At 35.9% G+C, this 144,179-nt stretch overlaps 9 protein-coding genes across 10 annotated transcripts in view; 3 read left to right on the plus strand and 6 right to left on the minus strand.

The window, feature by feature from the left end:
* Positions 1 to 9,520: 9,520 nt before the first annotated feature.
* Positions 9,521 to 23,029, minus strand: LOC128238407 (uncharacterized). The gene is made up of 11 exons (XM_052954314.1): positions 22,875 to 23,029; positions 20,287 to 20,391; positions 18,427 to 18,540; positions 17,794 to 17,864; positions 15,268 to 15,336; positions 14,741 to 15,040; positions 13,996 to 14,196; positions 13,467 to 13,622; positions 12,221 to 12,343; positions 11,676 to 11,821; positions 9,521 to 11,125 (listed from the first exon to the last, which is right to left on the minus strand). Exons 2-11 carry the CDS (start codon positions 20,346 to 20,348, stop codon positions 10,961 to 10,963), a joined length of 1,407 nt encoding a protein of 468 aa, XP_052810274.1. The 5' UTR covers positions 20,349 to 20,391; positions 22,875 to 23,029; the 3' UTR covers positions 9,521 to 10,960.
* Positions 23,030 to 32,068: 9,039 nt separating this feature from the next.
* Positions 32,069 to 59,528, minus strand: LOC128238036 (chitin synthase-like). Its single transcript, XM_052953603.1, has 14 exons — positions 59,519 to 59,528; positions 58,433 to 58,537; positions 58,204 to 58,319; positions 57,005 to 57,107; positions 56,346 to 56,546; positions 54,609 to 54,708; positions 53,548 to 53,624; positions 51,886 to 52,233; positions 44,422 to 44,485; positions 43,516 to 43,592; positions 41,935 to 42,027; positions 41,589 to 41,657; positions 36,309 to 36,437; positions 32,069 to 32,232 (listed from the first exon to the last, which is right to left on the minus strand). The coding sequence occupies exons 1-14, from the start codon at positions 59,526 to 59,528 to the stop codon at positions 32,069 to 32,071; spliced, it is 1,656 nt and encodes a 551-aa protein (XP_052809563.1).
* Positions 59,529 to 59,631: 103 nt separating this feature from the next.
* On the minus strand, positions 59,632 to 64,445 carry LOC128238037 (chitin synthase chs-2-like). Its single transcript, XM_052953604.1, has 5 exons — positions 64,367 to 64,445; positions 62,786 to 62,864; positions 62,289 to 62,473; positions 60,673 to 60,840; positions 59,632 to 59,775 (listed from the first exon to the last, which is right to left on the minus strand). The coding sequence occupies exons 1-5, from the start codon at positions 64,382 to 64,384 to the stop codon at positions 59,632 to 59,634; spliced, it is 594 nt and encodes a 197-aa protein (XP_052809564.1). The 5' UTR covers positions 64,385 to 64,445.
* A 4,718-nt stretch (positions 64,446 to 69,163) lies between these two features.
* LOC128238038 (uncharacterized) lies at positions 69,164 to 91,272 on the minus strand. Its single transcript, XM_052953605.1, has 12 exons — positions 91,161 to 91,272; positions 77,671 to 77,850; positions 77,396 to 77,584; positions 77,067 to 77,259; positions 76,039 to 76,156; positions 73,929 to 74,613; positions 73,169 to 73,418; positions 72,722 to 72,859; positions 72,425 to 72,561; positions 71,831 to 71,983; positions 69,559 to 69,724; positions 69,164 to 69,186 (listed from the first exon to the last, which is right to left on the minus strand). Exons 2-12 carry the CDS (start codon positions 77,788 to 77,790, stop codon positions 69,164 to 69,166), a joined length of 2,172 nt encoding a protein of 723 aa, XP_052809565.1. The 5' UTR covers positions 77,791 to 77,850; positions 91,161 to 91,272.
* A 630-nt stretch (positions 91,273 to 91,902) lies between these two features.
* LOC128236721 (putative defense protein 3) lies at positions 91,903 to 97,890 on the plus strand. The gene is made up of 4 exons (XM_052951790.1): positions 91,903 to 92,129; positions 92,659 to 92,807; positions 95,864 to 95,955; positions 97,746 to 97,890. Exons 1-4 carry the CDS (start codon positions 91,946 to 91,948, stop codon positions 97,819 to 97,821), a joined length of 501 nt encoding a protein of 166 aa, XP_052807750.1. The 5' UTR covers positions 91,903 to 91,945; the 3' UTR covers positions 97,822 to 97,890.
* A 1,365-nt stretch (positions 97,891 to 99,255) lies between these two features.
* Positions 99,256 to 104,671, plus strand: LOC128236573 (putative defense protein 3). Its single transcript, XM_052951512.1, has 4 exons — positions 99,256 to 99,462; positions 99,868 to 100,016; positions 103,005 to 103,096; positions 104,524 to 104,671. Exons 1-4 carry the CDS (start codon positions 99,279 to 99,281, stop codon positions 104,597 to 104,599), a joined length of 501 nt encoding a protein of 166 aa, XP_052807472.1. The 5' UTR covers positions 99,256 to 99,278; the 3' UTR covers positions 104,600 to 104,671.
* Positions 104,672 to 109,024: 4,353 nt separating this feature from the next.
* Positions 109,025 to 112,761, plus strand: LOC128239430 (serine protease inhibitor dipetalogastin-like). The gene is made up of 5 exons (XM_052956055.1): positions 109,025 to 109,250; positions 109,498 to 109,621; positions 110,665 to 110,787; positions 112,131 to 112,301; positions 112,519 to 112,761. Exons 1-5 carry the CDS (start codon positions 109,211 to 109,213, stop codon positions 112,604 to 112,606), a joined length of 546 nt encoding a protein of 181 aa, XP_052812015.1. The 5' UTR covers positions 109,025 to 109,210; the 3' UTR covers positions 112,607 to 112,761.
* Positions 112,762 to 116,386: 3,625 nt separating this feature from the next.
* Positions 116,387 to 128,900, minus strand: LOC128238575 (biotin--protein ligase-like). Of its 2 annotated transcripts, none has more exons than XM_052954636.1 (13): positions 128,882 to 128,900; positions 125,225 to 125,370; positions 124,714 to 124,881; positions 124,260 to 124,418; positions 123,814 to 123,967; positions 122,732 to 123,618; positions 121,912 to 122,091; positions 121,058 to 121,317; positions 120,704 to 120,771; positions 120,034 to 120,194; positions 119,271 to 119,385; positions 118,505 to 118,718; positions 116,387 to 117,960 (listed from the first exon to the last, which is right to left on the minus strand). In XM_052954636.1, exons 2-13 carry the CDS (start codon positions 125,315 to 125,317, stop codon positions 117,789 to 117,791), a joined length of 2,631 nt encoding a protein of 876 aa, XP_052810596.1. In that variant the 5' UTR covers positions 125,318 to 125,370; positions 128,882 to 128,900; the 3' UTR covers positions 116,387 to 117,788. The 2 variants fall into 2 exon arrangements, with proteins under 2 accessions (XP_052810596.1, XP_052810594.1); XM_052954634.1 differs by having other exon boundaries at positions 128,852 to 128,893.
* A 1,087-nt stretch (positions 128,901 to 129,987) lies between these two features.
* The window catches only part of LOC128238474 (translocation protein SEC63 homolog), a 17,602-nt gene continuing 3,410 nt past the window's right edge, over positions 129,988 to 144,179 (minus strand). Inside the window, exons 3-19 of the mRNA XM_052954432.1 lie at positions 143,430 to 143,544; positions 143,119 to 143,234; positions 142,785 to 142,846; positions 142,489 to 142,547; positions 142,242 to 142,292; positions 140,939 to 141,047; positions 140,501 to 140,595; positions 138,853 to 138,988; positions 138,393 to 138,485; positions 137,914 to 138,062; positions 137,492 to 137,639; positions 137,005 to 137,183; positions 134,807 to 134,998; positions 134,206 to 134,451; positions 133,594 to 133,692; positions 133,252 to 133,356; positions 129,988 to 132,783 (exon numbers count right to left, since the gene is read on the minus strand). Of these exons, the coding sequence (XP_052810392.1) occupies positions 132,625 to 132,783; positions 133,252 to 133,356; positions 133,594 to 133,692; positions 134,206 to 134,451; positions 134,807 to 134,998; positions 137,005 to 137,183; positions 137,492 to 137,639; positions 137,914 to 138,062; positions 138,393 to 138,485; positions 138,853 to 138,988; positions 140,501 to 140,595; positions 140,939 to 141,047; positions 142,242 to 142,292; positions 142,489 to 142,547; positions 142,785 to 142,846; positions 143,119 to 143,234; positions 143,430 to 143,544 (2,113 nt within the window). The 3' untranslated portion in view covers positions 129,988 to 132,624. The remainder of the gene's footprint in view (positions 132,784 to 133,251; positions 133,357 to 133,593; positions 133,693 to 134,205; positions 134,452 to 134,806; positions 134,999 to 137,004; positions 137,184 to 137,491; positions 137,640 to 137,913; positions 138,063 to 138,392; positions 138,486 to 138,852; positions 138,989 to 140,500; positions 140,596 to 140,938; positions 141,048 to 142,241; positions 142,293 to 142,488; positions 142,548 to 142,784; positions 142,847 to 143,118; positions 143,235 to 143,429; positions 143,545 to 144,179) is intronic.

The following is a 144,179-nucleotide window of genomic DNA, read 5'->3' on the forward strand; positions in this document are numbered from 1 at the left end:
ACATACTTTAAAACGAATGGGATTCTGATGAGAAAACCACCAAATTGAAATCCTTAAGTCATATTGCCTGGAAATACTTAGTTAAACCAATGAAACACACATGTCAGGTCATAGACAATAGGTGTTAACAAGTTCTATCATGAGATTCTTAAAATGACACTCGTGTTCTATACATGCACATGTATAACAAACATAAATTTTGAGTGATTAAAATTTTACTACTTACTTAATAATGCAATGGAATATATTAATAACTGAGATTGTAACCGTGTATTTAATAGCTAAAAATGCATTAATATTGAATGACTGGTGGGTCCTAAAATATTTACAGTGATCACCTATCGTCTCATAAGGTAGAATTATCGTGTTAAATTCTGCACCTTTCTTCCAAATTACTGATGATATTCGGTATCCTTCGTAAGAACCATTGTTTTCGATATTTATTCATCCTTTTCGGTAAATAAAATCAATTGTATTAATTGGGGTGTATAAATGTCTTATTTGGAAGTATGAGTGCATCTCAAACAGTTTTATTGGCCGTCAGTTCAATGTATTGCACAAATCATGCCACACTTTTCAGATGGTAGGGAAACCAAAGCAGACCGCACACAAGCTCATTTACATCCTTTTCACGCATTTGATGAGCTTTTTTGGTAGGATCATAATAGATTGTGTTGGTCCTTTACCTAGAACGAAGTCACGTTCTGAAAACGTTTTGACAATCATGTGTGCTTCAAAACCGTGCTTCCCTGAAGCTATCCCTGTAAGGAATATTAAAACGATGACATTTGTCAAGGTTCTTGTTTGTCTCACTAAAACAGTCTAATCCGATCAGGGGTCAAACGGCTGTATGTCTGGCATTTTCCAACAGGTCATGCACGAGTGAAGAATCAAACAATATAAATCATCAGCCTACCAACCTGAATGTCAAGATTTTGACACTGAGAAAGAGAAGTGCATACTTTTGTTTATTATTTGCAGTAAGAGAATATGTACTGAACATGAGTCTCTTGTTTTCAGCCATTTTGAGTTAATAATTGGCTTAATATTCGTTGACCTTTAATACACGTATAACGAATCAGAATACAATTGTTATACTATGAATAAGTTTGACCCTAGTCCAGGTATGCTTGACCACTCAGACAATCCAAACAATCTAGACAAGGATCTTGGTCAACTTGAAACACCAATAATTAGGAAAGAATTAGAACACTTGAAACATGAAAATGAACACATATTTCCTGATATTTCAAAAAGGACTGATACAATTTATCATGATGTCGTTATGGGTAATATTAAACAAGATCAATACATAATTAACCCTTTGAATATTTATGCAATAAGCTACAGAAACATGCTCAGTAGCAAAAAGTTTAAACATAAACCCGGTTTAGTGGCAATGGGCAAACGCCAAAGACATAGGACACAAAATCACAAACAAGAAACATAGAAAAGCACAAAACTCTACAAACAGCACAGTGCATAAATACTATATAGATATAAAAATAATTGGTATGTTTATCAAGAATTGTTAGGTACCGCCTTGGAACGGTCAGTAAAATGTAAATTTACTGGGGGTTTAAACCAGTTTATGTGCACAAACCTCTCAAAACCACAATACATTTGAGACGAAGTAAAATATTAGTTTGATAATGACTTCATTGAACCAGTCAGAGCATTTAGCATGGGAAGTTTCACTTACAGACAGAGCTTAGGCGATTTCAGCATTATGTAACACCTGATGGCTGATACTAGTACAAGGCCGGGTTATGCCGTTTGGGATGAAGAATTCGCCAGTCACAAATCAGCGGCTTGTAAATAGGATTATCTACGGTCTTGATTGTTGTGACGCACATATCGATGTTGTTACCCACACGCACACGCACACGCACACACATACACACGCACACACGCACACGCACACGCACACGCACACGCACACACACACACACACACACACACACACACACACACGCGCGCAAATGGCTGGCTGGTTGTCATCGGAAAATCTGTAATAAAGTTTAAGTAAGTGCAGAACATTTGACGAATTTGCTTTGGAATGACAAATGTCAAAATGTTTTTGATAGATTTAAAGCCATACCCAAGTGTTCACATGTTTTCTTGGAACCAGATTATGACAACAATGATTTTGAGTCGGCAGTAGATACCAGTGGTATTGGTGCAGGTGCTGCATCGATACAAGATGATAATAATGGGGTTGAACATCCCGACACAGGTGCTGTATTGATACAAGAGGATAGTAATGGGATTGTACATCCCGACGCAGGTGCTGTATTGATACAAGAGGATAGTAATGGGATTGTACATCCCGACGCAGGTGCTGTATTGATACAAGAGGATAGTTATGGGATTGTACATCCCGACGCAGGTGCTGCATTGATACAAGAGGAAAGAAATGAGATTGCACATCCGGGTGCGGATGGTGCATTGATACAAGAGGATAGTAATGGGATTACACATCCCGGTACAGGTGGTGCATTGATACAAGAGGATAGAAATGAGATTGCACATACCGATGCAGGTGGTGTTTTGATACAAGAGGATGGTAATGGGATTGATTATCCCGGTGCAGATGCTGCATTGACACAAAAGGATAATAATGGGGTTAAACATCCCGGTGCAGGTGCTGCATTGATACAAGAGGATAATAATGGGGTTGAACATTCCAGTGCAGGTGCTGCATTGATACAAGAGGATAATAATGGGGTTGAAAATCACGGTGCAGGTGCTGCATTGATACAAGAGGATAGAAATGGGATTGAAAATCACGGTGCAGGTGCTGCATTGATACAAGAGGATAGAAATGGGATTGAACATCCCAGTGCAAGTGCTGCATTGATTCAACAGGATAGAAATGGGATTAAACATCCCGGTGCAGGTGCTGCATTGATACAAGAAGATAGAAATGAGATTGAACATCCCGGTGCAGGCGCTGCATTGATACAAGAAGATTAAAATGAGATTGCACATCCCGGTGCAGGCGCTGCATTGATACAAGAGGATAAAAATGAGATTGCACATCCCGGTGCAGGCGCTGCATTGATACAAGAGGATAGAAATGAGATTGCACATCCCTGTGCAGGCGCTGCATTGATACAAGAAGATTAAAATGAGATTGCACATCCCGATGCAGGTGGTGCATTGATTCAAGAGGGTAGTAATGGGATTAAACATCCCGGTTCAGGCGCTGCATTGATACAAGAGGATATAAATGAGATTGCACATCCCGGTGCAGGTGCTGCTTTGATTAAAGAGGAAAATAATGGGGTTGAACATCACGTTGCAGGTGCTGCATTGATACAAGAGGATAATAATGGGATTGAACATCCCGATGCAGGTGCTGCATTGATACAAGAGGATAGTAATGGGATTGCACATCCCGGTGCCGGCGCTGCATTGAAACAAGAAGATAGAAATGAGATTGCACATCATGGTGCAGGTGCTGCATTGATACAAGAGGATAATAATGGGGTTGAACATTCCAGTGCAGGTGCTGCATTGATACAAGAGGATAATAATGGGGTTGAAAATCACGGTGCAGGTGCTGCATTGATACAAGAGGATAGAAATGGGATTGAAAATCACGGTGCAGGTGCTGCATTGATACAAGAGGATAGAAATGGGATTGAACATCCCAGTGCAAGTGCTGCATTGATTCAACAGGATAGAAATGGGATTAAACATCCCGGTGCAGGTGCTGCATTGATACAAGAAGATAGAAATGAGATTGAACATCCCGGTGCAGGCGCTGCATTGATACAAGAAGATTAAAATGAGATTGCACATCCCGGTGCAGGCGCTGCATTGATACAAGAGGATAAAAATAGATTGCACATCCCGGTGCAGGCGCTGCATTGATACAAGAGGATAGAAATGAGATTGCACATCCCTGTGCAGGCGGTGCATTGATACAAGAAGATTAAAATGAGATTGCACATCCCGATGCAGGTGGTGCATTGATTCAAGAGGGTAGTAATGGGATTAAACATCCCGGTTCAGGCGCTGCATTGATACAAGAGGATATAAATGAGATTGCACATCCCGATGCAGGTGCTGCATTGATACAAGAGGATAGTAATGGGATTGCACATCCCGGTGCAGGCGCTGCATTGATACAAGAAGATAGAAATGAGATTGCACATCCCGGTGCAGGTGCTGCATTGATACAAGAAGATATAATACTGGGATTAAACATCCCGGTGCAGATGCTGCATTGATACAAGAATATAAAGTACTGGGATTAAACATCCCGGTGCAGGCGCTGCATTGATACAAAAAATATAAAACTGGGATTAAACATCCCGGTGCAGGTGCTGCATTGATACAAGAAGATAATAATGGGGCTGAACATCCCGGTACAGGTGCTGTATTGATACAAGATGATAATAATGGGGTTGTACATCCCGGTACAGGTGCTGTATTGATACAATAGGATAATAATGGGGTTGTACATCCCGGTACAGGTGCTGTATTAATACAAGAGGATATTAATGGGGTTGTACATCCCGGTACAGGTGCTGTATACATACAAGAGGAGATAAATGAGTTTGCACATCCCTGTGCAAGTGCTGCATTGATTAAAGAGGATAATAATGGGGTTGAACATCCCGGTGCAGGTGCTGCATTGATACAAGAGGATAGTAATGGGATTGCACATCCCGGTGCAGGCGCTGCATTGATACAAGAAGATAGAAATGAGATTGCACATCCCGGTGCAGGTGCTGCATTGATACAAGAATATATAATACTGGGAGTTAACATCCCGGTGCAGATGCTGCATTGATACAAGAATATAAAATACTGGGATTAAACATCCCGGTGCAGGTGCTGCATTGATACAAAAATCTATAAAACTGGGATTAAACATCCCGGTGTAGGTGCTGCATTGATACAAGAAGATAATAATGGGGCTGAACATCCCGGTACAGGTGCTGTATTGATACAAGATGATAATAATGGGGTTGTACATCCCGGTACAGGTGCTGTATTAATACAAGAGGATATTAATGGGGTCGTACACCCCGGTACAGGTGCTGTATTGATACAAGATGATAGTAATGAGGTTGTATATCCCGGTACAGGTGCTGTATTGATACAAGATGATACTAATGGGGTTGAACATCCCGGTACAGGTGCTGTATTGATACAAGATGATACTAATGGGGTTGAACATCCCGGTACAGGTGCTGTATTGATACAAGATGATAATAATGGGGTTGTACCTCCCAGTACAGGTGCTGTATTGATACAATAGGATAATAATAGGCTTGAACATCCTTTTCGTTGATTATCTTAAAAGTTTAACACACATCAGAGATAATACTAAACAATAGAAAAATAGTGTGCTTTTGTTCTTACTAATCAATATTTTGAATTTATTTGACTTCTTCCCATTCACCCATTGTTATCTTCAGTAGTCACACTACCCTGAGTTTCTAACATAAATTGAAACAAAAAATATCTTCAAAAAAGATAAACGGCGACAAACAAGGTCATTAAGCGTGTACGTATGAGAAAGCAGTTTGAATTTGTTTTATTTGAATAATCAAAAAGTACGAAGCCTCTTAGGTAGAAAAAGGTTATGCTTTTGAACAAATTTCTTACTCTATAATATGGCAGGGATTATTATTTGCTAAACATGGGCGTAATTACTGAGGCAGGGTTTGTGCCATGTTTTATATAATAATACCTTTTATAGTTGAAGCAAAATATTTGCACAACTACATAGGTCCGTGACTACATGTATGAACACATCAAGGCAATGGCAATAATCTGACTTATCGCAATGATGAAAGACATTAAAGTTATGTTGTTGTTGTCTCTAGAGTGCCAAAAATACTATTTTAGGATCAACAACAGCTACTTTATATACTTTACGGTTTATTTTAGAAGTTTTTGGTTTAGCAGAAATAAAGTTTCATTTTGCTCTTCTTCTGCTTAAATGTAAGACACCTGCGTTTCATAATTAACCGGATTTCTGAGACGGTTTGGGTTTTCCAAAGTTGTGATTAGGACCCCCCCCCCCCCCGGATCGTCATACGTTCGTTCATTCAACATCAGGTCAAAACCTATGTTTAAATGTCGCTTAGTACATTCTGGGTTTCGTGTTTTTTTCTTAGGCGAACTATGCATATAACATGTTTATGAACGTACTTCTTACTTTTATGAAAATAATGCCCCCCCCCCTCCCCCTCCCCCATCCCTCCCTAATAATATACGTACAAATATTTAAACTAATTATGCAAACCTTATTATCGCAAACAGATCAGTGGATTTCTACCACACCCAAGTCGGGCTGGTCGATGTTCTTGAAAGGGTTTCTTAAATACACCGACTCTACTTGTATATTGCATTCTCAGTTTTCCAAATAAGTTAACTATTTTAACTAGTTACTGTACTACTTTGAAGCTGCACTCTCACAGATTGACCATTTTAACAACTTTTTTTTATTTTTTGTCTTGGAAAGAGCAATTTTTTGCGTAAATATCTGCAAACCAATGATATAAGATTGCTGACAAAAAATCAGATCGTAAATTTTCATATTTCCTTTCGAAAATTAATGTTCTATGGCTTAAACCGTTACTAACAGTTAAAGAACAATGCATAAAACATCAATTTTTGAACTATATATAAAAATCCGCGATCTGATTTTTTGTCAGCAGTCTTATATAACTGGTCTCCATGGATTTTCGCAAAAAATGGCTCGCTCAAAGACAAAAATAAAGAAGTTGTCAAAACGTCCAACTGTGAGAGTGCAGCTTTAAATGAAAAACGTACGAGCTTTCTAAATATATCCAATTACTTTTCATGCCTGCTGACAAAATTAAAAAACAACAACGAGATAAACAATTTTCAATGTACATGCATATTGATACGTGATCCGAACATGTTGCGTTCATCGGATGATAATCCAGTGTGTGTATACCACGTGATAAATGACGTTATATATGCTACGTCGGAAGGCAACATTTTGCTTAAAATAAAGAGTTAAATCACAAATAACTTTTCTTTTATTACACCATTTTAAATGAAACAAAGGGCAGTCTATGCCGCTTAAAGAGCTCCTCCTTCGTTTAATTGCACAAGCTTGATAAGGTAATTAGTTTCAACAACACTTCAACAAACCTGTTTCCAAAATCTTGATTTTGACAGTGCTCCGTCAGACGGCCGTATTGTGAATGTTTTAAGAAACCAAACTCTCAATCAAATTCTGGTAAAAAACGAATGTGGGGCTCCGTAAGCGATTTAGACTGCGCTATGTTTCATTTAAAATGGTGAAGAAATAGGAAATATATCTTTGTTAAAGACTTCATTCGAAGCAAAATATTGCCTTCCGACGTAGCATTTATGACGCAATTTATCACGTGGTATACACACACTGTACTCGCAATTGCCGAAAGGCCGTTCATTTAAGGAATGGAAATTGAGGTGGAAATATATGACGTTTATAACTCAAACGAAAATATTACTTCTTAAGTGAATCAAACTATGGACACCATTTTAAAAGGACTCGCTCATGATTTGTAAAAGTCACTTTTTATTACGAAACAAAGAGTACAACCAAATGAGGAGTGCTAAAACTAAGATAGTACTGACAGCTGGAACTCTTCAGCAAATGTTGATTTTTGCTCAAATATTGTCGTTGAAGACCACAATTTTCAATAGCGTTTCTAACGATTTCAGCGATTTCGTGATTGGTTGATTGACATTACAACGTGATGTTATCAATGCAATTGTTGTAAGGTCAAAATATATATCTCCTTAAAAGTGTAAAAGTCCTTGTGGTCTTGTGGTCATGACATCGGTTTTCTATTTTTTTCTAATTGTTCGCACACAACTAAAGCCAAAATATTTGTTTAAACTTGAATTTTATTTTTTTTCAGCAATTTCGATATCATGGAGAAAACTAATGGTAAAATAAGTGTTGCATTACGGGGAAAACTAACTTCAAGTCCAGTAGAAATGAGCTAGTCTTTTTAAATAACATTTTTTCGTTAGTTCTGCTCGTAAAAAAATATGAGAAAAATGAACTCAATTTAAAGTCGCAAGAAAAGTTATAAAGTCAAATGTAAAATGTGCAAACTGCCTCTAATCTAGCCAGCGCGCATGTGCGAACCGCTAAAAAACTCACTTAACAAAACCAATTGACGACTTTCTGTTTTTGTCAGTGGCTTTTAAAACTGCATTCTAACAGATTGGCCGATCTGACATTTTTTTGTCTCGGAATCAGTTGATTTTGGCATCTGTGTTATCAAAACAGTCATATTGGATAACACACAACAGAACAGATCTCAATTGTTTGGAAAAAGCCGAAATCTTTCGAATGGCGTTTATAATCAGTGTGTGTATACCCCGTGATACATTGCGTCATAAATGCTACGTCGGAAGGCAATAAATATTTTGATTTGAAAAAGACTTTAAACAAAAATAAACACTATTTTTTTCACCATTTTAAATAAAACATAACGCAGTCTACGCCGCTTACGGAGCCCCACATTCGGTCTTAATAGAATTTGATTGTGAGTTTAGTTTCTTAAAACACTTCGACAAACCTTTTCACTATTTACGGCCGTCTGACGGAGCACTGTCAAAACATTATTTTGAAAACAGGTTTGTCGAAGTGTTTGATGAATCTAATGACCTCATCATATTCCGGAAATAAAACAAATGTGCACCATGGGGCTCCTTAAGCGGCATAGACTGTCCGTTGTTTCATTTAAAACGGTGTTGTAAATGAAAAGTTATCTTTGATTTATGTCTCTATTTTAAGCAACTTTTTGCCTTCCGACGTAGCATATATGACGTAATTTATCACGTGGTATACACACACTGATAATAGTAACGCTTTCAGCCATAAAACGTCAATTTTCGAGCGTTAATATTAAAAAAAAACTTTTGACCTTTATCAGTAGTCTTATCTCACCGAATTTCAGACATTTATGCAAATAATGGCTCATTCCAAGACAAAAAATTGAAAAAGTTGTCAATGAAAGTGCAGCTTTAAAATAAGTAAATAAGAGTCAGTCAGGCTATCCCATTGTTGGAAGCATGGGCGTAAATTTAAACATTTTTATTGAAATATAAAGTTCATACTGGACACACTCAACTTGAAATATAATTATGTAACATTGTTGGAGTTAAAGTGGTTGCCACACCACACGACAAGTAAACAAGTCTGAAAATCACCATGACACGAACCTAATGTATAGTGTATAATGCACAGGCATCTGAATCATTGTTTGTTACTAAAATGTTGTTTAACTTAAAACCATTTTGGGTACATACAATGAGATAAACAACACATTTGAAGATATTTAGTATCTTTGATATACAGGCATCTGAATCATTGTTTGTCACTAAAATGTTGTTTAAAACCATTTTGGGTACACTTTATCTCATTGTATGTACCCAAAATGGTTTTAAACAACATTTTAGTAACAAACAATGATTCAGATGCCTTTGGTATAATGCTGCTAGAGCTGGCTTCGACAACGAACAATAAGTTGTTAACTTTTATTTGAACAAGAACAAATTAATTGTATAGTTTAGAACAAAATAAGAATGATAAATTCAAAAGACTGGGCAATATGTTATGTAACATTAAGCAGATAATCCATAAAAAGTAGACTAAAAAGTAAACTAAAGCAATTAAAGAAATTAACAACAACAGCAAAAACAACAACAAATGAAACAATGGCTGATATAAGACAATTTATGGAGTAAGTAAATGAATAAACACAGCAACTAAGAGGCCATTGACACATACAAAAATGAAACCAAACTGTTTAATTTTTAACACTTAAGGTTTGCTTATTTCTCTGCAAAACCTTAAAAATGTAGCAACTATGATCAATTGCACTTCCATCAGAGTTTAGAAGTTTGGAAAATAATGCAACGTTAATCCATTGGTACCTTTAGTTTTCTTAGGTCTTCAAATAAATGTGTGTGTTTTTTGTAAATTTGTTTAACGTACTTATTTGTAACATTTTTGAAAAAAAAACAACACCCCCACCAAAATAACAAATTTTCATCATTTGAATATTTACAGCATATGAAATACAAATTAATTTAACAAAGCAGCTGATATCAGAAAAACGATTTATCAAAAACGAAGTACATGTAAAAATAAAGTGAAGAAAAAGAAATTCAGAAATTAATAATAAGGATTTTCAACATTAAATAAGCTGACATCCTTTAATAAAAACAATCAATCTTTGCAGCAATTTTTCTTTCTTGCTTAAATCAACAAATGAATGCAAATCAACAAATGAATGCTTATAACATTATTGAGTTTTCACAGACAGCTTCTGAAGGTACGTACGAAGACACATCATTTTACGAAGCCACACCTTTGCACGTTTATGTTATTGTTTGTCTGATTTTTATAAAATTAGTTTGTGCTTCACAAGCTCTTGGTCACTCAAAAGTTTGATATATTTTTAAATAACACAGGGGGCTTTGTCTCATGTTACTCTATCACATGCCTTATATAGAATAACATACTTGTAGGAATATATTGCTATTAATATGATAATTACCCGAGAAATTACGTAGATTATGCTTTGCTACAGTGAGACAGTCCATTTATAGACAATTGGATAGTCACATTTGTAATGACGTGAGACGTAAGTTATTACCGGAGAAAAATAGGGAGTATATTACGTTTTGCTGAAGAGAGACAGCCCATTTAACCGGGTAATTCGCGTTTATAAAGTCATGATACATACACCATAGTATTTTAAGTAGTCAGACCTCATTTAGTCACTTTAGTATAAGATAATTTGCGAAGTGCATTTCGTTACGAAACTGAGGCAGACAATAAGACTTGTTCCCGGTCTTCAAAGTGAAGCTACGTCGTTTTCGGAGGTGCAACTGCGCTATAAGTTAGTATATAAAGTGAGAGATGTAGTGTCACAACCGGGCTCTCTTGGTTCCCGTCCTATGGTGCAGCCTCGCTTATTGTGAAGACCGGAGGTACACAGGCGCAGTAGCTGTTGAGGCAGGTGACGTTTTTCCATTCCGGGTCGTTACATGTCCAGTCACACCAAGCAGCCATTCCAATCACCGTACTCCATGGATGCACAGGCGTGCAGTAGTGGCGATCCTGTAGTGAGTGGACAAACAGGTTGGAATTAAGCACACTTATGGTATCATTGTTCTATTTATCAGTAGCTGTCGGATATAAATTGCAAAGGTACTGCAAACAAGTTCAGAAATGTAAAATTACCATAGTTAAAACAATACAAAAGGACAGTTACATCAAACCACGGACCTATATACCATTATAGGTCAGTGATCACCCAATAATGATTACGTCGTCTTCCAGTAAAAATGTCGAGGCAATTTTGGGCAAAGAGATATGTCATACATACGGGCGAAACTGCCGACATCATAAAGCCAAACGAACAAAGCATACCCATATTTTCGACCAACGAAGAAAAGGTATCGTTTCAAACGCTTATTACTTTGATATTTTATAAATGCTATAATTGCTAGCCCCTAAACTCGCTGGCACCGGAATAGCAAATTTTTAAAAAATCAAAAAAATCTTGTCATTCCAATTTAGAGTTCACTTTTTAAACTACGCTAGCGACATTTTGCATCGTAAAATGATAAATTATCTTGTAAAAAGTCTTATTTATAATAAGTGTTACCGGTTCCGGCTCGTCCGAGCACTTGCAGTGTGTCGGTGGGCAGTACGGAGTAGAGTGTTTACAGGCGAGCTGGCACCAGGAGTCCATGTGAGGCACGTCGGCCCAGGCGCCTATCGCCGAGCAGTAGGGTTCCTCGGGCTCGCCCACTAACACAAACATACGAGTACATGTACAGTTATTAGCATGTCATATAACATGACCCCTGACTGGAAATAAATTCTATTTAATCTTATATTATCTTTTCTTACTAAAATTGCGATCGATATGTCAGTGTTTAGGTGTGTGTAGTCGGAGCACTATGTATGGGCTCTGTGGACATAAAAAGAGCCTTTTAAAAGGAGTTTGACTGTTTAATAGTTTATTTTAAATATATACATAAATGCCGGTTATTTAATGCATATAACAACAACCAAAACTTATCTGTTGAGAAAACTTTGTGTTTATAGAGCCCGGCTCTCATAGTCACGAGTAAACTACTTGTCAAAAAAATTCATTCATTGAGTGGTTAAGAGAAAACTCGTTTTATTTTTGCCTTATGCACTTACAAAAGGACACTACAAGGAAAGCGCAGACGTTGTGGCGGCGGGTTTCCACACACAATGTGAGGTTGTAGTCCGCAGACGCCTCCAGCGACAGGTCCGAGATAACCTCGATGCTTCCCGACGTCTCTGCAGGGAAATAATCACAATTGAAATTAGATAACGACGTCGGCGACATCTTAATCTGACCAAAGGTGACGTCACACTGACGTCACTATTGGACGTCAGTGCGTAGTTGAATTCAGGCGCCTAGCTATGGCGAATTTGGGCATACGCAGATTGATGACGGACTGCATATTAACCCCTTCACCCCTACCCCCCTCGATATTTATTTCAAATTCAGGGTTTTGGTATGACAAAAACTTCGACCTGTCAAAATTCTATTACGCAAAGTTCTGCGAACTTGCGTTCAGGCAGCTTCGCACTTGAAAATTCAGACTAATGTTTTCATGGTCATTCGATTTAGCACTGAGATTCTCCTTACTTAACTGAAAAGTATTATTATAGTGCTTCCTCTGAAAAAAAAGTTGATATTGATGAACCAGTCATTTTAGGCCACGTTTGTTATCTGTAGCAAATTTGATAAAACTCAGGTCTATGGTTTAGTAAAAGTTTTGGTTCTTCTTTTATGCTATTGATAACTTTATATAATTGACTGAAAAACTGATATGAAATACCACATAAAGGCGAAGCCGATTTGTCGTTGAATTTCAGACGTGAAAATTGGAATTATTTCGTCCAGAAGTTAAACATTGTAACAAAACCAGGATGTCTTTGTAACATGGAACCCATTTACATCATGGTGTCTTTAAATGCCACGTTTCTCTTCCTTGCTGACGAATTACTTTAATAATATTTTTTCGTATATAATACAAGTTTTAATTACGGTTTCGCTCTGCAGACTTATTTGAATTTACGAAATTTGTTGTTTTCAAAAACAGTTAATTTGTTTTCTATCAACGGGTCTTATTTCATTACAAATAATTTAGTACCGTGTTGACAGGTATTTATACCGTGATATGCGTTCATTGTTCTTTTTGTTAAAATGAAATTTGATATAGATCGTTGAATAATGTACGCACAGAAGTTTTGATTTCAACTTGTTTATGCATTTCGCATACTATAGTTGGTCACGTATGAAAACAGACAAAATCGCGTTTGGCAAATATTTGTTCTTTTAAAATTTAACTGATAAAATTGATGATCAGTTCCCGTCTCAAACACCTTCAACCCCTACGACTTAATAAAATACCATTTAAGGCGAAGAGCTCTTCCCCGGAAGTGGTTGATATAGTTCCGGTTAAGGTGAACTCCACAGCTCCCGTGCGCTCAGGAAACTCAAAGTCCGGTGTCGCCAGTATTGTGCCCACTGGGTCCAACCATCTTGCCGTCACTGTCCCATCAGACTCTAGGAATATTAGATAGGTTGAATGATTTTGTCATAATGTATGGAAAAAGTAATGCAGTATGGGCGTCGGTTAAGAGGAGATAAATCAGATTAAAACTAACTTTCGGCTTCTCTGATAGATTAATGTTGACACGATTCATTTTACATCTTCGTCCATTTTATGCACATTTTTATAAGATGTGTACTTATATCTAATTATATAATTACAAAAGTATAGTATTTAGTGTATATATACTGTTTTTACAGAAGAAACCCACACATGTTTAACAGCAATACTTAATTGACTTTGCAATGTGCATTGCATATGGTTGTTTAAATGATTTTTTAAGGTTTCGCTTGTTTAGAACAGGATTAATCAAACTCTGCAAAGTACCTGGGAAGGCGACAGCGGGTGGGTCTACGCTTCTAACAAGAAGTACAACCTCTTCCGGAAGCTCTACTTCGTCATTGACGTCATATCCGGCTGCGCTGCATGTGACTGTCGTTTTGTACGTCTCGCCGTTGTCGAAACATCCGGGCTGGCCGGAACAGTCTCGGCACTTAGTGCTACACGGCTTCCGCCATATCTCTTTGCCTGTTTATACAAAAAATGTGGATTGAATAATTGTAAAAAAAGTTATACCTTAAATCTCAAAATAAATAATAACCTTCATTCGATTTTGAAAACTTACTCTAAAACTGCTAAATTTTGCCTGCTTTTCATACAAAAGGAAGTGGATTGGATTCAACCAAGGGGACGTTATCTTGGCCTCTCAAAAAGGACACAGTTCAGTAGACCATGTCATAAGAGTTCTAGAAGCAAGTTCGTATCTCAAGAACTTATCAGCAGCAGTACTGTACTGTAATAAAGCTTTCCTCGATAGAAAACTTGTTCTAAGGTTCTTTGATGAAACGGACTCCTTGTTTTTTTCCCAGGAAACGAACTCAAGCATAATTCATATCGGGTCGTCATTATAATAGAAATAAAACAAATTAGTTTCAACCGAAAATAAATAACTTATTATTTTCGAAACAATAATGTCTTCATATATGCACCCGGGCTTGACTACCATATCAACGAACAAATGTTGACAAAGTCTCCTATATATCAAACGTCAGCAACGAAAATTCCCCCTTACCATTCTTCACTTCAAACATTGCAGTATTGCTCACAGAGCACGTGCTGCAAGGAACGTTCTTGGAGCACAAGCAGCCGGCGGCACGCCGAACCCTGTCAAACTTCTTCAGGAGCTCTCCCTCCTCTCCAACCGCCGCCACGGCCCGCTTCTTTCGATCCTGACAATCACACGCGCACGTCGGGCACGTGAAATCCACGAAGCACGTGGCGTTTACTTCAAGAAGTTTCCACGCGTCGTTGTTGTTGGCGTCGCGCTTGTCGTCGGAAATGTCTACTTGTGGAGCAGCACTGCCCGACCGGTCTGTAATGAAGCAGAGCTTAAGAATTAGACATGGAAAATATCTCACGAAAGTAATTCGTCTACTTGAATCCCCATATCAACCATACGTATTAATGAGCAATTATTCAACTCATAAAAAAATATTATAAAAAAATACCAAAATACAAATTAAATGACTGACCCTACTCAAGATATTTTAAGGATAGTTTCACAGGCAAAACAACGAAAGAAGTCCAACGTATACTTACCACAAGTAAAGCCCCTGCAGACTTTCCCACTGCATCTATTCGACGGCATATCCGACTTGTATTCGCATTCTAAAATGTTTAATAAAAAACTAGTATACTTTAATGTTTAACATATGCAAGCACGAACTGTATTCCCACACCAGTCTCAATGCGTTTAAACGGTAGAGAAAATGCCACCAGTTAATCTCAACATAAACCCAAAATAAATGGCGTCTAATTACTCGCTGTTTAGGTTTGTTTGAAACATCTTTGAACTATTCAATCCCAATTTGGCTGAGTCAGCAATGGCAGGTGCAGACTCGGTTTGATTGTGACAGCAATGGCAGGTGCAGACTCGGTTTGATTGAGACAGCAATGGCAGGTGCAGACTCGGTTTGATTGAGACAGCAATGGTATGTGCAGACTCGGTTTGATTGCGACAGCAATGGTATGTGCAGACTCGGTTTGATTGAGACAGCAATGGCAGGTGCAGACTCGGTTTGATTGTGACAGCAATGACAGGTGCAGACTCGGTTTGATTGAGACAGCAATGGCAGGTGCAGACTCGGTTTGATTGCGACAGCAATGGTAGGTGCAGACTCGGTTTGATTGAGACAGCAATGGTAGGTGCAGACTCGGTTTGATTGCGACAGCAATGGTAGGTGCAGACTCGGTTTGATTGCGACAGCAATGGTAGGTGCAGACTCGGTTTGATTGAGACAGCAATGGTAGGTGCAGACTCGGTTTGATTGCGACAGCAATGGCAGGTGCAGACTCGGTTTGATTGAGACAGCAATGGCAGGTGCAGACTCGGTTTGATTGAGACAGCAATGGCAGGTGCAGACTCGGTTTGATTGCGACAGCAATGGCAGGTGCAGACTCGGTTTGATTGCGACAGCAATGGTAGGTGCAGACTCGGTTTGATTGAGACAGCAATGGTATGTGCATCAACGATAGGTGCAGACTCGGTTTGATTGAGACAGCAATGGTAGGAGCAGACTCGGTTTGATTGAGACAGCAATGGTAGGTGCAGACTCGGTTTGATTGTGACAGCAATGGTAGGTGCAGACTCGGTTTGATTGTGACAGCAATGGCAGGTGCAGACTCGGTTTGATTGAGACAGCAATGGTATGTGCATCAACGATAGGTGCAGACTCGGTTTGATTGAGACAGCAATGGCAGGTGCAGACTCGGTTTGATTGAGACAGCAATGGCAGGTGCAGACTCGGTTTGATTGCGACAGCAATGGCAGGTGCAGACTCGGTTTGATTGAGACAGCAATGGCAGGTGCAGACTCGGTTTGATTGCGACAGCAATGGCAGGTGCAGACTCGGTTTGATTGAGACAGCAATGGCAGGTGCAGACTCGGTTTGATTGAGACAGCAATGGCAGGTGCAGACTCGGTTTGATTGCGACAGCAATGGTAGGTGCAGACTCGGTTTGATTGAGACAGCAATGGCAGGTGCAGACTCGGTTTGATTGCGACAGCAATGGCAGGTGCAGACTCGGTTTGATTGAGACAGCAATGGTAGGTGCAGACTCGGTTTGATTGAGACAGCAATGGCAGGTGCAGACTCGGTTTGATTGAGACAGCAATGGCAGGTGCAGACTCGGTTTGACTGAGACAGCAATGGCAGGTGCAGACTCGGTTTGATTGAGACAGCAATGGTAGATGCAGACTCGGTTTGACTGAGACAGCAATGGCAGGTGCAGACTCGGTTTGATTGAGACAGCAATGGTAGATGCAGAGTCGGTTTGGTTGAAACAGCAATGGTAGGTGCAGCAATGATAGGAGCAGACTCGGTTTGGTTGAAACAGCAATGGTAGGTGCAGCAATGATAGGTGCAGACTCGGTTTGGTTGGGACAGCAATGGTATGTGAAGCAACGATAGGTGCAGACTCGGTTTGGTTGAGACAGCAATGGTAGGAGCAGCAACGATAGGTGCAGACTCGTTTGGTTGAGACAGCAATGATAGGTGCAGACTCGATTTGGTTGAAACAGCAATGCTAGGTGCAGACTCAGTTTGGTTGGGACAGCAATGGTATGTGCAGCAATGATAGGTGCAGACTCGGTTTGGTTGAGACAGCAATGCTAGGTGCAGACTCAGTTTGGTTGGGACAGCAATGGTATGTGCAGCAATGATATGTGCAGACTCGGTTTGGTTGAGACAGCAATGGTAGGTACCGCACTTCCAACGCCTCTTTATATCGGCTGCACAGCGGTATTTTGATGGGCATTACATGTACAAGCCCTGGTGCCCCGTATTATTATCCAATGTCCGGTTAAGAGGCACATGGGTCAATATTATACAAACACAAAACAAAAGAAACAACTCTGCTAGACAACAAACACCAAACAAAAGAAACACAACTACAAGACAAGGAACGCCAAACAGAAAAGCTGCATTGGTAAATGTTGGGGAACCGCCTTGGCACGGTCCGTGAAAAATAAGTGAACACACACTGGTTGTTTAAACCGAATTGCGGGAGCCAAACGGCACACTCACGACTTAAGAAGCCATATAAAAAAATACCAAAGATACCCACCACCTGAGCAACCGGAGTCAGGATGTCCATAGGATCCTGTACAGCATTCCTGAGTGGTTACAGACTGAGTCCTGCGAAAGAAGACATGCTTTATGATAAAACTGTTTTCTGGTGGTTTATAAAGATTTATCATTTCGTTAAGGTATTTGGGTTATATGAAATTATATGCACGGTATAACAGCTTATATTAGACTTGCTCACTACACATAATTTTTATGTTTTATGGCGCCAAATAAATATGATCGCAACAAAGGACAACATAAGTACACATCAATCTTATACACCGAATCAGACTATATGTAGATTCCCAAGTCTTACCCCAGCTTCAGATAAATAAAATAAAAGTTTCCATGATATGATATATCAATGATCCCGATGCGATTTATTATATACGTACAATATTTTCCACAATCAGTCCTATATAGAAGGAAACTAATATTTAAATTACTTCGTTTTGAGTTTGAACTCAGATCGGGAACCATTTTTAAACATCGTCATCGTCACTGAACACAGGCTTGAAACCATTCATATAAATTAACCCTAAGACCGGATTTGATTTTTAAACATTTCGTAACCTAAACTTGAGACCTTTCGTATAAGCTTCGGTATTGTACCCTTGTACCCTGTACTCACCTGTACGCAGTTCTGTATGACGCACATCGACTCCATCCCCACCAGCCACAACTCTTATAATATTTGTCGCTGCTTGAAACTTGTTTAGTTGTCGTAGAATTGCACACACTTGCTCTGTTTACGATGTGATATATACGTTTTAATTCATATGTAGAATTGTAATCATACATGTACTTTGTAATTGTTTATGGTGTTATTCTTATACTCATATAATTAGGTACAATTAAAACGTTAAGCAGGAAAGTACGTAAACAATTTCATTAAATTAAAAATAATGATATTATAACCAAATATGAAAAAAAACATACCATTTTTTTTCACAAATAAACGGACCAATATAGTATAACAATGCTCAAGTAATACATGAACACTTTTTTATCATTTTAAAGGCCCTTTTTTAGTCTGCATCCAGTGATACGACCGACCCTTATATATATATATATATATAAGGGTCGGTCGTATCACTGGATGCAGACTAAAAAAAATATATACTGTTTTTCTCAAATAAGTGCGAAAATTCGGCATGAATGAATTAAATATCGGGTGCGAAAGCGTTAAACATATTGCAAGAGGTTTCAAATGGAAAACATATGAATACATGAAGGAAAGACGCATAGATATATGAAAAATCCTTCTATTGAAACGAAAAAAACAAGTCCAACTAACCTACCCAATTTTTTCAGACATGTCACAGGAGGCATTATTGATAGTTTTGCCTTTTCCAATGTTAATTAAAATGCACACTGAAAGCGTGATACTTCAGCAGCACAATCAGGATAGAAGCAACAATCTCAGTCCATTAATATTCATTATTATTCAAAAAATTATTCGTGCACTACACTTTTTATTAAGCATGATTCGCCATTCCAATATATATACAATTTTACATTATATTGGTCTTAAAGCTGCACTCTCACTGTCTTGGAATGAGCCATTTTTTGCGTAAATGTCTGGAAACCAGTGATATAAGACTGCTGACAAAAGAGCATAACGCATAACTCGGTGAGGTACCCTTTTTTGATATCAGGCGATTTGTAATAAAACATTGAATACATGTATTTAAAAAAATCAAAAATTAAACGAGCAGTTTTTTTTTCAAGAATTAAAGAAAGGCGCACTTTTTTCAGCGAAACACGACGCCGTTTTTCCCGCGAAAAATGACGTTATAGACGAATTTAGAAACAATAACGTTCAACAAGAGAAAGCAAAATATATGAGCGTAAACGTTTTCACAAGGCGTACTTGACGTTTAAATTTCATAGCTGTAAACGAAGAATTGATGAAAATATCGGTTATCGTAGCTGGAACGCAAAAATATGGCAGACGTCTCAAAATTGACGTCAGTGGCATATTTTGAAGACTCGTAGATTCAAAACTGTTCCGAATATTGAAAATGTAAAAACAGTCCCCAACTGGGCATATGCTCTTCTATTCGTATACCGTATACCGACAGTAACTCGAAAAAAATCATAGTCGCGTTCCACCTTAAGCTTTAATAAGAATGAAATTTTCGGCAGTTTACCAAACAATTGAGATATGTTCTAGTGTAGGTTAGATGTCTTAAATGACTGAATTGAAGGAGATGATGCCAAAATGAGCTGATTTTGAGACAAAAATATTAAAAAGGACACTGTTAATTTGTGTGAGTGCAGCTTTGAGCCAACAATAAACAATTTATCTGTGCTTCTCAAAACGGGAGCCAGTACCGGAATGGACTCAAAACGGGAGCCAGTACCGGCATAGACTCAAAACAGGAACCAGTACCGGAATGGACTCGAGCCTGCATCATAGGCTTACAACTATCTTCACATCTCAATTCTTAAGGTATAAGCTAATAGTAAGGCTAACATGTATATTTACCTTGATGTGTGCTCCTGAAGTATTGTGGCTAGAAGCACACACACCACTAGAATGATCTTCATCTTGCTCAGTTCTTCACATTTACACAACAGCAACTGCAAATTGCTGAAACAGTTTCTAACAAATTTAGCCTATATGACACACTATATGTAAATGGATACGGCGATTTTCATTAAATTAATTTATTGCATTATAACATATTTGCAATATAAACTTCGATAAATGATATACCAATTTAGTCCTTTAATCTGAACTGTAATTTTGTATGTGAGGTGGAAAAGTACATTTACGTATGAATACACAAAGCTGCAATATTTTTTTAAGAAAACTAATTATAAAGCAAATGAATAGACAAATATTTGAAATAGATATGTTTGTAATAAACGTAAACATATTCATGACGCTTAAAATGAAATTGTAACTGCAGTGGCTAAAGGTTAAGTTATCATGTAATCAAATCTTTTAAAATTTACAATTTGTTTGCAAGTGACCGCAGAAACGCTTTTACAGCCCATTGTAACCGCAGCCGTTAAATAATTATCCGTGACAGGCTTTTCATAGAAGTTGTAAGTATTTTGCATATCACACTATCCCGGAAGAAGGATACAGAAATATTAAAGCAATTATATATTTATATAGCCCCATTGAAATTATGCTTGATTTTTCAAAATTGTAATGATTTATGTTTCAAGGTAAATGCATTATGATGAGTAATCGTGCGTTACCGCACCAGCGAATAAGTGTCAGTTTAAACCGCAACGATTCTCCTGTAACAAACACATTCCAATGCCCTTTAGAGGAGCAGTAGCGTGTTAAGAGCACTCCCACAGATAAAGCAGGATAATAAATAATACAGAACCACACATCATCTTGCACATTTTAACATCTTGTAAAATATATAAAACATATAAAAAACTCGCATCTTTATTTTAACAAAAATTCGATAACTTCGAAACGGCAGAACAGTTATGACAAGACATTTCGGTTACACTCGTCGTCATCCGCATTGCCTTTGTTCACCGTATGTAGCGGAATGTCGAGAGAAATGGTATGAGAGGGGCGTATCCGTGGCCTAGTGGTAACGTATTTGACTATTAATCCAGGGGTCGCAGGTTCGACCCCCCGTCGCACCACTAAAACAATTGCATCGTCTTTCGGGAGGGACGTTAAAATTAGGGTCCCGTGTGACAGTGCTATACACTGGTGCACGTTTAAGAACCAGGGTAGCTCTAACCAGGGTTACACTCTGTCGGTGCACTAAGATTCAAAAAACTTAAATGACTCACAATCTTATCGGAGCACTCGCCGAAAGGGAAAGGCCCGAGTGCGAGTTTAAATAAGCTTACACACCACCAATGGTGTGACAATGTGACACGCTTACACCGTGTGTGTATACCACGTGATTAATTACGTCATATATGCAAGTCGGAAGGCGACATTTTGCTTCAAATGAAGACTTAAAACAAAGATAACTTTTCCTTTACTACACCATTTTAAATGGAACAAAGGACAATCTTGAAGATCATCGCCTTCGTTTTATTACCGGAGTTTGATAAGGTGATTATTTTCATCAAACACTTCGACAGACCTGTTTCCAAAATACAGTGCTCCGTCAGACGGCCGTTTTGTGAAATGGTTAGTCGAAGTGTTTAAGAAACTAAACTCTCAGTCAAACTCTTGTAAAAGACCTATTCTCACTGGGTTCGACGTCGATGTATGAATTTCCTGACGTCGTCGTAAAATAAACGCACCCCCCCCCCACCCTCCCACGCACATATGATGTAAATGACAAGAATATGATAACTAGTAAAAATAATATTCTCCTGTCGTGGAATTCTCGTTTTCAGGTAAATTCAACACGTGTATACGATTTATCGGGACCTATCGGCGTAATGTCGTAATATTTACAAATCACATTATATCCATTAAATGAACTGCCTTTTGGCAACCCGAAAGACTTAAAAATCAACATGTAAGAAAGTGTTTATTTATTTTATGTTAAATTTAATGTTGTCATTAGTGTTAAAGTAAGCGTGGAGTCCTTCGGATTCAACACACTTTAACCAGCCCAACTACGTTCATACCCCGATCATGACATCAATCCCTCAATTCATTCCTTAAATAAGAGTAGTTTCTGTTTAAAAGCTATATATTTATAAAAAAAATGTCGATTCATTGTTTTCTCTATAAAACGAAGACGAAATATTTTGATTTTTTATGGCAAACCATTTTTCGAATAAACACAACGATTAAAAAATATATTTCCAAGAAAAAGACATTTCATTTTTTATTTAAATCGAGGAATACTGAATTGGTAACAAAAAATCTTCAAAATGGTCCCTCAACGAAAATCTCCATAAAGTCATTTGAACTACTGCATAGTTCATCGAAAACATTTTATTATTTATTTATATTTATTATATTTTTCGTCATCATATGCCACATAAAGAATAAAAGCAATAAAACAATATTTTACTCAAGAATGAAATTAAAACCTATAATTTTTAACTGTAACTTAATTAAAGAAATAGTTTAATAGAAATAAATATTATTTCTATTTTATAGTAAAACATGAAAATCTTACATACATTATTTTCTGAATCCAATTCTTCGTATAAACGTCCAACTTAAATCAATCCTCCCGCAGATTTAAAGAGAAAACAGACCAGGAAGAGATCGTTTCTATAAGCGTCCAATCATCCGGTGTCTGGGTGTTAAAGGCGTGCTCAGTGGGTCGTTTGACTTTCGTAATCAATTCTTTTCATTGAATGTAATTCTACCTCTGGTATTGTATTATAAATAACTTATAAAGAAGGAATAGTTCACTGTAAGTGTGCAAGTGAACAAAAGCAACAATTGTGCAGCCTTGTTTATTATTTGGCGTTGTACTTTGAAATATGGGACGAGTTGAGTTGAACTGAAATGAAATTACAGCGACGTTAAAAATAGAAAACAATAAAAAAGCCAACCTATATCAGTGAAATATTGAAGCCGTCGAATGGACTATACTTTTATGAATACATCGAAAGTGTCTTTTATGATGTTTTGTTAATATAAAAACAAAATCCCTATATACATTAAAAGTAAGGGTAAATAAATAAGACTTAAAACGACCCCCTGGCATCAACATTTGTTATACGCCCCATTGCTGATCGTTAAACTGGAGGAAGCCATAGCACGCTACAGTCGTTGTCCAGATAATGTTAATGTGACTGCCCTTTACACACAGCAATTTGTTTTTTTACGGTAATTATCAATAAATCAATAATATTGATGTTCGGGACTTTATTGTGACCATTAAAGAAACCTTTCCGTAAGAATTTAATAGTATTTTTCTATTTATGACGTTGATTTATGACGTCATTACCGAAGTGAAATATTATGTAAAAGCTTTTATAGCAGTTACGTTGGTTAAAACTACATAAATTAATATATAACTCTTTGAGCGCGCAGGCGATTGAACTTCAGCAATACAATGTACGACCACGACGACCTTGACAAAACAAAGGTATTTTTGTATGTATTCTTTCTTTATAGTAATTGACTTGAATAAAAAGACCTAGCCCAAAAGACGCCAGTTGATTTCTACATGTGGTATCACTCTTGGTGTTGTACATGTTAAGAATATTCAACAAGAAACTTGGAATCGGCTATGAAGACGACTACTCCTTTAGTTCAAATTACGGAGACAATAACAACTCGGATATTTTCAACTGATTCATGTTTTTTTTTTAAATCCTTTAAGAGAACACGGACCAGTTTCATGTGCGCGGCCAATCATCCGAAGTCTGGGTAGCAATCGCTCGCTCAGTGTGTTGTCGGTACTTCGTAAACACTTCTTTTCAGTGGAAGTAATTAAATACCTCTGGATTGCATTATTAACAATTTATAAATACTTGATAGTTAATTTAAAGTGTGCAAGTGAACAAAGGCAACGCCGGATTGTGCATCCATTTTTTTCATTATTTGGCTTCAAACTTGTTTTTCGAAATTATACATATTTACCTTTGGATTTTTTAAGATTGCAATTTAAACAATGTCATCAAAATACATATATTTATTTGACCAGAGGAAACACCGTCATATAGCACTGAAGTTCAGTCTCATCTGGTAATTAGCAACATTTGTATTTGTCAATAAATGACGAAACTTCAATGTCATGAGTCTAATCCCATTTTGGGGCCATTTTTAACCCATAACAGTCCATGGTAGTGAGGCCATCCACGCGCTTGAAACTATATTATTTCAAACATATCGTGCACCTTGCCAGTTGGATAGGTTAGACTCTATATGATGTATTTGATAAAATCATGAGGTCGTCTGTCCAACATCCGAGTTACAGTACCGATTTTACTGTTGATGATGTTGTAATACTGAAACCAGTCTTAATCTTCTGGCACTGCTATGTCTTGCTATGCACAAATTGCCTAAACTATTTCAGTCCATCTATTTTAAACTGCGGAGAATGTTATGAAGAAGGTAGGTATGTGAAGTTGTTTTAGGATTGCAAACAGATCACGTATGATGCTATCGTATTACTGGGTGATTCCTCCAATTGTCTGGATAAAACGGTAAAATTTACACTGTTTTCCACCACTCTTTTGGAATCAGCCAACATTTGAGAGTTGAGGTTATAAGAGCAGACACTTTCTCATGGCAATTAATATAGAAGAAAATTGTTGATCAAGTTCTGCCGTGTACTGCGCAAACAATTTGTACTCGTGATCACTAGCAAATCTGGCTTCATTTGAATTTTTTTCTTAAATTAAGGTATTAAAGTATCGTAAGAGAAAGCTTTTCATTTTTGCATTTCGGAAATCCCCCCCCCCCCCTCGTATTAATCACTGAGTAGGAACGTTTCCCTAAGCCTACAGCCACAGAAAACTCACTGTCTGGATAACTATCAGCACAGCTCTGAGGCAGAATGGCACGATTGAAGAGAATTTTCCGGATTTTTCTTCAGGTTCTGGAACTGGAAATTTCTCTTTTGGAGATGTTGCATCGGGTAAAGACATGTACAAGTTATTAAAAATACGGAATATAATGAAAATTAAATAACTAGTTTTCATGAAATGATCAAAGAAAGCATTGAATACATAATAACATAAAATGACTTCGACAAAATGTACAGAGGAATCACCCTGTTTAAGAGGGTAAACTCCTCAGAAGACCAGCAGTGTTAGGGGTTAATATTTACACTTGTCAAATTTTATTAAATGTAGATCCAGCATGTTCAGCATTTAAAAAAAATCAAATCCAAGAAACCTAGGATGCCAGCGAGTCGTATGATATACATGTAGTATAACCAAGGTCTATTCACTGCCAAGTGTTAAAACATTGCAACACTGAGTAGTCACGTCCGAACAATTTATAGTTATAAATATCACCATCAAATTAAATACATATAGGCATTATTTTGATACAGAATAAAGAGTGTTCACATAAATGTCGTCATCTGAAACGACTTCATCATAATAACGTATTGAATTTCGTTTCATATTTAATACAAATCACAAATAGTTATTTATTTCTGAAATACTGTGGAATGCATTTTTGGGCATTTTTATACTATTATTACACTAGATTAGTTTAATGAAGTATTTTTATGTGTTTTTTTTATCAGTATCAGTTTGATGAATGGATGTTCGCAGAAAATATGTTAATTGATTAAAAACAAATTTTATTATTTTCGTGGGATTGAAGTGAATTGTTGTCTGTCACGTTGCTTAACAATCGGAATACTCGGTCGCTACCGTAAAAGTTATAACGGACTGGTTCGATATTTTACGGTAGTTTAGGTACAATTTGGACCGAGATTAAACCGGTTAATGAATCGTGAATCACACTTGTATGGCAAACTTCGTGATTAGCGAATCGAAATGCTCTTCGAAAATTTACTTCAGTTATTTAATTAGTTTAATAGTTATAAATTACACAATTTAATACGCCTGAGTCAACAATTGACGGGTCGAGGACGTACTATTGGGAAAAATAGAGAGTCGAAGAGGAAGAAATCGTGTGAGAAGATGGGCAGCAACGTGCACGGCGGCAAAGACAGTCTCGGCAAATACCCCTGGGACCGCAGATACCCCTGGCACCACAGATACGGCATTGAGGGTAATGTTTTCGATTTTCAAGATATAATTGCGCGGTCCCAAATTTTGCCCCGTCTATCTGCATAAAATGTTCTTCCCACCGAAGATAGGCATGGCTCTATAGATGTTTGGTGTGGCTTGGCTGGGTCTGGTCAAGGTGGAACTATTCTCATGGGTGCAAACTAAAGTCATGGTGACAGGGACATGAATAGGTTGGCGAATAATGACTTGTCAACACGTACAATAGAACCGGCAAAACATGAGAGGGAATTTACAAATTTGGCCATTCTTTTGAAAGGGGCAATTCAATTAAATGACATATGCAAACGTTTGGTGTCGTGGTGCATCTGGTACAGAACTTGTGTTTATTTGACCACTGTGTTCTTAGGTAGACATTTGGCGGTTTTTCTCATTGATATTTAGGTTCGAAGCTGTTAGTTAAAACATTAAATATGACATTCAGGCTTTGGGTGGCGTTTGTTTAATGTTAATAACTAACTTAGTATACATGTAGCATGCATGTATTTATCATTTATGTAGCTTTATACGTGACAACTCTAAAAACAAAAGATTTTCTTAGAACGTGGAACCTTTTCGGCAAATTAACTGATATAACGATTAATATAACGATTAATATAACGATTAATGTAAATACCAGGCCCCAATTTCTCGCAACTTCTTAAGTCCCTTATAACAAAATTAAGCTAATCTCACTATTTTTGTTGTTCTATAAAATGTGTTATATTTACTTCTTCAAGAATGTTTAGAAATTGTGTAGGAAAAATCTGTATGATTATCAGAATAAACCATTTTGCATTCATCAAAATCCATTTTCAGTATGTATTTTGACTAATTGAAATAAACGACTTAAGCCTTATAATTAAAATTCCGCGCCCCCATGGGCTTGGGAAAAGGGAGATCGCATGGCTGTCAACATTTTAAGGAACCAAAAGTGACGGACTGACTGCATCTGCGACAACCAGGATTCGCGGATGTGGGGAATTAATCATAGGTAATAAAGTCGAACAAAACAATGAAATCACTTAGTTACTTTTATCCGAGACATGCTATTTATTAATCCTTACTGTCGCAAGCATTTAGGCACAACAGGTCATAAGTTCGCGTATGTGTTGTCGGCGGGGGGCAGGCACTAAAACTAGGCCGCCCTCTGGATTCGAGTGCCTAGATTCGCTCTGACGTCGTCTGTGTCTTTTAATTAGGCCAGCACTATTTTAATCAATTGTTTATTGAGGAAAAAGTCAAAACATATCTTCAAAAACTGTTAATGTCAAAATTTCAACTTGTAATAAAATAAGTGCAATATTTCGCAGGCATGGACATTTCATCATGTTTGATGACTCGTAGTGAGGGGTAAATATAATTCATATCCAAGACAAGACTTCCTCTTTGCTTTGGGTATGTTTTCAATGACACTAAACATTCTTGGTGACTTGAGAGCATAGGTGCCTTCGTCTGTGATTCTTTTGTACAACACCATAGCAAAATTAGTCTGTATTGCAATATCACTTTCTGGGGATTTGCCTAAAACAGAAACAAACATCCAATAAATTCTCTATTTTGACACTAAGAGTTTGGTTTATGTGAATCCATAATGTAATTTAACTTTGCCTTACTTCAAGAATGCGGGCCCCATGACTGCCATTTATGAATTGTGTGGGTTTTTAAGGATGTTTTGTGGGAAATAGTGTGGGTTTTGATGGCAATTAATTTGGATAGTATAACTGCATTATTTGCGATGTTCACGTCTGTCGTGGATTTATCGGTTGTTACTTCATTGATCAGTAAATGGTGTCATAGCCTTGCAGATACGAGCAAATATCGTGCTTACCAGGTAAAAACAAAGATTGCCGCGATTCAAGGTCACAGTGCTCGTAATTTTAGGGACTATATGGCGATACAATTTGATTTTAATATGATACCAAAATAGATATAATTCAAGAGGCTTTCGACCTTGAATGTGAAACCATGGTTATAAGTTAAAAAACAAACTTTCTTCACATTAAATAATAGCGAGATTAAGGATAAATAAGTGAAACATGGAAATAGTGAGAATAAAGGTCCGGTTTATTCCTAGCAAACCTATGTTTCTAACAGTAAAAGAATGCAGTTTTTAAAATGATTTGCTACCCTAGCCCGGATATCAAAACATGAAAATGTAGGCCAGTTAGTCATATAACATTAAAGCATTTGATTATAATCCAACGAGTGTCACTGTACCCGGGTACATCAGTATAATCAATATCATTAGATGGTAGTATTGTGTCCAAAAAGAAAAATCAATCAATTGAAAAATGAAATGCTCCAATACATGTGTGACATTAGAAAAGGCGCGCCACGACAATGTGACTTTGCATGGCGCTCATATGACAAGCAATTCAAGTTACGACAGGCCATTGTGAGCTCCGTTATCATGGTCCAAAATAATGATCTGAAGCGGCGTTGTATGTAAGAACGTGATACATTTCAGGGAAATCGAATGGCCCTGGTTAATCAAACGGGTCAAACACGATTGTGTACACCATATGTTTGCATTGACTTTATTACAGCGAAATGCTCGTCGGCGAGCTGAAAATTAAATCATCTCTATTGACGATGTGGGGCGGTTCTCTCTGCCAATCATGAGAGCAAATATAACCCATGCAAACGCCAATTCAGGGTGGGGGCATGGTTTGAATACATCTCTACTTCCACCGTTCCGGTGGATATAATTTTATCATGACTCTCCTAAGGATTCTATAAAACATTTCATAGAAAAGGTATGGGGGACATTGTTTAACAATTTTGTGTCGGGAAAAAATTCGCATGCCGAGAGTTGGCTGGACTGTCTTCTATTACAGATTAAAAATGTATATATGCATATATAATTTATAATTTAGTTGTATTTGGGTTTGTCGAGACCTTTACCTTGGTCGAGCACCTCGGTGCTAGTTACCACTTGTTAGGGAAATCCACAGGTGGGCTATGAATATCAAATTGGGATGTATACACCAAAGTCAATTAATGTTCTAGAATAAATAAATAAATAACACTGATAATCCCGTTGCTGTAATGACAAAGTCTGAACGAATCTTCTGCATGTATAATTCTTAAGGCCGGGAACGCCCTAGTACTTGATGTCCCGGTGGTTGCATTGTTGTGTTGCGTTGCATTGCCAGGAGATTGCTGATGTTGCATTTGCTATTTGCAATTGGTGATTGCGTTATTGCATTACCAGGAGATTGCGGATTGTATTGCGGATTTTGCACTGACTATTCGCAATAGGATAATTTAAATGCAGACAGCAATTGCTGGGTTATCCAACTTTGCTGAACAGGCTATTCCAGCACGTGTAGGCTATAGGACACTATATCATTAGCAAAATGTTATTACATTTTGTATATAACGTTTTGTATAATCACTTGATACAACGGTCAGCCCAGCCTCTCTCGGCTTGCGTGGTTCGTCCCCACTCGGACTTCCAGCCATGTGTCACTAACACCTATTATGGAGTTCGTCGTTTGCACGGCCATGTCTTGTCAATCATTTAACTATTTGTTTAACTGTTGTTCCAATAGCAGTTATTGTAAAGCAAAGTTATTATGCTCTATCACGTTGGTTATGTAGAATTAAACTCAGGAACCTTCAATGTCGTTTTGTTCTGGTTTCTGTTCAAACGAGGTCGTAAAATAATTGATCTTTATAGGATCCAATGTCGGCATATAAAACACCATTTAATTAAAAGTAATTTGAATAGCCATTTCCTGTTTATAATTTCAGACAGTTTAACTTCAGATAAAAAAATATTTTTTCACTTTTTGCTTTTTGTTTAAAAATAAAATAAAATGAAAATGCTTTGAGCTGAGCTTTACAAAAAGTGCAATTTGTGTTCTTTAGTTTACTGCAAATATGGTTTATTTAGCTGGACAAGTGCCATGAGGCTTGGTTAGAAAAAACGTGATCGATTGGTTTTATCAATGTTTATTTCAAATTACATTTACAAATTACAAGTATCAATACAAGATTTAAGCATTTCTATATAATCAACATTTGCAATTATGAAAAGGCAAATGAAATATGAACATAACGAATCAATTATGAAAGAACTTTGAAACTTAAACTAATGCACCAGTCAATTGTAACCCCGGCCCCCCAGGTCCGGAAATGGCGGGGACTTTGCATTTCGGTCCAGCCAACCCCGGCTAAAATCCCAACGAACAAATGGTAAACTCCCCGCCAAATGCCCCGCACCCCAGGGACCCTAGGTAAGGCCAATTCCCCGCTGTATTTAAAGCGAAGACAAAACCACCACATTAACCAGGCACTACGGGGCCACCTGAAAGGTAAAAACACGGCCCATTTCTCGGGCTATCCCCCGGGATAAAAAAGTCCCCGCTAATCCCCAGACCTGGAGGGGCTGTGGTTACAATTGACTGGTGCATTATATAAACAGAACAAAATGCACCCATTACCTGCTCATTGTTTTGTGTGCCTTTTTCAGTAATGATAACATCTATAGCTGCATAGAATGAAAACTAGGCAGTCAGTTAATTGCATAGCGACTGGTGCGATATTTATAACGTTGCTTTTGTGGGCCGATTTAAACCCCTAATAGAGTAAATTTCAAGAGTATTTGAATATTGTAACATCAATAGACATGCAAAATATATACATTGCACTTTATAGCTATAATTTGTGGTAAATATCAAGAGTACACACTTTACTTAACATTTTACTTAGAAATCTGACATAACATATTAAAACAGTGCAAACTACAGGTTACAACCCAGTAGCCCTAACATCCAGCGAGATCCTTTTTAAGGCGCAAGGAGCAAAGACAAACACACACAATGCACAAGAAAAAACGATATTAAACTACACAAAACCTATTACACAGCTTTAAAACTATAGTCTCTGTTGGGTTACGCATTTTTTAGAATGACCGGAAATGTCACAGTGATACAGAATTAAGATATGTTGTTTTTCATAATAAATGTGATGTAAGCATGATCGAACTTTTCTTTAATATTAATTTTACCACGGGTATAAACTACTTATTAATTGTAAGCGCTGAAAAGTCAGAGAATTAAAGCTTCAAATAAATTTAATGACGAACCAAACAGCATCAATTAGGTAAAACATATTAACTCGTACTTTTCAGTAAATTGCCTACATTTACAATTATGTACATTCCTGACTTATGGCAACTAGAGATAACATTAAGAACCATAACATTTCGTTTCAGTAATACAAAATACTCCCTTAATTTTGAAAAAAACAACAACACATTTTAGAAAAGAAAAATAAAGTTAAACACTAAATAAAGACTTATCGTATAACGATAGTGGTCCAGCTTAAATTATAAAGTTAAAGATTAAACTGGTGTGAATAAATTAACGACAACCGAATATATGATATGATAATTTTACTTCATCCATGTGTATTTCCATTGGCTGTAGCAGCAGAAACCGCTGTCGTCTGGGACTCATCCTCAATATATGGCCCGGAATTAACATAACTGGGTTTTCCCATGCCGATACAAATAAAAGGTGAATTTCGAGCTATTGAAATTCATGTAACAGTCCAATGACTCTATTGTTTCCGAAGTAACGTGTGCATATTACAACAGTTTAACTTTGTTGGTACCGTAGGATTAGGTTGGGAAAACCAGAATATCTGTAATTCCGGGCTTAAACTATTGAGTCGTGTGGGGTTTTATTCTTCCGTGTCGTCGAGCCGTCTAGGGCCCTATTCTTCCGCGCGATGAAGTGTACAAACGTGCCTATTCGATGACGAAGCATGGCTAGGAACTGAAGAGTCAGCACTATCAGAAATATCGTCAGTACAAAAAGACCTGAAATGGTAAACCAATACAGTTTTGCAGGATGGCGTAGGATATAGTTTATATTAAAAGATGTACTCTTACTCCCAAGTAAGATTTACTACAATTAATGCAATTGTTTCAATATACCAACAAGAATGAATAAATGTCGAAAACAATGGTTCGTACAAAGGATACCGAGTTAAATTGGAAATAAAGGTGCAGAAAACGTGCTATTTCTCCTTTATGAGACGATAGTAGACCACAGTTAATATTTTAGCACTCACCAATCAATTAATATGTTTGCGCTTTCAGCTATTCAATACAGGATTACAAACTTGATTTTAGTAATAAATGTTGGCCATAAATGCATTATTGAGTAAGTAGTTAAAGGTTTATCATTTAAAATTTATGTTTGTTTTACATGTGTATGTATTGATTTTGATTAAGAGTGTCACTTAAATTTATTGCATAATAAACATAAATAAATAGTAACATAGCTGTAATGAAGTTAAGAACATATAAACCCTAAGTAGGTATGTTTTAATATTACTCCGATAAACTGCATACCAGTAATAAGGCCACACTAAAATTGATGTTTCGTTCCGCGGATTTACCGCTCCTATTTTTTTGAAAATGTAAAAAAATAAATATTTTTTTTTGTGCGCCCGCACCAACATTTTGATCGCTGTCCAGATTTGTTTCACGTAAATATTTTTTAAAAGGCCGAAATGAATCGATTATAATTGTTCTACGCTAGTTTACGTGTTTTTGTAAAGGGAAGTTACCGACGCGTGGTGTTTTTATACTGTATATCGATCGGTTTAGCAATGTGCGTGAAGTTAGCACCGCAGCACCGCATCACCGCAGCACCGCGGTGATATCACCCCAACCACGGTGCTAACACCGAATCACCGGAAATTTAAACAAAGTATATTTATAAGTGTTATATTAGTATAGCACAGGAGTTGCTCTCGGTCAAGGCATAGGTCACTGAACTGCGATTTTGGGCAGTCTGCGGAATTTCGGTCGCATAATGTGACAATATGTTATTCAACTATTTATAGCTGATAAACCTTAAAAAAATTAAGGTATCACCGGAAGAAATATTAAAATTTTGATGGAAAATTCCTAGGGTATAAGCCTAAAAGTATCAAAAACAGAAACCCTGCCTAAAATCGCAGCCCATTGACCTATGCCATGACCTAGGTTAAGGCCTAGGCTACATTGTGGTATAAGTGTCACTGGTCCCCAGTCTCATTTTTAAGGTATCACCGCTACACATAATTGAAATTTTGATGGAAAATTCCTAGTGTATTAACCTAAAAGTACCAAAAACAGAAACCCTGCCTAAAATCGCAGCCCATTGACCTATGCCATGACCTAGGTTGATGCCTAGGCTACCCTCTGGTATAAGTGAGAGTGGTCCCCTTTCTCATTTTTTAGGTATCACCCCTACACATAATTGAAATTTTGATCGAAAATTCCTAGGGTATTAGCCTAAAAGTATCAAACACCCAAAGCTTGCCTAAAATCGCAGCCTATTGACCTATGCCATATCCGAGGCCTAGACTACTTTGTGGTATGGGTGTCAGTGGTCCCTTTTCTCATTTTTAAGGTATCACCGCAACAAATATTCAAAACTTGATGCAAAAATTATTTGGGTATAACCCTAAAAGTATTAAAAACACAGAGCCTGCGAAAAAACGCAGCCCATTGACCTATGCTTTAACTTAGGTTGAGGCCTAGGCTACACTGTGGTATAGGTGTCAGTAGCCCTCTTTCTCATTTTTAAGGTATCACCGCTACACATAATTGAAATTTTGATGGAAAATTCCTAGGGTATAAGCCTAAAAGTATCAAAAACAGGGACCCTGCCTAAAATCGCAGCCCATTGACCTATGTCATGACCTAGGTTTATGCCTAGTTTTCTCTCAGGGTTACGTGATAGTGGTCCCCTTTCTCATTTTTAAGGTATCACCGCAACAAATATTGAAAATTTGATGTAAAATTCTTTGGGTATAAGCCTAAAAGAATTAAAAACCCAGAGCCTACCTAAAATAGCAGCCCATTGACCTATGCCATGACCTAGGGTGAGACCCAGGCAACACTGTGGTGTAGGTGTCAGTGGTCCCCTTTCTCATTTTTAAGGTATCATCGCAACAAATATTGAAAATTTGATGTACAATTTTTTTGGTATAATCTTAAAAGTATCAAAAACCAAGAGCCTGCCTAAAATCGCAGCCCATTGACCTATGCCATGACCTAGGTTGAGGATAAGGCTACACTGTGGTATAGGTGTCAGTGGTCCCCTTTCTCAATTTAAGGTTTCACCACTACACATAATTGAAATTTTGATGGAACATTCCTAGGGTATAAGCCTTAATGTATAAAAAGAGACCCTGCCTAAAATCGCAGACCAGTGACCTCTGTCATAGCCTAGGGTTATGCATAGGCTACACTTTGGTATAGGTGTCAGTGGTCCCCTTTCTCATTTTAAGGTATCACCCCTACACATAATTGAAATTTTGGTCGAAAATTCCTAGGGTATTAGCCTAAAAGTATCAAACACACAGAGCTTGCCAAAATCGCAGCCCATTGACCTATGCCATGACCTAGGTTTAAGCCTAGGCTACACTGTTGAATAGGTGTCAGTGGTCCCCTTTCTCATTTTAAGGTATCATAGCAACAAATATTGATGGAAAATTCTTAGGGTATAAGCCTAAAGATATCAAACACCAAGAGCCTGCCTAAAATCGTAGGCAATTGACCTATGCCATGACTTAGGTTGAGGCCTAGGCTACACTGTGGTATATGTGAGAGTGGTCCTTTTTCTCATTTTAAGGTATATCAGCTATAAATAGTTGAATAACACGGGGCTTATTGTCACATTATGCGACCGAAATTCCGCAGATTGCCCAAAATCGAAGTTCAGTTACCTATGCCTTGACCGAGAGCAACTCCTGTGCTATACTAAAATAACTCTTATAAATATGCTTTGGTAAAATTTTCGGTGATTCGGTGCTAGCACCGTGGTTGGGGTGATATCACCGTGGTGTTGCGGTGTTGTGGTGCTAACTTCACGCACATGCATAATTTAATGTTCCATGTGTTGTCAATAGTCGTTAAACAATGCTTTTGAAGACACGCATTACATGCAAAATATTGATAGAAAATTAACTTCGAAATAATTGTAGGTACACCACGTACACGATTATTATATATCGTTCATGTTTAGATGTATGCTTGCACTTTGGTGTCAAATGTAATATATTATATTGACTGTCACCCGTGATCACAATCTTTTGTTGTAAATAAAAGAATATTGCTTGTGAATCTTGTTTGATTTTTTTTTTAAATTAAACACTTAAAAACTACGCATGCCGTTGGAATACGACACTTTAGTAAATAAGAACAACTACAGTTGCCTAGCAACCCAAGTGACGTCATACTGACATGTATCGAACTTCAACTGAATGTGCAATTGTTTTACGATAGTAACGTAGATCAACATTTTAATTTGTTGTTTTTTTCTGCCTGATTAAAAGAAAAAAAATCCGAACATCTAACGCCGTAAACGTGACGTTGTAGAACAGAGAACGTTCAGGGAAGTGCTATACGGTTGGCTCATTTGAATGCGTTTTTGTGTATGAAAACATAGGCACATACGAATAAATCTCATATGGTTAAGCTCAGAAATAATTACTTGTCCCAAATATGTAAAAAAATATTTTCGTAAAAAATGTCATTTAAAGCAGGTTTTCTCCTAACGCGAATCCTATATTTTAATGCATGTGTAGTCTGTGTTTGTTGTGATGTGACTGTGCGTGTGCCTCTCGTTCAGTATTCAGTGTGCCTCCTAACAAGGCATTCATTAATAATTGGCTACCGGGATTGTTCCTGTAGTTTGCATTGTATTATTTGTATATCAAAACAACAACAATAGCAACAAATTGGTATTTTTGTACCAACATTATGTATGCTTGTGTTATTGTTGTATCGATATGAATGATTCATGTCTGTTTTCTTTAATCAGATGGCCAGTTTTCCAGGTGATGAAACTCACTTCAATCTTGAGCATGTCCTAAACAATCAATAGATTTGTATACCTATGGGGTTGCTTCCGACCACCTTGAGAAGTTGTGCGTTGTTTGCCATGGTAATGATGAGGATCATCCACAGCGAGTTTGAAATACTGAACAACAACAGCCACGTGTTCCGCAGAGAGACTAGGTTTCCTAAATGTTATACAAAGCATACACTTAATTATATTTTAACTGTTCGAATGCACTATTCTGATGACTGGATCTTAAACAATATGTACAAGTGTGAAACGCCGATTTAATCTAGGTGAGGAACTGAATCATGGATATCAAAGTATATAGAAACTGCCTGCGGATGCGCTTTATTATGGAAGCATCGATGTGTTGCATCGATCCGTCCGACTATGATCCGCAGTCGTTCCTTCGCCCGTTATCCCCTATTGCGGCAAAATACTCTTTCATTGACATCGCAAATAGTAGATGCACTAATTGCCATTTTGGGCTGGAATGAAATCCATCAAAAGCGTTCTTCTCAGAAACACACAGCCCAATCTTAAAATGTTTTGCAAGAAATTTCATAGGATGGCCCACTCGCAATGTAAAAAGCCGCCAAGATTCGACTCGAAGTTTGTTTGAGTTTTGACATACGTTTTTGTACTTAGTGCAGTCGGGAAGAGGGTGAGGGGGGGGGGGGGGTGATGTTATTCACAGGAATATTGTACGGATATAACCTTAAAGTGTTATTGTATCTGCCTTAAAAATGATTTTATTCTGATCGATTACTATTATTTTGTTGCGAGTATCCGTCATTAAGCAGATTGTGAACCAGCATCCAATTGACGTACATTGACTATGAAAATCTGCCAGGTTCATAGCATTTTCATGTCAAACAGGTCGTTTGGCATTAACGGCCTAATTTTCATTTGTGAATACTGCATTGTTTTTAACAAAGTCACAATACGCGAACTTGCAAGTATAAATGAAAACAATCTCATTTTAAAATTGCTCCAAATACTTCACGAACAATATCTATTGCACATTGTAAGTTTTTCATTTCAACCGTATTGAGAAAACCTAGATTATAACGGATATTCCATGTTAAAGGAACCCGCAGTTTTAATAATAGATTTATAAAAAGAACAACTTAAAATATGTAATGTCTGGCTGACCGCATAAATTTTGAATTTGAGATAGTACTTGAATCGGAAATCATCAATCGGATAAACCAGACATTTCATCGAAAACAACCTGGGATGTATGCCGGAGCATAAGTACAAGAAGTTCATTAAATAAATAACAAGAAACGCCGCAATGCGACGAAACCAGGTTTTTAATGATCGACAGAACTTCAGCCTGTGTCTGTTTTTCTAATTTTAGTAACAGTGACATTGACCCTAGGGACCCCAAATGCAATCCATTGAAAGGTATCCATAAACTCTTCCTATAGACCAAGTTTGGTCAAGATATGTCAACCCTAACTAAAGTTATTCAGTTTTAACCGTTTTTCTACTGTTAGTAACAGTGACCTTGACCTTAATCCTAGGACCTTAACGCAATTCCATGAAAAGTACCCATAAACTCTTTCTATAGATCAAGTTTGGTCAAGATATGTCAATCCTTACTAAAGTTATTCAGTTTCATAGGTGAACTTGACGCCGCCCGGCCGCCCGCCCGCCCGCAAGAACAACGACGTGCGTCATTCTAATAACCAGGTTTCACGAGACTTATTTTGATGCAAACCATCAAAGACGTTGCGAATGTTTTTGAAACGTGACTAAAAGGAAGCATATGCATGAAATCAGCACACCAAGTTTGAGGTACGTGGAAATAAGCATTTTTCAGTTATTATAAAAATCGGATTTTCAGCTTAATGTACCATGACCTTGACCTTTGACCAACTGACAACAATTGTTAGGGTACTGGCCATGTTTGAGGGATCTCTACCAAGACCCGCCACTGGATCGTAATGTCTATTTATAATAAAACAAAAATTTACACAAATGTATGTATACATATCTATGTATCTCTTTTTGAGTAAATATTATTTAAAATCAATTAGATTTACCTTCAAGTTATTCACAAATATACAAGATACATTTTTTTATATATCCAATATTAGTATATACATGTTTGTTTATAAAGGTTGTTTTTTATTAAACATATTTTTTTAGTTTTATTTTACAATTATAATGTTGCTGGTCCATTTTGATCACGTGACCCTCAGTGGTACAACATTGAGACCTAATCCAAACTGACGCCACGCAAAGTCAATACTATTAATGAACTGTAACGTGTTAACGTGTAATTCGTATTACTAAGTTCAAATTTATTCCAAGTGAAGTGTATTATTGCACATATAATTAAATTCCCTAAGAGTAAAGACATTAGGTTGAACTGTTAATTTGAATTTACATCGCGATCTAATTGCATCGTAGTTAAATGTAACCAATTCTGACATTGTAAACAGTCCATAAACATCCGAGGCTCTTTTCGATGGAAAATGGCGGAGAATTTCTTTAAGTTATTTAGAACTCATTTGTGAGAAATAATTATAAATATGGAATACGGAAAAAAATATTTACATTCGTCATACTATTTTCATTCCCTTTGAGAAATTATTTTCAAGCAATAAATGCTTCACCTTTTCATGTGGACATACTGCAAATGTCAACCCTAATTAAGAGTAATCCTCGTCAAAGTAAGGTGAATAAGCATGAGTGAGTAAAATAGCCATCCTGAGCTAAGATGTTAAAAATGTGACGTTGCCGACCATTTATGTTCCTAATAGCCGTGTTAATAACTCAAATTGACCACGAAATAGTCGTTTTAAAAAGTCCGAGTGGTTTGACAAAGCGTGCCGAAAAGCTAACTTGTTATACACAAATGCTTAATATGTCTTTAACTGTGAAGAAAATTATAATAACAGATCGATTATGACTGAATATAAAATAGCCTACACAAGCGATTAGTTAAGCGCAAACGAAGAGTCTACGAAAACAGTAAAATAAAGGGAATTGATAGGTTGAGACATTCTAAGCCACGTGATTTTTGAAAACTGTTTAAAAAGATTAAACATTGTACAATCAGCAATGTTTCGATCGATGATTTCAACAATTATTTTTATCATCGCAAAATGAAAAACAGAAGTAGTTTTTTTTAGCAATAATCATGATTTTTGAATATCAATTGTAGATTCGAGGAACTAAATAATCCTATTACTTATGAGGATATAAAAAAAGTACTTAAATCACTCCAGAGGGGTTCAGCGTTTGGTAATGACCAATTGTTAAATAAGTATTTTATCGAGACAGTTGATATTCTGTTGTCTCATCTAGTTGATTTATTTAATGCTATTCTTAATTCGGAACATTGGAATGTTTATTCCATTGGAGTGGTCTCAAAGCATTATTGCTCCTGTATACAAAAAGAACAACTCGAGCAACCCAACTAATTACCGTCGACTTACATTAGTAAGCTGTTTGCAAAGATTTTTACCGGAATATCAAATAAAAGAGTAACTGGCTGGGCAGAAAATAATAATATACTGAGCGATTTGGATTTCGAAGGGGTCGGTCTACAACAGTTGCTATTTTAATTAAACATTTTTTTTTATTAAATTCGATTGTGCAAACACTGTTACATGATAAGAACCTATTGTACTTTTGAAAGTGTTAGTTTACATAGCTTCAGATTAAAGCTTTACAGAACAGGAGTTGATGGGAAAATAGGGACATATGACAATATATATCTTGAAACAGCTGATGATGTTAATTACCTTTGAAAAGTTTTAACTATACCGGGTATTTTGTTTTAGCCCAAGAATCCATAGCATGGAAAGGTCTTAAGGCTTTTTATTCACTTATAAATTAAACAAAGCATTACATTTTTTAGCCTCTAGGGCGTTCTTTGTCAATTATTTAACGCGTTTTGGCCACGTTGAGTCATGGGTCTGAGATGTGGAGAATTTTAAAAATCGAAAGAGATCGAGCGTATTCACCTTAAATTTTGTAAATTTATATTTGGTGTTAAAACGAGTTCATGCAACATGGTCGTTTATGGTGAAATAGGAAGATACCCTCTATACTTGGATAGATATACTAGGATTATAAAATGTTGGTGTAAAACTGTTTCTACCAACTGCATTACCACGAAAGAATTAGATAGTGACATGTTAGGAAGTCCTGACTATCGTAGCAACTGGCCAATAAGGTAAAATCTTTGTTAGATATGTATGGTTTCTCATATTTGTGGTTAAATCCACTCAGTTAATTAAAAAAACAAAACACATTCATATTATGTTTAAGAATAGAGTGTTCGATGTGTTTAAGCAATCATGGTATGAAGGGATACGCAATAGTAGTACTATATGAACATATTAATTAACATTTTAAAATTACACTTTACCTAGATGTTTTACAAAAGACACTAAAAATGTCTTTGTCTAGGCTAAGATTGTCATCTCATAAACTTCATATAGAAACAGACCGATATCGCCGAAATAGAATAGATTGAGCTCAACGTTATTGTACTGTTTGTAATTATAATAATTTAGAAGGCGAATATCATTTTATCATAATGTGTTCTGTATCTAACAACCTCAGAAAAAATGAGTAAATCATTTTATATTAGAAACCCAAGTATGTACAAGTTTATCTACTATCAAAAGACGTAAGCATACTAATTTGCTTAAGTAAATTTATAAATCAAGCATTTCTGTTAAGAAATTCTAATATAAACAACATTGTTTAGATCTTCCAAGTATTATGACATTTGTAAATAGCCTTCAATTACATTTTATTACTCTATTTATTATATATCTCAAAGTTTGATTTTGATATGAATCTCAGTTTTTGATACCTTCTTGTATGTTCTTTAATTTAACTTATTAATTATTCCTTTCTCTTTTCTTTGTATTTATGTCATGTATCGTTGTAACCATACTGACTATTTATATATATGCTCATATTTATTATATTTTGTCAAAAAACTGTTTATATATGACATGTATACGACAATAAACATCTCTGTCTTTTCTGAGCATGATGAATAGATTGATTACGACGAGCATGTATCGCGGTAGCTGGGAACCTCATACATTACTACGTTTATTAAGTAATACAATCTGTTTTTTCCGGTCTGAATAGATACAGTTCCAGAGAGAACCTGCGGAAGACGGCTTACCGGCTATAGTATCGGAGTATCGTAGATTTGATCCGGAGAGTAAATACATAATTTGTCATTTTCCTTTCATACCTTTTTAAAGATTACTTATTTTGTTTCATGTTACATCTGCTAAAAGTTACGCTACTATAAGATTTACTTCTAAATATTTAAACATTTCACTACCTTGAATGTTGGACGTATCTTTTTCTGGCTGTATACGTGGTTGGAGATCCTTCCAGAAGTCGAGCGTCTCTATTTAAGGAAACAAATACATAAAAAGCTAAAATGTACAGTCAGGCAGTCGCCATTAACGCTTATATTATCAGTTTTTAATAAAGCCTGTATTTCATTTAGCTTGTCTGAATTTGAATGCACGATCGCTAAACTAGCGTTGTGTTATGCATAACATTACCATCATGTTGAGCTAAAACTTTGATTCGATAAGCATTAACAATACACAGACATAAAACAAGCCAATTGCTTAAAAAAACAGGATAATTTCAGCACAACCCAATCTATTTTGATCTACCTTGCGAACTTGGTGATTCCTGGGGTCCTTGTGCTTCCTGTGAGTCTTGTGAACTTGGTGATATTGGTGATTGCTGGGATCGTAGTGAGTTAGCTGATAAAAAGTAAATAATTATGCATTAGTCGTCTAAGTTGTATTTCAGCTTCAAATAAGGCTTAATTGGTTTAATGCCTGACTGCCACCAGGATGAAATAATCAGAGAGAAAAATAAGCCGATTGTATAACTATGATAGAATCTCATGTAATGATTGATAAATTCCTGAGGTCTTCATGGTGCATGGTACATTATGGGAAATACCAACGAAATTCCAAACTTACTACATGTATATGCTGATGAGGCAGAAAAGAGGGCGGATCATAGTATCAATGTTGTTAAGAAAAAATAGCAGATCATGTTTTGTAAAATGCACCTTCATAATTATAAGGAGTGTTAAAACTAAGATACTAAAAACTGGAACCCTTCAGCAAATGTTGATATTTGCTCAAACATTTCTTTTGAAGTTCATATTAATCAGCATCAACAGCTTTGTTGTGTCATGATTGGTTGATTGATATAATCACGTGATGTTATCACTGTATAATCAATATGTCCAAATATCACCATAAAAGTATCAATGTCCTCGTCGACTGGTGGTTCAGGTATTTTTTTTTCTATTTTTTCTTGACTTTACCGGCATGGGCTCTCTACCGGGAAAACTATGTAAAACAAAAACTTCTTAGTTAAAAAATGCAAATCATTAGTATATAAAGCAGACATACAGAAAGTCACATGATTTGCAAAGTGCGCGCTAAATTTAGATTTGCTTTCGGTTTTGTTGCATTTTGTTTTTGCGATAAATACATTTTTTCATCATTCTAGGAGTTAAAGAAGTTCATTTGTATATTCATACAAATAAATACATTAACATCACTAAAACATAATGAAACTTTTAAATCAATAAACCCATTGTTCATGGCCAAAATGCAACCAAAAGACGGACTATTTCGAAAACATTTAAGCAATAACCCCACCTCGGGTGTATAGTGGAATAGTATGAAGAAAAACGGTATGGCGCTCAAAGTTATCCAAACATGTATCGAAACAGGAATTAACATTTTAAAGCATATCAAAGTCAAATACAACGAAAGAAAAATATTTATAAATTTCCGGATGCGATTATAATACTGTCGGTGACTTACAAAACTTTAAGGTGTATTTGAATTTGTTGGTGAAAACCCACGTCATGAAATGACATACAACTGTATTTGTATACAGAATATATATAGGCTTTATATGAATAAACAACATGCATAGTTTGACTGAATATAAAACAACATTATTTCCATGTTTTATGTATTTATTTAGGTGTGAATTATGAGAAATAAACTTTCACTTGTGCTAAACGATAAATAAAAATTGAAAAAAGTATCATTATACTTGGGACGGGCATAAGTAATAGTATATGATTGAGAAAGAAATATTGAATAATAAAACCAAATAAATTTATGGCCTAGTTCCTCAATTTGCTCGGCTTATTGTATTATAATGTTTAAAAAATAAAAATGATCTTTTAGTAATTTAAGGCATATAAAGAGTGTTACCGCTGAGCTCTGCAGAGTCTGGCCGGAATTCACCATCGACTAACTTAATTGTTTCTCTCTCTGTTCTTGTTCGCCAGCTTAAATATATATAGATATATATATCGACTATTTTACTTTCATGGCCACTAAACGCCAGCTCCACCATTTAACAGTGGTGCAAAGAAAATGTGCTGTCGACACATTCGTGGTGCAGCTGTGCCTTAAGTTAACTTCTACAAACGTAGTATGATTTATATTTTATTTGATTATTTTATTAAACGGACATATATCGAAAATCGGAGAATGTGGTACCGTGTAAGAATACTTATGCTGCAGGTTGACAACGCTTTCGTTTCAATATTATGCGAACTATGGTGCAAGGAGCATTTTTCCCTCATCGAACTTGTGCATTTTTTGAGATCTGTTTGCATTTAAAGTACACTCTGTTGCTTAAACATACCGTCAGAACATTTGTACACATGCGAATTTAACTGTTATGTTTAGTACTTACACCGGAACACAACACAACTAATAAGCACTTCTTTAAAAGGAAACATGGTGGAGCTGGTGAAAACTATTCCGTATCATCACGAATTTTTCTGTATAACACATGTGTAATAATATAACATTGCTCTATTTCTATTGGTCAGAACATATAGATATATCGAATTATTATGTTAAACAGTATACATTGAGCTTGTCTAGTTCTTCTCTCAAGGCAGAGTTAATGATAATTGACTTACTATATGTAAGATAAAAGTTGTTAACGACTATTCACTTCGTGTGTAAAAATGTGTTTAACGTTGATATATTTTTTTTTAATTGAAGTTTGTTGCTCTAACACTAATTAAAAGCGATGTTTTACGTTGTTGTATTAGTTGACGTATAAATTTACGTTTCATAAAAATGTTTATTATTTTAACTTACACACAAGGCCATCTACATAGCTTTTGCAGCATTCCAGAACACGATGATTCATTCTCAGGTGTTCCTACAGATGTAAAATGAAAAAGAGTTGTAACATTTTTCACTTAACTGTTCAAATGTATTCGAAGAAAAGATATAACAATTATAACAGTGAAGATTTTCAAGAAGTAATTAAGTATATATACAAAAATTTAATGGACTCGATATATCTAAGACGTATGAAAGTCTTAGTGCCTAGACTATGTGACCAACGTTCTAATGTTCTTTTACAAATATGTTAAGTCATTTACAGATTTGTGGAATAAAACGATACTTGTCATATAATAAATTTATTTATTCATAAAACGTATTTATGAACTTAATGTTCAATACTTTGCGTATAAAACAGATATATGTATAATCATCATGCTCGGATACTGCAGCTTACGTTTGTGAACGCGAATTACATTGGATATGACAATTCGATATGGCAGCCCCCATTCTTGACAGGGTGTTATGAAATATGTGACAATATGAAACTGATATTTTCACTGTAAAAGTATTGTTATTTCACTTACTTAACTCCATTTTTCATCGGAAAGCATGAAAGAAATAGAGGATATTTGTTTATTTCAGTGTAAGGTCGTATTTTATTTTACGAGTGTCATAGAAAAAAAAATATTTTCACGAGTGCCGAAATCATTTGTACAGCATAGTACATTGATGTGTCGTTGGTAAACATGTTTAACTTAATATAGCTGAATAGGAAATATCTTTGAGAGGTGTTACTAAGAGAGGTATCATATTTATCATGTAATGTAAATACTACTATATTTTGCTGATATTATCAGAAAGAGAAGAGTACAAAAGCATGGTTTCATACATAATTAGGTCAATCCCTACCCACTTGTAACCCCAAAACCTCTGCCCGGCCACTGTTTATCAAGGAAGACTACCTTGTTTTGGATAAGGCCTATATCAGCACCTACCACTGTGTTAGAATGTTACCATGTTGTTTATGTTATACACTCCTCCAACAAAATATAATATGAACCCAACCGTTTCACATACCTTTTTTTATATAAAAAATATTTATAAACATTAAAGAGTTTTCCAGTTATTCTGTTTTCCGGTAATTCCACCGACCCCTTTCACCACAATTCTTTTCTTGTTGGTATACTCAAACCGGAAATATCTTAACTGAAACTTAACGGGTTATCGTGTGAGCCTTTTTAAATGTTGGGTTACGTTCAGTTCCTACATGATATAATTGATAGTGTTATATGTAATGAATTGTCATTGACTTTTCTGGTTTATCCATTTATTAAAAATCAGATTATTTTAAAAAGAAAATCCTCCTTCGAAACGTTTTTTTTCCTGAGCTTTGATGAATCGGGTCCTACGGTTCGTAAACCAAGGTTTAAAAAACCGTAGCCTAGAGTTTTAGGACGAGTTCTTAAAAACCCATTTAATGTGCCCAAAGGTGTGTTATAACGGTACGAGATGATCGTTTTTGGGGATTTTGGTGTTTACCTTTTCTTTTATCAGTTTATACGATTGTTTCTTTATAAAGGTTGTTTTTTATTAAACATATTTTATAGTTTTATTTTACAATAATAATATTGCTGGTCCATTTTGATCACGTGGCCCTCCATGGTACACCATTGAGACTTATTCCAAACCACTAGCGGATTTAGAGGGGGGCGCATCCGGCGCGCGCCCCCTCTAAAATCGTCAAAGTTTACTTTTTATGTCAATTTAGGAGATAAAAAAATAATAAAATACGCCCATAATGCATCATTTCCAACTACAAATTGTTAATTTTTCTTGATTGCTTAACCCCCAATCCATATGCAAACAGTTTATGCCATACACTTTCGGTTCAGAGGGAGGGGTGCATGTCAAAAGGTTGCGCCCCTAAGCTACGCCCCCTCTAACGTTGATTCCTGGATCCGCCCCTGCAAACTGACGGCACGCGACGTCAATAATATTAATAAACTTTAGCGTACGTGGAGTTTGTATTTCTAAGTTCAAATTTATTTCAAGTGAAGGGTATTATTGCACATATAATTAAGACCCTTAAGAGTAAAGTCATTAGGTTGAACTGCTTATTTAAATTTACATCGCGATCTAATTGCATCGTAGTTAAATGTAAAAAATTCTGATATTGTAAACAGTCCATAAACATCCGAGGTTGTTTTCGATGGAAAATGGCGGAGAATTTCTTTACGTTTTTCAGAAAAATAATTATAAATATGAAATACGGTAAAAAAATATTTACATTCGTCAAAATATTTTCATTCCCTTTGAGAAAGTATTTGCTAGCAATAAATGCTACATCTTTTTATGTGGACATACTGCAAATTTCAACCCTAATTAAGTGAAATCCTCGCCAAGTAAGGTGTTAGGTGATGAATAAGCATGCGTGAGTAAAATACCCATCCTGAGCTATGATGTAACAGTCCGAGTGGTTTGACAAAGCGTGCCGAAAGGCCAAATTGTTGTACAAAATTGCTTAATTTAATATGTTTGTAAATGTGAAGAGAATGATAATAACAAATCAATTATGGTTGAATATAAAACAGCCTACAAGCGATTAGTTAAGCGTAAACGAAGAGACTACGAACAGTAAAATAAAGGAAATTGAAACATTTTAAGCCACGTGATTTTTGGAAACTATTTAAAAAGATCAAAAATAGTACAATCAGCTATGTTTCGATCGATGATGTTAACACTTATTTCTTATAATCGCAAAATCAAAATCAGAAGTAGGTTTTTTTTAGCAATAATTATGATTTTGAAAATATTAATTATTATAATAATATTAAGGAACTAAATAATCCTATTACTTCCTAGTAAATAAAAAAGGTAGTGGGGTTCAGCGTTTGGTAACTTATCGAAAGTGTTTGACTCTAAAAGAACGTGTCGAGTGTGTAAAGTTATTAGAAAACTTCCGTAGTGCAAGAATGTTGCCAAGGATTTTAACTGTGGACGGACTCAAATCAATTTCTTACTTAAACGTAAGCATGAAATTGTGGAGGAATATGAAAGCAATGGAAACCCAAAGGCAAAAAGACAGAGTAAAATTACGGGAAATGTGTATGCACATGTAGTTGTGTAAATGTGTAGACTGATCTGTGGTGTATTTTGTTAATGCTATGCATCAACATTTATTTAATATACGGACTACTTTAAAAAGTGAACTAAAATGTGTATGTACATGTAGTTGTGTAAATGTGTAGACTGATATGTGGTGTGTTTTGTTTATGCCTTGTATCAACATTTATCTATGTATTTTATTTATAAATTTGAAATAAAGTTTTTTATCTATACACATGTATTTGTATTCAACCTTCTTCAATAATATTGAAACAGATGTTATTGATTGTGGTGTGAGGTGGTGGTTAAGATACATACTCCATCTCTGAATAAAGCTAAAGTGGCGGAAATGTCAAACCTGGATTAAGTGGCCACCTGTCTTAAGCAGCCACTTTGGTCATTTCCCAAGGGTGGCCACTTAATACAGGTTTGACTGTAACCAATTGTATTTTATCGAGGCAGTTGATTTTTTGTCGTATCATCTAGTTGATTTATTTAATTCGGAACATATTCCATTGGAGTGGTCACAATACATTATTGTTCCTGTATATAAAAAGAACAACTCGAGCAACCCAAGTAATTACCGTCGACTTACATAAGTGAGCTGTTTGCAAAGATTTTTACCGGAATATCAAATAAAAGAGTAACTGACTGGGCAAAAAGTAATAATATACTGAGCGATTCTCAATTTGGATTTCGAAGGGGTCGATCTACAACAGGTGCTATTTTAATTAAACATTTTTATTAAATTCAATTGTGCAAAAACTGTTACATGATAAGAACATATTGTACTTTTGACAGTGTTAGTTTACATAGCTACTGACTAAAGCTTTACAGAACAGGAGTTGATGGGAAAATGCTTAGAATTGTTAAAAATATGTATTTCAATGTGAAATCATGTGTAAAAATGTAGCTCGTTGTCAGATTTCTTTGATTGTGCTGTCGGCCTTAACGGCCTAGTTTAAGCCTCCTACAAGTGACCCCCTCCCTAAAACTGTGTAGAGTACACAAGTTCTGTGTATTGATCTTAATCTTTATTGCCTTGTGCATCAGATCTCGGAACAAAGTATCCTGCTGTGCAGTTCAAGCTTTATTATAGAAATAGTCGACCTTTTATGGCCCTGAGCCAATAAACAAAAACACCGGAAATTGGCCCCTACTGTGACACCAGTGCATTTAACAGGGGATGCAAAGCAGGGGATCATCATGCCAAACCTTCCTTAAACTAAGCCTTTCAACAAGGGGAAGCAGTATAATATTCCCGGTTTTATTTGCCCTTTTCGTCGATGATCTTCAGCTATTTTTAGATGATAATCCTATATTAGCGGACTTACCGTAGATAATATCACTGTTATACTGATGTTATTTGCCGACAATATGATAGTTTTGGGCAATACTGTTGATGATTTACAAAGTTTTTCATTTGTTGCATGTTTGACTTTTGAAATGGAGACTAGTAGTTAATATAGAAAGGACAAATATGATGTTATTTCGGAAAAGGGGCATTTTACGTAAAACTGAAATAAGGACATATGACAATAAATATCTTGAAACAGTTGATGATGTTAATTACCTTTGAACAGTTTTAACTATACCGGGTATTTTGTTTTAGCCCAAGAATCCATAGCATGGAAAGGCCTTAAGGCTTCTTATGTACTTATAAATTAAACAAAGCATTACATTTTTTAGCCTCTAGGGCGTTCTTTGTCAATTATTTAACGCGTTTTGGCCACGTTGAGTTATGGGTCTGAGATGTGGAGAATTTTAAAAATCGAATGAGATCGAGCGTATTCACCTTAAATTTTGTAAATTTATATTTGTTGTTGGCCGTGTATGGTGTTATAGGTAGATACCCTATATACTTCGATAGATATACTAGGATTATAAAATGTTGGTGTAAAACTATTTCTTCCAACTGCATTATCACGAAAGAATTAGATAGTGACATGTTAGGAAGTCCTGACTATCGTAACGACTGGGCCAATAAGGTAAAATCTATGTTAGATATGTATGGTTTCTCATATGTGTGGTTTAATCCAAACTCAGTTGATTTGAAGAACTGTCATATTATGTTTAAGTATAGAGTGCTCGATGTTTTCAAGTAATCATGGTATGAAGGGATAGGCGATAGTAATACTCTATGAACATATTAAGGAACATTTTAAGTTGAACTTTACCTAGATGTTTTACCATAGACACTAAGAATGTCTTTGTCTAAGCTAAGATTGTCATCTCATAAACTTCATATAGAAACAGGCCGAAATAGAATAGATTGCGCTCAACGTTATTGTACTGTTTGTATTTCTAATAATTTAGAAGGCGAATATCATTTTATCATAATGACTGTGCTTTGTTTATAACAACCTCATAAAAATGAGTAAATCATTTAATATTAGATACCCAAGTGTATACAAGTTTATCTAACTATGTTATCAAAAAACGTAAGCAAACTTATTTGCTTAGGTAAATGTATAAATCAAGCATTTCTGTTAAGAAATTCTAATATAAACAACATTGTTTAGATCTTCCAAGTATTATGACATTTGTAAATAGCCTCCCATAATATTTTATAACTCTATTTATTATTTATCTCAAAATTTGATTTTGATATGAATCTCATTTTTTGTATGTTCTTTAATTTAACTTATTACTTATTCCTTTCTCTTTCTTTGTATTTATGTCATACATCGTTGTGACAATACTGACCATTTATATATATGCTCATATTTATTATATTTTGTCAAGAAACTGTTTATATATGACATGTTTACGACAATAAACATCCCTGTCTTTTCTGAGCATGATGAATAGATTGCTTACGACGAGCATGTATCCCGGGTAGATGGGAGCATCATACAGTACTTCGTTCATCATCCCTTTGTCAGTTGCTCAATCCACCACAGTTTGTCAGAATCTTGACCGTCATTAGACGGTTTCATGAATATAAGTTTAGTTTACTGCATTTCGTTTCAGACACTGAGAAGAAAACACACCTGTAGGTGACGCTTGTTAGTTTAAAACTTCGCGCTTAATAAACGACAATTTGGTCACAAGAGGATTTCATAAGAAATTCGATAGAATATGAACTTCTGTAATATGCTGTGCTACATCGGAAGGCTCCGAGATAATATATCTGGTACATGTCTAAGCCAGCAGGTTGAGATTATCAAATAATTTGTTCAAATTTGCCTTAGTCTGGGTGCCTCCCTATGAGTCGTTCCTTATAAATGGATTGTTATAGAAAAGTAAAATATATTACATTGTTGGTATACCTCGCTGTTGTTTAAAGTATACAGATTCGAGTTTATTAAGTAATATAATATGTTTTTCCGGTCTGAATAGATACAGTTACAGAGAGAACCTGCGGAAGACGGTTTACCGGCTATAGTAACAGGTATATTTGATACGGACAGTAAATACATAATTTGTCATTTTCCTTTCATACCTTTTTAAAGATTACTTATTTTGTTTCATGTTACATCTGCTTAAAGTTACGCTACTACAAGATTAACTTCTAAATATCCTTCCTGAATTAGAGCGCCTCTATTTAAAGAAACAAATTCATAAAACAGCTAAAATGTACAGTCAGGCAGTCGCCTTGAACGTTTATATTATCAGGTTTTAATAAAGCCTGTATTTCATTTACAGGGTGTGTATACAACGTAATAAATTGAGTCATAAATGCTACGTCGGAAGGCAATAATTTTGCTTCGGATTACGACTTTAAACCAAGATAACTTCTCTATTTTTTATCATTTTAAATAAAATATAGCGCAGTCTACGCCGCTTACAGAGCCCCGCCTTCGGTCTTTTACCAGAGTTTGATTGGAAGTTTAGTTTTTTAAAACACTTCGACAAAACTTTTCTCAATACGCCCGTCTGACGGAGCACTGTTAAAAAAATATTTTGGAAAAAGGTTTGTCGAAGTGTTTGATGAAACTAATCACCTTATCAAACTTCTGTAATAACACGAAGGCGGGGCTCTGTAAGCGTAATAGACTGCCCTTTGTTTTATTTAAATTGATGTAGTTAAAGAAAAGTTATCTTTGATTTAAGTCTTTATTTTAGGAAAATGTTGCCTTCCGACGTAGCATATATCACGTAATTTATCACATGGTATACACACACTGATTTAGCTGGTCTGAATTTGAATGCACTATCGCTAAACTAGCGTTGTGTTATGCATAACATTACCATCATGTTGAGCTAAAACTTTGATTCGATAAGCATAAACATTTCGCAGGCATAAAACAAGCCAACTGCTTCAAAAAACAGGATAATTTATTTCATATGTGTAGACAGTGGTGAATCTATTCAGCGCAACCCAATTTATTTTGATCAACCTCGACTATATATTTTAACTGATTGGTATACCTTCGCTTTTACCTTTCTGTGAATTTGATGAACTTTGTGATTGCTGGGATCCTTGTGCTTCCTGTGAGTCTTGTGAACTTGGTGATATTGGTGATTGCTGGGATCCTTGTGCTTCCTGTGAGTCTTGTGAACTTGGTGATATTGGTGATTGCTGGGATCCTTGTGCTTCCTGAGAGTCTTGTGAACTTGGTGATTGCTGGGATCCTTGTGCTTCCTGTGAGTCTTGTGAACTTGGTGATTGCTGGGATCCTTGTGCTTCCTGTGAGTCTTGTGAACTTGGTGATTGCTGGGATCCTTGTGCTTCCTGTGAGTCTTGTGAACTTGGTGATATTGGTGATTGCTGGGATCGTAGTGAGTTATCTGATAAAAATTAAATAATAATGTATTAGTCGTCTAAGTTGTATTTCAGCTTCAAATAAGAATTTAATTTGTTTAATGCCTGACTACCACCAGGATGAAATAATCAGAGAGAAAAATAAGCCGATTGTATAACTATGATAGAAACTCATATAATGATTGATAAATTCCTGAGGTCTTCATGTTGCATGGTACATAGTTATTAAAAAAATAGTATGGGAAATACCAACGAAATTCCAAACTTACTAAAGTCATAAGGAATGTTAAAACTAAGATACTAAAAGCTGGAACCCTTTAGCATATGTTGATATTTGCTCAAATAAAGAGTTTGAAGTTTTATATTATTCAACATCAACGGCTTTGTTGTTGCATAATTGGTTGATTAATATAATCACGTGATGTTATCATTGTATGATCAATATGTTCAAATATCACCATTAAAGTATCAATGTCCTCGTCGACTAGCGGTTCAGATATTATTTTTTTTCTTGACTTTACCGGCATGGGCTCTCTACCGGGAAAACTGTGTAAACCAAAAATACATTTTTTTATCATTCTATGAGTTAAAAAAGGTCAAAAAGGTTAAGAGAGGTCATTTGGATATTCATACAAATAAACAAGTTAACATCACTAAACATAATGAGACTTTAAAATCAATGAACCCATTGTTCATGGCCAAAATTCTACCGAAAGACGGACTATTTCGAAAGCATTTAAACAATAGCTCCACATCGGTGTACAGTGGAATAGTATGAAGAAAACCGGTACTGCGCTCAAAGTTATCCAAACATTTATGGAAAAAGGAACTAACATTTTGAAGCATATCAAAGTCAAATACAACGAAAGAATAATATTTATAAATTCCCGGATGCGATTATAATACTGTCGGTGACTTACATTACTTTAAGGTGTATTTGAGTTTGTTGATGAAAACACACGTCATCAAATGATATATAATTGTATTTGTATACAGAATATAATTATATAGGCTTTACATGAATAAACGACATGCATAGTTTAACTGAATATAAAACAACATTATTTCCATGTTTTTATGTATATGTTTTCGCGTGAATCCTGAGAGAAATACTTTTACTTGTGCTAAACGATAAATTAAAATTAAAAAAGTATCATTATACTTGGGACGGGCATAAGTAATGGTATATGATAAACACACTTGAGAAAGAATAATTGAATGATAAAACCAAATAAATTTATGGCCTAATTCCTCAATTTGTTCGGCTTATTGTATTCTAATGTTTAAAAAATAAACATGATCTTTTAGTAATTTAAGGCATATAAAGAGTGTTGGATTACCGCTGAGCTCTGCAGGGTCTGTCTGGGATACACCATCGACTACCTTAATTATTTCCCTCTCTGTTCTTGTTTGCAAGCTTAAATAGATATATCGACTATTTTACTTTCATGGCCAATAAACGCCAGCTCCACCATTTATCAGTGTTGCAAAGGAAATGTGCTGTCGACACATCCGTGGTGCAGCTGTGCCTTATGTTAACTTCTACAAACGTAGTATGATTTATATTTTATTTGATATTTTTATTAAACGGACATATATCGAAAATCGGAGAATGTGGTACCGTGTAAGAATACTTATGCTGCAGGTTGACAACGCTTTCGTTTCAATATAATGCGAACTTTGGTGCCAGGAGCATTTTTCACATATCGAATTTGTGCATATTTTGAGATCTGCTTGCATTTAAAGTACAATCTGTTGCTTACACACACCGTCAGAACATTTGTACATATGCGAATTTAACTGTTATGTTTAGTACTTACACCGTTATACAACACAACTAATAAGCACTTCTTTAAAAGGAAACATGATGGAGCTGGTGCTCTAGTGATGGTGCTGTCGAGAATGTTTTGCGCCCGAAGTAACATAAAGACTTTTGAAATAAATACAAAATAAAGGTGGCTATGGCTATCTTACATTGTTATACTTGTTATGCCCACCAGTTGCGGAAGCAATACTCATCGCGAACTACCTTAACCAACGTGAAAACTATTCCGTATCATCACGAATTTTTTCTGTATAACACATGTGTAATAATATAACATTGCTCTATTTCTATTGGTCAGAACCTATAGATATATCGAATTATTATTTTAAACAGTATACATTGAGCTTGACTAGTTCTTCTCTCAAGGCAGAGTTAATGATAATTGACTTACTATATGTAAGATAAAAGTTGTTAACGACTATTCACTTCGTGTGTAAAAATGTGTTCAACGTTGATATATTTTTTTAATTGACGTTTGTTGCTCTAACACTAATTAAAAGCGTTGTATCATGTTGTTGTTTTAGTTGTCGTATTAATTTACGTTCATAAAAATGATTGATTATTTTTTTAACTTACACACAAGGACATCTACATAGCTCTTGCAGCATTCCAGAACACGATGACTCATTCTCAGTCTTATTTGATCCATTATTTTTCGTGGCGCTTTCCCTTGTTCCTACAGGTGTGAAATGAAAAAAGTGTTGTAACATTTTTCACTTAACTGTTCAAATGTATTTGAAGTTAAGATATATCAATGATAGAACATTTTCAAGAAGTAATTAAGCATGTATACACAAATTCAATGGACTCACTTTATATAAGACGTATTAAAGTCTTAGTGCCTAGACTATTACGTGACCAACGTTCTAATATTCTATTACAAATGTTTTAAGTCATTTAAAGATTTATGGAATAAATCGATACTTGTCATATAATCAATTTATTTATTCATAAAACGTATTTACACTGCGTATACAACAGATATATGTATACTTATCATGCTTGGATACTGCAGCTTACGTTTGCGAATTTGGCTGGTCAAAGTACGCCTTCGGACTCCACTCACTTTGACCAGCCCAATTGCGTTCATATCCCCGATAATGACATCAATCCCGCAGTTCACAATGACAATATTTTTGGCGGGTGGGGTAAATAATAAATCAGTTTGTGAATTCCCTTGGAAGTTCGTACTACAAAGTCATACAGTTTAAAAAGATATTTGGAGGAAAATAGACCTTCGACTTCATGTTCGATGAGTTGAGTTCCTATGTAATGTATTTTGAACGATAGCAAATGTTGGAAGGTTCAGCTTCAAGTTCAAGACAACGTTTGAAAAAAAAAAGATTTCTATATTATTTCTCATAAACGGTAGGTTAAGTTTGCTTTCAAAAAAACTTTATTATTTTTAGCAACATTTACTGGTTCAAAAGTGATGATTTTAGTTTTGATCAAGGGGAAGTAACTTCCCTTGATTTTAATAGTAGTTCTAAAAGTTGATACTTCAAGTCATTATTTTACAATGATAATATTAAACAGATTTTCACTGTTGTGATTGCATGGACTAAACTCCATATATCATCAAATAGCATGAAAGAAATATAATTCTCCCACCTCAGATAAGTATATCCAATAATTTAATCATGCTAGAAATTTCTATCTTGCCTACGGGCGAAGATAAAATTCCCTTATGGAACTCCTTTTTAATGGTCGCCACATTTAGATTACCTCCCTTGTTGAAGACTGTCGTCTGTAGCATCATGGAAACCTTGTCTTGTGGCAATATTTAGAACGCTAATTAATTAGTTCTCGCTTCAAATGTCACCATAAAACAGTTTTCACGCACATTTCAAGAAATAATGCTTCACTCTCCTAGACTATTTAACTGACTAACTAGTTATCTGTTCCCCGTTGACCTCTCCGTTGATCCGGATAATTAATCCAATACAGAAAAAAGAGTTCTTGCGTTCAAGTATCAATATTTTATTAAAGTTGAGTGAAAGAGAAGAAACGGGTTGTCTTTTTGCATAGAGCTTAACATCATTTTACACTGTATTGCAAAAAAGTATAGTTTTCAGTGTAACATTTGGAAAAATCATTGTCTGTGGAACTGTGTAACTTGGTTGTTTGTAGCCTTATTCCGTCTTGACCTCAGTGTCATGTATTTCTTCTCAATTTTGTGAAATTACCATTATCATAGTTACGGATACATTTTGTGTAGGGTGTTTTTTTAAACAATGTTCACGGCAAAGTTGAGCAATATTTAAACATTTCAATATACATAAATGCTTCTATTTAAACGGTAATTAAGTTTACCCCACGAACGGTCGGTGATGTTACAGAGACTGTAAACCATGAGCACCAAGTAGCCAGCTGGGATTGCTAGAAAGTAGCAAAATCCATAAAGGAGATACCGGAATTCCTTCCATAAATGCATAATCCCTGTTAGTAGGAACAATCCTACCATGATAAACAAGTACAAAGTGGAAGTAGATAAACAGAATCGTCTGTCAATCACTGAAAGAAATAAAAAAATCCCAGCAATCATAATAAATAAAATAATGGAATCTACATTTACAAACCCAGGAGCCACACAATGTTACAATACAAACTACAGGAACAAACACAGTGGACAACACTTCAATTATAAGCTCTGTTTAGTGACACAATGTAAAGCGCCCAAAGACACTGAATCAAAAACATAAACCTACAAACAAACCACACACATATGTAAGACGCATCCACACACTCGGTTTAGAGGCAGATTGCATAGAATGAACAGAAAATAAACGAAATACTTACAGCGCCACAACATAACATAGACGGACAATATAGACGTATATCGTATGTCTAAAATTTAATTATTGAGTTACATACCATAAATCATTATTATTTACTGTAAATCGAAATCGAAATTGAATTTGTACTGATGAATTCAAAGAAATAATGGTAAAAGGAAAGGCATAATTCCTTACCATCCGTATTTGTCCCGATAACATCTTGAACAACCTCTATCAGTATTCCCACCATAACTGCACATATAGTTACAGAGTAGAGGTACGTCAAGAAATTTGCCATCTGAAAAAAACCGTTTGTTTATTTAAAATAAAAGCAGGTTTTTGTACTGTGTAATCATAACTTGAAATATTTGTGCGAGAATAAGCTATTCCCTTGCCGCCTATTATATTCTTTATTAAATTAATACAAAAATGGAGACTGCAGGGACAAGCCAAGCATTCAAACATAAACGAAGGCTTAAAAATGGTTAGGGTCTAGCAGAAAAACCTAAACGAGAGACACACAATACTTCACAAAACGACAAAGGAATACTTCAAATGTATTAATGAAATTGGGTAAACCGCCTCGGAACGGTCAGCAAGCAGAAGTTCATTTAGGTTTAAACTTGTTATTGACAATTGAAAATTTAGCAATCACACAAGAACATGAGAAAACATTATTTAATGGAGACCCAATAGCATCATGTCTATTTGGCCGTTTAAAAATTACAAAATATTATTCAACCTTTGTCTCCTTGCTTGGTCTTGCATTTAAGTGATCAGCGAAAAAAATGATCGCCTCCCTACAAATTTGGTTTGAAGGGCAAGAACATAAATATCTCGATTTTTCTGTCAATTGGTATGGGTTTCTTTGATGCATTCAAAAGCAAACATAATACTTGTTTCCGATTGTCAATGTCAAGGTATGTTTGAGAGCAAAACAGTTAGGCTATAATTGGAATAAGTTGAAATAATTGAATCCAAAACGAAAAAAGTGATTCATTTTAAATAAAAAAAATTAACAATGACGTCCCGATCCCTTCCATTTTATACACTATGAACATAGTGTCTCCCCTATTCAAAAGACAATGCAAATATAAATATTTGAAAATATTAGTAAAAACTATTTATATTGTCGGATTGCGTTTGGATTCAAACCGATGTTTGCATTCCTTCGTAACCCGTGATTTATCAACACATAAAGTAAAGGATAAAATGTGAACCCTTACAAATGGCTATGACTAAAAAATATATTAAACTTTTAAAAGTTGAAGTGTTAAGCCCAGAACAATACTGCGTGACAAATCAGAACAACATTTTAATGTATACCATGTGCATACACTGCGTATCGAGTGTTTTATATTCTTTAAGAATCTAGTTATAATACAAATGTTTACGATCATTTGGGTAGTCTGGGATGCTCGCAAGGAAACAACTGCGTAAATCACGATGAGAAGTATCTGAATAATAGTGCTCCATGTTGTAGAGACACCCCAGGCGTAGACCAACCCTCCTAGAAATAAACAAACAGAATGTACGGAACAATACTGATGATAAAGAATAATGCTTTTCAAAATGCAGTCACAGTTGTTAACCATTTTTATGCTTCATTGGTTATTGTATTACCTGATACCACTAATATCACAGAACTTGGCCCAACGACTGTAGAAACGAGCGTCAATACTTCATACAGCCAGAAAATAGTGCCGATACGTTTGTTCTTATCCTTAACTGCAAGAAAAAAAGTTAATTCAAGTTGTGCACAATAAAACGCTTCCAGAAAGAGAGATATAAAACAGTTCAGTTCTATAATAAGAATAAAATACAAGTAGACGTTGTGTTGTGTAAATGGGCAATCTGGGGTTGCCCTCCGTTTAGACAATAGTGATGTGTAACCGTTATAATTTTAGTTTGTCGTTAATTTGGGTAATACAATATAAGAACACGTGTATTTCTAAATTCTATTCTTTCTTCCCCAAATCAATAAAGTAAAATAATAACAGTTGGATAGGCAAAATTGACAATATCAAAGCTTTTGAAAGGACTTAAACAGAGTTATGGATGAAAGAAAGGTGAAATTACTTTTACCGTTTAAAGACACAATGTGTTGCAGTAATTTTAATTAATGCGTGCTGCCGTGAACAGGTTTAACACCTGTACCGATAGTTTACATCTGGTGAAAGTCACACGGAGAATTACTCAAAGAAGTTTTGAAAATAATGCTGTTCCAATTAATTCATATATTCATTGTGTTTTCCGGCTAGATTTTGAAGATATATTTTCATTATTAGACTAATTGAAGACACAATTTTAAACCTGGTTTAGGCGAGCTATGTTTGTTAGTTGCCTTCGAAACACGTTATCGTACCTCTTAAGAGCTAGTACTGAACTGTTGCTCCGGAATGATGCATTCGTTTATAGGTGATGTTTGTATCCGGTCTTCGTGTACTTGAGACTTAGTTATCAGTGTAAATGTTATTGCTGTTTACTTTATTCAAGTTGATGCGTGCTCTGATGACGCTTTTATTTTTTTAAACGTTGGGACGACCAGTCAAGCCTTCAGCAAAATCGGGCTCTAGTAAATTCTTGTTTCACTGACCGTTTTAATGCGGGTATCCCTTCATTTTTCAGTAAAGCAATTTTAATAAGTGTGTCGACTGTTTGTGGTGTTTGTATTTGTGTATTTTTCTTCTCACTGAGGCAATTACCAACCAAAAACCATGGTTAACAATATAGTATTCTACAAGTAATCAAACCTTAAGCAGGCTGCAATATCGCTTTATGAAATCGAAGAAAAAAATGCAGAATATAAGTGTACTTTTTTGCTATTCTTTCAACAGCAAGATGTGGTTTGCAAGAGTTGAAAGAATCCATCTTCTTCTCTGCTTGAAGAATTCTTCAAAGGTATCTGGACAGTAGGTCTTACAGTCTGCTTTAGCACAGTAATCTATTCGGCGACCGCTTTGTACCTTGAACAAATCAAAGTGGGAATTATAATAGGATTTCCATAACGTCAAATAAAACAAGTAATAGTTATAACATCCAGTATCCAAGTTATTAAAATTTATTCGAGCGCCTCTTGCACGCTGAATAAACTCATTGCGTGAGGTTGTGCTGGCAAACTGGTTTAACCCCCCAGTAAATTAATTTTACTGACCGTTCCAAGGCGGTACCTAACAATCTTTGATAAACACACCTAGTTTTTATATAGTAGATATACACTGTCTTGTTTGTGGAGTTTTGTGCTGTTGATCTGTGATTTTTGTTTGTGTATAAATACTAATATGCATATTTTTGAAACTTGCTACCAAATCGTAATGAAACTACATTTGAATGAGTTATCAAGCTCCCAATAGGAGTATGCTTTAACTGTATAACACGACCAAACTCCAATCTTTATGTAATAGACTGGTGTATTACAATAATCGTTCAAGCACAAAATTTATTCAAAATATGAAAACAGCAGTCTCCTTCAATTTCTTAGTGTTTACTGACAGTTGCGATACGTGTTTTACTAAAAATTCCCTCCTCCAAAGGTCTGATATTTTGAAGAATCGTATAAAGACGAAGTTATTTGAAAGTTTTTTCTCCCGTCACGTATTTTTACCTTTTATTTTGGAGCAGTACTTGTGATAGTCATTTACCATATCATTCAGACCCCAATTTGCCATATAGTCACTGATTTAAGAGTTTATGTTTTATTTTAAATAAGAATGTTCTTAATGATGGTCACAATAAACCATGTTTAATTTATCACAATCGAATTTAAGTATGTATTTGGCTTGTTAAGCTTAAGAAATTTCGAGAAACTGAGATCGGATTCTCAAAAAAAGCCAGGATTATGGCTCTATCCAAGCATTACATACCATGAGAGTACACAGCCATCTATCTTCACCCATGTCCATCGTCAGGAAATCAAAGGCGTTTCCGACTTTCCCCTTGTACTTATCCAGAACTTGTTCAAGGGCCGTGCACCTGTATAAACTGAAGCATCCCGGTGCACAGAGAACTGTGCCAATGACATGCTCTGCTGTCTAAAAAAGATAAATGGCGCTCTATAGGTTGATGCCATTTTTTTCGGCGATATGTGTTAACCTCAGTTCTGACATAAATGTAAAGACAATGACTTACGGCGTTTTTGTTGGTAACAAACTGGTTTCGATTTATATCGGTTTCACGAACTGTGTATTTGCTTTAACAGTTTCAAAAAACAACAAAAAACACACTTTTAATCGCTTTTAAACGAAAACCGAAACCGGTTTTGGAAACTATCGAAATCCCTACCGGAGGCGGTTTCATCGGTTTGTTCCATCCGAAAACTAGTTGACTTCGAAAAAAAAAACATGGCGGAAAGTGATCAATCACGTTTGTTGAAACAAATCATTTTGATAACAATGCCTTACAATGGGCAAATGAGCTAAATGAAAAGTGTAATATTAGTAATTGTGTAGCTCAGTGGCTACAGTAGCTCCGCCATGTTGTTGAAAATGTACATTAAACCATGCACTTGTTCCTTAAAAAAACTATCAAAACCGGTTTCGTAACTGCTGAAACCATTGAAACCAAAACTGAAACTGGATTGGTATCAACAAAAACGCCTTTAGATTGTAGACCAATCAAATATTTTGTTGAATGATTAATGTAGGATAAATAATGGATATGAACCATTTTGATTGGTTTAAAGTTTAGTGGAGCCTACGAGAGGCACTAATAAGATGAAGATTTTGGCCACTCTAAACAGCCGTTTCATCATAGCCGTTTAATGGTAATAACAAAAGTAGCACCACTGACGCCATTTGTATTCAACAAAAGCGAATAATATGGACGAACTCGGGGATTACTTTCAGGAATGCCTTTTATGCTAATATTGTCATTGTATTTTTTTTTTTTTTTTTTATTTTTTTTTGTGGGGGGGGGGGGAGTCATGGAATTCAATTCAGTTTACGTCATTCGACAAAGAACTGAGCTCGTTGACGTTTAGACGAAGAGAGTCAGTGCCGTTCTTGATACTTTGATGTCGACTTGATCGAACATTCTAGACCTAATCATGGTTACAGAATCATGCGACAACTTTGCGAAAGGATTGAGCGTACGGACACAAGACCTACAAGACAACATACAACTCTGGAAAAACGAAACCGGTTCATGAACAAGCACTTATTATGCAATGGTTGCCTGTTCGTTCAACTATCAAAACTTCGGGCCGCGCCGAATAAAGTTTCTCGGAAAGGCCCGAGAAGCTACGATTCGTTAACGCAAAAATACAGCTACTATTTTTTATCTTTACACAAATCATATGCGTTTTTACCATTAACGTTAAATAAGTTAAACATGAAAAAATATAAAAACTGATTCGATTTTGCATCAACCTTAGAAAGATTTGATAAAATGGGAATCATGTCTGAGCTTTTCAGGTACAAATACCAGTTGCCTTGTGATTAATGCACAAATCTCGAAAACAAAATGTAAACAAAATGTTTACCTTTTGCAACCAGTGACCTATTGCATACTCGAAAATCTGGTACCAAACAATCGGTCCACTACCAAGCGGATGAGTTCTTGCACAAACTGCGCCGACATTTTCATCACGTTTCATCATGTCGAGGAGAGAGTCGACTGACTCCGGCGTAAAGTCTACGTCAGCGTCCGTTGCCAAAATGTAGCAATCTGTAAATCAAAATATTTTAGGTTATACTCCGTGTAATGAATTCGCATAACGTCCTGATTTGTCTGATGCTTCATTATCGTTTATCTTGACAATAATATTTAATATAAATGAGTGTCATTAGTACTGCATTTTGATCCTGGTGGTCATATTCGACTGAAGTGGATTTTTGCAATTCACATTTCACGAGAGGCAAGCCGAATGAAATCAATCTGCATAGGTCCATGAGATAACGGTATAAATTGCTTAATGATCCATGGTGTGTATACACTAAACGTTCTTATATTTTCCCACTTACCTAGTTTCTTACTTACTGTTTAATTTTCCTTTTTGGCGGAACTCCAAAACATACGACATATACATAACCTGGCTCCATCGCTTTTTATTTTTCACCTGCAAATATTTTTTTTGGAATACATGCTTTTCTTGTGAAATGTTGATTTTTATATAAGCACTGATATTCAAATATCACTATCACGTGTATACAATGGTAGGACGTACGTCACGCGCACTTGCTTTCCACGCGGTTAATGAAGATGTCAACAAACCATGTATTTTTTTCATTTTTTACACTACATCCCGACAAAGTTCCATAAAAGCGATAGCGCAACGAATAACTAAATAGTAAATATTCATTGATGAATGGTACCTTATGGTTCATTTCTGACAGTAACTTTTCGTTGAAGCCTAAAAATTAAATAAGTTTTTTTTCTAGATTGGGCTCCCTGCGGACGGAATTACATTTCTTTAGTTAATGTCAACTAAAACGATATTGTTATGTATTTGAGGCGATGTGATCTCGCTGAAATGCCCACGGAATCTTATGAATTGGTTGTTGGAATGTTCATGCTCAAGATCTGTATAGAATAGACAAATTGCCTAAAATGATTCCACGCCGACGTAGGGCCCCCGTCGAACATCATTTTATAAATGCATCATAACATACTAATATGGTTGGCGTAAACGAAAGAAGTGGGGGTATTTCAATTTCCGTTTTTTGTAAAGTATTCGTGTACTTTTTGTCAGTTTGTATTTCACATGCTAAAAGAGGAAACCATTTTCAGTTTCAATTTTCAATCGAAGAAGGACTTAACTGTCAGTATAATAGAATTTGTCTTAAGATATGTGTTCGTCTTTCTCGAAATGTTTAACATAACAGCATTTTTAACTATTTCTTTTAATGACGCATGTTCCTACCATTGGTATATCAACGACCTGTATGTACCATTTAGTACTATGTACCATCTAGCAAAGAATATAAGCTGGAGACGAATGAAGAATTTCGCAATTTAAATTAAATGCTCAGCCTTGATGGCCTCATTACATGTTTTTCAAATATATTATGATGTATTACAAGTTGGTAACCAAATGACAATTACAACGTTCAAGAAATCACACAACTTAAGACAGCAGGTAAAAGAGATGGTGTTACTATCTAAAATAATTGCAATATATTACGTATACAATTAGCTTGGTCCTAGGGGTCGGACAATGTTGATAAGGTACACTCAATATTCGCTATGTCGAAGTCGTCGGGACCTCAGAAAATACTTCGAGATAAGGAACATTCGATATAACGAATATATGTAAAGTTTATAATTAAAATGAAAAGGATCGAAAAATATTCAACATAGCCAGAACAGCGAGATAAAAGAGTTCGACAGTCGAGTATCGACTTCTCATTCAAGACCAGCATTCGAGATCTGGAAAAAAACATTGAAAGCACGGCCAATGATCCTCTGTTCATTGAAAACGTCTTCATCTCTAGGCGGAACGGCATTTAATCAATGAGGTTCGCTCTTATTGTAACAAGTCTTCCTTTCAAGTCCAACCGATTTTTAAACATTACACAAAAACGATATTAAAAAGAATACATCTTCATAGAAAAAGTGCACCTTTTTGTTGTCTTTCATGTGTATTTGTAACTCTGATTCCCAAACGAGAGTATGACCGTATGCCGTTTCAATTTTTTCGCGATCTGAAAAGATAAAACAGCAATATATGTTCAGCGGGATACGCGCTACATTTGCAAACTTCAAAAAATACAAAGGCCAGTATCCGAACACTTACAATGCCTTTGATCAAGAAAACCATGATTAATGGCCAATGCTAAACAAACAATTTACAACAGCCTTTCACAGTCCACATTGTGTATTAAAAATATTGGAGTAAATGCCTTTCACCAATCACCGAAAAAAAGAAAAAAAAATGTTTTTATCCGATTCTTGGGATATTATCAGCATTCAAATATTTATCAATAAAAGGGAAATCAAATATATAAGCTGCATATGATTTAGCATAATTGCATCACGTTAAAACTTGACTTAAACCCAGCAACCAGATACAGATATCACCGACAATTGCTTAGACTAAAATCACCAACTTTTCGCGACCTTGCATGAGTCACGCTCGTTCAATGGTAATAAGGTATAATGATATCCGTATTGAACTATATCTGTATACCCTTGTCACATGGACACGGCATTGCATCGACATGCCTCGATTAACGACGAAATAGAACTCGCGAGAAATCGCAGTCTTTGCTCGAAAAAAGTTTGGAAAAATATTCGTATGGTAGTTCAACGACATATATGCGATATTTTTTAAGAATTGATCACGATATATAGACGAGTCGAATGGACATTAGTACGAAGCTCCTTTGATACTTTGATACGTTCGAAATGAGTAAGAAAATTCGCTCGAATGTATGGTTTTTGTATTATGTGAATCGTGTTACAGCTGGTTTGTACGTGCTTATAGGTTTGTACGATTACACGTACTTGGTTAAATAACATTGTGGGTTACGTTGCTTCATTAGTGCGACTTGGTTGAATAAATGGCGAGTTCTGTACAAGTTCCTTAATGATGGAAATGTGGCTATGCTTTTAATTATCCCGGTTCGTCTTTGGTTAGTCCCTAGTGCAAATAATTGTACGTTGACGTTTTTTACAATTTTTGATATGGCAAATCCTTCAGGTACAAATTGTTTAGTATCAAAGTGGGTAGTTATTCCGATCGGGATTCCGGGTTAAAGCATTTAGAATCTAAAAAATATCATAAAAACAAGAAATAATATTACCAGATTATGTTATTTTATATTAGTTATCATACAAATATCATATCCTACGAACACTTATGAGTTTGACGTGTGTTTTTTTTCATTTCTTGCTGTCAACACATAGCGCTATATATATGACGGGCACCTGCTCGGCTGCCGTTTACAGTTAAAACAATGCTGTATAGCGTTTTTGGGGTCTTCCGGTAACCAAACAACATTAGATTTGAAATAAGCCTAGATTGTCTCGCAGGGCTTTTTCACCTTCTTTGCTAGGGGCCGAAATTCGGCTACTTTACATTTCCGAAAAATGGCATTTTTCTTATTTTCCTGATATTGTTTTTGTTATATATTAGTTTGTGGGTTCAATAACCAGTCGATGTACATTAATGTAACGTTTATTTACATGATATAAAGTGAACTACAAGCTACAGAAATACCTAGGCAAAAGCCCCGCAGCATGCACGGGCAGCGTATATATTCATAGCTTATCAAATGATATCAAGTTACAACGGCTATGCTTACACAAGGTAAACAACAGTTTTCCCAAAAAGGAAGTTCTTACTTAGCAAACTTTGTTTTATTATCTTTTAGGGTAACATAAGAAGCATGCCGTATTATGTTCGGCCATTTACGATAGTTCTGTTCGAATACACCCCGAGTAGCGTTCATTTATATTCAGGCCTCGTGGAAAAAGCCGAAAATTTTCAACTTTCACTCTTTCAATAATACCGTGTTTGAAATTATTTGCCCTTTGATGATGTTACATTGTACGTGAGGATCAGAGTGCTATGTATGTGAGATGATAAATATTTAGTGCTGGAGTGCGATATTAGGTACTAAAAAGATTTGATGTCCTTTGAAATATATTAATTTATTGAAGTAGAAAACGTTTCTTGTATAAATTAACTGACAAAGCCACCCTTTGATGAAAATAGTCGGTTTGTCACATATTTTCGCGACTTCGTTGATTGTTTACTATTAAAAATTCAGTCACCAAGACCATTCGCATATATGTGTTGTCACAATATACTTTAATGTTATAATATGATATTTGACACATATCTAAACATAAGACTTGTTATTTTTCTTTATATTTGTCTTCTGTTTGCAGTCGAACAAATTCTGCTTTGGTCCTGAAAGCCATACGACGTGCTATAATGAAATGCCTGGCAAATGACTGACATTGAAGCGAAAAGGATCAGAAGTATAGTAGCTGAAATGTGGAAAGAGCAAATAATAAATTTGAAAACTTTTATATGTGATTTAATTGTCACCTTCGGATTATGATTTGTACTCTATTAAATAAATGCTATTCCTGGACCCAGTTTTATCTTGACCATATATTGTTTTCAATTATTTCCATACTTTTAGATTCAAATCTATGTGGAATAAAACGAAACTCTCTCTCTTGCCATTACGCCATGTTACAGACATGACATATTTTTCTCCCTCGATAACATCTAGATATGTAATAATTTGTAGGCAATACATTAAAGGCTTTTTAAGTTAGGCCATGTGGAGTGTTTGTACACACCTCAAATTAAAAAAAAATCACAAATGAGAAAAAAATCAGCTAAAACTATACTCACATGTAAGATATAAGCATGTTTTCTTGTTACATGAGATTCAAGTTTCATGTATATCTTGACTTGTGTTTAAAGTTGTTTTCAATACTCTACAGCAAGGTATTTTTTCACATTAATAATAATTATTTAAAAAGTCAATTAGAAAGCAGTGAACATATTTTTTCTAAAATATCAACATATTTAACTGCGTTCCTGTAAAAATGCGCCATATAGTTACACAACATATGTATCCAGTACTGCTTTAAAGTACAACTAGGTTAATATTGTAGCATAACAGCAGTCTTTCCCACACATGTGCACGCTTTCAGACAAACGGAGCAACACATACAAGCTTCACAAAAACATTTATCACAGCTTGAAACACACGGCGTTGTCGTCAGTATGCCTTTTTTCGTCCATCCCGTCTACTAGTAGTCGGGTCAAAATGCTTTTGCGGATGCAAACATCCCGTTAACATATTTGCATTTTCATGTATTACCTTTGGACTGCTATGGCATTTTGACCAAGCCTCCCGGCCTTTCCAACCTCTTGCCAGTATGAAAGGGCATTTCGCGGGACACCCCAGTGTACCACAAAGTTTATGTCCGGGACTGACATGCCCATACCAAAAGCCACAGCAGCAACCAGGACCCTTACGTATAAATCTTGACTTTTGAAACTGTCAATGATCATCTCTTTTTTAATGTTGTCAGTTGTTGCATGGAACATTTTAACCTTAAGTAGCTGAGAATCTGGCGGATGAATGTTCAAACTGTCCACTATTTGTGAATTTGTTCCGATGGTTTGACAAAATGAACATATATTTAACGATATTTTTAAACTATCCAATACACGATGTTTTTTCTAGATTTTTAAATATCTTTAAATATGTAGTTTATTCCAACGTTATTTGATATTCTGTTGGCTATTTCATATTTTGAATAACTGTGTATTCACCATTGTTTTTATGTATATATGTTATTATATTATTGCTACCAAGACGAAATGTTTGAATAAATGATGTATAATGTTTATATTCTGTCGAAAACTCGCGCTTACTGCGTGTATTTGGGTGTGCATGTGTGAAACTTTTTCTATGTTTTTCTTTCACCATATATCGTTTTTAAAGTCGTTTTTATGCAAATGAAATGTTTACAGAATACCTATTGTTTTCGTTTATTCGTTCGTGTACCTTATCATGGGATAAATTTAAACAATTTTATACTAGTTATAAGTAACTCAACTGAAATATAAAATCAAAATAATTAACTACAACACTTTCGAAACTCGTTACTGTTCAAATTTTCAAAGAACTCAGAATGGGTACCGTTTCTTACCGTTGGGAGCCGTATTTTATACAAGTGTAAATTGAATAACTGTTGTCGGTGTCAGTCAAGTTTCGTTTTATTGGAAAAGTAAATCTTGTGTTAAAATGCCTTTCATGCTTGTTATGTGCAAAATAGCTGTGCACTTAAATGATAAAATCATATTTTTAACCTATATTATCTATTTCAAACATAAAATACTCCTCTGAGTACAATTTCAATATTTTTCAAAACCCACCCGGTTTTCGCACAAACCCGTTTAGACGTAAGGGCTTCCCGTAAAACACGTATATTATTTTAGACTAGGTTAGTCCCCAGTCACCCCGCACACTATCTTACTACAACCTGTCCCATGATATTCACCGCCTAGTGTTGCATATCTTAATTGACCCGGAAGTTGCGTTACAATGGCAAGACAAGGCGAGAACATACGAAAATAGGCGACAATAGGTTTGACAATAGCACGACAAATGCACGGATAAGTTGCGAGATTTATATAACGGCGCGATTACGGCAATAATTTGAAACCAATTAAAATTGTCTTAGACACGTCTCGAAAATATATTCTTGGGACATGTAGATACATTTTTACGAACTCGCACCTTAAGCCGTTACAAAGTTACATGGTATTTATGATCATATACACTCTAGACTTTAAACTGTTTATATTTATCACCTTCTAAAAACTTCTCGCACGAATGTCTCACATAACTGGTATGTTGCAGCACAATTGCCATATAATTGTCACATATTCTCGTCGATTCTCGCTGAGAATGATAAAGCTGCATAGCTTTTTAATATCCTTTAAGGGAGCTGTTGATGTCAAAATAGTATTGAATGAGATGGTGAGGCAAGTCGAGAAATACCGTTCACTATTCATCAAACAAGTCGTAAATACTAAACTTTGCTCATTCAACACATGTAAAGAAAATCATTTAGCCGGGACGCGAACCTTAAACTCGATAAGCTGCATTTTGGTATAGCAACCAATCCCTGCAGATATATATTTTGGAGATGCTTTTCAAAGTTAGACGCTATTATTTATCGTTTCAGCAAAAATGGTGTGCAACTATACTGACTGCATAGCATACAAAAGTGGCGAAAGTGTGAGTAGAGTTCGGTAGTAAATGGGGCTATACCTTTTTTGAATATGTTATTGACGAGCTTAGTAAGTTGGTCGATAAATGTGTTTTCTTTGCCACATGCATCATCAAAAAATATGTTGATTTCACAATCATATTCCTTTTTCTCCTTGTGGTTCAAAGCTTTAAAAGAATTCAATAATTGCTCCATTTCCTCTTCGCTCTGAAAAACATACTGAATATAGATGAAAGTGATAAGTTATAATAGGGAAATCAGGGTTGTTATTATGATTTGTTTTAAAATATATCTTATAAATAGTATATTATAACATCAAGTTTTACATTTTAAATGTTAAAATTTCTAAGTCATAAGTTTTTTGGTTTTTGGTGTTTTTCTTTATTTAAATATTGATTAAGCATCAAACTTAAAGCTGCACTCTCACAGATTTACCGTTTTGACAACTATTTATTTTTTTGTCTTGGAATGAGCAAATTTTTGCGTAAATATCTGCAAACTACTGATATAAGACTGCTGACCATTATTTTCGCAGTGGGGGCTATTTGACCAAAAGTGTGGGGGCTATTTGACCAAAATGGGGGCTATTTGACTTGGGGGCTATTTGACCAGGTTCCATTATTATGATAGGACGCTTTTCTGGTGACCTGTATCACGTCCAGTCCGGTGTTTAAACACGTATCCGTCGAGACCGGAGAATTGAGACGGATACATATTTACTCTACGAAAGAGACGGTATGCAGGTCGCCAGAAAATCGTTTTATCATACTATTCCATTTATTATATACCTGCCTATTCCTTTTCATTTTTCGGTTTCAATTTGATTTAACCATCTGTCAAATGCGCGCATGAATTCGAATGTGTTACGTAGTTTTGTGTAATGAAGTCAAGGAAGGCTACTACAGCGAAACGAAGTCAAAAGTTACAGAATTCACTCTATTGAGCAAAATATGAACAAAACAATTATGTTTTAGCAAATTAACAAGTTGCTAATACGAAAACAATTATTGAATGTCACAACACAAAAAAGCGGTACTTATTTTACTAGTATACACTAATTGTCATTTCCTGTAGACGTAACGCGGCCATTTTTAACAAAGTAAATATTTGTTGGAATTTTGCGGATCATAGTATGCAGAATTGAGGGACGTTGTTAGTCAATCGCTATTTCTATCGATGACGCGAAATCGCCTTCTTCTTCGTATTGGCTAACTGCTCATATTCATAATAATAAACATGGATAAAGCAACAATTTATGAAGTTCGAAATGGCAAACAACTAGTTCACTAGCCGTCTAGATAAATTGGAAGTGTTCTCTGCTTCGTGCTTATCCTCATGGTTCTTTGACAACCATTTTCCTGAATATTAACATGCTTCTAGAGCGTGAGTAAGTTGTTTAATATATTTAAAAGCCGACAGATTTTACCAGCTTTTTTGCTCACGTTTTTTAGCAACGCGAGATTACACACGGTACTCGCATGATACGGAATCAGAAAACGACAGTATCATGATACGGATTTTGCAATACGGCGCGCTGTATTTTCACTGTGTCATAGATCGCTCTACCCTCTTCGCATGCGCAAAGAAGCTATAATTGACAGTTAAGGATGCCGTTTCCCGGATGCAGTTGAAGCTTACGTCATGAACCCAAATTTGGAAATAGATGTGTATTCAGAAATCAAATCGTATTGGCATCTATTCAGTGCACAATTAAAGTATAAATGTGACAATATTCAAATACAAATCTTATTTAGATCTACGTCTCTTCCTTTAAAATGATCTGTACAATATACAACCAATCAAATAAACCCAGTACCAAAGTGTGCAATCTTAGGTAAAAGAAACATAGGTTATACTATTTATCTAAATATCAACAATATGTTGATTTACAAACAAAAAGTATTATAAACGTTTATATTTCGGTGCTTTTCCATTTTTGTACAAACATCAATCATTTGGTGTTTGCTTTTATAACTGTTATTACATAATTACAAAATCGCGACAATTCGCTATTGTCGGCCTATCTCGGCCTGCGGCCTCGCTGCGCTAGTAGTAGTAGTAGTAGTAGTAGTAGTAGTAGTAGTAGTAGTAGTAGTAGTAGTAGTAGTAGTAGTAGTAGTAGTAGTAGTAGTAGTAGTAGTAGTAGTAGTAGTAGTAGTAGTAGTAGTAGTAGTAGTAGTAGTAGTAGTAGTATCAGCAGCAGCAGCAGTAATTTAAGTAGTACTATTAGTACTAGGGCAGTAATTGTAATATTTTGCTGGTACAAAATTCTGAATAAAAATATTGCTTGATATAACAATTGATTTCGCTTACCTCTTGGTACATTGTTGTGCATATAAACACCTTTGGTCTGTGATTCACAGGGGCGTTTTCGGCCAGATTCGATTTCCTAGTTCCTGGGCGCCTCTCGCAAAGCAGAAGCCATTGGTCGAGGAGAACAGAGTTGTACGTGGGAATCCAAAATAACTTAGAAGTGAAGATTATATTTAATCGACGAGGCAACGCTTAACAAGTTACAAACGATCTATGGGGCTTAATATAGCGACGAAAATATATGCTATGTGCATGTGATTAGGTACAATTTACCATTTCAGCGTAATAACCAGTACTATTTATCTACGAAGCTCGGATTCGGTCACGAACTCAAAACCTCTGGTCCATAGTCCGATACGATTACCGCTCGGACATCGTCACCGTTTAGATGTCATACAAATATTTACCAAATGTGGATCTGATATGTTTAACATGGGACATTTAAAATAAAAGTATCCCGACAAAGTTATTTATTTCAGATCCTAATGAATTCAATTTGAAATGATAAAGTAGCGTTCAAAATAAACATTTTCTTAATTATCTTTCTAACAGTATCCAATTTGAAACATGGCCTAACAATTGATTTGATTTTACCTGATATTCCCTTAGGATAAGATTTTCTTTCTCATTTTCCTTTTCCTCGCGTAGTTTATCTATTACATATATAGCTGTTACAACGATAGCAGCACCAGATGTGAAATAAACATTGAGTTTCGTAAAATTGTTCGTTCCTACAACGAAAACAAATGTGTGGTGGGGAGAAATACATGGCAAATATAATTACTATAAAACAACAAGACATGAGACGATTTGACATATAAATTAAGATTAATTATCGAAATACAATAAATGCTTTGGAAACAACGGAGGGATGAGAAACGTAGCACTCACCTTCATCTACGAATATGTAATTACCAAGAACCTCAGGTAAAAGCAACACACATGACATAAGGGAACTCAAACAGAGCGGTATTGCATGCCAACGAAATTTGAGTTGTACTGTATTTGCGAAGAAGTATAGCATATATCCTGTAATGCATACAATAAAACTTCCGATCACAAGCATATGACCTATAAGCATTTGGTATTAAGCACAAGCGTTTCTTTTAATATAAGATTGTTATATGTTCAATAGGGTTTCGCCAAAAAAGGCATAGTCATAATGAAATTATTTTTAAAATTGCTATTGAAATTTGTGACGTATTATGTTTAAACGAAATAATGTACTTTGCCAGCTGACGTATGTAACTTGCTAACTTTTCTAACACAAATATCGATATCACACGTTAGAGTAAGTGTGGAGCCTTCAAATAATACTTAAAACAAATTAAAAAATACCTAGGAAACTGCAAATTATGTTCGAGGAAAAATACAACAACTGCCTTCTGTCCAGATGTTTCCAAAGGCTTAGTTTAAAAGCAGAATCATAGTTTCTGAGACCATGAGGGGGCGTATAATAGAAAATCCCCATCGAAATAAGATGCACGAACACTATCTTCCAGAAAGACATAAATAGTGTTATTTTCCACGTTGTTTGTTTTTTGTCAATCGGAAAAGATTCAATGCTGAAGAACATTTCCCATAGAGACTGAAATTTATCAATTGTCATAAATTGTTAAATTCAAGTAGATTTACCAGTCTTATTTCAAATGAAAACCGTCCATTGTTTCAATAATTATTGATTAGGATGAGGTAACGCTTCAAATGACATTTACAATGTTATGCATATTTACTACGCTACGCAGTAATCTCCATTGCCGAGCAGATATGATCCGAAAAAAGTTGGATTTCAACTATCTAAGTTTTTTGGAGAAAAAAAATAACTTGAAATTATGAAATAAATCAGTAAGTTTCCATTTAATAACAATCTTTTTAAGTATAAACAAATGTGATCAATTTTATTTTATTTTTTTGAAGAAGTCACGTGATTTGGTGAAAGAGTTTACTGAACGGCAAAGGGAAGTAACAGCGCTGAGGAGTATGTTCCAATTCACGGTAACTTTATTGAAAAAATATCATGTACAATATGGTTCAGGCAAGCAATTTTATAACATACATCAGACAAAAATATCGGTGAATAGAATTTAATTATACTAACCGTTTTAACCCTTTCTGTCCTATGCACGTCTTCCTGGTTATTGCCCTCTTCATTTTCTGTCCTATGCACGTCTTCCTGGTTATTGCCCTCTTCATTTTCTGTCCTATGTACGTCTTCCTGGTTATTGCCCTCTTCATTTTCTGTCATAAGTATGTCTTCCTGGTTATTGCCCTCTTCATTTTCTGTCCTATGTACGTCTTCCTGGTTATTGCCCTCTTCATTTTCTGTCCTATGTACGTCTTCCTGGTTATTGCCCTCTTCATTTTCTGTCATAAGTATGTCTTCCTGGTTATTGCCCTCTTCATTTTCTGTCCTATGTACGTCTTCCTGGTTATTGCCCTCTTCATTTTCTGTCCTATGTACGTCTTCCTGGTTATTGCCCTCTTCATTTTCTGTCCTATGTACGTCTTCCTGGTTATTGCCCTCTTCATTTTCTGTCATAAGTATGTCTTCCTGGTTATTGCCCTCTTCATTTTCTGTCCTATGTACGTCTTCCTGGTTATTGCCCTCTTCATTTTCTGTCATAAGTATGTCTTCCTGGTTATTGCCCTCTTCATTTTCTGTCATAAGTATGTCTTCCTGGTTATTGCCCTCTTCATTTGCTGTCATGTGTACGTCTTCCTGGTTATTGCCCTCTTCATTTTCAGAGGTCTCGTCTTTTTTTACGTATCCGTCCAACAGCTTACTAGAACAAGGTATCATATTTTCCAAAGAGTATATTGTCACGTTAGAAAACGTTATGTAAAATATAGTAGTTTTTTTTCAGAAAACAAGCAGTGGTCTCATACAAAAACGAAACAGAATGCAATATTCTTTGACCTATCAATAACTAGGTAACGTCCTAACACCTGAACAAAAGAAACACTTGTAACAGATAATTATAAAATTAGCAGCACTGACATAGTCAGTAAACTAACCACATATTTCAGATGGGTAACATACGTCCATTTTGAATAATGTCGAGCTGGCTTGAAAATTTTATATAAACACAGCCATCATGAACTTGATTTCAAGAAACAGCTGGATATACTGGACGAAATAATAGGGGTATCCACGAAATTTGTTGAACACACAGTGTTACAGATGCAGTTATTGCAAGAATCAGTACCAAGAGTGGTACGTTACCTATCAGATGATTTCATATTTAAAAAAAAAGTTATCATGCACGTAACAACGGCGTTAGAAAAAAAGGTAGCAAAAACACGTATGACAATCCGAAAGGAAGCAGAGCATCCTCAAAGACATTGGTGATATTAAACACAGACTCATAGATTAAGCATTATTTTCAGCACTTTGTTTGTGTTAAAAGCTACAGTATACAAAGAAAGAGGAAATAAAATGAAAGCGCACGTCTACGGAATTACATTCAAATCAATATGTTATGCATTGCATTTTTAGAATGGATTCATGCGTACAAACTGCATACTCCAAACACTGTTATGCGGACCAATTTTCACCACAAAGGTACACGTGTACACAGAACCGTAAGAAAATATGAATGTTTACATTGTCAACGTGGACAATCATGTATATAGATGCTATTTGGAGTGTGCGCTTCCTGTATTGCTTTAAATTTTACATTGAATTTCAAGACTTCCGGAGACAATTTTATTGGTAAGTGCTTTCAAGATATGTAATACCAATTCTAAAAACAATACCATAAATAATAAGTTTAAATGTACTTTCGTAAAATGCTGAAAGTATGGAAACGCTTTGGGACCATAGGATTTTCCCATAAAGCATTTTGTCTAAGACATAATTATAACAAAGTGTGTTGTGTTAAATACAATGCACCCATAACGTTCCGTTTTTTTTCATAGTTTTTCGACATCTAGGTATCATAACAAAACATTGACAACAAGTCCATAGTTGCTTTATTTAAAACCAGTGCACGGGGGTTATCTTATACTGTCACACAATTGTAAAACAAAATAACGATAACAGGAACACTACTCGTATTATACAAAATATCAATAAGAAATTCATATAATCACATTTGTGCACAATAAAATGAAAGTTGATGTAAAGGACTTATTTAACATTTTGAACAAACTGAAGACCATCGAAAAGTATTTGGTCATTTAACCTGTTAGTGGAACAAGTATTTTACCTTTGCATCTGTGGCATCCATGCGAAGAGAAGGAAAACGGCGGTAAGTGTAAAGTAAGCGATTCCATTGCCAGGAATTCTTGTATGGTTTAAGATCTCGGGGAAGACGGTGAGGCAAACTAAATTTAAAAATGAAAAACAACAAATCTTAACAACACATTGCATAGGTCTCATATGTTTTTATTAATGCAAATAACGCAAGGAAATAGTAAATGGCTGATAAAAGGTCCAGTTTAATATAATAAGTACATAAAGGATTGATTGAAGTGTAATATCGTATTTTATTTCTCGAGTGTCATAGAACAACATTTTTCCCTTAAGTTGCGAATTTCACTATGATCAACATTATTTGTTTCTTTTTAGTAATATTTTAATATATGTTTTAAATACCCCTTTTTCCAAAAGAGTGTTTTTCACGTCGCTACCCGTGGGACGTCCCTCACGTTAAATTATAGCTGATGACGTAGCTGTCATTTTTTTCTATTTCCGGTTCGTGGAGAAAAACTTTCTCAGATACTTTTTATAGCTTATTATTCACTCGTTTTTAGTGCAAACATTTTATGAACATTAATGAAAGAAATTTAATTATGCACCTATCTTCCAAAAAAGAAGACGAATGCACTTTTAAATTAAACAGGGCATGAATACATGAACATTTAAATTTCAGTTAAGTAGTAATGATATGTACATGCAAATGTCGTTCTTAAATAGCTGCAATTACCACAGAGCCTCAAAACATTGTTAATCGGGTTACGTACTGGCAATTTTGACATACAAACATATTCATTTTGTATTAAGACCATTCCGGAAAAATGTAAATGCTTTTTGATTGGAAATCTGATAAAATCTTCTTTCCTAAAATTTGCTCAGTACTTAATACAGCTACACATGTTGCAACGGATATATGAATTGTACTTGCTAAATATTGAACCTCAAAACTAAATATTTTTTTTATATTTTTAAACATCATTAGTTTTTCAAACGACTTGTGCACTTTGGGGGGCCCTTAACAGTTTACAAACTTGTTACCTGTAAATGCAAGGACCAAGACTGAAAGGAGTACTCTAATTACATCTGAAACCTTTGCTAAAATGTAGAACATTGTAATAGGTGTCGTAATACATCCCATAAGAGCAATACACATCGAAGGCGTGATGTATCTTGGCCAAATAAACACAAAAAGTGTAAGTCCACAGCTTTCGGAGAGACTTATGGCAAAGGCCTAAAATGCAGTGGATTTATAATACATTTTAACAGCAGATATATTTATTACGCAGGAAAAGCCGAACAGGTTATTTTTTTGTTATATTTAAATGAAACTCGTATGAACAAAGTTAAATAAAATTGAAAACAATTACCAAGAAATATTCCCATTTTGCAGGTGAAGGTATATCTCTCCGAAAATAACACTTGATTATACTTCTGAACAAAGTGACAATGTTCGGTATCAGAATCATCATCTCCAACATAACAAAGAGAATGACTGTACTTTCTTTGGTTGTGTTCACCCGGTCTGCCAACCGCTTTGACAATACCATAATAGACACCTACAACATAAACTAAATATAAAATTAATCGATAATTTGTTTAAAATTAATTGCGAATATGGCGAATGTAACATTGCATTATTTACCTTGCTACATGTGATTAAAGCCAGGAGAAATAGGGACAAGACGGCCGTCAGAATCCATTTACAAGATTTCCCACGCCACGAACTACTTGATTGACTAGTAACTTGGTTATTGGACTGCATTTTTGGCCAGTCGAGCTTTTTCAGGATTCGAGCGAATGGTCCATATGGTGATCTCTTGGACTGAGAATAATAACAAAAATGTGTTTTAGTACTCTATGATACACATAATAAACAATTAATTCACTTTTAGTCGTATATTATTTAAGGAATGAATTGCGGGGTTGATGTCATTATCGGGGTATGAACGCAATTGGGTTGTTCAATGTGTGTGGAGTCCGGACTCCACGAGTACTTTGACCAACCCAATTGCGTTCATATCCCCGATAATGACATCAACCCCGCAATTCATTTCTTATGTTTACACCAAATAGTTCATTATTTCATTCAAGAATTGTTAAAAAAATACTTTATTTCATTTAAGAAAACCTTTCAGTAATCCGTTCTTACCCATTCTGTAAATAGAACGACCCGACTATAACCGGAAACATTTTTTTAAATGACTGCACAATAACGCGGGAAAAGATCAACCACTTGAAATCACATTAAAACGTAAAATTGAAACACTTCTGGTACCTTTATATTTAAAATATAATAAACTAACACTTTTAAAAATGTTGATCTATATTTTACGGGACCTGCAGACACAATACAACCAATAACAAGATCAATAGCTTTCATGTATATTGTTATGCAATGAATTACGATCCGAACATATCCGAAGATGTTGCGTTCGTCGATTGATGAACGCAATTGCCGAAAGGCAGTTCATTTAAGGAATGGAAGTTGAGGTGTAAATATAAGTGGTTGAACCAAAGATGATCGTTATATGGCTCGGACACTAGAATATGACCCTTCAGTTCTTTGATACTGTTTAAAAACTTAGTTATTGGACCACAATAATTGGAAAGAATATAGCCTCAAGGGCGTTCACACGGATTTTGACGATTCCAAGTGACCTAGTTTTTACCCTTAAGGTCTAGTTCGAAATATGATGTAAAATGTTCCAAATGTGAATATTACACAAACTGTATCAAAACAAAATTAGCGTAGCCTAGCTGCCGTTTCAAAAATATGGCTTAGTCTAAAACTGTCTTCGTAAGACTGAGTAAGTAAATAACACGTCGTGTCATGTTCGATCCTTTTACTCAACAATCATATATACAAAACAACGGAAGTGACGTCGACGTTACGTAAGTTCGCGCGTAATGTTTAACAAATATAATAATGATAATTTCTTGCATACCGGACATGTGTTTCCGGTCATGTGACCTGTGCTGGAAAAACCCATCTTACATACCCCATGTAAGATGAGTCACGCGCAACAACGCGCCACTTCTTATTTCATTAAATTGTATGGTTTATGAAAAATATATTATGCCATTCCAATAAAGCGCAATCAAATATGTATGTTTGCAAGACTTTTAATTAAAATTGAACAAAAATAATCGTTAAAAAACGCTATTTATAGTTATTCAAAATTACTGCGCTCTATGACGTCGGTAAACAACGTCGCACGCGCTTTTTGGTGTAATTGTACAAAAGTTCGTTTTCAACGTCAATTTTTCCACAAATTCATAATTTAAGGTATGCAAGAAAAAATATCAATCATGTTTTTTCCGGTCCGGATCGAAAAATCCGACCCTCGGGCACGCTGTGTGACCGGTAACTCTGCAAGCCTCGTTACCGGCTTACGCGCGTGCCCTCGGGTCGGATTTTTCTATCCGTACCGGAAACACATGATAGATACTTATAATCTGTCATGTGTTCCCGTTCCGGATCGAAAAATCCGACCCGAGGGCACCTGCGTTGCCAGGTAACGAGGCTTGCCGAGTTACCGGCTACGCAGCGTGCCCGAGGGTCGGTTTTTTCTATCTGGAACGTACACACATGATAGATATTTTTTCTAGCATACCTTAAATTACATTCTTTGTGAAGAAAATACATAAGAAAGCGCTTTTTGTACATTTCACCAAAAAGCGCGTGCGATGATGTTTACTGACGTCAAGACGCGCAGTAATTTGTATTCAGTGCATACGTCAATAAGTTCCTTCGCTATCACGTCTTTTAAGGCTTATTTTGTTTTGTTTTTAAGGAATATTTTGTAAAGTTAATGTTAATGGAACTCATCTATTGAAATCTCATTACTATGGTTACATTAAGTGTTTAATAAAAGAAATTGAAAGTATTAAGTCACAGCGCGTGACTCATCTGGCATGGGGGGATGCCAGATGGAGTTTTCCAGCACGGCTGAAATCACCGGAAATGCCTATCCGGTGTGCTAGAAATGACACTCCGGGGCGGCGAATGATATTAGTCTCTTGCACTGACGGTGTCACACAGCACTTCTAGAGGATACAGTTTTACGATAGGGTGGGTAGCATTTTGTGTCCGAATCCGCGCTGCACGAACCAACCCATCGTTTCCGGTAATGGTCTCCTCCACAACTGCTAGTTTCCATTCGGACCTCGGTGTCTCGTTATGGACCTGGACAACGTCGCCAACCTTGATCGTCTGCTGGTTTTTGCCGGAAACACTGTGGTGCTCCCTTAAAGCGGTTAAATATTCAGTCTTCCATCGTACGCGGAAATTGTCAATTATTTCGGGAATAATTAAAGCAATTGATATGAAAATATATTTCATTTTGGCCGAAAAATTATGACACACATATGATACAGAACAATAACAGCCAAATCACCCTTAAATCGGGGAAATATGAATACAAAAAAAATACATGTAATAACAAATAAATGTGCATGAAGTGCGGTAGGGAGGGTAAAAATATTCGACAACCGTTCCCTCCCGCGACTTAGTCGGGCCTCAGAAGATTTACGGCGCTCCTGATCCAAACGTTGGAAGGTAGTCCTTTCTTCTTTCAGAGCTTCAATGTCCTGCGAAAAAGGCTTCTGTCTGGGGCTCAACAATTCCAAGTCCCTTTTTAAAACATCCTCCTCCCGTTCCAAACATATTTATTCATCCAACAACGATGGCCTCTTCGAACGCGAAGTTTTGGGCCGAGCTCCCGAATCCGCCATCATGTGAAATTTTAACTTTTTTAACCGTTCAAAATAAAAATATTCGATGACCGTTCCCGTGACTTAAATTCTAACAATGAATGTGAGCGCCAAATTAAGGAAATCAAGCGAAGAATTACCGGAATGGAATCAAAGGTACTAGAGGAACAAGAGTTATCTCCCTTATAATTAAGATTTTTGAAGCAAAAATCGCAAATTAACTTTTTCTGGGTCCTCACTCGCCTCGTGATGTTTTCAAAGTTACTCGCACGGGGTCCCGGGCGTTCAATGTTTTCGGAATAAGGCAACTTTGTAAGTCGTCTTCCATACAGCAAGTGCGATGGCGTCAATGGCGCCGTTATGACCTCTTCGGAAGTGACGTAAGTTAGTGGACGTTCATTGATAACAGCCTCCACTTCTGTGATGATAGTGGATAACGTTTCGAAGTCCACATACGATTGACCGAGTATCTTCTTGACAGCAGTTTTGACCAAGCCAATCAGGCGCTACCACCATTCTCAGTACCACGGAGCATGTTTTACGATCACGCGCCATTCTGTTCCTTTGTTGTTGAGCTCTTCCTGTACTGCATTTGATTGCATGAGTTCACGTGAGTGATTTGCTGCTCCAATATATGAAGTAGCATTGTCTGATGTCATCAGACGTGGTAGGAACTTCAGGCTGCAGAATCGGCAAAACGCTTCCAGAAATGTTTCTGTTGTTTAAGATCTGGCACTAGTTCCAGGTGTATAGCTCGGGTCGATGCACAAGTAAACAAACAGATGAACGTTTTCTTTTCATGTCCGTCTACTCGTATTTTCGGTTATGGTGGTGGATCAGGCGCATGGTAGGAGTTGTCGTTAACTCGTCTACGTATAACGCAGGCCCGTAACACGGACTGCACGCAACGTCGGATAACCGGTATCCAGTATTTCTGTCTGAGGTAAGTAATGGTTGAACTTGACCCAGAATGAAGTAACCTCTCGTGGGCATCGATTACAACCAGGCGTGTGAATGGTTGTTTCCGAGGAAATAGGTATGGAAACTTGGTGTTTTCTGATAGAGGCGCATTGTGAATACGCCCACCACAACGAACGAAGCCGGTGGCATCTAGGAACAGTCTCAACTGCCAAACCAATGGAATGCGATTTCCGTTTGAACTCAGATTCTTGATTTCCTCGCCATACGTAGTTTGTTGACAACTTGTGAGCCATAATTCTTCTGTCTTTTTAAGCTCACTTGCTGTCAGGTGTTCTAGTCTTCTGGCTGAAACTTCAAGTCTGCAGTTTTGTGCAAATTGTAATACGTAGGCGGTGACGCGTAGCAGCTTCCCGAGAGTGCTGTATCTGGTCACATCTGTGATATCATGGATTCCAGTAATGATGTTTGTCGAAGATTCTGACGATGACTGTGGCTCAAGCTCGTCACAGTGATCTGTTCCTGTAATGCACACGGTAGTTGACTTGTTATTCCATGTCGGTCACTGTTCTGTTTTGTCGTTCTATTGTGGTCCTTAAAACCACAGTGTGTTGTCACTGTACTGTACAGCCGAAATATCACGTGTCAATAAGTCCGCTGGATTTTCTTTTGTAGAACAATACCTCCACTTTCGGTTGTCCGTCAGTTGATGGATTTCTTCTACACGATTCTTCACAAATCGTGGTAATGACTTCATTATTGTAACCAATGTAATGTTATTTGGCTGTCTGACCACAGTTCCATCTTTGCAATGTTGAGTTGTTGTTGCAAGTGTCTGCCGAGTCGTTCAAAAGTTTTTTTTTGTTTGTTTTTGTTTTTTGTTTTTTTTATTCTTCTGCTCTTACTTCTGACGAATTGAATATTTTTCCTTTTTTCATTACTTTTCTCAGTTTTCCCCTGTATATTGTATTTTGTTGCAAGGTAATTTATAAATGCATATTTAGATTTCGTAACCATCTTGATAACTTATACGGATTTAGGGGAGGGCCGTTTTCGAATGTTGTAAAAACTTGTGGCCCAACCCTTTTGCTTTTGACAAAGTAAAATATGTCATGCTTTTCATGTTACTTAGATTTATTATTTATCTGTTTTCTTTTGCATGCATTGTCAAAAAGTGTACAATTATGAAGCAATAAAATACGATTAAAATTAAAAACCGAGTCGCCCACCGATCACTGCGGCCATTAACTCTAACTGAGGTAGGGTCAGTTTCTTTAATGGTGCATCACGGGATTTTGCCATTACCAGCGCTGATTTGTTGACTCTGCAGATGTATACAGCTGCAACGTATGACGTCATACTAGCGTCTGAAAACACGTGCAATATGGTTTCGTCTGCTAAGTTGATGGTTTCGTCTGCTTCAAAGTAGAATAGGCATCTGTTGAATGAACAGGATGAAGCACTGTTCATGTCTCGCGCTATTTCCTGCAATTTCTGTTGTAGCTCGCGTGGAAGTGGTGAGTCCCAGGCATATATCTTCTCCCATAGTTCTTATAATATGATCTTAGCTGGAATAGTGACTGGGTTGAGGAGTCCAATCGGATCATACATTATGGATGTGTGCTACAAAATGGTACGCTTTGTAACAATCTCAGCCATAGGAATCAACCTCCCTGGAAACGATATAGTGTCCTTGACTGCGTCCCATCGCATACCAAGAATTTTCGAAGCTCCATCTTTGTAAAGTACATTGTCAACTTTGCCCATTTCATGCACGAAACTGCTGTTGGAATTCCAGGAGCATAGGTTGAAGTTGACGGCAGACATCAACGCACATGTATCTCTGAATAAATCAACAACGTCTCGTTCCTGCGAAAAGCTAGATATTATGTTACAAACATAGATATCTTTTAGTAAGTGGTTACTCACCCAGTTGCCACTGTTGTTTTCTAGGTGCTTCATGATAGTTAAGCACAGGATGAATGGAGAACACGTAGCCCCAAACAGCACGGCCTTGAACCTGTATGTGGTCAGCGGGGAGTCGGGGTCACTTGGGTCACTCAGCCATACAAATCTCGTGACGTCCCGGTCTTTCTCGTCCAGCGAAACGTGAAGAAATGCCTTCTCGATATCCGTTGTATCTATTCAACTGGAAACGCATAAGTATACCGGCTAGGTCGTTCAGTTCCGGTGGTGTTGATTGTAGGCAGTCATTCAGGTTAGGCTTATCAGCTGATTGTCGACAACTGCATTCGTATACAATACGTGCTGGGGTGGTGACTTAGTCCTTTCTTACTCTATGGTGGGGAATATAGTGAATGGGATGATCGTTTTTAACGTTTGTGTCCACCTCTTCAATAAATCCCCGATCTTTTTGTTCACGAATAATTTCACCGTATTTCTGCAACATGAATGGTTCTTTTCGCAACCGCTTGTTCAAGTTTTCTGTACGTCACACGCTAACGTCATAATTGGTCGGCAACGGCAGATGGTCATCTTTCCATGGAAGCTTGGCAATGTAGTGACCCTCGTCGTATGATATGTTAGATTCCATGTAAGTCTTCAGGTTATCGGATCCGGAAGTATCGTCTCCTCCGGTGTAAATCCGATGGACTTAAGCTTCCAAAAGTGCTTCAATTCCAGGGTCGTCGGCGGAGTTGTGATGACATTCAACATGTACCGAGCGGATGGTTGTTGTGTTTTGCCTGGTAACAGACCGGAAAGCAGATATCCAATTTTTGACTTCACGGCAGTAGGTCCGTTGCCCCTGACGACATGATTTAACACCATTTTCCGGTATAAATCCGCACCAACCAGTAATGAAATGTCAAAACTTTCAGCATAAGTCACTGGGTGTGCCAACTTAAGTCCCCGGAGATAAATCAATGACGTCACTTCCTTTTGAATGTTTGATAACGGCACTGCAATAGTTGGGACTATCAAAACATCGATTTCGATTTTCTCATGTCTATCTGTTAGTAGATTCACTGTCGCCGTTGCCATTCGTCGCACGTTCTGTGTGCTGTCGCCGAAGAAAACTAAATGGATTGTCTCAATTCCCGTCTGGAATCTGTTGTATATTGTTCGGAACTCACGCTAGCAATGGCAGTTTTGAGAAGAACATTTGGACTGTGTTGTGTCGTTGAGTGCAGTATTGCAGTGTCTGGTGGTCTGTCTGTCTTTGACTGAAACAGCGGTGCTTCGGGGTTCAGTTTGCCTATAGTCTTCTGCTGTTCGCATATAGCGGTGTGATGCCTTCGCTTACAATTGTTACATCTGAAATTTGACTTGCAGAGGGATACTTGATGGTCGTTTGATAAGCAATTGAAACACAATATTTTACGTTCAATTCTCTTATCAACATTAGCTAGGCTTTCACAATCAGATGATTTGTGATCTCGATTGCAAAAAGCACATGTCACTCGACTAACATAATTTGTAACTTGTTTCGCTACCTTTCGTTTGTGCGTCTGCTTCCTGTTTGATTTACCGTTTCCGGCAAGGAAGGATGCAGTTGGCATGTGATGTTCCTGGAACAATGGGATTTCTCCTTCCTGTAACACGTTGATTTCCGTTTCAATGGCTCGTCTCAATTCCGGTAGCGTCCACGGTCGGTCGCCATGGTCACTGGCCATATTACGTCTCAGCTCTTTCGGAAATTTGTCCCTGATGATGGGAACCAACAAGTCGCCATATGATTCTTGAGACTGGCCTGAGGACTCAAGGCCTCTGATGTATGTTTCCATTTTATCACGGAAAGTCACTATGCTGTGTTGAGTATTCTCCGGACGTGGCAGTTCAAGCAAGGACTGCATATACGTGCTGATGATCTTATGCGTCTGGCAAAAACGTTCTTTCAGTAGATCAACGGCTTTTGTGTAATTTGAATTTGTTAATGGGAAACCAGTAATACTTGAGGCAGTGCTTCCATTTAACAATGATCGCAGATAGCTGATTTTTGGAACATCAGACAGGATGTGGTTCGAATGCACTGATGACTCGTAGTTTGCCATTTGGTTATGTCACCATTAAAATTCGGTAGCGAAAGGTGAGGCAATTTGTGATAAAGCTGTCACTTCAGATGGCGCTGACGGTTCGTTTATCCGTATAGTCTCTGCTTTGCGATTCTTGTTTTTGTCACTCTTGGATACGTCTTTGTTCTCGGATGCATGTTTTGCCAGTTTTCAATTCAAGGTCGATAGAGTATTCCTCACTCTCAACAAGCTCCGTCTCCAAGTCAGTAATGTCTGCATGATTTACGTTTTTCTCGGTTAAGGCTTTGATGGTTTCCGCCTTCTCCGCTAGAATTTCCAGCAACTTGATGCGCTCAAAATTAGATAATTCCTCCACAAACTTCAAAAGTAGGTTTTCGACAACTTTCCTTTGTCCATCTCGCATTGTAGTAAGCTTTGTAAGTTGCATTTTTGCTTTGTCACGGCACCAAAATGTCTTTGTGAGACTGAGTAAGTAAATAACACGTCATGCCAGGTTCGATCCTTTTACTCAACAATCATTTATACAAAACACCGGAAGTGATGTCGACGTTAAGTCCTAACGCCGCGACGTCACGTTACGTAAGTTCGCGCGTAATGTTATACAAATACATTTCATGACAAAAACCTTACCCTCCTAAAGAGTGCTCAGGTACACACGGACATAATTAATATATGGGATAAATGTCATTTCGATATTTTTTATTAAACCGCAGTTTGCGCAAAAAACGGGTTACGCTTGGAAATTTACGATCTTAAGCCTTACGATTTTTATTAAAACAGAGCCCAGGGGCATAATTACCAGCAGTCTCAAGTCTGAGTTAAGACTCTAGCGGTAAAAATCATCATTTCATTGTAACTCTCTTTTCAGTTGAGTTTTGGTGATGACATTTGCTGAATTCTATAATAATTCGAAGTTTTACAACTATTCTTTCTTATTTTTGTAACATTTATGAAAAAAGAGGATTCTTTGTAGCTTTGTAGGATATTCGCTGTGGTAATATGATATTACCTGGTGTTTCCCAGCCAGAGAAGCCTCTATGATAGCAATTTATGTTTGCCATGCAATGTATTAAGACCTATATTAAATGTAAAGTAAAACTCTGTGGTTTGTTGATACTCTTTGGTACCAAGATATTACATCTGGCGACGAGGATAAAAACTTTCAAAATTAATAAATTGGATTTTAATTTTTAGATGAATAACCTTTAAATTACTATCATGGCTAGTTTTGGAAATTTGGGTGAATATTGGCCAGACAAAGAAAGTGTTACAAATTATGTTGAACGATTGGAACAATTTTTCTGTGCAAATGGGACACATAATGACAAGAAGGTGTCATTGTAACTGTCATTTGTGCGGAACCATATGGTGTCTTACGGAACATGGTTCAATTGGCGTTACCAAAGGACAGGTCGTTTGAACAGTTAGTAAAGACGCTCACGGATCACTACATTCCCAAGCTGTTGGTTATTTTGGAACATTTTAAGTTCAATAAACGTAATCAAAGGGATGGGGGAAAAGTTTTGACTATGTAGTGGCGCTAAAGAAACTGGCGACCCATCGTGAGTTCAAGGACTTCTTAAATGATGCAATGTGTGACCGTCTTGTGTGTGGATTACACTCAGAGCTGATTCAAAGAAAACTGTTGTCAGAGGACAATTTGACATTTGACAAGGCTTGCCAAATTGAAACTGCAATGGAGATGGCTGGAAGGGACACGGCTTACTTCCAGCCACAAGTAGCGTCGGGTGTCGTTGCATCTGAAATGAACGTTTTGCACAGAGGAAAATCAGTAAAACAACAGAAAGGCAGCAAACAGGCTCAACAGTGGAAAAAGGGTTCATCGAAACGTTGCTTTCGTTGTGGAGATGAACATGATCCTGAAAATGCCGATTCAAGGGATCGAAGTGCTATAAGTGTAAACGCAAGGGGCATATAGCAAAATGATGTCCGTCAATCAAAGAACGGCAAACACGTTACCTCGGGGAGGAAACTTCAGCAGATGAGAGCGACTTAAATGGCATATATCAGTCGTTGTCTTCGGGTCCATCTGCAAGGATATGCATAGTGACACTGATTCTAGGCGGTACCAAAGTCGATATGGAGCTCGAAACAGGAAGTTCTGTGTCATAGTTTCTGAGGATATATACGAAAAAGTTCTTCGCAAGTATCCATTGAGGACTACAAATGTAAAATTTATGTCATATTCTGGAAATAGGATCGAGTTTTTAGGGCAATGCGAAGTTCCTGCGGAATATGAAAGCCAGAAATATAAGCTTTCGCTGTTAGTGGCCAAAGGAAGGCGAACAGCGCTTTTCGGTAGAAATTGGCTTGAGAAAATCCCACTCAACGGGAGAGACATTTTCCATGTTCAGGAGAGCACAAAATAAATTTCATTGGAGCGTGTGAAAAAGGAGTTTAAACACCTCTGGAATAATGAAAGTTCACGGAATCTACCAATTAAAGGTTTCAAAGCGCATATCAGAATGAAAGACGGATCAAAACCTATCTTCTGTAAAGCTAGACCAGTGCCTTATGCAATTAAGGAAACGGTTGAACGAGAATTTGAGCGCATGGAAAAAGAAGGGATTGTTTACAAGGTGAAATACAGCGAATGGGCTACGCCACTTGTGGTGGTTCCAAAGCCAGATAAAGGCGTGCGAATTTTATGAGACTACAAAGTTACAGTAAATCGCGAAAAAGTGAGGAACAGTATCCAATACCTAATACAGAGGATTAATTAGCAACATAAGCAGAAGGGCAAAAGTTCACAAAATTGGATTTGTCTCAGGCATATTCACAGCTTGAGATGGACAAAGATTCAGAGCAATTGTTAACTGTTAACACATCAAAGGGCCTTTATCACTACTGCAGATTGGTTTACGGAATAAGTAGCAGTCTATCGATTCTTTAGTCAGTAGTGGACAAAATATTGGCTGAAATTGCAAATGTGGTGTGTAGAATTGATGACATATTGATTACGGGGCCGAATGATCTAAAAAGATTGAGTGAACACAACTGAACGAAAACAAGGGTTCTTTTATGCAGGACGAGGTGGTGTACATGTGACATTTGGTAAATAAACACGGCGTTGGGGCCACGAAAGACAAAATCGATGTCATCAAAAACTGACCGAAACCTGAAAATGTGAGTCAAATGAAATCATATTTGGGCTTAATTGGATGCTACCGGTCATTTTTGCAAAATCTTGCATCACTCATGCATCCACTTCATTGTGTCTTAAAGAAGGGAGAAAAATGGACCTGGTTGGCAGCTTGCGACAAGGCGTTCAATGAAAGCAAGGACTTGGTAGTGAACAGTGGCTTATTGGTTCACTATGACATAAAATTGCCGGTGGCGTTAGCCTGTGATTCGTTATCTAACGGCATTGGTGCAGTGTCGCATATTATGGAAGATGGGCAAGAGCGGCCTTTTGCTTTTGCTTCTAGGACACTGACGGACAGTGAGAAAAACTATAGTCAGATTCACAGGGAATCACTACCTCTAGTGTATGGTGTTTCACAAGTACTTGCACAGACGCAAGTTTACGTTGATCACCGATCACAAAAGTTTGACAACTATTTTGGGTCCGAAGAAAGGTATTCCAACTATCGCAGCAGCGCGTTTGCTGCGTTGGGCAGTTACGCTATCCGCGTATGAGTATGACATAGTGTACAGGAAATCGGCAGATCATGGATATTGCGACTTTCCATCACGTTTACCAGTACCCGGTACGGACGCGTGTTACATCGAAGATGAAGGAAATGAGTCCTATGTCGAGGAAATTCCCATTTCTACCAAAGATATTGAAGAAATAACGCGAAAGCACCCGGTGTTGAGCAAAGTGTACATGCATACAATGAACGGTTGGCCAAACCATGTTACTGAAACGGAACCAAAATTGTATATTAATGAGAAAAAAAGAGAAATGAATTGTCAACGGACAATGGAGTTATACTATGGGGATTACGCGTTGTTATACCGGACATTTTCAGGCAAAGAATATTAGAAGAGTTACATGATCAACATCTGGGTATGTGCCGAATGGAGGCGGCGGCTCGAAGCTATGTTTGGTGGGAAAACGTAGATAGGGACATTGAACAAATGGTACGAATATGTGCTACATGGATGTCAGTTCCAAAATCGCCATACAAAGCACCACTTCATCCCTTAAAGCGGGCTACAAGACCATGGCAGAGAGTACACTTTGCTGAATTCAGGCAACAAAATTTCTTGGTGGTTATAAATTTATATTCCAAATGGATCGAGGTCATGCCGATGAAATTAACCACGAGTGCAAAAACCATTGGGAAATTGCGTGGACTATTCAGTACATGGGGCTTACCAGAAGAACTAGTAAGTGATAATGATCCAAGGTTTACATCTGTGGATTTTAAAGACTTCATGGTAAACAATGGTATTAAACATACTCGGTCTCCTGCCAACCATCCGAGTTCGACAGTGCAGCCGAACGGGCGGTACAAGTTCTCAAGAAGGCTCTCAAGAAACAACTTTTTGACAAGGAATACAAGGGAGAAAATGATTCACTTAATTACAGATTGGCAAAATTTCTACTGAATTATCGTAATACACCCCATTCAATTACCAAAGAATCGCCAACAGTTTTGTTTCGAAAACGACAATTACGAAGCCGGTTGACATAACTTAGACCAAATAAGGAGCAAGACATTGAGAAAAAGCAGGAACGAATGAAGGACAATCATGACAGGGGTCATTAAACGTATCGCATGTTTTCTGAAGGAGAGTGCGTGCTGGTTAAACAACAATAATTGGTGGGAGAAAATGGAAATGGCTTCCTGGAATGTTCATAAAATAAAAAGACCTGCTATGTACTAAGTAAAAGTTGACAAAAAGATCCGTTTCTGTCATGCTGATCATTTACGTAAAAATGATGCCAGCTTTCCGGAGAATTATCAACAGTCAAACAATGAATTAAAATTTGCTTGGCCTAACATGTTTGCAAGATCAATTCCGAGCGATTATAATGAGACAGAGTCAACCCAACACAAACCACCTGAATTGAAACAATCGGAATGTGAGTAGTCGGTAATTAATGATACTTGATAATAAAAGTGCTATTCTGAGTCTGAGTCTAGATTAGAATTAGAGACTATTCGTAATCATGGTCCCAACTGGTCTTTGTTTGGTTCAGCTAGGCCTTCGTTGTGATAACTTTGACACTGATCGTATAACATTTAATGAAATATAACTCAATATCAAAATTCCATATAACCGGCAGTTATCTTCTATTTTTGTAAATGCATGCTATATTATGCTGGCAATCTTTTAAAAACATATGGCCATGGTTTTCCTATAATGCAAAGCTCACCAGTTTTGTTTTTCTTCACATTTGTGAAATGTTTACTTCTTCCCGAATTTAAAACAGTAAATAGGAAGTATCTTTATGATAATCACAATAAACAATTTGCATTCATAAAAATCAATTTGAAGCTTGTAGTCTGTCTAATTGAAATAAGCTACTTACGTCTGTTAAGAAGATCTAAGTAAGTAGACAGGATACGCTGATATTTATATTCATATATATGTATGGCACCTTATCAAATACATTAGACGAAATGCTTGTTCAAAATCATCTTAAACAATATTAATCCAGTATATAAAAGTTATATAAGGCAATTGTGTGCTCAATGAATAGTTTACATAACTAACGTATCAGTTACGTATCTCAATCTAGATATTAGCCACAATCATCATTATCAATATCAAATAATGACGCACATTTTTGTCATATGATATGTCTCTGTACGTGACAAATAGAACATAAATATGTTACTTATAGTTTGTTTATCTATACTCAAAATTAATTTAAACAATATTTAAACAAATTTAATGTGTATAATACTGATTTTTTTATAGTAATCATAATATATTTTTTGGGTCTCACATTTAAACCTATTATGTTTTCGTTATATAATTTAATTGATATTTCGATCATGTTATGAGGAATATGTATTTGGTCGAATTACTTAATAGTGTTTTGAGACTTGAATCTTTAATCTTAAATTAAATATAGGTCAATAAGTGAAAGCAACTTTAGCGTATCAGTTGTTCTGAAAACTTCACCTTTAATTAGAACGTTAACATAACTTTGCAGCGCCTCTCACGTGTTCTCACTATGGTCCGTAACAGAGCCACAGATAAGGTCGGTATATATAGGGCTAACGAATCATGTGTCTTCATTGATTTCGTCTTTCATGAACATTTTTCATATATTTTATAGGTAGTTTTTGCAAATTTCTAAACGTTACCATGATCAGGCTTACACTAGTATCTTTATGTATGGTATGTTCCACGATGGGTTTTCCAAACGGAGCCCCGGACCTCGCATGCAAGGGCATGAAACCGGGTCACCTGCCCACGACTACATCTGGGACAAACCCCTTCATGCTGAACATTTCATCTACAACTTACAAACCAGGAGACACTGTTACTGGTAAGAGATTTCGTCCATATTTTTTTTTTTCAAATTTCATCTCGTGTTTGTTATGTATTCTGACAATAGTGGAATTGTTATCTGTGTTACGACTAAAAAATTACTTCGTGAATATCTTGACCGATTTTCTGATAATTAAGTGTCAAGCATACGTAAATAATTAATTCTAATACGATTAAAAACAGTATAAGTACCATCTTTCAGATTGAATGTACACGTTGATTAAGAACCAAGGGGCTTTAAGTATGATTCTAGTATTGATTTAAGTAATATTTTCTCCCTGCAATTAACATGTGTTCATAGTCAAAATGTAGAAACAGCTTACTACTGTTCGCCAATTAACTTAGCAAAGCTTACCTGTGGGAGAAGATCGTCTGGATATGTTGCACTTGATTTGAAATTCACTTTACGGATTTGGGTGGACTTAATGCCACGATCATTCAATTCATTAACAACTTGAAACGCTAAGTTCATGTGCCGACAGTTTTCAGACATATAAAAGAATCTAAGTTGTGTGGTGTTTTTATAGGCGAGCTGTATGGACCAGCTGGATCAGACGGAATGTTCAAAGGATTTCTAATCGAAGTTGGAACTCAAAATAGTGTGGACCAGGAGGAAGAGGCAGTAGGAGAGTTTGTATCCCTGGATTCGTCCATACAGAAACACGTCTGTGGAAACGTAAGTCATGGAGATAAAATGTACTCGAAAAAAATCGTGTATTAATATACTAACATTATTTTTTATGCAAACCCATTGTTGATGTGAAAGATCAAATCAATGCACCGAAAGCACTAAAAGACTGACATTTACTACAGGTCTATGGTAAATCAGTATCATTTTTGAAAGTATTTTTTTTTAATTAAAACCAATTCATAAGTAAATTCATACCTGAACGTCCTATTACAAAATCAGTTTGTCCTGCCGAGGAAATTTAAACAAGACAGCCTCAAACAGGGGTGACAATTCTATTTATTAAAAATGACACGGGCTCGAAACGCTAATAAGAAAATACAGTCTACAATATGTTTCGGAAATGTTTATTGTAGGTAAAAGTTAACGGCTTAGTGAGTATTACTTTTGGCTTGCTTCAAAGCAGTAACTGATGAATTATCCAACATTGAATCAAGCATTTGTTTTGCTTTTTATTGTATGTCTTAAATGATATCAAAATAATATTATTGCGTTTCTTCGAAAAATGCTCCAACCTGTATGTGCAAGTAAAGAGATTTCGGAGTCTTTGTATATCCATGCTAACTATTCTTAATTTCGTCAATTTGAAATGACAAACAGCATTTAACGCGCAGTTGCAAATCCAGATAAACAAGCATTTTTTACACAAAACAAAAAAAATACTACAGTAATTAGTGTACGTTCAATCGTTTGTACTACGACACTTGAAACGAACAATGCACAAGTCTATGTTTAGGCCATCGTAACTACAGGCTACCAGGCACAATTTCTTATAAAACTTACTCCATATCCATTTATGGTTGTAAAGGTGGTTAGGACATTGGCCTGGCTACCGTTTCTTAGAGTTAAGGTGGTGGGAGTTCAATAACTAAAATAGACAAGTATCCTACTTAAAAAAGTATTGTAGTCTTTTTTAAACTGAATGAATACTTTGTCCGTCCTTCCGTTCGTCCGTTTGAACCATTTTTGCCGCGCGTATCTCCAAAAGAATAATAGTGAAGAAAACTTTACAGAAATGTTAAGTAGCAAGTGGAGTTGTATACCTTGAGTGTTGTGGCTGCACCCAAAAATAGTTATGGTTCTTTATCTTAGAGCCTACACTATTGTATCGCGCGTTTCTCCAAAATTATAAGAGCCAAGGTCACAAAACTTGACAGGAATGTCACCCAGCATGTGAAGTTGTGCATCTGAGGTTTTCTGTGTTGCTTCACCCCAATAGACCAGAGTTATGGCCATTGACTTAGTAAAAAGTATCCCATCGAGCATTCAATCTTATGTCGCGCGTAAATCTCTCATAGCAGCCAAAGTGATACAACGTTACAGGAATGTTAAGCAGTCCATGAAGTTCATCATGTGCGGCTGTATCTAGTTAGTGCATCGGTAATTAAGGCCATTTACTTAATTAAAAATAGACTATATAGCAAGCGATACTGTGTCGAGCGTACCTCTTTAAGAGTAAAAGCCAGAGGTTCAATTCTTTACATGATTGATAATCCGTTTTGTGGGTTTCTTCGCTTTATTTTAGAGGTGCATAGATATGACCCTTTTGAAAAGAATATAAAGCATGCATCCATTTGCCTCAAATATTTCCGAAACTAATGAGGGTGGTGTAACGAATCGTATGGTTTTTCCATTAAGAGTTATGGCCCATAACTTGTAAAATAGCGTTTAAAGCAGGATTATTGTGTCAAACCTTATTTCGTTAAATTAATGCTTCAGAACCAAGAAAAATAACATAAAAAATGTTACTAGTATATAACGTGTTGCATCTTCGGCGTTTTTGCCGCTATGCATAGAAAAGATATGATCCTTGCCATACATGTAATACAAAGTATGCATAAAGAGCATGGCGTTTACAAATAAGTACAAATAGGTATTAGACTGCATATTAAATTGTGCAGCTGGGGTCAAGGTGTAGGTCACTGTAACTAAAATAGACATAAGGATTTTAACTCATAGTTTTAGATCAATTAAACCATAGTGATAAAATTTGATATGTATGTATATTTCGGAATGGAAAGTTTGGTATTGCCCTTTTATGACCCCACTCTCTCGTTGTGCAACTGGTATGTTTGATGCATATTCATCCACTATGGGCGGAATGTGACAGAGGCGGGAATCGGGGGTATATGTATCATGTAAAGAATTGTAAAATAAATAGAATGAGGGATTTGGACATAACATCATATTCAAAGGAGAATAAGCTTTATCATGTCTTGGTTTAGTATGTTATCTATAAAACTTTTTGTCCACTGTCCATTTCGTCCGCTGTTCACAACCCTTTGCAGATGACCAGCTGCAATAACTGTAATTGGAAAACAATCAATGGTTACACAATTATAAATGGTAGATTTCTAGAAATAACCAAGTAGACGATAGCTTAATATTCTGACAAATCCAAGTGTATGTTGGTCTAGCAACATTTTCTGTTTTAGCATATGATCTTGTTTTAATATACAAAGTTTTGTACTTATGTTTGTTAAAAATGCAAACACTTTCAACTTAACAATCGGCTTACTTATATCATTGAGCATTTAAATAGCAATTTTATGTGAGTGTTTCAAAATTGCTAAATTTTCAAGTTGATGCTGGTACCGAAGAGACAAAAATGGTGTTTCAACACACGGATGGATCTTTTTCCGCTATGCTTTTTTTCAAAGTGAGCTAGGTTTCGGATGGAACGAACTAATGAAAACGGAGGGAGATTCGATAGTTTAAAATCAGTGTTTGTTTTCGTAAATAAAACGATAAAACTGGTTTTCATTTTATTTGATACATTTTACATCAAATAGAGAGTCTCTGAAACCAAAATAAAATAAAAACAACTAGTTTATAACCATCTAAAACGCCCTTAGTTGTCCTAAGCCTATCTAAGGCGGTTATCCCAACATGTACAAATAACGGCATATTGATATCTGTGCAATGTGTTTGATTGCATTACTCCTTGTATATTTCTCGTTGGCTTTGATTCATGTGGCTTTAAAAAGGATCTTAGGTTCAATTGATTTAATTTTGTTAATAACTAAGTTGGAACAATTTTACAGGCTGCAATTACACACATCAACAACAAAGAAAAGACACGGGTGTCATTCTCGTGGAAAGCACCCCAAGAAACGGCTGGAACTCTTTATTTCAGGTAATGTACAATTAGAACTATATTATTTATTATTTTAAACACTGTGAATGATTTTTGTAATCAAAATAATTAAAAATACTTTTGTTTCGATACTGTTTAGACTCTTTGTAGTTGGTTTCAGAGGATTTTAAGGGGGCGTTTATTAATAAAATAAAATTAAAGATAGAGATCCTTGTTTTACAAGGACTGATGTCAGTCTCGTGATTAACATGTATCTGTTTTTGAACAATAGCTGATTCAAATATTTGAGACTGTCATAGAATATCTATTCAGATATATGTTTTATTAATTAATGGTCCCAGCTTATCTCGAATGACTTCCAAAGAAGTCAATCTAAAAATAGATTTTATCAGGTCCCCGCAAAGAGTTTATAGAACATGTATATCTAAAGTAAAAACTCTTTCTGTTTTCAATTTCATTCCATTAAAGCTGAAGCCTCACAGATTGAACGTTTTGACAACTTTTTTTATTTTTTGTCTTGGGACTACCCAATTTTACGAAAATCCATGGAAACCAGTTAAGTAAGACTGCTGACAAAAATTAGATCACAGATTTTTATATTTAAGTTAAAAAATTGATGTTTTGTGCAAATTACTAATGGTTTAAGAAAAATGCATAAAATATCATTTTTGAACTTAAATATGAAAATCTGCGAACATATGTTTTGTCAACAGTTGTCAAAACGTTTAATCTGTGAGAATGCAGCTTTAAGGAAAGTAAAACAAAATGAGCTGAGACGGAATACTATTATAAGAAAAATCATAAATACTCACATCAAATGGCCAACTAAAGTACCAAGCTCCAATGTCCTTATACATCACCTGTTCTCAGACTCAAAACCACTTGCACTGCCATGGTTATTCAAATATAAAAAGCTAAAAAGATAAATATGTATGATACAGCGTTAAAAATAATGTTTACAAGAAAACTTCCATGTATTGACATTCAGAGTTAAGGCCAATATGTCAATTTGGAAACAGATGTTTATGTAGTTTACTCGTCTGAGCGCGAATGGCCAATATCATACAAATGATCGGAGATGATTCCCTCATCATTTACGAGGGAATAACCGAGCCTGAGCCATATATAACCCTTACAAGCATAAACCGCTGATATAATAAATACATGTAAAAACTATGTATACACTGTGTCATGAGATAAATATAAGGGAGCTTTGCCTTTAAGCTATGTGAGCGTTGGTTTTCATGAACAAAATGGTACGAAGAAATCATTACAGCCTCAACGCGTTGAACTTCTATGATGGCTACTAATGCTACACATAGCGTTCTAATAATTGACATATCTCGAGAACGCTATTTAAATTATAATTTATAATGATGCCATCTTGATTCGCTTATGAATGATATTGGTCGTTTGAAGACACTTACATTCACTGACATTTTTTTGTAATAGCACACAAGTTACAATTTATATATCCAAAATGTTTAAGGTCAACACAAGGTTGCCACCTCTAAATTCTATAACAAAATTGTCAATAAAACATTACAATTGAGGTATAATAATATGGGTACATTTGCACTGAATAATAACAAAAAATATGTAAAATATTCATAAAAGATAGTATCTCTGAAGAGATTCGGATGCTATCGATAGGTCACGTGACGTCAATACGCCTTTACACTGTATGATGAAAGCTACGCTTTTGTTTTCTACGGTTACACCCGCATAATAAGCTTAGGATGACTCAGTTATACGTACACAGATGCATACAAAAAATACGACCTCATACGAATACATTTGTACATCCTTTTTCTTTTTTTCTTTTTCAGAGCCACAGTCGTACAGAAGTTTTTCCCAAGCAAATACTGGTTGGGTGCTTTCTCAGTTGCCATTACCCCGGCATAGATTTATGAGAACACTGCTTTACTTCCATGTTATGTTCTGCAATAGTTTTGCATTAAACGTGTATACATCTATTTTGTTTATACAATATAATAACTTTATCCCAGACGCAATTCAATTGGTAAAGAGTGATCACATGATCGAGAAGTAGAATGTTTATTCAATCCAAGTAAATTTCAATTGGTCTGAAAAAAAATTAATATCCTATGAAATTAGGTGCGTAAAGAAAGCTCGGATAGTCTAACAGCTGGAATATTTTTTCGGCCGGAGAATAATTTTCCGACTGAAAAATGAACATTTTCCGGCCGAAAAAATATATATTTCCGACCGGATAAAAAAAAAAATGACAGAGGATTATATTTTTCAGCCGAATTCTTTTTTTCCCAGTAAAAAATTGGTTTTGTATCGATTTTTGGGGCAAACTTGAAAGTGCTTTTAACGAGTTAACGGGATTGCACATTATGGTGACATATATGATGAGGTTAGGGACCTGTATCGAGTGGTAGGGCTGCAGGCGCTAGGAAAACTTACTCGTTAAAATATCTCATATGTTACTCTTTTGTGAAAAGAAGGCGTAGTACCCCCATAAGGTGGCGTAGGGAACACGCCCAACTACCACCCTATATAGGCTACTGCTCTTTGTACACACGTTATCTCGTTTAATACACACGCAAAGATGGACCAGAGAGCTGTACCGAATCGGCTGTTTGTTTGTTTGTTTACATTTTGGTCGTTACCCAAACTGTCATGGCTGCCTGCCAGGAACGCATCCTTCGACCTCCAGGGCGGTCAGCCACTGATTGGTTGGCGCCCAGGCGGTCAGCCACTGATTGGTTGGCGCCTGAGCGGTCCTCATCTCGTTGGATTGGCGCTCTCAGGCCTGAACGCCATTGGCTAGTTTGGGTCACGTGGTACATCTGGACATACTATATAAGAAGCGCGTCCGCTGCATGAATGTTTAAACTTTGAAACTTTGGTATAATTTTAAGACCTTTAAGACTTGAAGCTTAATTTGTCTCTGTCACTTTTGAGACTCGAGTCTCAGTCCACTAAACACAGTTAGTGGTGTGTTTTGAATCTTTGTGATTCTTGTTTTGCTTGACTGTGTGTCAGTAATATTACACGATATGTTGTAAACTGACAACCATTAAATCCAAGTCCAGACGTACCTCGTCCAATGACATAATCAACATACCATTATATATTCTAAGCGGGAATATTATTAAAGTCTATTTAAACTGTCAGTGTCTTTCGTTTCGTTCGTCATCCTAATGATCCTCATGAACTCACGCGTAGTATAGTTGGAAGAGTAGTTTACAATATGGTCTGTAAAAGAGCCAAAGATAAGGTCGGTATAGATAAGGCTAACGAATCAAGTGTCTACATTGAGTTCGTCTTTCATGAACATTTATATATATATATAAAGTATAGGTAATTTTTCCAAATTTCTAAACGTGACCATGATCAGGATTACACTAGTATCTTTATGTATGGTATGTTGCACGATGGGTTTTCCTGACGGAGCCCCGGACCTCGCATGCAAGGACATGAAACCCGGTCATCTGCCAACGACTACATCTGGGACAAACCCCTTCAAGCTGAACATTTCATCTATAACTTACAAACCCGGAGACACTGTGACTGGTAAGAGATTTCGTCCATTTTTTTTCAAATTCCATCTCGTGTTTGGTATGTATTCTGACATAGCGGATTGAATGTACACTTAGACTAGGAACCAAGAGCCTTTAAGTATAATTCTGGACTTGATTTAAGTAATATATTCTTCCTGCAAATAACATGTGTTTATCAGAATGTACCAAGTAAAAATAACTTACTACTGTTCGCCAATCAACATAGCAAAGCTTATTTGTGGGAGAAGATCGACCGAGCATATATGTTGCACTTGATTTGAAATTCACTTAACGGATTTGGGTGGACTTAAAGCCACGATCATTCCATGCATCAACAACAACAACTTGAAATGCTAAGTTTATTTGCAAACAGTAGTCAGACATATAAAATAATCTAAGTTGTGTGATGGTTTTATAGGCGAGCTGTTTGGGCCAGCTGGGTTAGACGGAATGTTCAAAGGATTTCTAATCGAAGTTGGAACTCAGAATAGTGTGGACCAAGAGGAAGAGGCAGTAGGGGAGTTTGTATCCCTGGATTCGTCCATACAGAAACACGTCTGTGGAAACGTAAGTTATAAAGATAATATTTACTTGAAAAATTCGTGTATTTATATATATATACATTAACCTTCTATGCAAACCCAGTTTTAGTGTGTAAGAACAAATCAAACCGCCGAAAAGACTATAAGACTGGCATTTACTACTGGTTAATGGAAAATCAGTGTAATTTTTGAAAGTATATTTAATTTAAGTTAAAACCAATTCATAAGTAAATTCATACCTGAACGTCCGATTACAAAATCAGTTTGAACTGCCGAGGAAAACAAGACAGCCTAAAACAGGGGAGACAAGTTAAATCATTCAAAATGACAGAGGCTCGATACAACACTCATTAGTACATACAGTCTACGGTTTGTTTCGGAAATGTTTATTGTAGATAAAAGTTAACGACCAATCCCATTTTGGTTTGATGCCCGCATTCTTTTTATATTTTGAGCACATAACGGGTACCTGGCTAAGATCAAAGTATGATACCTCTTTGAAAAAATATAACAAGGGTACCAGTATATCAATGAAAAGCGCTTGGATATATTGATGTGAAAACTGACGAGGCTAGAAATGAAACTTTGGATTTTACCATTCCTAAGCATTCGCACAGACAGTTTTAAAAATGAAAAGTTACCTCGCTCAAAATATCTAAAAGCTTTTAACATTATGTGTCGTGTAGTCAATCTCTTTAATCGATGACCCACTTTAAAAGTTGAAGTTCGTTTAACTTTTAAGAAAATCCATCTGACAGGCTGTCATATAACGTTGAGCATCGCGCGACAGGGCAATCCGCATTGTCTTTATAATTCTTCATTTGTATGTCCCAAATGGAAAAGTGGCAGGGGCATATACATTTTCCTTTGTCCGTCCTTCCGTTGGTCCCTTTGAACCAAATTTTGTGTCGCGCGTATATCCAAAAGAATAAAAGTCAGAGTGGTGTAACTTTACAGAAATGCTAAGTACATGTAGCTCGTGAATTTGTACACTTTGTGTTGTGTGGCTGCATCCAGTATTAGTTATGGCCCTTACCTTAAAGAAAAAAAAACCTAAAAAAAACCTATTGTGTCGCGCGTTTCTCCAATTTTATAACAACCAAGGTCACAAAACAGGAATGTAACCCAGCATGGGAAATTGTGCATCTGGAGTTTTCTGTGTTGCTTCGCCCAATAAGACCAGAGTTATGACTATTGACTTTGTCAATAGTATCACATTGAACATTCAATATTGTATTAAGCAGACCGTGAAGCACATCTTGTGTGGCTTTACCTAGTTAATGCATCCGTAATTATGGCCATTGACTAAATTAAAAAATGCAATTCTGTGTCACGCGTACCTCTATATAAGATATAAGCCAGAGGAGACGAATCTCTTTACATGAATGATAAACAGCATGCAAAGTTGTGCACTCGGGGCCGTTTTAATGAAGATCTTAGCCGCTGTATTGACATATATAATAAAAATACGCAAGCATGGCGTTTATTGTTACACTAAAAAATAACAAGAGTCATGATCCTTCATATAGATGTACGTCTGCATTTTACTTACGCAGCTGGAGTCAAGGTTTAGGTCACTGTTACTAAAATTGACTGTAGATATTTACTTCATAGGTTTAAACTAAAGTGATAAAATATGATATTTATGTATATTTCGGGATGGAAAGTTTAGTATTGCCCTTTTATGTCCCCACTCTTTCGTTGTGCAACTAGTAAGTTTGATGCACATTCATCCACTATGGGCGGAAAATAACAGAGGCGGGAATGGGGGGAAATATATCATGTTAAGCTATTTATAATTACTGTAGAGATGTATAATAAATATAATGAGGGATTTGGACATAATATCATTTTCGAAGGAGAATAAGCACTATCTTGTCTTGGTTAAGTATGTTATCAATGAAACCTTTTACCCAATGTCTCTTTTGCACGCTGTTCACAACCTTTAGCAGACGACATGTACAATAATTTTAATTGGAAAAAATCAAGGTTACACATTTAAAAATGGTATATTTCCAGAACTTACCATGTAGACGATATCTTAGATAAGCTTAATTTTGTGACCCATCCGAGTGTAAGTAGGTATAGCACCTGACTTTATCCTTCTGTTTTCGCATCTGGACTTGTTTTAATAATGTATAGTTTGTACTTATGTGAATGTTTCAAATTTTCAAAGTTGATGCGGGTTCTGACGAGACAATAACGTTTAATAGTTTACGTACATACATGTTTGAGCAACTGTGAGTTTGATCGCTCTTAGACAGGTGTAATTCTCTACCCCTTTTTTCCCAGCATGGCAACTTGACTGATCGTTCCAAGGTGGTAATTCCATTATTAAACCTTTAAACCATCCGTTTGGTCAGTGACTTGCTTGTTAAACGCTTGAAATCCGATTAAAAACCCCAGTGATTTCCTACTTTGGGCGTTTTTGATTATACCAAACTATTTTTTGCAGGGTTTTGTGAACAGCTTAAACAACATTATGGAGCCTATGCATGTAGCCATAATTTATAAATTTCCTTAAAACAATGATATGGCAGATCGTCGGTTGCCTGTTTAAGCCTAATGGTGTTTCAACGTGTTGGTTCTTTTTCCGCTATGTTTTTTTCAAAGTGAGTTTGTTTTCGGATGGAACGAACCGATGAAAACGGGGGCAGTTTCGATAATTTCAAAAACAGTTTTGGTTTTCGGAAAGCAAACGATAAAACTGGTTTTCATTTTAATATTTGAAATTTTCACAACAAATACAGAGTCCCTGAAACCAAAATAAAATTCAAACAACTAGTTTATAACCAACAAAAACGTCCTTAAGTTTTCCTAATCATGCTAAGGCATGTTATCCCAACATGTACAAATAACGGCATAATGATATCTGTGCAATGTGTTTGATTGCATGAGTCCTTGTATATCTCTCGTTAAGTGTCTGCTTGGCTTTCTTCCATGTGGCCTTAAAAAGGATTTTAGGTTCAATCGTTTTAGTTTTGTTAATAAATAAGTTGGAACAATTTTACAGGCTGCAATTACACACATCAACAACAAAGAAAAGACACGGGTGTCATTCTCGTGGAAGGCACCCCAAGAAACGGCTGGAACTCTTTATTTTAGGTAATTTACAATTACAGTTATAGTATATAGTTTTTTAAACACCAAGAACAATTTACGGAAACAAGATAATAATTATAATTGATATTGTTTCGATAAAGTTCCTCATTGTAGTGTAGGTTCCAGATGATTACGTAAAGAGGTAAAGAGCGCATTTATAAATATAATGAAAGATAAAGATCCTTGTTTTACAATGACTTACATGTATTACATGTAACTGTTTTTTTAACTATCTCTGATTCAAATATTTTAGGCTCTCATAGTATATTTATTCAGATATATTTTTATCAACTGATGGTCATAGCTTATATCAAATGACTTCCAAAGAAGTCAATCAAAAAATAGATTTCATTAGGTCCTCACAAAGAGCTCATGAAACTTGTGAATCTAGCACTAATGTTTATGTTTTCATTTTCATTCAATTAAATGCTAAACATAAATGATTTATTATTAACCTTAAGGACAGTAAAACAGAATGAGCTTAGACGGAATACTTGAATGAGAAAATTCATTAAAACTCACTTATAAAGTAAATGGTTCGAAAAAAAGTGCCATGTAGAGCACCAAACTCCACTGTTCTTATATATCACATATTCTCGGACTCGAAATCACTTGCACTGCCATGGTAATACAAAATATACGAAGCTAAAAAGATAAATGTGTCTGAGACAGCGTTAAAAATGATGTCTACAACAAGAATTCCATATATAGACATTCAGAGCCAAAGCCAACATGTCAATTTTGAAACAAATGTTTACGTAGTTTACCCGTCTGAGCGTCGAATGGTAAATATCGTACAAATGGTCGAAGAGGAAACCTCATCGTTTACGAGCAAATAACCGAGATAAATATAAGGAAGCTTCGCCTTTTAGCTAGACATGCGTTGGTTTTCATGAACATAATGCTACGAATAAATCATTACAGCTTCAACGCTTTGAACTTCTATGATGGCTACTAATGCTGCATATAGCGTTCTAATAGTTGACATATCTCGAGAACGCTATTTAAATTATAATTTATAATGATGCCACCTGATGAATGATATAGGTCATTTGAAGACACTTACATTCACTGACATGTTCTTGTAGTAGCACACAAGTTACAATCAATATATGCCACATCTAAATTCTATAACAAAATTGTCACGAAACATTAGAATTGATTATGTATAATGTGGGTACATTTGCACTGAATAATAACAAAAAAATATGTAAAATATTCATAAAAGATTGTATCTCTGAAGAGATTCGGATGCTATCGATAGGTCACGTGACGTCAATACGCCTTTACATTGTATGATGAAAGCTACGCTTTTGTTTTCTACGGTTACACCCGCATAATAAGCTTATGATGATTCAGTTATACACACAGATGCATACAAAAAATACGACCTCATACGAATGCATTTGTACTTCCTTTTTCTTTTTCAGAGCCACAGTCGTACAGAAGTTTTTCCCCAGCAAATACTGGTTGGGTGCTTTCTCAGTTGCCATTACCCCGGCATAGATTTATGAGAACATTGCTTTACTTCATATGTTATGTTTTGTAATAGTTTTGCATTAAACGTGTATACATCTATTTTGTTTATACAAAATAATAACTTTATCCCAGACGAAATAAAATTGGTTAAGAGTGATCACATGATCGAGGGGTATAATGTTTATTCAATCCAAGTAAATTTCAATAGCTCTGAAAATGATATCCTATAAAATTAGGTGCGTAAAGAAGACCGGATAGCCTAACAGCTGGAATTTTCTTCGGCCGGAGAATAATTTTCCGACCAAAAGATTCAAAATTTAATATTTTTTCCGACCGGATGAAAAAAATGACAGAGGATTATATTTTTCAGCCGAATTCTTTTTTTCCAAGTAAAAAATGGGTTTTGTATACATTTTGGGGGCATAACTTGGAAGTGCTTTTAACGAGTTAACGGGATTGCACATTATGGTGACATATATGATGAGGTTAGGGACCTGTATCGATTGGTAGGTAGGCGTGTTCCAGACTCGTTCCAGACTCGCTTACACGTTAAAATCTCTGATATGTTACTCTCTTGAGAGAAGAAGGCGTAGTACCCCCATAAAGTGTCGTAGGGAACACGCCTAATCACCACCACATATAGGCTACTTCTCTTTGTACACACGTTATCTCGTTGAATACACGCGCAAAGATGGACCAGAAAGCGGTACCGAATCGGCTTTGTCTTGTACTTTCTATAGTGAAGTCAGTGAAGTACCGTAAGTAGATGCATTATGATACCAGACTTAAAGATTACGTTTTAATACAAGTGCATTTCACGCCCTTGTGTAATTTTCTAATGTACACCTGATTTCATTCAATACATATTAATAATAACTGTTCAAATTTAATAATATATGAGCATGTTACATGCATGATAGGCTAGATTATTAACGTAAAATTTAATCGATTAAAATGTCACGCATCAATTACTCACCGTTTGCACTACACCACAATATGCTCGTCATGGGGGCATCAGGAATTTAATTGATTCTACTCTGGTTTAACAGCCTTCTGCGACTTGGACAAAATGGTTGTTCCGGAAACGATCGTCCTTTTTTAACAATATAACAAACTTTATTCGAACCGATTCGAGCAGATGCTTAATTGAATCATATCCTAATTGCCGCATTGTATACCTATAACGTCACCTGGTAGACCTGGGACTACCTCCATAGTGTATACTTCTACACCCTGGGAAAACTTGTTAATTCGTAAACGTAGTCAAAAACCGGTACATAACCCGAATTTCAAACAGGTCTGGTGTATTCGCTTGTTTCAAGTAGGCGTAGTACAATCAGCCATATTTGATAGGGACACGCATACATTTCACGGCATACCACTCTTAAAAACATGGATATTCGTTTCATGCGTCTTCTTGGCAATAAACTTGTACCGAAACGAAACTGAATTACAGCCGGATCTGGTACTCCTTACAGTGATGTTGGATGAGTACCACCCACCATGTGTGCTAGTTTGCTACCACAGGTATGTCATAATGCTAGGAAATAACGTTCCTCGTTAAAATATTCCGAATTTGATTCAAACTGATACTGTTTCCTATTTCCGTTTGGGGGTAAGTTGGTAAGATAGGTTCCCTGGAAAAGGTCACTAAATTAAAATCAGACAGGCAACATGGCCGCTAAAAATAAAAATAAATATATATCGTCAACGTGTGAAAATTCGCAAATTCAAAACAAAGTCTCACAAACTTGGTTTCGAAACAGAAAGTAAGGACTATTTTGACCCCATAGAATCACTTCGTGTAGGCTAGTCGATATATTATGACCAGGGAGTCACCTTTTTTATAAAAAATAATGACCATGGGTTGTGACTCTATGGGGGTCAAAATACTTAAAAAAGAACCGCTAGCCTGGAAGAGCAAATTGACATTTAAAATAATTGAAACAAAAAATTGCTAATGTTATATGACTTCATTATTATAAATAGATAAACGAAGGGTCATCACTTTGGTCATTAGAGTGCTGACAACACTGATGGACTAGGGCTACATACAGCATTTAAAAACCCTATAAATGACTACACCACACGGGAGCACTGTTGAACGGGCCGGTTTGAACAGGAGAACCGTTTATGGCAAATGCAGCAAGAATGCGAGCGATATGCACGGTAAATGGTAAAATCTTAAAGATTAAAGTCGTATCTCGTCACATATAGTCTGCGTATCTTAAGGAAAAAATACCAAGTACACAACGTCGCCAAGTTAACGTTGAAACAAAGTTGTCAATGATACATTGATCGTATTTAAACTATGTATTTTCAACGTTGTTTCAAAGTTTCATGTCGTGACAACGTTCGATTCTGATTGTCAGCTCAACATTCATGTTACAAAAATGGCCATAAAGCGCTCACCGTTTATAAGTGACCACCAAGTCAATGGTTATTAAGGATGTAGCTGCTTGCCTAGGAAGTAAGTTGTTGCCGAGTAATTTGATGGTTGCTAAGGAGGTCGGTCCTTGTAAATTAAATCAAAAGTATTTCTAGGTAAGTCATGCCATTGCTAGGTGGTTATTCCCAGAGCAATTGAAGCAGAAGTGATGGATATGGAAGTATTTGGTTGTTTAAGAAGTTCATATGGATGTAGGATATTACTAAGGAAGAAAGTATTTGCTAAAGAATTAAAAGAGTTCGTTGGTTGATTTTTATGGAGGTAGTTGCAAAGGTTATTATCGGTTGCTTTAAATCCATAAGTTGCTAAATAAGTCTCTCTTTCCATAATAAGTCATTTGTTGCAATAGTTGGCAAGGAAGTCATTCGTTGCTAAGGGAGTCCTAAGTTGACCAGAAAGTAAGTGGTTGATAACATAGTAATTAAGTCATATGTTTTAAAGGAAGAAAGTGGTTGAAGTTATTGCTTGCTATGAATGAAGGCAATGCTTGCTAATGCAGCCATTGGCTACTACGGAAGAACGTTGAAAATAAGTAATTATCTGGTTACTATGGTAGTCACTGGTTGCTAAGAAAGTCATTGGTTGGTTAGAAAGCGTTATGTTGCTAAGGAAGTCCTATGTGGCTAAGGTTATACTTGGTTGCTAGTTAGTCATTGGATGCTTAGGAAGCCATTAGTTGAAAAGGATGTCATTGGTTGTAAAGGTAGTCATTGGTTGCTATGAAATTCAATTTCTAAAAGAAGTCGTTGGTTACTATACATGAAGGTATTGGGAAGTTATGGCTGCAAAGGAAGTTCTTGATTGCTAAGGAAGTTAGAGGTTGCTTAGTTTGTCATTAGTTACTACGAATGAAGGTGGTGGCCTAGTTTGTCATTTGTAACTAAGGAAGATATAGGTTGCTTGGAAAGTCGTGGTTGCTAAGAAAGTCATTGGTTGCTATGGATGTAAGATGCTGCTATGGAAGTCGTTGGTTGCTAAAGAGACCATTGTTTTCTAAGGACATCGTTGAATGCCAAGTGAGTAAGTGGTTGGTAATTAAGTAATTGGTTGATTATAAATCCATTGGTTGCTAAGGAGGTTCCTAGTTGCTATAAATAAAGTTGTTGATAAAGAAGTACATCAAGACGAACCTAGTAAGTAAGTGGTTGATAAGAAAGGCATTGGTTGCGAGGGATTACACTATTTTCTTAGGAATTCATATGTTGCTATTGATGTAGGTAGTTACGATTATGAACTTTACCGTCATAGAAGCAATAAGTTCTGGACAGACGATAGAACAGAAGGAGAAGAACAGTTAAAGATCAGGCTGTACAAAAATACACTGATGAAGACATACTCAAATATGAAGAGCCATTTATATAACCTTGTCATGAAGAGAGGAGAATTTTATGAGAAAGTAAAAGAAGAAAGAAGTGAAAGAGAGCAGCTTGTTTAACCAGAGCTGTACATTAAGGAAGTGATGCAGGGTGATTACACGACGCAAGATATTGCTGTAGGGTAATAAGACGACCCAACTGAACATCCGGGGAAAGATAAAACGATGAAGATGCTGAGAAAACAGTTGCATCGGCCAGAAATGAGTGAAGACAAGTGTTGACAAGAATGTAAGTAGATGTGGAAGATGCTTAAGAAGAAAGTCACCCACCAATGCAAGAGTACTTTTGGTGAACATCAACACTTCAATTGCCATAAAGTAATAAATCTTAAACGTTAACATGCATTCGTCATCACAATTTCGATCAAATTGTTTGCTTGATTTATTTGACTTATTAATCCTTATTTTCTTACCGTTTGTTTTAAGGGATAGGTGAACGTGTGTATTTTATAAACAAGCCTTATTTCACACGGAATTAAATGCTCCAAATCAAGAAATATAGATACTGTATCACTTGAATTCAGCGGGCATCTCTTTGAAGATTAACTGCGGCTATAAACAACTTGTGAGTTTAATCAACAGGGTACTTCAAATTGTGACTTTGGTACCTGTTTCAAAGTGTTACAGATTCTAAATCAACCAATACAAGTCTTTGGTGATAACGAAATATTGAAAGTTGAAGTGTCAATATTTTATGTCTCACGTGTTAATTCGTCATACCGACAGGGAAACCCTTATCAGTACGAGTATATATATAGCCAGCTGACGTCCTACATAATTATTATACACGGATACAAAACAGAATCGGATAAATATGTTTGTATTGACATTGATAACAGTGTTGGGATATGCTGGTAGGTGTTTCTGATAATTTTGTAAAGGCTTTCTTTTGCGATGACATTGTTAATTACAGACTACATGTAATATAACAAACGCATGCGCACAAATCATCCTAAGTAACAAAAGTCTCGATCGGTGTCTGAGTGCTCTTTTTAATTATCAGCCATATACAGTGCCGTAGCTACACTGTGGCACACCGTTACTAATTATATCGACCCAAAATAGTTGCTACTGGCTACATACCTTTGTTCATTCTTTTAGCAAGCAGCACGATTCCACCAACCACAGAAGAGAACATAGTCCCATGCATTTGTACCATGGAATATAACCCTGTGTGTGGGATGGATGGACAAACATACCCCAATGAATGCTCACTTAAATGCGCGTAAGTTACTTTCTGAGCTTATAAGACGCTGCTTGGCTGTTTATGCTTCCGGCGACTTTTACTTATGCCTATGAAACTTAACATGCGTGTCGAAATTCTGGTCACAATTTTAAAGTTACACAATTGTTCTCATCAAACTTCTTTAAACAATCTTTAGCTATATAATGTCTTATTATTCACCTCAAATATTTAAAAAAAAATGCATTTCATTACATTCGGTAGAAAATAAAAGTGTATAACTCAGATTGGTTGTTTCATCTGGCGGCACATTTGTAGTAAATAAATCTGCCCTTACATCTATTCTTTCTTTGATTGTGGCGCCTGACAGTTGACGATTTAAAATAGAAAAGTTTTTTAAGGTAATTGTTGAAAATATGATTAAGTTGTTTTCATTTTGTGGCACGACAAGTCTGCAATATATTTGTCTATCAATTGGTGATGTTTATTCTGTATCCTTTATTTGAGTATGTTATCGCGCTCATTTAACATAAAGGAGCTTAGAAATTTTTTACAGTGGAAAGTAAGATTTGCACTGTCAAACAACTCCTCAAAGCGCTTTTGAATATTGGCACTGATAATGTAGAAATATATTATATAAAAAAGGCACTAATCCACAAATAAAAAATACTATTTGTGTTGACATTGTGTTATTTTACCACTGGCACCGGATTTTCAATCTCAAACATTTTTTTTTTAAATAAAAAAAATCTTATAATTCCTTACTAAAAAATATAATACCGAATATGTGAAAAAGTTTGATTTTTTTTTTTAAATATGCACTTTGTACTTTATAATATAGTATATTATACAGTACAAAGTGCATATTTAAAAAAAATTAATATTTTTCAATGCTACAGAACGCTACGTGGAACATTAGATGATGTGTTCAGTTGTGATTTTAGCAAGTTCCTTTAAAACAACGAAACGTATACTTCAAACGAATACTACAACTTATTCGGCCAGTTATTATATAAAAATATTAAAATTCAATACCCTGAAAAATACCTCAAAACGTGACAACAAATTGTAAAATGTCATTGCAGTAATGTTGAGGAGGACCATATAGGCCATTGCGGCGCCTCCGTCTGTGCATGCCCACGAATCTACAAACCGGTATGCGGCCAGGACGGAAAGACCTACGCTAACGATTGTATGCTTCGCTGTGCGTAAGTGTCAATCGGGACACCAATAGACTGCATTACGTCGTCGGATACCCCCGATACACACTAGCTATCATGATTCGTTGTGTATGAAGTGTATTGGAAGAAAGTACCGTGGTTGCCGACGATGACTGCATTATGGCTTGATTCCGCTATCACGCCATCACCCATTGTCACAGCTTAAATTATTTTAAATGTCGCAAAGGACATGAGGTCGATGTGACTGCAATTCCCAATCAAATTCAGGTTTTATTTTTGAAGAGATAGAGTGGGATACAAGACCAGGGTGCGATACCAAATGCATCTTGGGTCTTTAACGTGATCAGCACCTTTACACGGGATATAAAAATCCTGGGTTTAATTAAACCTGTACTGAGTTATCCAGTTTCCCAGTAGCCTCCTTTTTATGCCGAGGGTCTGGCAAAGGAGCCATATTTAAACGTCTTTGAGTAAGACGAGGCGGTGTTTGAACCAGCGACCCTCAACCAATAGGTTATAGGGGTGTTGTTTTATACATCATATGAATGATTATGTTGCCTATAAGCTACGAAAATGTTTTAAGTATTGCAAGAACAATAGATATTGTCCTCATCAAAGCACGCCTACTAAATGCCAGCAGACATCCTTCTGTTTTCAGTATTGTTTTATCTTACTTTAATATATTTTGCATATCATATTGCTACCGAAATTGATACGCAAAACAAGCATAGTAACAAGCATAGTAAAACTGGCACCCTATTGTATTCCTTCTAAAGGCTTTAATCATAACTTTCAGTGTAAATCATAATCAACATCGCCACCACCACCCACAGCTCCTTCACTTGAGTAACAGCGCAACAACTTTCATAAATATATGCAGAATTTCTTTTTATGAAGAGTTTGATGTGTACCAGCTTAATTAAGTACTAAAACTTACAGTTCTATTTTTAGAGGGAGTTCGCCCTAATTAAAGCTGAATTTGCAATAATTATCTGTCGACAGTTATACATGTAATCCTTATGCACCAGTCAATTGAAACCACGCCCCCAAGGTCCGGGGAATAGTGGGGACTTTGACTTTCGGTCCAGCCAAGCCCAGGTAGGATCCCAGTCCTGCGGGGACGAACCGCTGGTTAGCTCCCCGCCAAACGCCCCTGCACCCAGGGACCTTAGGTAAGGCCCATTCCCCGCTATTTTGGCGCAAAGACAAAACCACCGCATTCGCCCGGCACTGCGGGGCTAACTGGAAGGTAAAAACACGGCTCATTTTCCCGGCTATCCACCCGGACCTGGGTGCCGTGGTTTCAATTGACTGGTGCGTTATAAGTATACATGTATACAAGTGCAACTTTTCCCGTCCTATTTCAACAGGGGCCAGGCGTTCTTCCAAGAGGGTCCCTGTCTCGGGACCCAGCCGACAATTTCACCTGCTAGGAGGATTGCCATACCGTGTATCTGTACGTTCATCTACCGGCCGGTGTGTGGAAACAATGGAAAGACTTTCGGCAACGAATGCTCACTCGACTGTGATGCGAAGGAAGAGTATGAACTTTGTATTATGTTTTCATATACAGTATACGACCATACTAAACACAATTGAAACTATAGGGGCATGCCCAGTAGCCAAAATGTTTACACAGATCCTGTTTAAAGGCGTTGTTCTATTGTTGTACGAAATATAAGATTAACAGTGCAACTTTATTATAGATACGCTATTGTTCCCTTTATTATAAACTGTTGTCATGTATACTATTTCCAGCATAACCCTGCTAAAGCTGCATGACGGTCCGTGTTCTGGGTCCGAGCACTTGTTGATTCCCCTGACAACAAGCACGTCCGCGCCGTAAGATGTGACAGTGTTGAAGGCAGTACCAAAGATTATCAACGCGATATAAAGAAATGGAGTAGAGATTTGCTTTAATTAACTGTACGCATTTATGATGGATTGACATTTTGCAATGAACTAAAATGTTGGTGTCTGAAATAAATTTTATTAATCGAATGAGTTTGTCTTTCGTTCAGTGTAATTTACTTACGCATAGCGAAATCCCGCTATTCGATCTCTCCTACAATCGATAGATGGACTGTTTTGACCAGTTTTATCAAAACAGTATACACTCTGGGAGTATGATTGTCTTTTTGTGTGTCTGTGTGTCAAAATTGGATATGCGTACTGCTAGTATTACACAACTTCAATATCAAAATGAACCACTACAAGATACATGAATGCGGTGGAGCTGGTGTATGGGCGACATCGACGGACAACCAGCTGATTCAATCTGTTTTAATTCAATGTCCGTATTCCCTTGTACTTCAGACCTTAAAGCCTGTGTTGATATGGAGAAAAATCAACATGTATGTAGGGTTCAGCTAGAGGATTATGAGAGGTTGCTGCACCCTGTATGTTTTGAACGCACCCTTCAGCCCTCATGGAGGCCTTCAAAGAATTAAATGCATAAGATAAAATATTTCTTTTATTTTAAATTAAAAATTGAAATGTGATTTTGAATTCAAACAAACTTTACATATTTAGAAGTTGAAACCTAATATTACTTAAAAACACACACTTCCTTTGAAATTCATAATGCTATAACTATTCACTGTCCGATACAATGTGCCCTTTTGTCCCTCAGCACCCTGTCCCTTTTTTTGAAGCACCCTGTCCTTTTTAAAACCTGGCTAAAACCCTAATGTATGAATGACACATTGACAAATAATGGTATATGTGAACATACAACCGTAATGTATGCAGTGTTTAATGCTCGTTCATGTTTCAACAGTATATACCAAGTTCATTTTTTTATCAAACAATGTATATCAGGGATTTTTGAGTACAATGATGCACACAGATGGGGTTGATCCAGTGATTGGATGAATCATTACCTACTGGCAGACAACCACATCTGTGTCAGACTACTGCTTTAACAATCCAAAATAATATACTTAATTATGAAAGGACTGCATAAAATTTAGCATTTAGCTGAATTAGTACACACGAAGGCATTCTGGCACACACAAATGAGCACTATTTCGGACCTAGTTCTCATTTTCCAACAATACAATGGCGGGAGGAAGAGGTGACTCTAACAGTCATAAATATAAATCCTGTACATTATATCTGGAGAAACAAGTTTGCAACATCTGAGATACAGTTGTTTTGAATGGTGGAAATGCCGTGAATATTGGGAATCCCGCGAATGGTGGGAACGCGCGAATGGCGGAAATGCCTTGAATGCCGTGAATGGGTATAAAAGATACATTTCTTTTAGAGTGGGAATTTTTATTGTTAAAAAAACAAACACATTTGATCAAACAGTTCACATTACACTATACAATGCATATGTGTAGGAAACAAGGGTAAAACACGTGTATAAATGACATCATTATTTAATGCGCATTACAGAAGCAATGCCTTTAGTATGTTAACCACGAAGCACCATTTGCGTCAACATAAAACTATACTGTACAGTACTGGTACAAGGAAATTGAAAACATCTGAAATGCCCCTTTGTTATAGATAAATCCAGTCGTAAGTTGATAAATTTATTACAAACTGCAGCAAGTATACATCCCACTGATATAATATATATGCTTTATTTTTATACAATTTATAAATTTTATATCATATATAATTATATATTTATATTGTATATTATGCATAAATTGTGAAATCATTTATATTTACAAACAAGGAATTTTGCCATCTCACATTGATATACCCATTAAAAAGCACACCTATAGTTATGAAGTGTTAGAAACTAATCTTTCTTAGTATGTATTACTCAAAGGAATGGCTTGTTTCCACACCCATTGCCTCCCTTTTAATCAATCAAATCAGCTGATATTTGTCAATCCTGAAGAATGGCTGGGGTCTGTTCGAGTATGATGGGTTTATGCCCAAAGGAGTATAAAGGGGCTTTGACCACATTTGAAATGAATCTATCTTCCTTCCAAGGTACTTCATACAATAATGTTTTGGATGTAACTGTCTGAGCAAAAATACATTTTTTACAATAGTATGAAGTTACAAGTTCTCAATCCTGATTTCAGAATTAACCCTGAACTATAGAACTCCTCAATCAATCAACTCATTGGCACTAAAGCAGTCAGATTGTAACATAAAGCTGCCAAAGAAAGCCCAGTTTTGGGCTCACCAAAGTCAAAAATACCATATGAGCATCAATTTTAAGTTAATATTTGATTTGCCAGTACAATATAATAAAATAATGTTGATTTTGGTAAATTACCTGTAAAAAAAGTAGTAAAATAAAAAATGTAGAAAGGAGTAACAAAGTTGATTCTGAGTACAAATATTACAGAGGTTTGAAACACCACTTGTACGGATATGTGTATATATGGGCTATGTTTTGGGCACTAAATCCCGGTATGTGTGGTAATAAAATAGTGAATAGGAAATGATGCATTTAATCAAACATCATTTGTAAGTACACATACAAGTTCACATACAAGAACAAGTAAAAATACAAAAACACAAACACAAACAAAAACACACACAAGTACATGTATCAGAACACATGATACAATAACACATACAAATACATGTACAGTTACACATACAAAAACACATACAAAAACAAATACAAGTACATGTATAAGTACACATTCAATAACACATACATGTACACATACAAGTATACATACCAAAACATGTACACATACCAGTATACATACAAGTTCAAGTACACATACAATAACAAATACACGAACAAGTACATAAACAAGAACACGTACAAGTACACATGCAAGTACACATGCAAGTACACATACAAGTACACATACAAGTATACATACCAAAACATGTACAAGTACACATACCAGTATACATACAAGTTCAAGTACACATACAATAACAAATACACGGACATGTACATAAACAAGAACACGTACAAGTACACATACATGTACACATACAAGTACACATGCAAGTACACATGCAAGTACACATACATGTACACATACAAGTACACATACAAGTACACATACAAGTACACATACAAGTTCACATACATGTACACATACAAGTACACATGCAAGTACACATGCAAGTACACATACATGTACACATACAAGTACACATACAAGTACACATACAAGTACACATACAAGTACACATACAAGTTCACATACATGTACACATACAAGTACACATACAAGTACACATACAATTTCACATACAAGTACACATACAAGTACACATACATGTACACATACAAGTACACATACATGTACACATACAAGTACACATACAATTTCACATACAAGTACACATACATGTACACATACAAGTACACATACAAGTACACATACAAGTACACATACATGTACACATACAAGTACACATACATGTACACATACAAGTACACATACAATTTCACATACAAGTACACATACATGTACACATACAAGTACACATACATGTACACATACAAGTACACATGCATGTACACATACAAGTACACATACAAGTACACATGCAAGTACACATACAAGTACACATACAAGTACACATACAAGTACACATGCAAGTACACATGCAAGTACACATACAAGTACACATACAAGTACACATACAAGTACACATACAAGTACACATACAAGTACACATACAAGTCGTGTTCCACAATCCCTCTATAAACAACAATTCAACAACATATATGATTGTTTCTTATACTACTTCTACTACTAATACATATAAATTATACCTCCAAAACTATATACTGTGGTATATCATAATTTAAGTGTAGTCACATTGAATGATAGTTGAACAAAAACACATGCATATATGTTTATCAAGGTAACATTCAAACAGTTGCATGTGATATAAAAATACTACTAACTGCACCGTTTGTTCAAATATAAACAAGAGCTGCCCATCACTGTTTAACTGAATAGAATCATACATCTACATGTCTTAACAATGTATAATTTTTGTATATGTTTAAAGAACTTTATCATGAATATTGCGTTGAGCTTAGGCCAGAAGCTACCATACCTTCTTTATAATAATGCCATTTGGTACCTTCTAGCATTAACCTGACAATTGTATAGTTGTAATACTGATTGATGAGTTTGCTTTTAGTGTCAAACAAATTATATCATATGCCAGCTTATTCATTAGACATTGCGCCCTCTTTGTGAAGTTGTCAATTGATTTTGTACGGTTAGTAGACTTGTTTATCTTGAAAGAACTTAAACCAAATATAAATAATAAAGCCTAGTTCTTAGAAGCCTGTGAAGTTTGAAATCATCTCATGAGCAGCTACTGACTGAGAAGACGTATACTGTGTATGAAACTGGCTTACATTGCATCACATATTTGTAATCCAGAGTTTTTTTACTTGAATATCTGATACCCTGAGGACCATTACTAAATTGACAGAAAAAATGTAATTTGTTCAAAAAGTGGAAATTGGCATAAAGACATTCAATGGATGCATAGCCTTTCTGAATTCAAACATACATGTACTAAAACAGGATACCGTTTGTATGATTGCATTTGAAGTTTTTACACAATGGCAAGGGTATAACACATTACAAAACTTAACAACAAAAAATCAACACCAAATAACTCTACTCTTCTACTCTTTACTCTCTACTCTTTATCCTAATGCATATGCAACTACTATGAACGCATCAAAATTTGCAATTTTATATGATATACAGCTATAAAATACACAGCTATCTTGATAAAGCTTTGTATGACATGAAAGTCATACGTCATTTCCCCGAAAACCTGGCTTAGAAACTTGATATAAAGATAGACCAATATGCACCAAACTTTTACAAAACCATCCAAATTAGTGAAATCACACCAAACCACATTCATTATAACATGCATCAGTCTTTTACAAAACCATTTAATTAAGTGAAAACGCACCAAAAAAACACAGTTATTATAATATGCACCAAACTTTTACAACACCATTCAATTAGGTGAAAACGCACCAAAATACAACCAACATGTGATCTGATATATTTGATCCCTATCCTCACACTGGGAAGTCACGTCTATCTCTGTTTCAAGCAGATCAGGTTTCGCATCATGTCGAAGGAGTTACCGTCGGGCTGTACGCTGATTTTTTCTCCACCATCTGTCTCAACAAGCAGGTAGCCAAAGTCGTCAAGCCCTCGTACCGTGACTTCCAGGTCGTTCTCTGACTCCAGCCTCACAACCCTGTCACTGGAATGTTAGGTAACATATGTACTCATATGGTTAGTACAATCATAACAACAACAGCAACAAACACGTACATGCAGCATATTAAAAGTCAAATTAATAAAAATAAGTTGCAAAAACATTTTCTTTTAGAATTTTTTGCTAAATAGAAATTATGTTGATGTTTTTTTAAGTAAACAAAATTTATTATTTAAAACTGATAATGAGATGACACAGGATTGACATGACACCAAACCACACTGATGTAAATATTCATAACTGTTCAACCAATGGAGAGATTTACTGGTCACATGATAACATGACACCAAACCATCCTCATATAAATATATTAAACCAATGAACAGATTTACTAGACACATAATAACTGTCCAACAATCAATGCATGTTGACTTCAATTTAAAGGCACAAAGAAGGTAGTTTCCGATGGCAGTTGTAATCAAAACTGCATTTCATGTCAGTTGTATGAAGCTAAGAAAACTATTCCTATCAAAACATGGGAGGTCACACATGTTCAAATACTTTAAAACTAACAGATCATTTCAGTTACCTATGCAGCCATTTGTCATAGTACATCTTCCGGAAGCTGTCCACACCCTCTTTCTGGAACTGACCAATGAGAGCCTCTATTTCAGTGACAGTTCGGGCAATGAGCTGCTCCGTTGTAAACATGGGTCGCTGCGTGCCCTGTTCTTTGTTCACCATGTCCACAATGTCATTGATACAAATGGTTGGGTTGCTGTTGTCAACATTGAAGCCACAGCCTGAATTGAATGAATTCAATCTCCATTACATTATCAGAAAACCCCCAAATGCATTCCAAAAGCTGATGGCATTACATGTACTTCTTATTTGTATTATGCAGATAATAAGATTGGATTTGTATGCATGTGGAGAACACCTTATGATAAACACATTACAAGCTTTCCAGTACAATCATTTTGCTTTAGTTTAAATACTCATTTCCATTAGCTCGATTGTCATGAAAGCTGATAGCTTATAGAATCACTCTCAAGTCTGTTTCCTGGGTAGAAACCAGTACTGTGTCCTATTGAGAGGCCATAAGAAAGTACACCTTGTTGTGATAAAACCCACAACCTCTTTGATGAGAGGCAGACAACTATACCAGACCACTCTCACCCTCAGTTTTTATTTCAAGCAATTAAAATAACACCTAGGTAAATATTCAAATTTACTATTCTCTTTGTTTACAGGTATTATAGTACCTTCAAACTGTAGTGCAACGTCACTGTTTAAAATACCTTTCACAATATTTGTAATATATAAGGCAGTCAAAACATTCTGGAAATTTTTACCAATGGTAGCATGTACGATCCCATCCATAATTGTAGATTTGACAATGACCCCACCCAGCTTCATATGGTGACCATAGTAGATGTCATTTGGCCACTTCAATCGCAGGTCAGTGTCCTGAAATAAACAAACCTTGAATGTTAATATCATTTTAACAAGTAAAACAGACTAGGTACTTAGTTTTAAAAAAACATACTGGACAGCAAGCAATCTAAAACCTTAATAGACCATGTGTACAAATGTTGTAATTCATAAATGTTAAACGTTAAACGTGTTTATTTGATTAAACGCCTATTTTTATACATTATATTCAATGGCATTGTACAATACATGCATACTCTATATATCCAACATAATATTTGAACATATTTTGATATAAGACAATATAAAACAGTTAAACAATAAGATATTAAAACTTGCAACATTCATTAGATTAAAGTTGACTCAAGTAGTAATATATGTACATCAAGTAAAAACATAATTGGTCAAAGCAACCGATAAAAAACTCTAAAATCATGTATCATGTCTTACTTAATAAGGCAGGTAATCTAAATGACACATTTATTTTTCTATTAAACAATCCTCCACCATCAATCCATCCACAGCTTTTTACATTACAGAATAACTTGCAAGGACTTACTCAAACTTCTCAAAATTGGGAATTTAATAGCAATAGAAACTATAATAGTAGAAATGGCTACACAATCAGCCTATGGCCTTAGAAATGCCTAACAAAGTGGCCATATCACTGCATAGCAGCCTTACCTCATATCCCTCCATGTTGCAGACACTGTTGACAACAGCTAGTGAGGTTATGTGCTGCAGATAGGAGACAGCTTGACCCAGATTAGAGTTCTGGGGAATTCTCACGTGTAATGAGAACATGGCGCACCCAATAGGGCTCAGCCACGCATTGCCTCCCCGACCTAAAAAAAAAGGTGTTATGGGGGTTATTAGATTTCAAATTCCAAGTGTTGATCAATATAAGAATCAGCCTGACCTTAGTTTGAGCTCTGGGGAAACCTCGCATGCAGGGGAACTTTACAAATCCCATAGGGGCTCAGCCACGCATAGAGCAGAAATACAGGAGCTAGACTGTTTAAGTTCAAAGGCAATGACAAATCGATATAAGGGTACAGTTTGGCCCTCGTTGAAACTCTGGGGAACATATTAGGGTATAGCGTGGCCCATGCTGGAACCCAGGAGAACCCTTACATGTAGGGAGAACATCACACAGCTGATAGGGCTCAGCCATGTGATCCATCCCCAAGCTGACATACAATTCAGAAAGCAATCATTTGTACTAATTTCTTTTAGCTTCATCGAATCAGAGTTAATAAAGTTACAACAGTATCGCTGGAATCGATGGATCCTCATATGCCCATTTACTATGAAAAGGCAGAAATATAGTTCACCATAGTACTAAGTTACTAACCTTTCCCACTTGTCTGTTGCCTGGCCACTACAATGAGACCAATATCGTCTGGGACAGAAAATAACAACCTGTAAAGAACCAGAATTATAGGTAACATCCATCTCTTTATCTCTTCTCCCTACAAAAATGACCAGAGATATAGTCAGAAGGTCTGGTAAAAAATCCTGACAGATTAAATTTCTAAAGTAGCTGCTATAATTGTTCTTTACTACAAAGCAGAAGAACAATATGATGGACAATCATTGAAAGTTTTAATACATCTAGTGTTTTCCTGAATGGCTTTGATTTTCATTCTAAGTATTTTATATTTTATAGCTTAAAAGTTTGAGCATGTAATCAAACCAATTAACTAACCCATCAAGAATAGTCATAGTGGTAGGCACAACCTCCATAAAGAACACTGTGTTTCCTAGCACCTTCGCACCCAAACTTTTTTTGTAAACGCTCAAACTAAAACTTTCGCCATATTTCCTGCCTGCCATAAGAACTGGAAGCAGTGAATTCTCCACCACAGCTGTGGTATCCTCGGTAAAAAGAAGACTCTGACCGCCGTACTTGAGCACACCCGAGCTGAGACGATGTTTGATAGAGTTGAAGAACTTGGCCTTAACATCCTGCAAATATTAAGTCATGTCAAGTATTACCATGCGGGTTCAAACCGCAGTAGTAAATATAATTGTATTCTTTTTAATACATTATATCATCTAGTGTTTTTTCTATGCCTTTTGGCCATGGTATTGCACTGACCTGCCCCTCTGACTGCCTGAAATGCCCCATGCTGCGAAATGTAAGTCCCCAAATCAGAATTTGAAGAAGTTCTGTTCTTAATTAATTAATGTTATATAAGGGTATTAGTTTTTTTTCTAAAGTACTGAAAATGTCAGATGGAGTAGGGTGCCCTTATAAGAAAGTGAAGACAGTGGAGGGCTATCATTGTGCCTTTTAAGATGAAAAAATCCTGCAGGAAACACTAATAACATATTAGCAATATGATAAAATAAAAAGACAAGATTACGACACATGAATCATGCTAAAACATTATGTGGCAAATACATGTAAGGTGCATGCTAATGTAGCCACCATTTACAACAACTGCAGCACTTGTTTTAAACAATCATACCCTAAATAAAGCAATGCAACCTAAGCCTGTCTCTCTTTCTATTGCTAAGTATAAACTTCTGGGCATAATCCTTTTGTTTTTAGTGTACCTCTGATGTAGCTAGCAGCACTGCTGGTGTCTGTACAGGCATAGCGCGGGTGTTACAGTCGATACCCAGATTGGTGAGCAGGTCAGTGAGAATCTCGAACCGGTCCGAGTTGGATTTCTTCAGGGTGTTGAAGATCTCCGGAGTCACCCCCAGGTCATCGGCTTCCTTGTCCAGCAGTACCTGGAGGCAGAGGATGTACATGTTTGATGAAGCCTCTAAATATTAAGATCTAACTTGTACAATGATAATAAATTTTAATTGAAAGTCAGAAACCAATGCAAATGCTTAATTATTATTTTGAGTTGACCAAAGGGCAAACTCCATCAAGAGTGATTCGTTATATATGCACATATATATATATCTTTGAATGCTTTTCTAGTTCTTGAATTGTTCACTTGACACCAACAACCATTTGTTAAATTTCTAAGATCTAAAAGTCATGTAGTTAATATCAATCAACTATTGGAAATTGGTCCAAAATCATTATCTTTATCTGAAATAATCGGAGAATCTACTGGTATTTTGACTGATGTACGATTAGGTAATCAAAGTTCATAACAATGCTTAAAATTAAGTGGTATAAATTAATTGCAAAGGGCAATTACAAGTAAAACTGTTGTTCTTAATATATAAACAGGTATCAAACACTGTTTGATAGGAGAAGTGATTAAAAAATGTCTAATTTTGTGTCATGTTTATATTAAAATAACATTTCAGTTATAAACTTAAGCTTTTATGTATTTCTATTTTTAGTATCATCTTATCGCTGATATATATGTAATACGATACAAGTGAAATTCAAATAAACGCAAAAGCTTACCTGTGATAAAATAGCGCAAGACACAACATCTTTTCTCTCTAAGGTAACCTTTGCCATGGAGACGTGGTTGTCTTTGTCAATGCCTATGGAAGCCACATGGCTTCCTTCCAAACGCACGTCATTAACATCATACACATAGCTGCCTGATATCAATGATACGTCAGTCCAGCCACCGTAGTTCAGCTGGGTGATCCAGTTCTCTGGTCGAACCATGGTCTGCCCCAGCAGCTCTGTATCAAAACCACTCCCGAAGCCTAAAATTCTCCCACCGCTCATAAAATACTGCATAAAGGCTGCATGGGAGTCTTGGTATTTCTTCTTTGTAGCTAACACCAGAAGAATTGTATTGTCAATCCACGGTTCTCTATCAATGTCTTCGTGCTTGAGGTGGTAAATCACATACTTCTCTACATCCAAACACTGCTCCAACACTTTCTTAACTCTATCAAACTTCCTCACTGAGTCAATCTTCCCGGTGTAAATCAGTACATTAGGCGGTTTTCCCAATGGCTCTAATTTCTGACTGTCTCCCATTGGACAAGACTGGACACTGGACGTCTCAACAGCCTCAAACTCGGATAAACCCTCTCCGGACCCAGTCTCCAGAAACGACCCGTCAACAACATTATCTCCATCCACACTAGCCAACTCTGACAACATGTCCAGCTTGGCTATGTCTGTGGTCGAGGCAAGAGATTCGTTCGACCACATATCTGAGACCTGGTCCTGATTTTTCCGGATGAATGATGCAAGTATCTTATCCTTCATTGGTCGTTCATCGGGAAGCATTTGTATGCTAGACTGGTTGTAGTTGTTTGCAGGGGCTTCAGTCACATCAATCTCAGGATTCATGAAAAGACTGCCTGCTCTACCCTCTGTCTGAACAGCTGTAACAAAAACATTTTCTTCAAAAGGCTAACTATGTTTTGTCTTTTGGAGGCTGTAACACTCCCTGTATAATTCCTATGCATCTGAATTCAAATCATTATTTTATTAGACAAGAAAACAAGGTTACAAGTCCAACAATTCATTAATAAGAAATTTACCACATAAAGAAACAATCACAAAATACGAAACCTTACTCATGATGGAGTGCACCTCCAGGTCTTCTTCCAAGGTGAGTGTGTTGTCAACAAGCCCTATTGCCAGGGTAACCAGGGACTCGGGTGAACATGTAACTAGGATACCAAACGGTGTGCCTGAGTGCCACGCCTCCATTGTGCCCAGAGACATCAACTGTAAATAATTACACAGTGTACTGGTTATTTGTCTTTGCGAGTGCAACTTCATTATCACATAGATTATAGATCAATGACTAGATGCCATTTGTTCGGTTCTTTATTTGAGCAGCGAAGTATTTTAATAAACACAAGTTCATGTTCATTTTACACTTGTTGATACCATTGTAGAATCCTTGTAATAGAAGGTTCTTCAATAAAAAATGTGTTTATTTCTGAATTATTAATTCACATAATAACCTTCTGTTATTACAACTCTATTTCTACAACAGAGTTTGTGTCCCACTTACATGTATTTTAGACTCTGGGGGCACCTGAAACTCATGCTGTAGGAATTTTCCAAGATCGCTGGGGCGTGAAGCTTCTATCAGCACTGTGACATCATCCTGACCTGGAGGTTCTGCTGAGGGGTGATAGTAGTCTGTCCAGCTTCCAAGATAGATCGTTTGCTGTTGATTACATGGAAACCAATCCTTAAGTGTTTTTCGTTATTGTAAGATAAACCTGGCAAATTAAGTTTGATTTATTTTCAATATGGAAGTTCAAAAATAATGATACAGCTAATGTAAATCAAAACTTACATCCTACCCATCATTAAATAAACTACCCTATCAACCTATACAATAATTTAGGTCTAAAAGGGTTTACATATATTTATTGATCATGTAAATAAATCACTAACTTCAGGGCCTTGATATCTATTAAACACTAGTACATGTAAACAAATACACAAAATGTTTTTACCATAGGTGAAACATTGGTGAGCATCAGATCACCCCATTCCAGCAGTGGGGCCTCCGAAACATTTTGCCGATAGTTGACCAGAGCTGACCTTGCGATCTCAGTGGCTCTTGACCTTGACATTGCACCTTCTCCAAGCCTCTGTATATACAAGCTACCCTGGCCTAGGCCCTGAAGAAATAGAAACATATTGAACATGTTAAATCTGATTCAGCACAATGGTAGTTAAAATTTTACATTAACCTTTGAAAGATTTAATATGTACCCGGTAGTTTACTTGGGCATTATACCTGTTAAAGAAACAAAGAGAAGTGAAAACAACAGCAAACATTTAGACCTCATAAGCAAAAAAGAAGATATCTTAAAAACATTATGCTTTAATGTTATTGTTTACAAACATTTACTGGAGAATTTTGTTGAAAGCAATTAATTACTAAATAAATCTATAATAATCTAAATTCAAACATAATGAGTCTTAAAATGTCCAATGCCAATGCCTTACAATGTTGCAAACCTTTTTAATTGCTTGGGACAGCATATTTCTCCGTCGTCTATCTGTCCAGCTTTTGAAGAACAGGAGAAGCACATAGCCAATGCTGATTATCATTGTATGAAATATAGCTTTCTTACTGCCTCATTGATGATGTGTTGATCGTTGTTCTGAAAAGATGTGAAAAAGTTATATTTAAAGGTATGGTCAGAACAAAACGATTTGGCTTACACATCATGTACACAAGAATCAATATGAGGTTGTTTTCATTAGAGTATCTGACACTCTTCATGTTATAAAGTTTAATCTTAAAAGTCACTTGACATAAATTCATTTGATTACAAGAGAAGTTGTACCATATTTGGAGAAGTCATCACATATATAGTTGTGTTACATAATAAATCATCACCAAAGATATAGATAATATTTCTGACCCATGGTTTTAAAAGTTTAGAATATGTAGTGTAAAAATGTTAGTGAAAAGGTAAATATATATTAACAGTGACAATTCGGCTTTGATCTCATTGTATTGCTTATCAAAATTAACATCTTAACAATTGAACAAGAGCTGTCACAGTCATGTGACATTAAACCTGATTTGGCTTTTTCGAAGGGATAGCTAGTATAAGAGCACAAGAAATGTTTGTAAAACATCTATGCACCCCATATTTCGCATTAAATGTATGTGGGGTTATTAAAGATAATGATCAACCTCCCTACCAAATTTGAGGACTGTAGAACCAGGCATACTCTAGTTATCGAATGGATAAGCTTTTTGTGTCCATGGTCACAAACATAGAAATATGAAAAATATTGTTACATCAAATGAGACTTGAGAAATATATCATAGAACAAAACAATTGTAATGTATTAATATATACTCTAAAGATTTGAATGCTAACATTATCATTACAGAAGTAATGTTTGACAAAATAACACAAACAAATCATACGGGCTAATTTAGCATACAAAAAAACATCCAAATCATTTCAATTGAATAGTATAGATTTTCTTCTTAACTTCATGGTCAGCAGTTTTTGAAACCATTTTTCACCAGGTATCAACAGTTGCTCTTCACCTATGTCATCAGCAGTTTCTCTTCAGTCACCCCTGAATCCCTCCCTCCCTCCTTTCATGCTGAACCACAAAATCAGATTTCTTCAGATTTATTAATGTTTATCCAAAATAAGTCGAAAAATGGGAGGTATCATCTTTTCTTCACCCATGCTTCTCAATTACAATTTAATAAATGGTAACAAGAACAAAGAATCAGGCTCTGGATCAATTCTGTAAATAAAATATTATGACACACAATTGAGTTTGTTACCCAAATCAATTAACACTCATTGTTTACTTTACAATCATATGCGATTATAAGGATGAAGGTCCCATTCACTACTATAAATATGCAAAATGTGAATATACTTACATTCAAGAATATTGTGTGTGAAAATGATCCTCATAAGATAGATAACCTTAGCAAATACCTAAAAATTGTTTGTAAAACTTTCAAAAACCCACCTGGCAATAATATCTAATATTTAATAGCTCACTAGTCATAATGATTAATACTGTACTTATGCTGTTTTGTTGTCTATACATGTAGTCTATATTTATTTGTTAGTTTAACTTCTAACCATACAGCCTGGTTATTTATAGAAACTATTTTGTTATACAACACATTTTTAGATACCGTATTATATCATGCATAGGACGCACTTTTTTACCCCCAATTCTCGTCTTAAAAATTGCCTGCGTCCTTTCTATGCTATTAGAATTGCATCTGTTTTTTCCCAGTCCATTTCAGGTCGAAAATATCGGACCGGGGAAGAACGCGGTAATAGTAAGTATCTGTACTGCGTCACCGAAGAGAACAACTGACATCTAGGTAAAATCACGCAAGTTAACACACACAGAAATATATTTAATGTTCACTTTAAAATGATTTATTGAGAAATAAATTGAAAACAAACATCAGTGTTTACTTTTTTACAAAAGGGACGCTACTCACAAACACGATGTGAGTCAGCACTTTAACTGGATTGAGTTATAACGGCAACGGAAAATCGGGAAAGGAGGTAAATATCAATTAATCGTTGTTCATGACTTTAATGTTTTAATATTTTACAAAACATTTTGTTGTATGTTACTGTTTTAAAAAAATAATAAAGGAATGTGCATAACGCAAAGTAGCATTATTGTCACTATCAAATCTTTTCAAATGTGCGAAGGTGTGATAAACGCACGCTGTCTGTCATTAGAAAAACATCAATAGAACAAACTGTTGCGATGGTAATACCGTATGTTGTTTGTTCGCACTTTACCCGTCGTGCCTTCCGCTGGCAAGGATAATTACCGACACGCATTAATTATGCCTGACATGCTTTAATCCGCGCAGCGACAGGCCTTATCAAAACAATCATCAGTTTTGACAATACAGTTTTGCAACGGTTGCAACGGTTGACTGTCATTCAAAAGGCATGTCGGAACTATTGCAACGGTTGACTGTCCTTCAAAAGGCATGTCGTTACTATTGTAACGGTTGCAACGGTTGACTGACAATCAGAAGGCGTGTCGGGACAATTAAAGCATTTGTATAAGTCTTATAATATGCGTGAATGTTCTCAAAATGTCAAGACTTATATAATTGTTGTGTACACTAAATTACCGAAATGCTAAACCGAAATACGACAATAATTATCGAAATATGCCTTATATACAATATACTTATATACAATTATTTTTTTTACTTCAATATTATGTTATAAATACTTTACCAACCTTAATTTTTCGGCTCCGATTTTGACATTTTTCCGCTGCGTCCTATCTTATATATTAAGGGTTTTTACCCGTTTTTTCAACGATTTTTTTGCCTGCGTCCTATCTTTGCTAGCGTCCTATACATGATATAATACGGTACATACATTGTATTGTATTATACATGTCACCTCAAAACACATACTTGTAATATGTGATGAGAGTAAATAAAACTGTAAAACTGTAAACAATTGGGTAGGCAGCAAAGTTGATCCTCTGGTTGTTGTCAATCCTGATTGACTGATACAAATATAGTAATAACCCTGACATGCCTTCTGATTTCAGTCAACCGTTGCAATTGCAGCTAAACAGTGTATTGTCAAGTTGGTGATTGTTTTGATATGGCTTGTCACTGCAAGGGTTAAAGCTATAGGCACAATTACTATGTCATTGTGTTTGTAATTAGCCTTGCAAGTGGAAGTAAAGTAAGTCCTAACAAGTTATAAGGGCCTGGCGGAAACCCTGCATCATAAACATAAAAAAAAAAACTACATTAAAATTATGGAAGCCAGAACTAGCTGTTGTCAGCAAATATTGAAACATTTTCAATTAGTTTTATCTTAAGTAGCATTTAATCTTATGTATTGTGTGTGGCAAATTGAATATTGAATGTGCCTTTGCCTGAATGGACATCTATCAATCATTCGACATACAAAAATGTTTATTTGATATTTTGTCTTTTGACAGTTCGCGAAAATACCTTGCATTCAAGAAAAGGCAGACAAATAAGCCAGAGTAATATTTAATATTTGCTTGAAAAAATGCAAGTGTGTAATTATTATTACTAGGGAACACATCTTAACGACAGACAACAGCTAGAAACGTAAATATTACCGGTTAAAAATATGTCTTAAAAAAGGTTACCGTAAACTTCCGGGGGAACTATAAACAACTTCCGCATTGTATTTAAAGGCTACATCTAACTAATTCATGTCACATCCAATCAGATATATTAATGACAGTGAAACCGGAAAATATTTATAAAATATAACAGTTTATTTTTTCATCGATTTTATTTTATATCTTTTTTGTTTAGTGACCAATTTTTTATATTTTTTATCTGATTTGTCTGATGCATGCGCAGCACCGAAAAGCTTACAGTATACAGTACAGTATACATGTAGTATAAAAAAGATTTAAAAAAAACATGTTTGTATGATTTTTTTATATATTATCACGGACCTATAAACCATATAGGTCCGTGATATTATTAATTACAGATTCGAAGATTTTTTTTGTACCAACAAATACATTTTCTCTGGAGGAAATGTACCAATGTGCCGACAATAAAAGAGAAATTCAAAAGTGTCAACTTTTGTGACCATGTTCATAGGCGGTTCCAAGATGTTAGAGAGCGTAGCCTTTTGACTCGCGGCCCTCCCTCCTAACAAAAATGCATTTGGTTTAAAAGGTTGGTTTGGCAGTATTCCCCTCCATACCAAATTGAACAATTTCTACTCCCAAATGGTGCATTTCGGACGTATTTTATTACTTTTTTCTCCTATATTGTAAAAAAATGGACGATTCTAATGGTGCGTGCGCCGAGTATATATAAATATATACTATAGTATATCTATAATGACAAATGTGTTAAGGAGTAAATGCATTCACTTGTCTGTTGCTGTTTTCATTCAAACATGGGGCAACACTCAATAAATGTTAAATCAAGAGTTATGTGCATTGCTACACATTTACATATTGTCACATAACGAGCATGAAGGTACAAAGTTTCAGTTGGTAAATCTTGTACTAGGTTCAGTCCATATGGACGCACTTATACGCAATCACCATTGTGACAACTATGTCTCGCTCACCACATGCAGGCTCAATGATTAAAGTCTTAAAGCTTTTGCACGCAGATGTAGTACAAGACTGGGACAAACAAATCATGTATAAATGTCCCAGTCAAACTTGATAAAATATGTACCATTCAGAATGACAACACACAGAATTAAAAACAACAAAATTAAGTCGTTAATTCATTTGTTTTATTTTTTTCATAAATTATCAACATTGTTTATTCTGAAAACTAAAATAAATATAACTTTTTACTTGACAATAGTGACACAATGCTGACTAACAAAAATACTACATTTCCCTCTACATATGATTGCATTCCTTAAAAATAAAAAAATACCCAACATTAACCATAAGAACAACCATAAGAGGAACAAATTTATTGTTTTGACAGGCTGCATTCATACAACAAAAAGCTTTTTTTAATCCTGGCAGAATCCAATATTGAAAAAAGTTATTAGAGATTTAAAGAAAAGCAATTTAATGCTTTACAAACGAACATCTTCTGGTTTACCATTTTTAAAATAAAATTGCTTATGAACGTTTGACAACCAATCCGACGAACTATATAATATATTCATTTACTTAACACAGCTCGGCATTAGGCTGTAAAATTAATACATGTACAAGTATGAAGTACAACTTCGGAACAACATATAAATCACTGACATACACATATCTACATCTTCTAGGGTTTCAGCTAGAGTTATGCAAGGATGCTGCACCGTCTTTTTTTGTTAGCACCCTTCTGCCCTCATTGACACCAGCATGTGCACCCTTCTGCCTTCATAGAATTAAATGCTTATGAAATATTTCTTTTGTTTTGATTAAACTAATACGCTGATTATAAATACCTACAAACATTACATATTTAGCAGTTAAAATCTAATATTACTTCCATAAGACACATTTACTAACATTTTCTATCAAATTCATAATTTTTCAGTTCTTTGCAGCCTAATTCAATTTGCCCTTTTTACCAATACCACCACTCTGCAGCACCCTGTCATTTTTAAAATCAGACTAAAACCCTAAGATCAGCAATGCATGACATATTTGTTTTTGAGCTTTATTTACATTAAACAGTCATTAATCAAACATGGAAATTCTAACAATGGAATGGGATACACAGTTCATGCTTTTTGTCTATTTCTCTGATGCAATGCCCTTGAAACGGAGTCAAAGTCATAATCTCTTGATAGTGAAAGTACAGATTTGTGATAGACACAAGAATGAGCAAATGAAGCATTGCACAACAAAGTCTGTCACTCTGACCCTCTCCGCCACATCATTTCCAACAATTTACAACATGCAAAAAAATCTTCAATTCCAAATCTCTTAAAAACTATAAAAAAAATCAATACAAAACAATTTACCAAATGAGGTGCTCCCATTGTCAGTAATTGAAAGGTAAAAATGTGAGTACAGATGCAGGAGATATTTAATTATAGATATTGAATATGGTCCATTTCATGAACATACATGTATTTTGATCCCTATACGAGTATTGTAATAAGTCTTACTCTTGACTAGTGATTCAGATAATGCCTTGTTCAATAGGTATATGACGCTCGAGTGAGCATAAATTTCTGGCCTATAATAAGAGTTCTAAAACAAAACAAAGTTATTTAATTGGGTAGTAATTGCTTGACCTTCTTCAATTATGGTGTATCCTAGTTAATACATATGATTCTTAGAAAAGTATAGATTGAAAACACCAAATACCTTTTATGTTATAACAGTGACTCTTAAATTTCTGGCCTATAATAAGAGTTCTAAAACAAAAGTTATTTAATTGAGTAGTAATTGCTCGACCTTCATTTATGTTGTATCCTAATTAATACATATGATTCTTTGAAAAGTGTAGATTTGAAAACACTGAATACCTCTCATATAACAATGACCATTATTCTGCATACATTAAATGTTAAAAACCACACCAGCACTTGAAAGCGATTTCGTGAGTCTTTGCACCTAATTGGGCAAACAACATAGGCAAACACAACAGAATAGGATTGTGCTTATTGCAGTAAACCGTAAGCACTCATTTGCAGTTAAATACATAAATACATCACCTCTATTTACATACTGAACATCTATGGCTTTTCAAGACACTCTGATTGCATCTTTATGTTTTGTCTTATAAACTAAAATGTGATATTTTGCAACACAGAAAAAAAAAAATATTTGGTTACATCTGTTTCTCAGTAAAGTTATAAAATGAAAGTTTAAAGAATGGAAAAAATCACAGACTTAAAGTCAATCTAATTAAATATAATTTACAATACATAAATTCAACATCATACTCTCAGTATACATAGATTGGCTTTACAGCTACAACAGAATAGAATCACAAAATAATACCAAAGACAGCTTCTTCAGATCTACCGGTATACCAGTAAACTGCTTGAAATCTAAGTGATCCATAAATAATGTAACAATTTATAGCTGAATGTAACACACTTCAATCTCTAAATATTGTAGAAGCTAATTTACATTTACATTCGCCCCCAAATTTGTCTTCGGAAATGTGTGTACAAGGTCATACAAGTACATAATAATGATATCAAATTTGTGCCAAATATAGAGATTAATTTCATCATTTAAGCCAAAATAAATGTTTGAACACATATTTTCGAATCACTCTTCCAAACACAACATGAGACCTCCTTTTCTAAACAACTTCATCATGGTCATCCATTTCAGTTGAAAAGTCTGTTGTCTGTAGAAGTATTAAGCCAGCTATCTATCATGAAACATGTTTATTTATCATCCTGTTTCATTAATATCAGGCTTCTTGTTTGTTTGTCTTAATCATCATAGTCATCATCATCATCATCGTCCTCCATGTCTGTTGAGTAGTCTGAGTCGTTGCTGGCGTCGTTCTTGTGGGCGTCTGCCTCATCCTCGGAATCGGAGATGTCCCACTGAGGGTGATCCTCGATCACCTTGGCTTCCTTCACGTCCAGCTGAAACACACACACAGAAAACTGTACTGACTGGTATTCCTGACAACCTTCTTCAAATAAGAGTATGTATGTGGGCATTGTGTTAAACCAAATGGTAACAAAAATTAATATTTGGCCCTCTAGCTGAAATACATCAGAACAGGGTTTAAATATGAGATTAACACTGAAAAACTTTAGTTTCAAACTCCAGACTCCAGATGTTTGTGAATACGGCCCCTGTCTCTCAGGTGATTTATTTGTAAGGCCAAGAAATTCAAAGAATATATTTTGCACTTTCACTTTGAAAAACTTTTGATAAGCTACCGGTACCTTACATTTCATTATGTAATTGAATGTAATTGGAAACTTCATCGATTCATGTATTTCTTACAGAAAATAACAGCTTAGGCAGTATTCCTTATACCATTTGCATTGTAGCAATCTTGGCAATGATACAAAATTGAAAGAGTAAGCAAAGATCTTTCCTACCTTAAAGTTGTGGTGTTGGTCAAAGTCAAAGTAGCTGTCTGACCTCAGTACGACACTGTAGGTGTAGACCCCCACTTTTGGAGGGGCAGAAAACTTCAGCGTCATCTGAGGATGGAATACATAGGCATACAGGGATTAGATGATGGAGATACTTTCTGTTCTTTTTTAAGATCATATTTGTTATTAAGAGGCTATGAATGGTTAAGTGTTATTTTAAAATAATTCCCAAAACATCAACTTAAAGCCATCGTTTCATAGTATTCAATTAGAGCAACATGTATTTTACAATAGCTGCAAAATGTATGAAATTTAACAAAAGATGTTAAACACAGTATCTGGTACCTCTTCTTCCTTCTTCAGGGAGAGTATTTGTACAGGGGCAGTAACAAGCATGTGGTTTTTCCTATCAGCTACATACAACCACCAACCTTCCTGCTTCTCCTGCGGAAACAAATACAGGGTTCACCATTACAAGGAGCACAGCATAGGGATGCCAATATCTTCTGTTCTGTTAGTTGCCACAATATGTCAAGGAATATTGTAGGGACCCACTCCTCAAAGATCATATCGTATCATCACTTTTTTTAATCAGTATTCATGAAGTGAGTAGAAACAATAAATATTTGGAAACAAGAATAAAGACATAAGACATAGATTATTTAAATTTGCAGGTAAAACATTTAATCAAATTTGTGATACCATATCAAACCAAAATTCTTGACCCTTCCAGTACAAATTTTTCTTGTACGCGCATGACAAAATTGCTCAATACTTCTTAAATTATTTTGTACACAGTGATCAGGATCAGGACTTTTTCTGAACTTTCACAAACAAGATCATTATTAACAGTATGAGTGATATAAACAGACTTCTACATTGGAAATACATAGATGATACCTGTGTATTTATCTAATGTCAAGGACCTTTTTAACCAGAATTTATAGCTTAACTTACATCTGGGAAATGAGGGCAGTGAACAGGGTGGCTTTCCTTTTTCTTTGTTTCAAGTGAGTTCTCTTTCTTGGCCTCTTCCTGGAACTTCTCCCAGTCATCATCTTCATGCTCCGTATCGGCCCGTTTTCGCTTTATCTTCTTCTTGTCTGGCTGTGGTTTGGTTTCAGGAACAGTCCCCTCACCTACAATCTCCTCCGCCTCGGATTCGCTGTCAGAGTTTCTTTCTACATCATCATCTGCTTCAGCCTTTGGTAACAAAAAACATTAAGTTAAAAAGGTAGATGATTATTTTATTTCTCATATCATATATTAATTAAACAAGAACTTATTGGTGTAGTCTCTGTGTTGCGTACTCGGGTCTTAAATGGACTAATGACCCCTTTTGAAATTTGTAACCATGCTGTTTTGTCTGACTGTTGCCAGCCATAAGTCAGTCCTACAAGAAAAAGTTCAGTTTGTTTCTGTTTCTGTTTGTCTCAACACATGGATAGAACGATTTCCATTCAGCAATTGTATAACCCAAATTTGTGTTCAATACAGTTAATTGCATTAACATGTCAAGATTTCTGACTTGATAAGCTTTAAATACAATTCAACTGACCTCCTCCTCCCCCTCAGGTTTTTCCGATGTCACCTGACCGTCAGGCTTGGCCCCGACATTCTGTACAGCTGGCTTCTTCCAGTTGAACGCTTGTTTTGCCTTCTTGGGCTTGGCCTTCTTCTTGCCCTTCCCATGAGCGGGCTTCTGCCAGGCTTTGGGCTTGTTCTCTGCACTCGCAGCTTCCTCCACACCCTAAAAATAACAGGTTATTCATATTAATGAACCAGTACTGTAATGATCTTTTTATGGTCAGCCCCAATGAATTCAGCAAGTGTAGTAAATTAAATTGTAGTATTATAAAATATTAGTTTCTTTTCCCTTTCAAAAGACTCAAAACGGCTGAAATATCAATCCTTGGGGTGTAAATATCTACTGCAATAAATTATGAAAGATAGTATTTCATACTGATCTCTAAATGTGATGAAAGTCAATGATTCCCCAAATTCAATTATCCCCAATACTTAACATCAAATAATTTATTAGGATGTTGAAAAAACTAGTACAGGTAAAAAGACATTCATAAAAAAATATCATATATTTTGCTTTGGGAAAGGGTCCGATAGTCGAACCCGTGGGTACTAAAAAAAACCTAGCGAGTCACCTTCAGTTTTGAACAACTTAATGTTGAACCAAGATTTCAACAAAGCATGAAAACTAGGAAACCATTCAAGAGAGACAACAAGTATATAATTTTTATCATTTATATTGATAGCCTTTATTTGAGGTATGCAACCATTTGGAGATATATATATATTATGCAATAAAATAAGTTAAAAAAAATATATATATGCTTCTTAAATCCTCCGATATATTTTCCTTAGAAGACAAACATTTTTAATGCAATAAAATATTCATTGAAACAGAAAGCATGCAAAAAAATTAAAAAAAAAATCAAATATTTTGAGAGAACAAATCAACATACCCTTCTTTTGTTTTACAAACAAAAGTCACTTACGGAAAATAAACACAACCATTTATTCCAATCATGCATTTGTGAAATATTTTACATAATTTGTTGGGTGATGAATACCGCTATTTAATGGAATGCACATACTCTATCAGGACTGGGAAAAGTATATTAAGCAATATTTATTGTCAGATCTAAAGCATCAATATGGGCACAAATTTAAAAAATTTGAACTCCAGATAGATAAACTTGTGAAAATTGCATTATTTGTAACATTGTTTTTTCTAACTTTAATTATATAATACAGTGTTCTCAATAAGAACGAGATGCTTGCCAAAATGGACAGTTCAAATAGCAATTAGGCCGCTTCAAATTTGGAAAAATAAGTGAAAGTTATGTAGAATAAGAAGTAGCCGGTTGGTTACTATACTATTTGAGAAGGTTCAACCAAAACTTATTGAGAACCCTGATAATATATAATAACCTCCTATATTATTTTAATAGCATTAGTGATGTCAGAGATATATAGTATGTAAAATAAGTGACGGCCATTTATTTTGTACATACTAACAATCTTTAATCTTTTTCGTGGTCAACATAATAATATTGTGTAAACAACCCACTGACTGGGCCAGCCACTGTTTATATCTAGCTGAAAAAAAAAATCAACAATAGCTGACTGCTGATTTACTAAAATAAATGTATCTAAAAACTTGAAGAATTCTTCCTTCTCATTGGACAAAATATTATGCTGACCACAAGTTTTGTTTGCATTTGTATTATTTTTTGAAAAAAATTAAACTTGAAAACTATTTAAACTCCCACCAAACTGTTATCAAATCTAACATTTTCTTTGAAATTTGAAACATTTCTTTTCCACCAAACCTTTTTACCAAACTCCTTCATTTTTCATAAAATATTCTTACAGAAGCAGTTTTCAACCAATCAGTTGCATTTTCAGGTTTGTTCAGCTAAAACGAAACAACTCAGGAAATCAAAAAGCAAGCAACGGAAAAACTATCAGCAAATGTCCAAGCAATAAATAACTTGGTGGTTTTTAAGATCGCATGATAGTTCTTTACCAGTTATATGGTGTCCAAATAAATATACAAACACTTATCCATTAATTCTTGATGAGAGAGTCTTAGTTTGATTGAGTCTGCTCAATGATGGCAACACTGTCAGGGCCCCTAGAGTTGATTTGAGCAGCATTCCAACGTTAAGAGTCAAAGACCAGAGAGTGAACAACTACACTATTAGTATCAGATACCATTTCCAGCCCCTGCCTCACCTTATTTTCCTCATCCCCATCTTGCTCCTCCACCTGTTCTTCCTCCCCCACAGCCGGCTCATCTCTCTCCCCTGTCAACTTGTTGATGTCAAAGTCGTCCATCATGTTCTTACGTCGCAGGCTCACGGTCACTGTCACAATACTGCCCGCACGAATTGTCCGGTCATCATCATCCAAGACTGCGGGTTTCCAATGCATTTCATTACCATAGATGTAACTATTCATATTGACACATTTTTAGGACTGCAACATATTATCTAAGGAAATTAAACTATATAAAAAATTTCAACAATAAAACTTTGATAATAAATTTGTTTCCAAAACATGTATAAAAGCACTCACCACATTTTCCAGATGAAAAATAGCCTCAAGGTTTCTTAACTGTACAAAAATATGATGACAAGCAGTTTTTCCGTCATTATACAGATGAAGCGATTCTTTCATTTGGAATTCAACATGCATTTTACCTAAATACCAGGTCCCTTACCTTCTGATTTGACGACCATGACAACATTGGGGAGGGTGGCACACACATTAATAACATCCTGGTATTCATCGTCTGTCAGAGATCTCAACAAAGCACGTCTCTCATCGTCATCCATGGCTACAAGGTCACGGATTCGCTGTACATTACGCTGAAAACATATATATGAATATTCTATAAGAAATGATGCATGAATGTTAAGATTCTGTCATTGTTTAGTCCTAGTGGACAGTTCCAGGAAAAAGGGATGTGGCAAGTACTGCTAGACTGCCACAGAGGAAATAAGCTTGGCCCTTAAGATAAATCACTGACCCAGGGGACAAAACTCAAATCTATAAGGTATTCAAAATAGTTAAGTATTTAAAAGCATTTTATGATTTCCTTTATATTCAGAAGTCTAGTCAGGTACTTGGAGCTCCAATTACCTTCCTGGTGACAAAGTGTCGGAGCATGTCGGGTCGTATATGTGGGAGTTGCTGCAGTGGGTTGGACTTGGCTTCAAGGGCCTGGGTCATCATCTGAGACACCTTCATACAGTTCTCTACAGTCTCAAGACGCGGCATCTCGTTCATTCCTGGGGGAGTACGTACAGTCATACTTTATACCATTCATATAATTTTGTTATTAGAAATGGGGATTTTTCCCCACATTAAGTAATACTCAAGAAATACATATGATCCATTATTTTGTATTTCATATAGCATGTATTGTTAGTATTTTGTATGCCAAATAGTATTGTAAGAATTCATTCAAAGGTCTGGTTTTGATGTTTGAAACATTTAAATTCAAGCATAACCATTAAGAATTATCTTTACTACGGTATGTTGAGCCTTAATTTTATTACACCTAATTACTTGGTAAAGCATTTCCAGGGGCATGCAAAAGTTCTATACAAGGTACTTACGCTGTCTGGCCATGGCACTGGCCACCAACTGGGAGAGAATGTTGATCATTTCATTGATAAGGGCTGGGCACTTTTTCAAAACATACATCTGGTCTGAAAACACATATATACACAGGTCAAGACACTATTAAGAATAGTTATACCTTCTTTAATGGTGTCATAGGGTTTTAATCAGTGCCTGTATACACACACATTTATAGACAATGGCAAGATTTCAAAAAGGTTTTGTTTTAACTTGTTTCACTTCATCCTAGAAATATGAAGCAAATTACCTTGTAACCTAAAAGAAACTCTGACATTTTAGTATACAGGTAAAATTGTTGACAAAACATGCAATATTCTTAGAAATGCAGTGTAACTCAACTTATCTTGGCACTTAAAAAAAACTGCTTTCATTCAAATTGGTTGACAAGTTTCTCTCGCAATATGCTAATAGGTTGACAGAAGCCAAACTTTTTACCTATCTTGAGTGTCTGTGGTGGCAGCTCCATGCGGGCAAAGTGTGCATGTAACAGGGCGCGTGCCTTCACACTATAACCAAAACATAGGGGGCGTTCCTTGTTCTTCTCATCTAGGTTAGGTAACTGCTTCATCAGCTGGTAGGGGAGGTAATAATGAATGATTAATGTATTTGTTTAACCGAGAAAACCAAAAATACTATTTCACTTACATTCAACACCTACTTTCATTAGAGTTCTAAATCCTAGAGTCAAACAAGTCTAACCCTGTTCGCATGTAATCCATGTGGGTGCTTAAGATCCGCATCCAAGCATAATTGAGCAGGGAGATATTAGAGCAAATATGGTAAAAAAGTGACTATGCTTTGCTTAAAAAAAACAATATTGAAATTTCAACAGTGCCCAAAATTTTCCATTTTAAAACCTATTAAATTTCAAGAGAAAATGTTGGCATGAAGCTTAACACACAGTGAACTAATGTAATTTTTGTCGTTTAAGTTTACGAATTAGACAAAAATTTATTTCCCTTGTTTGTATGCCTCTGATAGGTGTCGCTAGTTTTGTACAGGAAAAGCACAAGGATTTCAAGCATTTGTAGCATGTTGTAAGTCTAGTAGATATTTGTCATTAGTAGTCCTATAGTTGCTAATGACGAGTGAAAGATTTGAGAATATGATTTGCATTTTAATATATGTAATTTGGCATACTACATTCTCTTCTTTTTGTTGTACAAAGTTATTTTTCATATATGTTCAACATACTGGTATTCATGTTTGTATAACATGTATTTATCAAGTTTATTAAACATGTTGTGTCATGTTTGCTTAAGATAAGCTGTTATTCATGCATAATGAATATAGTTAGTTCATTTTATGTGTTTGCAATGTTCATGAACTTGACAGAATAAACATGTATGTTATTGTTAATAAATAAATAGCCGGTCTGTTGGCACCCACTAGGCTGATACCAAAAAATATATACATTTTTGTTTTGTTTTTGGTTTGAGGACATTGGACGGTGGCAGTTAATGTTGCAATGGTTTACACTTATAGTGTTGTGACATTTACCGCAGCTGGTTTGTCCTTGGGCTATCAGAGGTGTGGTCCATAAGGGAAAAGCCATTACAGGCGTGATAAGGGCGCTGAATTATAGCATATTTGAAAAGGGGTGCAATTTGAAAGCATGTTATTTCTCAATTTTTGTGGGGCCATAGTGATGTTGTTTTTTTCAATTTAATCATTTTTTTCTACATAAAAATGATACATTTCAGAAAGCCAATTTTTGCATATTTTTGATTGCATATTTATGTATCAATGATTTGTACCTGTTAATGTGAAAAACAATTGAGATGTTTGAAATTAAATGACTTTTAAACTTTAAGTATGAATTATATTTCTGCTTAGAACTATGACTGTGTTTATTGTTATTGCAGACACAAGGCTGAAGTGGTTTCCATTTGAAGTGTGGATGCATAACATGAATGCTGACTTTGGATGTGAACATTAAGAGCATGGAATAGTGGCCTCATGCTTTTGTTTTATAAGTGGTCAAAGAAGGGTTACTATCAAATCTACACATAACAAAATTATAACAATTGTTACAAATATCAAGATATTTTTTTTCTGATTGGTAAATAGAAAGCAAGCTTACAATGGGAATTTCTTCATTGTCACTGGGTCGCTCCATGATTTCGGAGTTGTTGGCCTTATCAAACTCAAATGATGCCCCCAGAACCATGATCACCTCTGAAGAAAAGAGCAACATTATCAGCAATTTTCATGGAAACAATAAACACATTTTAACAAAAGGCACAACATTTTTTTTCTTTAAAACTTAAAGAGTGTTTTACACAAGTAATCCAATTCAGAATGGTCAAGGATGATAGCACAATATTTGTTTTCGCTTCTCTGGAAATGTCTCACATATATTGTGTAAGTCCTAGAATTACAGACCTTTGGAGATAATTAACATCTATAGCTACAACATGGTTGTAAAGCAATCTGCTTCCTTATATCTTAAAATCCAACACGATTCAACAGTGCAGTTGGTGATAACTTTCATCACAACTTTGAATTGCATAATTCTTACTCTTGAGGATCATCTGCGGGTTTTTGCTGAAAAAGTATAGGTAGAGTCGAGTTGTGTTGAGCAGCACCTGATCCTTGCTGAACTTTATAGACCGATACCACCACACACCCTGCGAATAGATCAAAGAGTATTTCTGTTTAAGAAAACCTTGTTAAGTTCACAATAGTAATACTACCAAAACCACTATAGTCTAGTAAATATAATCAGAAATGAACTTTAAATGCATCATATCAGGGGTTTTTCTATAGTACCCACGGGTCGGAATAATGGACCCATTCCCATAGCAAAATACCAGTATAAGATATTTTTCCCAATCTTAAGAAAAAAATCGCAATAACAAAAATTAAAAAAAAATATATATTTTTTTTTTATGAAAGTCTTTTTACTGGTTCATATTCAACATCCTCATAAATTATGCGATGTTTTGGGGATAATTGAATTAAGAAATCATTGATTTTCATTACATTCAGAGATCAGTATGAAATATTATTTGTCATGATTTATTGCAATAGATATTTACACCCAAAGATTTGATATTTCAGCCATTTTGGAGTCTTTTAAAAAGGAAAAGAAACTATTATTTAAAAATTAACTCTTTTGCAGGAGACTAGACAGCTTGTTCTTTTAACTGTAAAATTTCCCATTTTCAGCATTTTGTGACACAAATTTTTTCCAAAATGTCTGTCTTTTTCCCAAAATGGGAAGAAAAAGCCCTGCATATACGGTATATGATAAGACAAGTTTAAAAAAAATCCACGGAGGCACAGGTTTACATCATGGTCATTAATATTTGAAAGTTTGAAAAAGATTTGTTCAATAACGACAAAGATGAATCCCGGACAAAAAAAAAACGGACGGACAGACGGACAACCCGATTCCAGTATACCCCCCCAAACTTTGTTTTGGGGGGTATAAATGACAGGGTGCTGCAGAAGGGGTAAGGTTGCTTAGGGCACATTTTATCAGGCTGTAAAGAACTTAAACATTTATATAAAATTGACAGTTAATGATAGGGATTTTTTTGACAGACTTATGTATTTAATTCTATAAAGGCAGAAGGGTGTCTACGATGGCCTTCATGTGGGCAGAAGCCTCTTCTTACAAAGCAATCGGTGCAGTACTCTTCCGTATTTATTTAGCTTTAACCCTACATGACGTTAAAATTGCAAAAATAAAGGAAAGCATAAATCCTCATAAAATTGTACATCAATTCATCAATAACAAACAGAGACAGGAATACCTGCCAATCATTTGAAAGGAAAGGAAATGAACATTTAGATTTGAAGGGAATATCAAGTCTTACCACACAGGCAGGCATGATGACCATGAACAGCACAATGTACACCAACAGAACCTGAAAGCAGATACATGTATGTATGGTTATGTACCAAACACCAACCCCACAATGTTACACAATTTCTGTATATCAGAGTGAAATATATAAAAAAAATTATGCACCTATCAGCTACATGTTTTACTGTGAGTCAAGTGTCTGTGTAAATATTCACATACAGTATTACTAAGAGACAAATTTAACCTTTTTCACATACCCACATAGAGTTCTTATCATCAACAATCCACTTCGGTAGGGCAATTCCAAAGGTTGTGACTGAAACGATCAATTAAAGAAACTCAGCATTGTACAAATGCACAAATTAATAGTGGTTTAAGTGTCCACATCTAGAGAGTTAGGGGGTTCGAGCTCCATCAGGGTTTGAGTGGTCCAGTAGTTTAGTTGAACCAGTAATTGTTTCTAGCCATGAAATGGAGTCATAGTGATTGTAACAAGTTAAAAAGAAAGTGTACATGGAAAACTTAGTAAATTATACACAAGAAAGCTACAAACCTCCTGGTCCATCTGGGTTGCCATGCTCTTCCCAGTTTTTTCTTGATTCTTCATCTGTCAGTCTGGAGAACAAAAGCACACACACAGATGTATACCCAATATTTTATCATGGTAATGCACATGTATGCAGTCATTGCATTAAAATAATTACCATGATGGCTGACAAAGTTCTAAAAACAAATAAAAACTACATAACACATTCACACAATTTTACATGAAGTTGTCTGCAACAAGGCATCTTCCAATGCTGTTGGTTTCACAGAATATGATTTTATGTTGGAGAACAATTACTTGGTATACAATGTACATATACAGACATTCAAATATAACTTACGCTGCATAAGCCTTTGCTACCCTCATGAACATTTTCTCATCGCCTTTGTATTTGTCTGGATGAAATTCTAAACTCAGCTTTCTGTAAGCTTTCTTTATCTCTCGCATACTTGCACCCTAAAAAATGCAGAATACTTCAATGTAATTGATTAATTTATAATGATGATCACTAGAATCACCCCATCCAAATACAAGTTTATACTTATAATCAATAACAATCATGTGTGCCTCTAGATTCTAATAAAGCTAAATTGACACCATTTTATAAATTTTACAACCAAAGACATGAAGAAGATATTTGGCAAGACTTACTCTGTCTATCTGTAGGATCTGGAATGGATCGTACTCTTGATGTTCAATTTGTATGGTGGAAACTTTATAAGCCAGAAGCACAAATATGACCCATCCAAAAATTAAACTTATTTGACTGAAATAGAAAATTTTCAATTACAGAAAAAGTGCTTGATTAGTTAGAAATATGTATTTATAACATTAAAAAGGAAATATTTCTTAAAGATATGTCATAAGATGCATTTTCATATTGAGTTATAGATGTTATAGCTGAATTTTCGTTAATATTCAAAAAAATCAATCAGTATAAACAGGGCTCGACATTAACCACTGCCCGATTGCCCGGGGCAAGTAATTTTTGCAGGCGGGCAGTAGTTTTTAGAATCTACCTGCCCGATCGGGCAGTAACAAAAAAAACTCGTTATAGTGGCGACTTTTCTGGTAAAAAATAGTAGTCCGTAATCTCCTTCTTGGAGAGTATTTATCAAACCGAAACTAATGCACTCATTGGTTGTTGACTTGAAAAATCGGGTCAAACGGAGCTCCTCTGACATTTTCATTCGAAACTACGATGGCGAAGACTGCCGAATATTTTCCGATAGAGCTCGAGTAATTCCGTCTAGATCCGTTGGCCAATCGCGTGAGCTGCACCAAATCTATATAGCTAGCATTCCAGTTAATGCCCTCACAATGTACACAAATCGTCAAATGATGTTTTGACAGTCGATGCTGTCAAGTTTTTTTTAATGTTTCAAACGAAAAAAGGCTAAG

This window comes from Mya arenaria, chromosome 6, assembly GCF_026914265.1.
Source record: "Mya arenaria isolate MELC-2E11 chromosome 6, ASM2691426v1".
Classification (NCBI taxonomy): domain Eukaryota; kingdom Metazoa; phylum Mollusca; class Bivalvia; order Myida; family Myidae; genus Mya; species Mya arenaria.

Coding starts and splice junctions, on each gene's coding strand:
- LOC128238407 (XM_052954314.1), bottom strand. CDS start 20,348: ATGAAGATCATTCTAGTGGTGTGTGTGCTTCTAGCCACAATACTTCAG. Junction 11,822..12,220: donor TTTCCTTGTAGTGTCCTTTT/GTAAGTGCATAA, acceptor TGTTTGTGTTAG/TGGGCGAGCCCGAGGAACCC. Junction 11,126..11,675: donor GCTCGGACGAGCCGGAACCG/GTAACACTTATT, acceptor CACTCACTACAG/GATCGCCACTACTGCACGCC.
- LOC128238036 (XM_052953603.1), bottom strand. Junction 57,108..58,203: donor CCCAGACTACCCAAATGATC/GTAAACATTTGT, acceptor GGTTTTTTTCAG/ATGGCAAATTTCTTGACGTA. Junction 41,658..41,934: donor GGAATCACCAAGTTCGCAAG/GTAGATCAAAAT, acceptor TTCCTTAAATAG/AGACGCTCGACTTCTGGAAG.
- LOC128238037 (XM_052953604.1), bottom strand. Junction 62,474..62,785: donor CCAAAAAGGAAAATTAAACA/GTAAGTAAGAAA, acceptor TTTGATTTACAG/ATTGCTACATTTTGGCAACG. Junction 59,776..60,672: donor GATGGCTGTGTACTCTCATG/GTATGTAATGCT, acceptor GATTTGTTCAAG/GTACAAAGCGGTCGCCGAAT.
- LOC128238038 (XM_052953605.1), bottom strand. CDS start 77,790: ATGCAGTCCAATAACCAAGTTACTAGTCAATCAAGTAGTTCGTGGCGT. Junction 77,585..77,670: donor CTTTAATCACATGTAGCAAG/GTAAATAATGCA, acceptor TTTATGTTGTAG/GTGTCTATTATGGTATTGTC. Junction 71,984..72,424: donor TTATCCTAAGGGAATATCAG/GTAAAATCAAAT, acceptor TTCACTTCTAAG/TTATTTTGGATTCCCACGTA.
- LOC128236721 (XM_052951790.1), top strand. CDS start 91,946: ATGATCAGGCTTACACTAGTATCTTTATGTATGGTATGTTCCACGATG. Junction 92,808..95,863: donor AGAAACACGTCTGTGGAAAC/GTAAGTCATGGA, acceptor ACAATTTTACAG/GCTGCAATTACACACATCAA. Junction 95,956..97,745: donor GCTGGAACTCTTTATTTCAG/GTAATGTACAAT, acceptor TTTCTTTTTCAG/AGCCACAGTCGTACAGAAGT.
- LOC128236573 (XM_052951512.1), top strand. CDS start 99,279: ATGATCAGGATTACACTAGTATCTTTATGTATGGTATGTTGCACGATG. Junction 100,017..103,004: donor AGAAACACGTCTGTGGAAAC/GTAAGTTATAAA, acceptor ACAATTTTACAG/GCTGCAATTACACACATCAA. Junction 103,097..104,523: donor GCTGGAACTCTTTATTTTAG/GTAATTTACAAT, acceptor TTTCTTTTTCAG/AGCCACAGTCGTACAGAAGT.
- LOC128239430 (XM_052956055.1), top strand. CDS start 109,211: ATGTTTGTATTGACATTGATAACAGTGTTGGGATATGCTG. Junction 109,622..110,664: donor GAATGCTCACTTAAATGCGC/GTAAGTTACTTT, acceptor ATGTCATTGCAG/TAATGTTGAGGAGGACCATA. Junction 110,788..112,130: donor GATTGTATGCTTCGCTGTGC/GTAAGTGTCAAT, acceptor CTATTTCAACAG/GGGCCAGGCGTTCTTCCAAG.
- LOC128238575 (XM_052954636.1), bottom strand. CDS start 125,317: ATGATAATCAGCATTGGCTATGTGCTTCTCCTGTTCTTCAAAAGCTGG. Junction 124,882..125,224: donor TGTCCCAAGCAATTAAAAAG/GTTTGCAACATT, acceptor CTATTTCTTCAG/GGCCTAGGCCAGGGTAGCTT. Junction 117,961..118,504: donor TATGACAAATGGCTGCATAG/GTAACTGAAATG, acceptor CTAACATTCCAG/TGACAGGGTTGTGAGGCTGG.